General features: G+C 53.6%; 2 protein-coding genes, 1 long non-coding RNA gene and 1 pseudogene across 6 annotated transcripts; 1 reads left to right on the forward strand and 3 right to left on the reverse strand.

The window, feature by feature from the left end:
- Positions 1 to 31,720: 31,720 nt before the first annotated feature.
- On the reverse strand, positions 31,721 to 36,987 carry FOXF2 (forkhead box F2). Its single transcript, XM_030881560.3, has 2 exons — positions 35,585 to 36,987; positions 31,721 to 32,604 (listed from the first exon to the last, which is right to left on the reverse strand). The coding sequence occupies exons 1-2, from the start codon at positions 36,741 to 36,743 to the stop codon at positions 32,438 to 32,440; spliced, it is 1,326 nt and encodes a 441-aa protein (XP_030737420.1). The 5' UTR covers positions 36,744 to 36,987; the 3' UTR covers positions 31,721 to 32,437.
- Positions 36,988 to 37,757: 770 nt separating this feature from the next.
- On the forward strand, positions 37,758 to 68,446 carry LOC115866233 (uncharacterized). Of its 4 annotated transcripts, none has more exons than XR_011377868.1 (3): positions 37,758 to 37,783; positions 53,618 to 53,700; positions 58,344 to 58,467. It is a non-coding gene; the product is annotated as an uncharacterized lncRNA (long non-coding RNA). The 4 variants fall into 4 exon arrangements; XR_011377867.1 differs by lacking the exon at positions 58,344 to 58,467 and adding an exon at positions 67,358 to 68,446 and having other exon boundaries at positions 37,760 to 37,783; XR_009565843.2 differs by lacking the exons at positions 37,758 to 37,783; positions 58,344 to 58,467 and adding exons at positions 52,609 to 53,139; positions 67,358 to 68,446.
- Positions 68,447 to 74,740: 6,294 nt separating this feature from the next.
- Positions 74,741 to 75,029, reverse strand: LOC115866234 (small ribosomal subunit protein eS27-like; annotated as a pseudogene).
- A 10,947-nt stretch (positions 75,030 to 85,976) lies between these two features.
- Positions 85,977 to 88,665, reverse strand: FOXQ1 (forkhead box Q1). Its single transcript, XM_060307923.1, has one exon. It carries the CDS (start codon positions 87,945 to 87,947, stop codon positions 86,817 to 86,819), a length of 1,131 nt encoding a protein of 376 aa, XP_060163906.1. The 5' UTR covers positions 87,948 to 88,665; the 3' UTR covers positions 85,977 to 86,816.
- Positions 88,666 to 140,923: the final 52,258 nt, after the last annotated feature.

Raw genomic sequence — 140,923 nt, forward strand, 5'->3', positions numbered from 1 at the left:
CAGTAGCACAGAGGGTCATTTTTCCTAAATTATTGACTTGAATTCAATATCATTTCAGGTAAACACCTCAACAGAATTTGGGGAGAACGTGACAAAATTATTCTAAAGTTAATCTGGCAATAAATATTTGAAAATAACGGAGAATATTTTGAAAAGAATAATAAAGGAAGATTTGTCTTACATGAATGAAATTCATTCTTACAGCAATAAAACAGTTATAGTAATAAAACTGTGTGGTCTTGGCCTGGGAACAGACAGGTAGATTAATGAACTGGAACAGAGGATCCAGAAAGAGACAGATATGAAATGCAGCAAGTCAGTCAGTTGCCATGTCAACTCAAAACTAAGAAAACAAACAACCTAGTAAAAATTGGGCTCAAGGTTGGAATGGGCATTTCACCCAAGGAGATACACAGATGGCAAATAAACACATGATTAACCGGTAGAGCCGTTAAAACTGCAGTGAGTTACAGTGATGCACCTATTAGAATGGATTAAAAACCAAAATTCAGAAGGCAAAGTGCCGATGAGAGTTCAGGACACCTGGAGCTCTCATCCTGCTGGTGGGAATGCACACCTGTGCAGCCCCTTTGGACGACACCGCAAGGCAGCCTCTTACCGAGTGAGAAGCACCTACCACGTGACCCAGAGCTCCCACCCTGGCTGTTTATCCGAGAGAAATGAAGAAGTGTGTTTTCTCAGAAACCTGTAGACGACTGTTTCAGTCCATCTGCGCTGCTGTAACAGAAACCACAGGCTGGGGGATCATACCACAGACATTCACTTCTCACGGTCTGGAGGCTGGACGTCCAAGGTCACGGTGCCAGCAGGTCCAGTGTCTGCTGAGGGCCTGCTTCCTGTTTTCTCTCTCTGTCCGCACGTGGCAGAAGGGGGCTCTCTTCTTTCAGGGCACTGATCCCGTCCTGGGGGCTCCAGCCTCCCTCCCTGATCACCTCCTGATTCCATTACATTGGGGGTTAGGATCGATTTGCAGGGGGCGGGGGGAGGCACAAGCGTTCAGTCCATAATAACAACATTATTCATAATCACTGGAAGCCCAGAAGATTCCACATGCCCTTCAGCTGGCAAGCGGTAAACAGGATGTGTAGACTCCTGCTCAGCAATAGAAGCGGGGAACTACTGACACACCAGGACGATCTGAGGCAGAAGGGGCCACGGTCAGACCACACTGTCATCCTATCCCCGTGACGTCATGGGAGAGGCCACGCACCGGGACTGGGAAGGCCAGTGGGCTGCCGTGGGTTAGGGACGGGGTGCGGCTTGACTCCACAGGGGCAGTGAGAAGGAATTTGGGGGGTGTTGGGACCGTTCTGTATCTTGCTTGTGGTGCTGTTTACGCAACTCTCTACGTTTCTCGGAACGCATGCAGCTATCCACCAAAAGTGAGCGATACTGAGCATCAAATATAAAATAAATTTTAAAGAACATCATGTCATCTTAGAGTAAAAAATTAATTATCTGATACATGGGGTGTGATTCCAAGCTAGTGATTTAGACAAACGTAGAGGTAGACGCTTCCCTCAGTCCCCATGTGAAAATAAAGTCCAGATGGATTGAGGCTTTAATTGAAATACAGAAATTATAAAATGTCACAAGAAAACAGGGGTGAACAGTTTTATAATCTTGGTTGGGGGAGGTCTTTCAAATAAGCATGTCAGAAATCCCCAAACCCATGTATGTGATGGTGTACTAATTTAAAACAACTGGGTAGCAAAACGGAATAAAATAGGCATGTTGAAAACTAAATTGGTGAAATCATTTGCAAGTCACATGGTAACAGATTAATTTTCTTGTGAGGCAAAGAACTCAAAAAAGAAAAAAAATATAAAAGAAACCCAAATAAAAATTTGGAGAGAACGTGAACAAGCAGTTTACAGATTAACCAATGAACACAAGAAAAGATGTTCAACCTCCTTAGTGATCAAAGGAAGAAATAAAAACAATAGTTAGTTTTGTTTGTGTATCAGGTCAACAAAGGGCAGAGGGATTGACAAAATCTGCTGGTGGCAGCGCTTGGAAAATGGGAAAATCTATGGACAATTTGTGGGCGTGCAAACGCCCATAGCCTTTGGGTGGGACAATGTGAATGCCTTGTTCGCCTAGGAAGTAATAACACAACTGAAAAGATCTATCTAATTCAGGATATTTCTTGCAGCACTGTTTATTATGCCAACGTTTTTTGCTGCCGCGGTTTTGTGAGCCTTTAAATACTAATGTTCTCTGTGACCTTCAGGTGGGGAGTATAATATACATAAGGTTCTCAAAATTACTTGACCAGAGGAAACCCCTGCTCTTTCCTTCCCCCAACGGTCACCCTCAGGTCATAAGGAGGCGACTGGAAGAATGGCCCGTAAGTGTTAACAGAGGTCCCATCCGACATGCTGAGACTTTACCGAGTTCTTTGTACTCTTCTGTCTTGCTTGAATTCTTTAAACAATGAGCATTTACCGTTTTGATAAAAAAAATAGAATAATGAACTGTTTTCAAAAGGAAGAAAAAGGATCCGGTGATTACAAAAGAAGAGTAACTTAAAACTTCACTGTAAAGCAAACCTCTTTGTAAATAAGATTGACGTAAAGACAGGAGCCCTGTACGTAAGGGGCACTGGCATGTTCACGTGCGCCTACGTCCTAGAGGCCCCGAGTCCAAGGAGGACAGTCCAGGCCTCGCCGTGGCACCTGCTGGTAGCCCTGGGCAGGGCAGCCAACCCCCTAAGGCTTCGTTTCCTCACCTGTAAAACTGGAGTCATGCTGTCCGCCTTGCCTCACTCACAAGGTGCTTGTTAAAATGAGACCATTATTGCAAAACGACTCAGCTTTGAAATGATCGGAAGTGAAATCATCGATCCTTGAAGTCATTGTAGGAAAAGTTACCAGTACTTGAAGCATTTGAGGCTCTGAGAGACTCCCTTTCTCCTGAATCACCGTCACTATATAATGAAGTAACATGCAAACTGGAGACAGAACTAACCCTCAGGGCTAAGCCCCCTGCCCGCAGGTGCATTTTAGAACCTTGTTACTCAGAGTGTGGTCTGCAGACCAGCAGCAGCATCAGGGCTGCCCAAGAAATGCCTTGTCTGGGGCTGAACTAATGCTACCAAGACGAACTCCCCGACCAAGGGATGCACTGCACATCAGTGCTCGAGAAGCATTGTTTTGGGGACAGAGTCTAATCTACAGGACAGACCTCGTTTTATTGCACTTCGCAAATATTGTGTTTTTTACAAATTGAAAGTTTGTGGCAAACCTGCCGCGAGCAAGCCTATAGACGCCATTTTTCTAGGAACATTATTTTTTTAATTAAAGTTAAGTATGTTGTTTCTTTAGACATGATCCTTTGCACACCTAATAGACTGCAATCTAGTGTAAACAGAACTTTCATAACTTTCTGGGAAAGCAGAAAATTCGTGTGACTTACTCCGTAGTGGTGGTTTGGACCCGACCCCAGAGCATCCCCGAGGTCTGGCTGTACGCTTGCATCTGTGTGGTGATAAATAGAGCTTTGCTATTGGCAGGAAGGTAACCAAATAGGAGTTTCTGATCTAAACGGTTGCTACAAGTTGTGGTTCAGAAAAGGAAGTTATCTAACTTTGTTGAACTCGAAGTTTCCTAAACCACTGCTTTTTCACACCACCAGTTAACAGGAATGAACCCCGGGGAGCGCCCCTCAAGGCAGCCCCGCTGCACCGTCTGTGGCGGCCCGGTGCAAAATGAAAATGCAGGCCGCCGTGTACAAAACTCGGAAGAATTTTCCAGTGTCGACAGCAGAGGCCCTTGTAAGCCCGGGGCCCCGAGTGATGGCATGGGTGTCACACCTGGAGGCTGGCCGGCCCTGCTGGGGAATGTTCAAGATATAAAGAGCTGTGATGAACGGGGTCCAGCCCGGCGTGTCACCCCAGAGCCTTATTAAACCCGATCCCCTCAGCTTCTCGCTGTTGGTTAGAGCCTCGGACCCTGCTGCCCCGATCTCAAAAGCGTGGTCACCAAGTCCTACCTGTGGGTGTTGTTAAGGGGGCCGAGAGGAGCCAGCTCCAGGCTGTGGCCAGGTGGGCCCGGGGCAGGGATGCTCGGGGCGGGGGGGCACCTGAAGGGGTGGAGGCGCCGAGTCCCTTGTCGGGAGTCCCCTGGTCCCGCCTCCGCGGGGATTCCTCGGAGACCTTCCAATCCCATCGAATAACCAGCTGACACGTTTTACCTTAACTCTACGGGGGGGGGGGGGGTCTCCTCTCCTCTCCTCACCTCCCCGCTCCAGCCTCCATCGCTCGTCCCCTCCTCCCCTAACACACGCCCTGAGGGGTGGGGCGACAGGCAGTCTGCCGAGCATCTCTGGGCTTCGGGGCTCTGACCTCGGAGAGGCGTGGGTGCCGAAGGGACGGCCTCCCTGCGCTGATTTCTCTGGGAAATGCTGGAGGGAAGAGGGGCATGGAGGCTGACGTCAGCACGGCACCAAGAAGGCCATCCATCCCAGGGCAGCCCTGCCCGAGGACCTGCGGGGGACGTGTCTGTGGGCTTTCTTAGAACCTTGGAAAAGCAGTGCTTTAGCGTAATTAGTGTGGTTTTATCTCGTGAGCCTAGAACAAACGTCCTGTTTCCTTCTCTGCTGAGGTCAGAGAGGTGAAGTCGGGGGAGGTCTCACGTCGGACCTTGTAGGCAAAGCAGGGACTCGAGATTTGCGGGGTTTGGTGGGGAGGTGACGTGACCTGGCTGTTGTGCTGAGAATCGAAGGAGGGCAACCGGGAGGAGGGTCCGGTGAGAGGCCACAGGGGCCAGGTGGAGATGGGGAAAGCGCTTGGGTTTGGATCTATTTTGCAGACACAGTCAAAAGAATTTTCTGATAGATGAGATGTGGCGGCGGAGAGAGAAGAGTCGTGGACCCAGCGCTGTCGGGCTGGCGAGCAGAGAGCCTGGGGGCAGCTCTGGGGCAGCAGGCTCTGGGGAGTGCGGCTGGGGTCCTCCGGGGGGGTGGGACTTGGGTTTAGGACAGCAGCGGGGGGTCATTAGCGCACAGCCCTGGCCGGTGAGGGGGCGGAAGCCCGGATGCTCTCTGGTACTGGTGTTAGGAAGAAAGAATGCACAGAGGAGACCCCAGGGTGGAGTCCTGGAGGCCGTGAGGAAGGGGTTTGGAGAGGGGCGGACACGTCCGTCAGGGGCTGCTGAGGACGGGCTGGAGCGGGGGTGGGCTCCACTGAACTGAGTCCAGAGAGCAAGGGGACAGAGGTGACAAAGCCCAGGCGAGGATTCTGCCCCACAGGTGAGCTGAGGGTTGGGACAGGAGACGAGGAAAATGGGGTCAAGAGAGAGACCCGCCTTTTTCTTAATGAGAGAAGAGACAGCATGTTTGTACGTTGATGGGACGATCCCCAAAGAGGGAGCATTGATGATCCCAGAGGGAGCCTGATGGAGACCCCAAGCTTCTGCTGTTCAGCCTCCACAGTGGCGGGAACGACAAAATTCTTTCCAACCTGTACTCGCTCTCTAAGCCCAAAAAAGCCACGCAGTGAAGGACTGGACACCGAACCAGCAAGAATATGGGAAACACTGAAGAAATTCCAGGACTTGAGTCATCCTCCAGGAGCTCAGAGAATTCTGCCCCATCCACCGGGAGCCCGCACTTCCGAGGTCCTGGAAGACCAGTCAGGACATGATGTTTCCGTGTTGCTATTGTCGTTGTGTCCCTAGAAGCTTGCTTATGGCTGGCTCAGAGCAGGGACTCAAGAACCATAGTCAGACGAATGCTGAGAGTCACTGTGAAAACCTACCTTCCCCAACGCAAATCAAAACCCCAATGAGGTATCACCTCACACCTGTCAGAATGGCCGTCATCAAAACCCACAAATAACAAGGGTTGACAAGGATGTGGAGAAAAGGGAGCCCTCAAGAGCTGTTGGTATCTGAAGGAAATGAACTCACTATCTTGAGGAGACATCTGTATCCCTATGTCCATTGCAGGATGATGTACAAGGCATGCACACAACCTAGGTGTCCGTCCATGGGTGGGTGAATAAAGAAAATGTGATATATCTGTATCTATAGCTATATCTATATCTATGCCTATATCTATGCCTATATCTATAGCTATATCTATGCCTATATCTATATCTATAACTATAGCTATATCTATGCCTATATTTATACCTATATCTATACCTATACCTATATCTATATCTATACCTATACCTATATCTATGTCTATATCTATAACTATAGCTATATCTATGCCTATATCTATACCTATATCTATACCTATACCTATATGTATATCTATACCTATATCTATATCTATACCTATACCTATATCTATATCTATAGCTATGCCTATAACTATACCTATATCTATATCTATGCCTATATCTATAACTATAGCTATATCTATGCCTATATCTATACCTATATGTATATGTATATCGATACCTATACCTATATCTTTATCTATACCTATATCTATATCTATACCTATAACTATACCTATATCTATAGCTATAACTATAGCTATACCTATATCTATACCTACATCTATACCTATATCTATACCTATACCTATATCTATATCTATACCCATACCTATATCTATATCTATACCTCTACCTCTACCTATACCATCTATATCTATATCTATACCTATATCTCTACCTATATCTACACCTATACCTATATCTATACCTATACCTATACCTATATCTATACCTATATGTTTACCTATATCTCTACCTATATCTATATCTGTACCTATATCTATACCTATACCTATATCTATATCTACACCTATATCTATACTATACCTATATCTCTACCTATATCTATGTGTCTATTTTTGTTTTAAAGGGGAAATCCTGTGATTTGCAACAACATGGATGAACCTGGAAGACATTATGAAGTAAAGTGAGCCAGACACAGACAAATACTGCACGATCTAACTTACCCGTGGAATCGGAAATAGTCAACTCACAGAAGCAGAAAGTAGGAGCCAGGGGCGGGGAGGAGGAGAGGAAATGGGGTCAAAGGGCATAACGTTGCCCTCTGTCGGATGATTGAGTGGAGACCCAATGTGCGTGCAGGGTGATGACTGAACTTAATAACACGGCACTGATCACAGAAATACTAGGAGCGAGTGGATGTCGGTAGCTCTCATCTCACACCCACACACTCACACACACGGCAACTCTGTGAGGAGAGGGATAGCTTGACTGTAGTTAGCACTTCACTATGTACATGGCTATCAAATCATTATGTTGTACACCTTAAATATAAACAATGTTTATTAAAAAATACTTCCCCATTTAAGCCTTGACAAACACATGCAAGATATCCCACACGTCCAGAATAAATTTTCACACATTTATTTAAAAATACAGCACAGAAAAGCAACAGCAGAGATTATGGGACACGTCCTAATAAAATTTAAAATTGGGGAATGAGAGAGCTCAGATCTGACGTGTAAGGGTGATGAGGATGGAGGGGGTATTTTTCTTTGCAGAGTTTCATCCTGACGGCTATGGTAGGGTTTCCTTTGCTTTTCCCAACGAACAGGATTGCACGTTTTTGTGGCGTGTTCTTCTGTGAGGGTTTTCAGTGGGAAACTGAGCTAGCGATCAGACTCTCATCTCAAATTCAAGTGCCAAAAAGACTTTTAAATCTTAAGAGCAAAGTGGAGGCAACGTGAGATTCTGATCTGTGCCCCACCTATTTGACCTGTAAAAATAGCATCATCCTCTCTGCCCGCCCTGAGAGCCCAGCTGTCTGGGCGGCGGCTTTTAGGAAACCTTGTGTCATATGAGCTTCGTCCATGAGATGGCGCTGTTGTGCCACAAAAGGAAACCTCTTGGTCTGAAAACCCCAAGAACAATTTTAAAACGGGAGATCCTAGTCATAAGATGAATCATTTCTAGGGCTCTGACGTACAGCATGGTGATTATAGTTCATCGTATTGTATCACATACTTCTACGTTGCTAACAGAGTAGATGATAAATGTTGTCGGCACAGAAAAGAAATGGCAATTATGTGACAACCTGCATTTCACAACACGCAAGTGTATTCGGTCAACACACCGTGCTCCCAAACTCACACGCTGCTACCTGTCAACTACGTCTCCCCTCGCCCAAGCTTGTCGCTGAAACCGGGAGGCTGCGCCCTCCATCCTCCAGCCCCGGGTTCCAGCAGGCAGATGGCTTTCTTCCCGTGTCTACACTGCACACATTCTCGAATCCGGGTGTTTGCAGAGTGTGTGCTCCTACCGTTTTCTCAGTGTCTTATCTGTTTCGTTTCTGAGGCTAATCTTGTCTGTCTGCCCTCCTGGAAGTAACCCCCAAGTGATGGGGAGGGAGAGGAGGCTTTGCCCTGGTGTCGAGAGCTGCACCCCGGCCCCCGTGGCTGAGGGCCGGCCCCCCGACAGCGCAGAGGGTCGTCCTCAGGGCCAAGCAGGAGCTGAGAACTGCAGGGCCGAGAAGGGGGCCATTCCCTCTCTTGCAGTACAGATCATCTTGCTTTCCCCATTTTTTATTGTGGTAACACATAAAACTGAACATCTGCACCGTTTTCGAATGGCACTCAGTGCATTCACAGCGCTGTGCTACCCACCCCTCACCCTCTTCCAGGACCTCCCGATCTCCCCACTAAACTCTAGCCGGCCTGCCGGCCTCCTCTCTACACTCTGTGTCTGTGAATTTGGTGACTCGTATGAGTGGAATCATACAGCGCATGGTTTTTGGGTCTGACTTATTCCACTGGGCACAATGTCTTCAAGGTTCGTCCATATTGTGGCCTGTGTCAGAATCTCCTTCTGTTTAAGGCTGAATAATATTCCACTGTGTGGAGAGACCAGCTTTTGTTTATCCGTCATCTGTGGATGGACGTTTGGTTGTTTCCACCTTTTGGCTGTTGTGAATAATGCTGCCGTGAACAGGGGTGTGCAAATATCTTTGAGATTCTGCTTTCACTTCTTTTGGATAGATACCCAGAAGTGGAGTTCCTGGATCATATGGTAATTCTACTTTTAGCTTTTTGAGGAACCACTATGCAGTTCCCCACAGCAGCTGCACACTTTTACATTCCCCCAGGCAACACACAAGGGTTCCCATTTCTCCACATCCCCCCTAACGCTTGTTCAGGTCATTTTTAAAGCACTGCTGGGCGTGCACACCTAACCTAACGTAAAGAGTTAATTTCCTAACAGCGCCTCACTCAGAACTACTGATGGGTGTTTCTATCAGGATACCCGCCTTCTAGTTGCCAGACAGTTTGCAGATTATTTCTTTTAGTCAATTTGCCTTCTACGTCCCTCTTTCCGAGACGGTCATTTCAGATAAAACGACACTAACTTGTTCTTGTTGGGAAAACATTGCCGAGTTGTTTAGGGTTATCCCTGAAAGCGGAGGGGGTGTGAAAGGAGTAGCTTCAGGACGTTGTCTTCTCGGTTCTCTGGCCAGATGCTGCGTGAGGATGAGAGCCGCAGGTCTTCAGATGAGCAGGAGGGAGTCCGGCGGGTTAGGGCAGGTGGTCTCGGACCTGCAGGCAGCGCAGCGGGGCTCGAGTGCAGTAGGCACTCCCAGGCCCCCCGCTGTCCGCGGTGTACGATGCAGAGGTTCATCCCGAATGTCCATTCCTTAAATTTTACCAGGTGCCAAACGTGAGTCGCGGAAGGTTGGTGTAGATGGTGGTTCGTCTATATTATCCAAAAAAACACGCTCTGAATTTTTACTTAAGTTTTGTTTTCTGCCCTCACTACAGTAATTCTGTGGGGAAGAAATAGCATTTCTGGAATGATAGATGTTTCTGGAATGATCCCAGCTGCTCTCCTTGGGATTCAGGAAGCCCCTCACGGGGCGGACGGCGTGTCCAGAGGGTGAGTCCCTGCAGTGTGCCTAGCAGGGCCCTCCTCGCGCACTGCCCTCGCTCCCGGCGGGTCCCTGCAGTGTGCCTAGCAGGGCCCTCCTCGCGCACTGCCCTCGCTCCCGGCGGGTCCCTGCAGTGTGCCTAGCAGGGCCCTCCTCGCGCACTGCCCTCGCTCTCAGCGGACTCTATCCCGGCGTCTGATTCTTCGTATATGAGCACCCAGAGAAGACATCAAACAACACGTTATTTAAAATCAGGTTATTTAAAATAAAATTTAAATTATTTAAAATAACATTATGATGCGTCATTAAGATAGGCATGTTGGCATAAACTCTGCTGGCTTTGTCCATAAGGACAGTGGGAAGTCGGATATGATAGTGCCCTTCTTAAGTTACGAGTTCAAATCTGTCATTTGAAAGGACGTCTTCTCCTATCTGTGCAGCATATAGAACAGGTGATTCCGTGAGCTGTGTGTGACCACACAGGTGAGTAGGAATTTTTACCTGGATATGAGGCCCTGGCCTCGGTTTCTCGGGATTTCTCTCCTGAAGGGTGGTCTGAGCCCGTGACCCTGGGCTCCGGTGGAGACGGGCAGAGAGGGCAACACCCAGTGGGGGCCGGGCAGCTGCCTCTGCTCTTGAAGATGCTGGAGGCGGGAGGAGCATCTCCCCACGACAGGCCGTCCTTTACCCGCAGGGGATTCTGAGCCACTTCTTCCCAAAGTTTCCTAAACGCTCCAAGGCCTTGGAGTCCTGGCCCTTCCTCTCACCCATCATGCAGCCTTAGACTTGCCGAAACTCTGCGCTTTAAGCAGAAAGAGGTGAGGTGAGGATGACCTGAAGTTGCGTGTGCAGAGTCTTGGTGACAGAACGTAGGTGACATTCTATCGGTACCCCCAGAGCGCAGGGCATGGCTGTCCCTGAGCACCAGCTGAGGCTGGATTTGGGGACACAGTCGTCAGTTCCCAAAGTCCTGAAGTGAATGACTCTGGCGGGAGACAAATGCACAGGTCCTCCGGTCTCCACAGTTTCCGGAACGTTCGTCACTAGAGTGGTCAGTGCTGTCTCTTGGCAGGTTCTGAGAGGAAGGGTGATGTGGGGACAGGTCGGGGCCAGAAGCACACTGCCCGCTGTCCCAGGAGCAGAGCATCCCTTTGGGGTGGGTTCCATGCAAGGAACCACAGCCACTCTTACTTTCTGCGGTTGGTGCAAGCAGGGGCCGTGGGTCTTGGTCACGTGGGTAGAGAAAAGCTCCCCATCGTGGCCCCCCTGCTCCCGAGGATGCCTGTGCACAGGGGTGGGTGATTCCAGCCAGTTTTCCACAGATCTGTTCCGTAGCTGTTTAAAAGGTAGAGACACATTGAACGATTAAGCCAGAGACAGCAGGACTTCAGATGAACGTGCTCTGAAGAGCGGCCTGGCTGGAAGAAACACAGTGGGTTTATCTCATTCCCACACGAAAGGCCTCATTTTGCTTTTTTTTTTTTTTTTTTTTTTGCTGTACGCGGGCCTCTCACTGCTGTGGCCTCTCCCATTGCGGAGCACAGGCTCCGGACGCGCAGGCTCAGCGGCCATGGCTCACGGGCCCAGCCGCTCTGCGGCATGTGGGATCTTCCCGGACCGGGGCATGAACCCGCGTCCCCTGCATCGGCAGGTGGACTCCCAACCACTGCGCCATCAGGGAAGCCCCTCTATTTTGCTTTAACTGTAATAGAACCAGTGTTTTGGCTCAAAAGAGAAAAGCTGATCTTATACCTACAGCCATTTGAAGAAACATAGTCCTAAAAATAATAACAACGACTTGTGTACAATTAACTATGTGAGTTTTTTTGTTTGTTTCCTTATAAAAAGGAGTGGAGCAGGTAATGAGGCTGTGGAATGAGGTGGGTTAACCTAGGTGAACTCGTTTAGCTTTGAAGCTTTGGGGTCACACACCACCTGCTCTTCCCTGGACACACAAGGTCAGTGGCTATAGGGCCCCTAACAGTGTGACGCACGTGTGTGTCCCCTACACTTGACAAATGCAGCAGCTCGCGCATGGCCATCCTGTAGGGAAGGGAAGACGCCCCGGAAACGGACATTTCAACTGGGATCCGCCTCCATCATTTCTTTTGTCTCCTCTTCACTAACGGCGATGACGTTCTAAGAGGGTTTTGAAGACGAAGCACACGAACGTGGCTCACCGCTGTCCTGTGTGATCCATTCCACTCTCTTTGCTCTGCCCCTTGTCGCCCCAGATGCGATGGGCCTGGGGCCAGCTATTACCGCCCAGATGCCTTCCCTGTGCCCCTCACCCCGATTCACCAGCTCCGAGCGTGGCTGCCCAAGCTTAGGGTCTGACCTAGAAGCTCGTTTGCCCTTTTAGGACTGTTCACGGTCACGGCTGGCACTGGTGTAGCCGTGTGCACGCGTGTTCCAATGCTTTACCTCGTATCGAGTCATTAACCTGTGCAAACACCCATGAAGCAGGCGCTGTTACACACCCACCTCACAGGTGAGAGCACGGAGGTCCAGCGAGGTTCACTTCTGTCCTCGGGTCACACGGCAGTGGTGGTGTCAGAACCGGGACTCGAGCCTACGTCCTCAACCACTAATTTAGAGCCTAATTTCAGTCTGTAAATTAAAATTCTAGCCCTGACCTCAGTATTCTAATTTGGAATCTACTGATTAAATGTAACCCCACTGCCTGCGGGCACTAGCACTGGACGGTGGTCAGCACCAGGCCAGGTCTCAGCACAGAACCTTCCAGAAATCACGTGGCCCTGATGCCCACCTGCAGTGAGGGCCTTTCCACACTTCAGCCCAAACATTCAGAACCACTCGATGACACCGCCCAGGTCACCAGGCTCAGGGGGAAAAGGGCAGATTGCAAGATGTCAGAACCTCAAAAGGAAAACGCTGGTTCTTCAAGGAGCCCTGGCCAAGGCGTGCCTCCTTGATCGGGACAGGCTGAAAAGAAGTCCCCGGCAGGAACTGCAGGAGAAGGTGCGCATCTTACTGGTCTCGAGCTGAAGAGGTGGGCGGACCTGCATCTGCTTTCAGGACCAGTGGTCCCATCAGCCTCCTCTGATGCCCGACACTCCTCTTGCAGAGACGCCTCTCCTCACCCCCATCCTTGCTCCGGCCGGCCCCGGGGTTTGCTGTGATGACGGATGGATTGCAGCACAAGTGATGCTGTTCAGAGTTGAAAACGAGGCCTCCGGGACCCACCCGACTTCTCCTGCCACCCCGGAAGGAAGCCTTGGCTTAGACAGACCCGTCACGAGAGCTGGCAAGGAGGGGCCCAGCCCAGGGCACCAGCCCTGAGTGCGGCCTTAGGCCTGCCTGGCCGGCCACCTGCCAGCACAGCCTTGGGAGCCAGAGCTGGGCCATCTCCAGGGCTGTGGGAAGCACTGCACAGCTGCCGTCCTTGCGCTGTGGTCCACCACCCAGCGAGAGGGCCGGTCCATCTCCCTAGTGGGGAGTCCTGTGTAAGAAGGTGGACTTCCTTCCCGCCCCATGGGGCCCTTGGCCGCACTCCCTCACACCTTCACCCTGGCCCCGCTGTTCCCGGTCCCACCTCTGCACCCAGGACACCTCAGACGCCGCCCCATGGCATCCCGTCTCTGCTCAAGGGCTTTGCACTGACTGTCCCTTCCTCTGGAATGTCCTGCTCTGGGCTGGCTCCCTCGCCCTTTCCAGGTCCCTGCTGCTACGTCCCTTCACCTGGGAAGTCCAACCTGCCCCACCTGAGATGTCTCCCCCTCTCCCCACGCTTTACCCTTCTTCACTGCATTTGTCACCACTGGACATCTTTGTGGCTCTGTCTCTTTGTCTGTTTCCCTTCCTGCTCACCCATCCCTGCCGTTAAAATACAAGCTCCGTGAGTGCAGGAATGTGGTCTTTGTTCACTTTTGAGTCTAGTGTCTGGGCGTAATAAAAATACAAGCTAAGGTCTGCAAAGGCAGGCGCTGTCTAGGGCCTTCGTTTACCCTCACAAAGATCTTCCCATTATTCCAGGCGCTATTCCCCACATCTTATAGGAGGGAAGCTGAGCCATGGGCAGGTCACTTCTGCCCAGGCAGACTGGCTCATAGAAGGTCCTCAGTAAACACCTGTTTAATGGATAAACAAGCAAACACATTTCCTAACTCTTCTGCGGAAGCAGGGCTGCCTCGGTGCAGGAATCTGAGTGATTTCTCCCAGTAGCCCTTCTGTCTTCGATAAAAAACAGAGTTGCCCCTCAGCCTCCTGGTATCATAGTCTACTTTCCTTTGGCCTTTTTTTCCGTTGAAATTCAAGCAAGATTGCAGGGTACAAGAGCAACGTGCAAAATCAATTATATTTCCATGCACTAGAAACTAACAATCTGAAAATGAGATTAATAAAACAATTTCATTGACAAGAATCCAGATTTTCATATCCAAAAGAATTTAGGAATAAATTTAACAAAAGAATGTAAGACTTATCCTCTGAAAACCACAAAACACAGGTAAAAGAGATCGAAGAAGACCTAAGTCAGTGGAAAGACACCCCATGTTTACGGATTAGAAGATTTAATATTGATACGATGGCAATACTACCCAGATTGATCTGCAGATTAAATGCAATCCCTATCAGAATTGCAGCTGGCTTTGTTACAGAAATTGACAAGCTGATCGTAAAACTCATATGGAAATGCAAGGACTGACTCAGGGTGGCCAAATGTTCTTGAAAAAGAAGAACAAAGTTGGAGAATTCATACTTCCTGATTTCAAATTTACTACAAAGTTATAATTATCGGGCAGTGTGGTGCTGGCATAAGGACAAACATATAGGCCAATGGAACAGGGTTCAAATCTATAAATCAGACCAACATTTACGGTCAGTTGATTGTTGACAAGAGTGTGTGCCAAGGCAATTCAATGAGGGAAAGAGTGGTCTTTCCATCAAATTGTGCAAAAGAATGAAGGCTGGACCCCTTCATACTTCACACCATATAAAAAATGAACTAAAAATGAACCAAAGACCTAAGTATAAGACTAAAACTATAAAACCCTTAGAAGAAAACATAGGTGTAAATCTTGTGATTTTGGGGTTAGGCAAACCCGTCTTAGATACAGCACACACAGCACAAGTGAGAAGAGATGAAATTGGTGAGTTGGACTTCATTAAAATTAAAAACATTTGTGGTGCAAATGATACCTCTAAAAAAGTGAAAAGGCGACCCACAGAATCGGAGAAAATACTTTGAAACCGTGTATCTGATAAGGATCTTATAGCCAATATAAAGAACAAGTTAATAATAAAAGATAACTCAATTAAAAATGGACCACGGATCAGAAAGGACGGTTCTCAAAGAAGATGTACAAACGAACGATAAGCACATGAGAAGATGCTCAACATCATTAGCCATCAGAAAAATGCAAATAAAAAGCACAACGAGGGCTTCCCTGGTGGCGCAGTGGTTGGGAGTCCGCCTGCCGATGCAGGGGACGCGGGTTCGTGCCCCAGTCCGGGAAGATCCCACATGCCGCGGAGCGGCTGGGCCCGTGAGCCATGGCCGCTGAGCCTGCACGTCCGTCGCCTGTGCTCCGCAACGGGGGAGGCCACAGCAGTGAGAGGCCCGCGTACCGCAAAACAAACAAACAAACAAACAAACAAAAAACCACAATGAGGTACCACTTGGCATCCAGAAGGATGGCTATACATGAAAAGACAAACAATGACAAGTGTTGACAGGAATGTGGAGAAATTGCAACACTTATATATCTCTGGTGAGAACGTAAGGTGGAGCAGCCTCTTTTGAAAACCTTTTGGTGGTTCCTCAAAAGCTTAAACGTAGAGTGACCACATGTTGCAGACATTCCACTCCTAGGTACGTACACAAAAGAAAGGAAAATTTATGTCCACACAAAATCTTATACATGAATATCCATAGCAGCATTGTTCATAATAGCCAATAAATGGGAATAACCCAATACCCAACAAATCATGAATGGATGAATAGTATATAGTATATTCATAAAGTGAAATGGTTCAACAATAAAACCAATGCACTGAGACAACATGGGTGAATCGTGAAAACACAGTGCTAAGTGAAGAATACATATACTGTACGATCCCATTTTCAGGAAATGGTCCGGACTAGACAAACCCAGAGATAGGAAGTGGATTAGTGGTTGCCTCGGGCTGGGGTAGGCGTGTTGGGACAGAATGGGAGTGAGGGCTGAGGGCTACAGAGGTTCTATTTGGGGGTGATGACAGTGCTCTAAAGTCCATTGTGGTGATGGTTGCCAACTCTGTGAATATCCTAAAAGCTACTGGGTTGTGCGCTTCGAGTGGTAGGCGAACGATCTCAGTAATGCTCTTAATGAACGCCTTTTCAGCGGGCGTGTATTTCACGCCAGCTGCCTGGCTCTGCAATGGATGTTTTCACATGAATTATATAATACACACAAACACCCCCAAAGGAACGATGATCGTGCCGATTTTGAAGACGAGGAAACTGAGGTTCAGTGTGACCTGCCGAGTCATGAAGCTGGCGGGCGTGAGGAAGAGTTCAGACCCTCTTCCGAAAGCAAACCCTTCCAATGGCCCTACAGCCGCTGGTCCCCAAATCCTATCTGCTGCTGGGTGCCTGGCCTCATGGGAATTTCAGAGAAGCTCAGGGCCACGCGTGAGCACATCTCTGCTTTTGGACGGTCGTTTCCATCGCTGAGCTGGCCTAGGTTTATATCTATTCTCCAGCCAGGCGGGGCCCCCTGGTATGGCCTGGAAGCCCGATTCCGCAGTCACCTGCTCTGTGGCCGTGGGCACGTCAGGGACGCCCGAGCCCCACTCAGCTCATCAATGAAAACCAGCTGTTGACACTGCCCCCGGGTGGAAGCAGTGTCTGCTACACACACAGCCCAGGTTCCGCGCGTCCTGAGGTGTCGGCGGCAGAGTGCACGGCGACCCGGGCCGGGGGGTGAGGAAGGGTGATGCGGGGCTCCAGGGGGGATGGGAAGGGAAGCAGTTTTGAGGCAGGAGGACAAGGCCCGCTGGGGGGCAGGCGGGGGGGCGTCCCCAGAGTGCCTCTCCCAGCTCTCATGGTGGCGTGGCTTCTGCCCGGGCCGTGGGGGGTCTGGAAAGCCCTTCGCGGTGGAATCTTTCTCATCGTGGAGCGTCTGGTCCTCCTCGGTGCTGGGAAGCCTGATCCTGATTAGGCTTCTCCCGGGTGGTCCATCCTCCAGGGCTCGGGGCTCCTTTCGCGTAGGGGGTGGATGACACCGGCAGGCTTGTCTTTCCCGCCATGAGAAGCCACGGGGGGAAGGAATTTGCAACGTGGCTGTTCTCCCTGCGCAGCCAGCATCCTAGGCCTCTCTGTTTACTGCTGAGGGTGATGACCCCCTAGAGGGCCTCGCATCCCAGCTGAGCCCTGCTGCCTCTCTGTGACCCGCTCTGAGCAGACTGCTGCCCACAGTGTCCCCCCTCCCTGCACCTGCTGCCTGGGGTCGCCAATGGCTGTGGTCAAGGAGCTGCTGTTTCATGCACATTAGTGAGAGTCCCTCCTGTGACAACATTTAACAAGTGCCTGGGGCGTGAGATGGGAAAAGAGAGGGCCTTTTGCAGCCCCAGAGACTTGGGCGTAATTCCAGCCATACCACTGAGCATGGAGGTCATAGCCCTGTGTCCTCGGGCGAGTTGCTTGCCCACTCTGAGCCTTGTTTCCTATCAATACAAGTCTACCTGAAGAGTTATTGGGAAGATTAAAGAAAATGTCATACAGCATCGGCTATGGTATTTAGCACATACAGGTGTTCGACAGTGGTAACTACTACAAAGGTAAAAACTGTTACCTACACAGATGTGACAGCTCAGGAGTCACTCACTTTTCGTCCTGTTGAGCGTAGCACTGGGGGTGCTTCCTGTCACCTGCACTGGCCAAGGTACTTACGATCCCACACTAGCCTCGGGGTTGCACCAGAGCTTGGCATCAAACGAGGCCGGTGGAGCCACACTCCCTGTTTTGTGCTGGAAACTGAGATCTTTACTTGGGCCCTATGACCTCAGAAGAGGTTTCTGTCTGCAAGCCCTTGAGACAGGCTCTTGGCCCCTAGTTCTAGAGGTTTAGAGCCAGGAAGACGTTCAGAGACCGCCTGGCCCCCTCCCTTAGATTTGATGAGGAAAGGCCAGAAAAGTTCAGGACTTGCCAGCCAGCGGGGAGCAGGGCGTTACGCGCTGGGCAGAGCTTACTGAGCATATACTACGTGCCTGGAGCTGTTTGCACCACTCGACCTGAACCCCCTTATTTAATCTGCACAACAACCTGTTTCCTCTCCTCATGCTGGCGAGGATGAAGAGCGCCCAGGCTGTGGTCCTTAAGGTCCGTGTGTCCCACCTCCCGGCACCTCTACGGCCTCGTGAGGGACCTGCTGGCCTTCAGTGTCGACAGGCTCGGCCTGGGCTTTCCCGTGACTGCAGTGGTTGGACCGCGGACCTGGAGAAGAAACTCTAAGAAGCACTAACCTGCATATTCTCTGGCGCCTTTGCCAGAACCATCTTGTGATTGGCAATGGAACGGCCTAGGGAGGGAACAGAGCCGGGGTCCTGCTTACCGATCAGAGTTGACGCGAGCGTCACACAGCTGACTCTCACCTCCATCCGTGAAGCAGGCCGAGGGGAATTCAGAGGCGACGTCGCGCCTGGAGCCGGCCTGAGGACGCTCTGCCGGCTTCACACTCTCTGGCACCCCTTACTCAAGCCTGCACGGCAGGAAACAGCTCCTGTTTTACAGGTTCTCTGCCTCAATAGCAAGTCCTCTTTGGTGACGGCAGATCGTAAGCTCAGGATGGAAGGCAGGTACCTCATACATCGTCTGGCGGTGGACGGAGGCTTCCTCATCCTGGGGATGGGGGACGGTCTCCAGGGTCAATTACAAAATCCTGTCCAGGGCTTTCCTTGTGGCGTAGTGGTTAAGAATCCGCCTGCCAATGCAGGGGACACGGGCTCGAGCCCTGGTCCGGGAGGATCCCACATGCCGCGGAGCAACTAAGCCCGTGTGCCACAACTGCTGAAGCCTGTGCGCCTAGAGCCTGCGTGCCACAACTACTGAAGCCCGTGCGCCTAGAGCCCGTGCTCCGCCACGAGAGAAGCCACCGCCATGAGAAGCCCGCGCACCGCGACGAAGAGTAGCCCCCGCTCGCTGCAACCAGAGAGAGCCAGTGCGCAGCAATGAAGACCCAATGCAGCCAAAAATAAAAATAAATAAATTTAAAAAAAAATCCTGTCCAGCTTGGGTTTACAACGGTGAGGGTGGCCCCATGTGCAAGGCCATTGCTGTAACACAAGATCTTCCTTTGATGTGATCTGTTTGGGGCTTCCTAACTCTGTCTCGGGTGTAATGGTTTTAGCGACATCTCAATAGTCACGTGATACTTCCGCCTTCAGCTTTTCCCCTGAAGGACCTTCATGCCTTAACAGCCTCGGGCAAGAGTCCTGGGCTGCGAATCGGGTGCCGGTCACAGCCCCTGTCGTTGGTTGTCTCGGTTTCTCCCATTTATTTTCAGGCAGTACCCACGGCATTTCCATGGGCTGCCCAATGCCTGTGCGGCACTCATCGCTTTTTTACAATTAGGCAGGTGTTCGGACACTGGGTTTATCTCACAGCTTCCATCAGGCCACGTGCTCTATGGGGGTGAGGCCCACACCAATCCTGCTTGTCTCCATACGCCCAGGGTCTAAGATGCCACGGAGTCAGGAACAGATGAACTCTAGCACCTGAGTGAGCTCGACTTGTGAATAGACTAGCCCCCGGCTCCAAGTCATGGCAACACCCGCTGCTGTCTGTGCTCGGCACGGCCATCTCCTCCCCTCATCGTCAAGACGGACAGCTCTCGGCGACACTGCGCGGTGACGTTCACTTGTGACGTGAGCTACAGCTTACTGACTTCAGCGGCAGCATTGGAAAGGGACTTTTTCCCTAGAATCGACGACTCCTTCAAAGCTGTTCTTCCAGTGTGTGGGCCCCAGGAGTCCTGGCCTATGTTGTCATCGTGCCTTCATTGTTTGTCCAAGGATGGTCTCAATTTCATCCTCCATCGACGTGCACTTATGCTGCAAGCAGACGTCTCGTGGTAAAGATGAGCTCTAAATTATGTGCATGAGACAGTGGTGTTTTCCTGATAGAAATGTGTGATGAGGAGATTCACCCCCACCTTTTCTTTAGATATATCATTATTTCAATGTCCTCTTAATAAGTTCAGAGGTCTAAGACCCGTTCATATCATGGAGAATACTTCTTCAAATATGTGCTGATTATTAAAATTGCAAAAATATGTGGGCTTCCCTGGTGGCACAGTGGTTGAGAATCTGCCTGCCGATGCAGGGGACACGTCTTCGAGCCCTGGTCTGGGAAGATCCCGCATGCCGCGGAGCAACTAGGCCCGTGAGCCACAACTACTGAGCCTGCGCGTCCGGAGCCTGCGCTCCGCAACAAGAGAGGCCGCGACAGTGAGAGGCCCGCGCACCGCGATGAAGAGTGGTCTCCGCTCGCCGCAACTAGAGAAAGCCACGCACAGAAACCAAGACCCAACACAGCCAAAAAGAAAGAAAGAAAGAAAGAAGCTTTCATTAAAAATAAGTAAATAAGTAAAATTGCAAAAATAGGTAGGCTCCCCGGTTTCTTCTGTTCACGCTTTGCGTCGATGCAAAATCATATCCAAAGCTAGTGTATAATTTAGACGGCTCGGTGTTTAAAACATACGATGAGCCAATATTTAAAAAGTGGGAGATTTTACATAATAGTTTGGATTCGGCAGCGCTCCTGCTGGGTTGCTCCGGCCCCTGCTTCTTCCTCCCGTGCCCGCTGTTGAAATCGCTGAGAGCGTGGGTTCTAGGTGATTTGTTTTCTTTTCTTCAAACTTTAATTAATGTTTAAAAAAATTTTGTAACGATGAGTGAAAACAGTAGCTTTTGAGGAGCTTAAGTTACGGGCTTCAGAATTCGTCTGTGTGAACCCCCTCTTAGTCACGTGGGACTCCCAGAAGCAGTGAACCTTTTAGATTGGAAAAGTGAGGAGAAGAGAAAGGAGGTGACGGAGTTTAAGCCGCACGGCGTCCCAGCTGCTTTGTCAGCTAGCTGAGCTCCTCCTCGGCCCTGTGGCTCTGGCCTTGCAGAGGCAGCGATGCCCTGGGGGGTGGCGGTGGCAGCAGCCCCGTGGCAAACATCTCCCTTTTCAGCGGGGAGGGTGAGCCAGCGCTGAGCGGGATGACGATTGGTCAGCGGCTGCCATGGAGACGGGGTGCTCATGTCTGTGGTCAGCGGGGACTCGGGATCGTTTCCTCAAGCGTCCGCGAGGTCGCTGTCGTCCGAGGTCTTGGTGTGTTCAGACTCGGATACCTGCTGCGCCCGGAGTGCCTGCTGCCTGGGGGAGGGGGTGTCGGGGGTGGGGCAGCCCGTCCTCTCCTTCCTCGTCCCGCTGGTGCAGACCCTGCCCCTGGCATCTGTGTCCATGTGAATTACTTGGGTAATTTACTGCGTAAATCCTAGCTTCCCTCACACAGCACCCTCCCTGCGGCCCACAGATCCTGGCGGGCCGAGGGGGACAGGCCGCAGCCCGGGTCCCCTCCTCTGCTGGGCTCTCTGGGACCCACCTCCCCTGCAGCGGGCTCCACGGCTTCTGCTCTTGCTGGATGTTGAATCTGAGCTGTCTGGTAACCGTTCAGGCAGGAAAGATGCCGTCCACTGCACACTAGGAAAGCGATTTGTGGGCATATGTGTGCTTCTACAGAACACTCAGCTCTTCTCAGCAAGGCCTCTAAGGTCTTATCGGCAAGTGCACGAGAATGAGAAGGAAATAACCAGCTGGGACGCTGGAGAAAACTTTCCTTAGTTTTGGTGCACACCGAAATGATAAAAATTCCCTCACACCTTTATGCGTATACGTGTGCAGGTTGGCCCTGCGACTGCCTGCGGGGGGTGAGGGTCGGGCAGGGCCGGAGGGCCTCAGTTGTCACCCTCTGTACCAGCGGACCCCCTGCCCGTCCGGGATGTGAGTGTGCCCACAAAGAACTGGAGTACGATTTAAAACATACGATAACGAGTCAAAAAGCTAAAAATTAAAACAGAAACATTCCAAGATAAGGAGAAAAAACAAAGAAAGAAAGGTTGGGGCCGCTAGCAGAGATGAATTTAACAGGAGAGAGGAAGTAGGGGGAGGGAGGGCGCTAGGGCCTGCGAGCTGCAGACCAAGTGGGGCTGGCGGCCAGAGGGGGCAGCTCGGGAATCTTCCTGTGGCCGGAGCTAGATGTGCCCACCGCTCCTGTGATTCCAAGTCCACGGGTTAGAAGCAAAGCAGTGCTGGCGGGCTGCCCAGTGGAGGGGGACGCGTCCTGTCCTTACCAACCTCCCCCCGTCCGCCGAGCGCGTCGTCCCTGCAGCGTCCCTCGGCCCGGGCTCCACTCAGCGCGGCGACTCCACGCGTGTGAATGCGTCTTTCCCAGGCCCTCAGCTCTCGGGTGGGCTGGCGTGGGGAGGGTGGAACGTGGGCCAGGTGAGCTGCACATCTTGGAAATCTCCCCTGAACACCACTTCGTAGAGAGGGCTTCTGCTAAGACTTCCACAGCGAGGTTAAGGTTACGGCCTCCGGCATGAACCTCGGCGCAGAGACTCTGCATGGGCCATGGGGGTGAAGCCAGGGGTCTGGACGGGCCCGGCCCCTCTGCCTGGAGAAACGGGCAATGATGGGATGCCCCCCACCTGGAGAGGCACAGAGTGAAGAGCCTTTAACGCGACAAAGGCAGAACATGGGAAAACCATGCTGTGCCTTCCCCCTCCCGAGGCAGGCGGGAGGTGGTGACCCGAGTGTGTCTGCAGTCAGGCCTCCTTTACCACCAGCCTTTGCCTCGATCACTGTTTCACTCCATCTCAGTCAGTCAGCCTCAGATCCTGCTCTCCCACGTCCCTCTGTCCGTCTAGCCAGACGGGGCTCGGACGGAGGCCTTCGTGTCAATCTCAGAGCCGGGAGGGGCGTGCCCTGGGCTGCAGTCGGCCTGGTCGTGGGCTGGGACGTGGTGACGGTCACCGAGGCCTTAGAACCTGTGGCTTCCCACGGCCTGCGGGGGACTCACGTGCCAAGGGGAAGGGGAGAACGGAATCAGTCTCCGTAGCCATTTACTGCTTCATATGTTACAAAGCAGGAGAGATTATGTCTTAATTACACGCCTTTCGTTCTCAAAGGCTCTGTTCATCTGCAGTGGCCACTAGCATTTAAAATCTATGGAAAACTTGTGTCTCACCACGGAGCTTAATACCGTGCGGGTGATTTTCCAGGAGCCGGGGAGGTTTCTGTAATCATGAACGATTGCTACGTTGGCTTAAAAAGAGTGACGAGCTGGGTCAGCTGCCTGCAGAGAGGTCGTGGGTGGCGTCTGGGCGGACTGCAGCGTCCCTGGGTGCCAAGGGTGGGTGCAGGCAGAGGGCGCTGGGCAGCTAGGCCAGAGGGCAGGGCTATCCCCCAGGCCCTGGCTCTTCCCCTCTCAGAGGAAATGCAGCAGACATTTAAATATTTCCAAACCAAACAAGACACCCTGAAGGATTCTCCTGTGGCCCCATCATCTGCCTCAGGCCGGATCTGAAAATATCAAACAACGCAGTGACAGAGGCGGCCTGCGGAAGAGGGCGGCCGGAAGGCGGGACAACAAAGCCGCCGTCGCCCCGTGCTGGGCTTCTGCCGGAGGGTCAGAGCTGCTGTTAAAAACTGCAAGAACCGGGTGGTCTTCAAGGCATGGCTCCACGAGGGTCCCGGTCTCCCACCCTCCCTCAGGGCCCAGGGAGCCAGCCCTGTGGCCTGGAGGGCTGCGTTTGCACCTTGAGCTCTTTCCCACCAGGACCCGCTTGCTTTCAGGCTCTCAGCGCCTGAGGGAGCATCCCTGTACCCTCATCTGTTCTAAAAGGCCTGTCCTGCCGCCAACAGTTAAATCAAATTTGACTTTTTCATCTGTGCTTTGATGGTAACGGGAACAAAGTCGCAGAACGAACCTTCCGCGTTCCCCTGCCATTACCTCTCCTTCCCTTGGAAACTCTGAAACGCCTCATCTAAGGCCAGCGCTGAATTTGGGGAAGAAAAATGAAAGTTGTAACTTTGACCTCGTTCTGCATGTGATTGTTAATAGAATTGCGGTTTCTTTCTTGCTTTTGTGATCTTGTTTTCCAAATTAAAGCCCTCAGTGACTCAGCCTCCGCTCTGGTCCTGGAAGGGCGGCAGGGAGGCTGGTGGAGCTGCCGCTGGGCTTCGGCGGAGGACCGGCAGGAGGGCTCATTCCCGGGGGGCATCGGCTGGGCCCCCTCCCAGGGGTCCCTCCCAGGGCGGGTCTTGTCCCTGAGCCTGTGGGGACATTGCAGCTCTCAGAGGAGACGTGGGGAGCAGAGTCTGAGTCCCTGCGAGTCTGGGCCAGACCCCTGCACGTGGCGGCCAGCTCTCCTGTCCCTGGGAGCAGGTTTCAGAGGGGCCGGCTCCCACCGCCCCTCCCACCAGGCCTGGGGGTCCTGCCCATAACCTGGCGCTGGGTGAGAAGCTGGCTTGCGGGTGAGTCAGAACCCGCTCAGCTCAGATCCCCGACAGCCGTCGCGCCGACAGTGGGACGTCCGGGGCTGACGTGTGCAGGTTCTCACGGGAGCTTGGGCTGGGTGCGGGGAGCCCTAGAGGCCCTCTCGGGGTCCATTCCTTCTTGTGTGATGAGAATGGGGTGTCTGCACGGTCTGGGCTGTGCCCCGAAGGTTCCTGGGCACAAGCCCTGACGCACCACGGGCACCTCATGGCTCGCCAGATGCCCTGGCGCTGGGCCCGTCTGCCCTCCAGTGAGCCCCTCCCCTGTGGCTGCCCCTCCCCCATTCTTTGCCGATCCCCCAAGTCAGGTGTGTGGAGCAGGGTGGATCCCGGTGGGGAGTTCAGCCCTCCCTGTTACTGGTATAATGGTGAGCAAGCTGGTCATCTAGGAAACGGGTTTAGTAACTAGAACCTCAAGGACTATGTTGAGGACCACGGATCCTGCGTTGGGGGCCCGCCAGCTGCTCTTCCTGACACTCCATCTTCATGACATGGTGCTAATGACACTAGCCCTTCCCCAGTTCAGAAAGGAAAAGCCTTTCCCCAGCCTTCCTCTTTTGGGAGGTGTGATCCTGGATGCAGAACCCGCGTCTGATGCAGCTTCAGGGCTAGCACGCCCCCGGGGGATGGTGGGGTCGTATCTGGGACGCTCTGCCCAAAGAATGCAGGCTGGCTGGCGGGGTGGGGGGGACTCGGCTCCCCAAAGGAAACAAAACCTAGCGTCTGGCCACTCAGGGGGCAGATGGAGGGGAAGGCCACGCTTGGACGGCCCAGCTCCCCTCAGCATCCTTCGGAGAGCGGGCTCAGCCTGGAGCTGCCTGGACAGTGGAGGTGTGGGAACCGTGAGAAATCAAGTGTGTTTCTGTTCAGCTGTGAGCTGGGTTTACAGCTGGTACAGGATGAATTGTGTCCCCAGAGTCACGCTGGAGTCCTAATCCCCTGGTGGCCTTGTTGGGAGATGGAGTCTCTACAGAGGTCATCAGGTCACAGTAAGGTCACTAGGTGGGCCGTGAGCCAATGTGACCTGGGTCCTTATAACATGAGGACATCGGGACACAGAGACAGACACGCACAGAGGGAAGATGACATGAACACACAGGGAGAAGGCGGCGTCTACAAGCCAAGGGGAGGCTTCAGAGGAACCGGCCCCTCGAAACGTCTTGCTTTTGGACTTCTGGCCCAGAACTGTGAGAAAATGAATTCCTGTTGCTTAAACCACTTGATTCGCGGCACTTTGTTACGGCAGCCCCAGTAAACTAAGATGATAGCCTTGCAACCCTCCCTGCGCAGGCACTGGACGCAGCCATCCTTCTGTCCCTGCTCAGGACCATCCCCACGGAGAAGGCTGGACCTTCTGCACCTGTTCCAGGCCCTGCTTCTCTGCATCGTGTGCCAGGACCTAGCTGCTCTGTAGCCCCTGTAATCATCAACACTGGAGACGGGTACCAGTACCCTGTTGCCCAGGTTAGGCAACGGAGGCCCAGACAATGTGAGCGGTGCCACAGCAGCAGGGCTAGGGTCCAGTGAGCTCTGTCTGTCTGTCTCTGTGCAGGGAGTCAGGCTGCTGCTCGGGGGAGGGACTCATGGACGCCAGTAGGAGAGGCCATCTGAAGACCTCTGGGGATATTCTCCTTAGTGTGTGAACTTTCTCCAGGAGAGAGTTCCAAGGCAGGCAAAGGAACAGGGTTTCGCCCCACTGTCGGGACGGGACTGTCTGTGGGCTTTTGTTTGTCTGCAGGCCAGCTGCCTCTACCAGGGAACCCCCGAGGCTGGGGCAGCATCTTTAGCTGGTGTCAGAAGTTCACTGGTTGATTCATACCTAGACGGAGGTCCCCCTGCCCGCCACCTGCCTGGTTCCTCTCGGGGCTTGGGGCCTGCTGGGAAGAAGTTTCATCCAAAAGAAAGAGGTCTTCTCCCCCGCCCAGACCTGTTCTCATCGCCACAGGGGACGCCAAGTGCTCACAGGAGGATGGTGCAAAGTCCACGTGGACCTTGTCCCTTCGAGAAGTGGCCAGGGCCCCTCCAAGTGCCGTTCGCGTCTTAAACAACGTTGCCCTGCGCCGTGGCTCCAGCCCGTGGACTTGCCTTGGGCAGGGGGCTCAGCTTAGCCTTTGAAAACAAAAGCAACAATTGAAAAGAGGCTGTTTTTATGCTTCTAGAATTAGAGGAAGGGGAAATTCCTGCCTTTAGAAAAGGAAACCTCAGAAGGTGGTTATTAAACTGTTGCGGTGAATTTGGAGGTTGGGAAAGATGGCAGGTGTAATCAAATGTCAGCATCTCAGTACTTGGGGTTGGGACCCCAACTGAACAGAAGACCGTGTAGGTGTCTATATGTCTCCATGTGTGTCTATGGGTGCGTCTGTCTACGTGTGACCATGTGCGTCTGTACGTCTACATGTATATGTGTGTGTGCCCGTCTGCCCATGTGTGCTCTTTGAGCATTGGCTCTGATGCTCCTGGCCTGGGCACCAGGCAGCCTTTGTTTGGCTCTCCCGGTCAGTGGGGGGATCCCCTACTTGGCCCCTATTGCTGGAGTATTGCTGGTGCACAGGGACTGGGGACCCTGCGTCCTTACTGATGCCGTGGGTCGGCACAGCCTGGTTGGGCCAGCCCAGGCAGCCCAGGGGAGGGTGAGGGCCTCAGTCTCTCCTGGCTGGTCCTTCCCCGTGTCGCCCCCCTACCCATCCTCCCCTCCCCCCGTCTGTGCCTCTCCCACCCCAACTCAGGAAGAACTGCAGTAACTGATTACTGTGAAGTTACACCTGGCGGCCGCGGGGCGGTGTCCCCTTTCCCTGCGGGGAGCAGGGGCCCGAGTCGCCCTGTCCGCCCATCAGAGATGCTGCGTGACCACGCGGGGGGCTGGGCACAGATCTGCCGGAGCTGCCCAGGTGGCAGGCGGTGTGCCAGGGTGGGGGACCCTTGCTTTACAGACAGGGCACTGGTGTGGACCCCAGCTAAACACAGCTGGGCAGCCTTTTCTCTTCTGCAAGCCCGTGACGATAAGGCCTTCCTTAAAGGATTTCTGTGAAACATAAACAAGATAGCGTTCATTAGCGGTTGTCAATCCCGCCTGAGCAGCCGAGGCAGCTGGGGGCCTTCTGGGCACCGCCGAGGCCAGGCCCCCCGGGGAGCCGACTCTGCTGGCTGGGGGTGACTGGGGTGGGTTTTAAAGCTCCCCAGGTCCCCCTGCCAGGCTCTGGGGCTGTGACCCGCCGCTGTGTGTACAAATCACCGAGTAACAGCCCCTGACCTGCTCCTTCCGGACCAAAGGCCAGCCTGGTCACCTGGAATTTCAACCCAGTAAAGTGATTCTCGCCTAATGCAGGTTCTTTCCCTTCTTGAAGAACAGCCATTAGCAGCGGTCGTCCTGTGGTTCAGCCACTCACCCCACACGACTTCCTGCTGCTTCTGCCTGGTCATCGCTGGGGTGGACAGAGTGAGAGAACCCCTGACAGGGCTCACGCAGGGGCGAGGAGCCCCAGTGAGGGGACACCGCCTGGTGGACAAAGTGACAGTGATGTGGCCGAGGGCTGCCTTCGGGGATCGAAGATGGAATGGAAAACAGAGGCCCCCTAGACTCACCAAAACGGGAGCAGCTTCTGCGTGGCACGGTGCCGTCGGGGGACAGAGTCCCTGCCTGGCCGTGGCCAAGGCCGCCCTCCATGTCTCTTTGCCTGTGAGACAGCAGCTCCTGGGCTGGGGGGGGGGTAGCAGGGGGCCCTTCCGGAGGGAATGCCTGGAGGGCATCAGCCTCCCTGCTGCCCCCGGGCCCCTTCTTCTCTCCCACACACTCGGGCTGAGAGGACTGGCGGTCCAGCCCTGGGACCCTCGCGTCCCCCGGGGACCCGAGAGACAGTTGCTGCGGACCCAGGGCGCTCTGAGCTCCAGAAGAACTGCTAGCACTTTCATTTTTTCCCAACTGAGCTTGACGTCCATGAGCTGTGGCCTTCCCTGGCCCGGTGTCTGCATCTGGGGTGTTTGTCCTTTTGCTCAGATAGGGTTTCATGGAGACAGGTTTGGTAAAATGTATTTCCGTTCTGATCAAATATATTAAAATATATTTCCATGCTGAATAAGCCGGTGCCTGTTTTGAATTAATCACCATGGTGCACAGTAATTAGGTAGATCGGGACCTACAAAGGGGTTTTTCTTTTGGGAAGGAGGCGCTAATTCCATCTAATACCTGAAGATTTCCCCCAGAAATCAGACTTCCACTTTCTAAAATGTAAGTCGAGATGATTCTCCCCAAATGCTCTGGACGCTGCTGCACCGGTTCAGAAAATTTGAGCACGCACAGCTAGAGAATTCACTTACTTCCCCAGAATCCAGCCAGAAGCCAAGGAAAACAGAAGGACGTGGGCTTTACAACCAATGCTCTGGCCCTGGAGGCCTGGGGAGATGGCGGTGGCCTCACAGGATGGCAGCCTAGCTTCAAAGCCTTCTCTGCTCACGTCGGGACGGGAACTCCTGAGATATTTTCAGACACTCCTCTGCAGATCTCTCCTCTCTCTCTTTCCATCTCTCCCTCTCCCCGCCCCCCCTCCGGGTCCTGCCTGACCCATCTGTATCTGGGGGTCACTGAGGTCACAGCCCCCCTTTGCTCTCTCTCTGTTCCACCCTCTAAAGACGTTATCACCAATAAAGGAATTCCTTTTCCCGCCTGCTCCAATCACCACCTGCCTCCATCTGGAGAACTGTGACGTCACTGCTGTGTACATACCCAGACTCACAGTACCGAGGTGGATAGACTTTAGTGATTCCACCTGACTTTTCTTTGCAAAGTTTACTAGAATAAAACAAGACATACCATTGTTTTGAATAAAAATGGGGAGTTTCTACTTCTTGGTACAGGGCTGAAAATTAGGCCTTATGTTTCCCAGGGGTCAGTAATCCATCATAGTTTTTCTGCGGACAAACTATTTTTGAAAAACCTTTTCAGATCTTTGCTTAACTAATGAATGCACAAGCCTTAACACCCGCCCATATCCATAATTCAAACTGCCTTCCTGGACCTGTGGTTTTCAAAGTGTGGTTCCTGGACCAACGCTGTCAGCATCAACTGGGAGCTTACTGGGAATGCAGACTCTGGAGCCCCGCCCCAGACGCACTTGTGAGAAACGGGGGGGCGGGAGGGGTGGACCCAGCAGCCTGTGCCCCACTGGCCCTCCCAGTGACTCCGATACACTGGGGCCACCGCACCTGTGTCTGCCACTCCAGGTGCAAAGGTCTCGTATGTGACGTTGGGGAGTGCGTGTGAAAGCAAGCAGAATCAGGGACCATGGCTGGGACCCCTGCCTCCAGGACCTAGTGCAGGCACACCTCTTCTTATTGGGCTTCGCTTCAGTGGGCTTCCCAGATAGTGAGCGTTTTTTACGAAGTGAAGATTTGTAGCGACCCTGCATAGAGCCGTGCAAAAGGTATCATTTTTTCCAGTTGCGTTTGCTCACTCTGTGTCTCTGTGTCACATTTTGGTAATTCTTGCAATATTTCAAACTTTATTATTATTATATTTATTATGGTGATCTGTGATGAGTGATCTTTGATATTACTACTGTGACTCGCTGAAGGCTCAGATGAAGTTTAGCATTTTTTAGCAGTAAAGTATTTTAAAATTAAGGTCTGCACATTGTTTTTCAGACATAATGCTATTGCACACTTAATAGACTCCAGCATAGTGTATCCATAACTTTTATATGCCGGGGGAAACCAAAAATTTGTGTGACCCACTTTATTGCAGTATTTATTGTGGTGGTCTCAAGCCAAGCCCACAGTATCTCCGAGGTCCGCCTGTGCGGATCTGTAAAGCGGACCGGCGTCCCCACGTCGGAGGAGTAGGAAAAAGCCCCACAAAACGGGTCATTTTGCGAAAGTTCCTGCGTAGGATAAAGGACCCTGCATCTCCATGCGCGGGGCCTCCTCGCACCACTAGGGGGCGCGCTGGGCTCGCCGAGGCCCGGCGGCCACAGCCTTCCCTCCCAGGTCCTGTCATTCTCTGTATAAACAAGTTACGTGCAAGTGTTTAGGATATAAATTACGACCATGCCGGCTGCCTCGGAAGGAATGTAAACACAGCACTGTGGTCAGAGCAAACTCTGAGACTGACTTCATAATTTATAGCAGCCCCCAAGTAGTCCCGAATAAAAGGAAAAAAATCCCTATTTAACTGCAAATGTGATAATGGGACACAACAAACGTTTAAATCCCTGCTTAATTTTGGAAAATATAGAAAGGAAGCCTAAAGATTAGGCAGATGGTTAGGACTTTTCAAAACAAGATGTTTTACTGAGACCCTCTTTGGACTGAAACACTCAGAATACAAAATCCCTGTGTGGGAGACGCCCACCCAGTGGTATCCGTTCCTGGTGACTGACTGAGAGACAGTGCTTGCAGGGAATGAGACTCGAAGGCAAGTTCTCAAAAACAAAAGAAGACCTGGAGAACCTCTCTGCTCGCTCTCGGGTCCACAGTTGCCAGCGCTGCCCAGGAGTCTGCAGGGCTGGTCAGACCAGGCGGAGCTGAGGCCCATCGGCCTGTTTCCTTTCTTTTTTGTCCAGCGCTTCAGCAGCTCTGCCTGTAGCATCTGTGATTGGGAAGCCTCAGGAAACCAAGCGAGAAAGGAAAGGGCTCGGAGGAGGGAATCCCGAGGAAAAGCATCACTCCCTTGCGAGCGAGAGGAGGCAGCAGAGTGACTAACAGGGAGACAAGTGGGGGCCGCGGCCGCTGTGCCTGAACCGGAGGGCGGCAGACATCTTGTCCTGCTTCTGTCCCTGATGCTCGGGGACTGCCCGCACCCTCCACGGGCTTCCCCCTCTGGACGAGGGGATCTGACGGCCACCCAAGGAGCCGGGGCCCTTGCACTGGGCACCTACCCCTTGCTCGGAGCCCGGTCGGGCCGAGGGCAGCCCCGGGTGATGTTCTGCCCCGTCGCTGCACCCTGTGCTGGTGGCGAAAGGAAAGAGCAAAGGGCGGAACTCGCCGTGTGCACAAGAAAGGCAACAAAGGGGACACGACACTTGCTTTCCTCAAGTCTTTATCTTGCCGGGTTTCCTTTTAAGCTCCTTGCACCTTCTGTTGTTTTTTGTTTAGCCAGAAAGAGCGAGGGTGAAGGAAAGAAATAATAGAAAATGTTTCTTCTTCTCTTTCTCTCCTGAGAAGACCCACAATCAGAACCCCGCCTGTGCTGCTCAAGGCGCAGACCCCACACCACGTCAATTACATGACTTAGAAAAAAAAGCCCGCCCAGTGTAGAGTTGCACTGCCCGCTGGTGAGGAGACGTGGCGATCGGACCCGTGGGGGAAAGAGACACCCCAGCAACTATTTGTTATATACATTTTATTGAAAAAATTTTACATCAAAATAGTTTGGCAAACTGTAAAAGTATACGTAAGTGCAAATATATCCTCCTTTTAAAATACAAGCAAAGTGTGAGTATACACGAAGGTCATAAAAATATCTTTAAACTATGATGGTAGAAAACAACCTTGTAAAAAACGTTGTATTGTCACAATACTGAAGACCACGTTCTTAAACTAGACACGTTGTTGCTAAATACTTCCTTGATCATGTTCTTTGGCACCTGTATCCAAAGGTAGCGTTTGGTAAAACACAGCTCTCCCACTGAGCCAGGCAACAAGGTGAGGCTTTCTTGAAATCCTGTGCTCGGCACTGCCTTTCAGAAAAGCACACACATTTTCCATAGACAAAGAAACACACACACACAGCCCCTCTGCGTGTTTCAGACCCTGATTACTGAAGGCAAGGGAACCCCCAGAGTTCCATGCTTGTGTTTTCCGCATGGTGAGTCCTCACCATCTCGGCCGAGGAGCGCAGTTCTCCCTTCTCTGGGAGCCTGCACGAATTCGGGGCATTACCTTGGGGCTGTCCTTCTGCCAACGGCAGACAAACATCAGTGCAGGATGCCTGCCTGGCCTGGGGACTCTGGCTAAGTGAGCGATGTGCTACGTGCAGCCACGCTGCTCTGGGAGTCCACCTCAGCCTCGCCCCAGGGGCGACAGGGCCTGGCCCGGCCCCTCCCTCCGCTCACATGACACAGGGCTTAATGTCCTGGCAGACGCTCTGGTGGTGGTGGTGATGGTAGTAGGGGCCGCTGGCCGAGGGGTGGAAGGAGGAGACGCTGTTGAAGCTGAGGACGAAGTCCTTCCTGTCGCACACGGGCGTGGAGTGGTGCTGGTATCGGGGCAGCCCCACTGCAAAGAGGGAGGAAAGAAAACTTTTCAGAAACGTATCTTCCGCTGAGGACAGGGCACATAATGTTGGAAAACTTAATTCAACTTTTGCCTCCAAGGGGGTTGGCCTGTCTTTTTGTCTATTGCGGTAAAACTGGGAGAGGAAACCCAGCCCCAGAAGCTTCTCAGAGTTTCAAACTGAAGGCCACAGGACGACTCTGGAATCCCGGTTTGGGGTCTCCTTTGGTTTACACGGGGCCGCAGAGCACAGTCCCCGCGAGGCCAGGCTCTCTGTGCCCGGGTGTCTGTTACTCCCAGAGGCTGGGCGGGGCTCTAACAGCCCCTGGCCCCAGGCCCCGCGCCGGGTCCCTGCCCGCAGGGCTCCAGCCGGTGCTGCCGAGGCCCAGCCCCTGCCCCCGAAACACCACGGTCTCCCTCGCTTCTGGTTTCGAGCCCCCCTGCCTTATTTCCCAACCGACTAGCCGGCTCCGAGGAGCAGGCTCTGCACACCAGGGGGGTGACAGAAAACAATCCCACGGCCAGAGAAGGGCCGAGAACAAACGCGCGCATCTCTGCGGGTCGCGCCTCGAGGGAAGCGGGACCCCCGGAGCAGGGCCTGCCCTTGGGTGAGAGCCCGGCTGCGGCCCCTTTGCCGCGGGGGGAGCCTTTGGGAGAGCCGGGCCGGGCCGCAGCCTCTCCCCGGGCCTGAGCCAGGCCTCCGGGAGCCGACTTTTGCTTTTGCTTTCTCGGCGCCTCCGGCCCGGGGGCGCAGTTGGCTGGGCTTCCGGCTCGCTGGGCCCCGCGCTTCTCCCGGCCCGGGCCTCTCTCGGGGCTGGGTTGGGCTGGGCCCTTTTCCCCGAGGCCTTTCTAGTCCCGCGTGCGCGGCGGGGACCGCCCGCCCACGCGGGTGCAGGGCCGGGTTGTTCTGCGCCCGCGAAGACCTTACCCGGCGGCCCGCGGCGCCTCGCCCGGCCGCATCCAGCGCTCGCTGGGCCACCAGGCGGCCCCGCGATCAGCGCCCGGCAACACCGACTGTGGCCAAACGCGCGCCCCGACGTGAGCCGTCGCTGCCGCGCAGGTGCGCTTACCCCCGCGTTAAAGCACCTCGCGGTGGCGCTTCCCGCATCTCTAGCCGGCGGGCCCGGCGCTTTGATGGGACCGAAGGACCTAAGAGCCCAGCTCCTTCTTGAAAGGTTCTCAGGAGGCAGAGAGGCCGAGGGGCCTCCCCGAGCACGCGGGCCTGGGCCGCGCGGGCGTCGTGCTGGGAGCGCGCGCTCGGGGCACCTCCTCGGCCTCCCCGCTCCTCGAGGGGCCCTGGGCTCTCGGTCGGCCGCGGCCCGGCCAGGGAGACGCCAGCTAGCCCCGTGGGGAAGAGCGTTCGAGGGGGCGGGAGCCAGAGCGCGGCTGGGGGCTGGGGAGAAGCAGAGCGTCCCGGCCGGGCCATGGCCTCCTCGGGGCTCCCAGACTCGGTCCGTTGGGCGCGCGAGCTCCCGGGGGGCCGGCGAGGCAGTGTCGCTTCTCCTCTAGACAGAGTCGTGCTCCCGCGTCCCCGCGCTTCTGGGACCGTGCGTGCGCCCAGTGTGTGGCGTTGGGCGAGGGCGGCCTCACAGAACGGTCAGAAGGCTCTTTCTGCGCGATTCTGAACGTTGAGGGAAGTGTTTCACGGCAGCCGCGGAAGTTTCACGGACCCGCCTCGGAGTCCCGGTTGCGGCTGAGCAGGGCGGCGAGAGCGCGGAGCGGGGAGCCGGGAGGGGAGCGGATGGGCGGGAGAGCGCAGAGCGCGCCGCCAGGGCTCAGAGGTGATTGACAGCCCGTCCCAGGGGGATTAAAAAACAATAAGAGGGGAGGGTCGTCTGTGTTGCTTACTTGTTGAAATTCCCATAAAACTGAACAAGACTCCGCTCTCAGTGGGTTAAGTCAGGCTAAAATCCTCTCCGGTGTGGTCCTGCCCAGACTGTCTTTGTTTAGTTAACCTCTGAGACCCGCATTTAAAAGGCCTATTTGGGAAATTTCACCGTCCAGGGAACCAACATCTTTCGCCCATTTCTGGACTTCCTTTCTCCCTGACGCTCTGCCCCACACCGATACACGAACATGTAATGTAGGTGTCGTCGTCCTGCGAACCCTCTTCTAATCGGGGCGGGTGAGTGTCAGCTAGAGCCCCCGCTTGCCGGGCAGACCAGCCTGCCTACGAGGGGTTAATGTAAGGGTTTATCTCCACTGTCCCCATAAACCTGGCTAAATATTCAAATTCCCTCCTCCACCCCCATCTGTCCCCTCCCACCTTTCACCGCCTTGGGCGAGTCAATAAATTTTCATAATCGGCAACCAACACAATTTACACCATCAACACGACAAGGGGCGCCCAACGGGCAGGCGTTTCTCAGGGGAGCCTCGCTGCGGGCCCCAGGTCCTGCTGGCCTAGGCCGGACCCATGTGTCATCAACTTGGGTCCACCGTGGGGGGAGGCAGGAGACTCCTCCACCGCTTGGCGCCTCTCCTCCCTGGCAACACTTCCCTTTTGTGCAGGGTCCTGGAACCCCTCTGCTTTCCTGGCGTCCCTCCCTCCTTTCCCCTCCTCTCAACCCTCGCCCAGCGGAGCCCCTCCCCACGCACACGGCAGGTACCGAGCATCTCCCTTCTGGACATGTACTTTTGGGTGAAAACACAGCAAAACCAATTTGAAAAAACGGCACAAGAAAGCAGCCACAGTGCCTTGGCCAAGGCCTCCTAAGGCCACAGGCTTCCCCCTAAGCTAAGTCAGGCCTGAGATTGGAGCCCTGCAGTCCGTGAGGACACTCGGAGAGCCCGAGGACGCAGGCACTTCACTCCATCCTCCTCGGGGTGAAAATTCTGGAGGCCCGGCAGGGGCCAAGCCTGTCGGGAAGGCCCAGTGACCCCGACCCCACCCCCCATAGGGTACCAGCTTCCCCTGGGCCTCGGCCACTCAGAGCGGGGAGGCCTAGAGGCGACGGGCCGGCGGGCCAGGCCCCCGTGTTACCTGGGAGGTCCTCGCGGGCGTTCTGGTGCAGGTAGCTCTGCTCCAGCGAGTAGGTGGACATGCTGGTGTGCAGGCCGGCCGGGGCCGCGGGGGTGCCGCCCGGCGTCAGGGCGGGCGGCTGCTTGAGGTAAGGCGAGGCGCCGGGCGAGCTCCAGTGCGCCGCGGGGCTGGTGTAGGGCGAGTGGCACTCGATGGCGCTCGCCACGGCCGGGGACGAGGGCACGGGGCTGCTGCTGCTGTCCGGGCCGTAGTCCCCGCCGCCGCCGCCGCCGCCGCCGCCCCCGGCCGCGCCGACGCCCCCCGGCCCGGCGGGCACCGGGCAGCTGGCCATGTAGGTGGAGCCCGGGTTGGGCGACATGTGCGGGACGTGGTGGTGGTGGTGGTGATGCGGGTGCGCGTGGCCCGGGGCGCCGGCGCCCGCGTCGTAGCCCGCGGGCATCATGTCGAGGCCGCCGTAGCCGCCCTGCCCGTGGCAGCCGAGCGGCGCCGATGGGGGCGCCTGGAAGTCGAAGCCCTGCGGCAGCAGCGAGGCCCCGAAGCCCAGGCCGCTCACCACGCGGTGGTACATGGGCTTGAGCGCCTGGCACTTCCGCCTGAAGCCGCGCGGCCGGCGGCGGAACGAGCCCTCCTCGAACATGAACTCGCTGGCCGGGTCGATGGTCCAGTAGTGGCCCTTGCCCGGCCGCCCGAGGCCCTTGGGCAGCTTGATGAAGCACTCATTGAGCGAGAGGTTGTGGCGCACGGAGTTCTTCCAGCCCTGGTAGGCGCCGCGGAAGAAGGGGAAGCGCGCCTGCAGGAACTGGTAGATCTCGCTGAGCGTCAGGCGCTTGGCGGGCGAGCTCTGGATGGCCATGACGATGAGCGCGATGTACGAGTAGGGCGGCTTCTCGGGCCGCCGCAGCCCCGAGCTCGCCTTCTTGGCGCCCGCGCCGCTGCCGCCCGCGCCCCCGCCGCCGCCCGCGCTCTTGCAGGCGTTCGGGGCCGCGCCGGCCGCGCCGGAGGAGGAGGCGGACGACGACGAAGACGAGGCGGCCTCCAGGGCGGCGGCGGCCGCGGCGGCGGCGGGCGGCGGGCTCATCAGGGCGGCCTGGAGCGCGCCGGGGCCCGGGCTGCGGGCGCGGCGGAGCGGGGCCGGCGGCGGCCCGCCCTCGGAGGTCATCGGGGGCCCGGGAGCGGGGCCCGGCGGCGGGGGCGCGCCCGGGGCCGGGCGCGAAGGCGCGGGAGCGCGGTCGACCCAGAGGCCCGGTGGGCGCCCTAGCCCGCCGCCCGGGCTGCAGCCGCGGCCGCTCCGAGCCAGCGCTCCGCCGTCGCCTCCCTCAGCTCCGCCGGGGCTTCTGGCGGCGGCCGCGGGCCGGAGGCGACGCCCCGCGCATCCCTCCCCGGGCCTCGGGCCCGGCCTGCGCGGCGGCCTCCGGGCCGCGGAGCCGGAGCGGCCGGGCGCCGGGCGGCTGCGCGAGCGAGCGGGGACCGCGGCCGGGACCCCGGGGACGAGCCCGACGTCTCCCCTCAGGAGCGCGGCTCGCTCTGTCTCTCGGACTTCCTCCCTCCCGCGCCCTCCCCCGCCGCCCTCCTCCCCCCCCCCCCGCCCTGCCCCCTCCTCCGCCGCCGCCCCGGGGAGGGCGCGCTGGGCCGGCGCTCACTCCTCCCCCCCGGCCGGCCGCCCGCTCCCTCGCTTATCTCTCTCCTCGCTCTCCGGGGTCCCCCTCGTCCTTTTAATTCCTCTCTCGGATGCTCTCCGTCTCCCCCACCCACCCCCTTTCAAACCGCGGGATCGCAGGCCGACTCACATTGTGCGGGAAGACGCCCACCACGCCCCGCAAAACTCGGCCCCCTAGACTTTAGGAAATCGTCCTTCTCTTAGTCCCGGACAGCACCCCTGCCCCCCATCCCAAAGCCAGCCGGCCCTGGCGGAGCGGACCCACCCCTTCTCCTCCCCCCTTCCCCCTCCTCCTCTCCTCCCCTCCCCTCCCCTCCCCTCCCCTCCCCCTTCCCCTCCTCCCCCCTCCTCCCCCCTCCTCCCCCCTCCTTCTCCTCCCCCTCCTCCTCCCGGCCGGTCCTGGGCCGGCCGAGTGGTGCTGCCGCGGGTGCCGCCGCCAGACCTCCTTAGCCGCTGCCCCTGCGCCCGCACTGACACCGTCTGTCAGCTCATTTAGACATTGCCGCCTCCGCCACACGCCGGGGTGCCCGCGACGCCCAAAGGTAACGTGCCAACCCTCTCTCCTGTGACGGGCCTGCGGGCTCCCACCGCTGTTAGCAGAGGGCAGAGGCCAGGCTCCTTAAAGACTCTCCTTTTTAGAGACCCTGGAAACGTGGTCGAATGGGACTCCTGTTTGCATTTGTTTCCACTTCCTTTCCGTTTGCCATTTGATGTTTTGTACGAAATGCAGAAAGAAGGCCGCGCTGAGTGACAGGAGTGAGATAGCTGTATTTGTACTCAGTCCTGAAGGGGTGTGCAGCTGTCACGGGGTTTACACCCCCAGGCCCCGTGCCGCCCGCCCAAGCGTGCCTGCTATCTCGAGGCTGGCTTCCGTGGGACGACACCCCACCCAGTGTGCCTGGGTCCTCTCCATCTAAGTAAGAGTCAGGCTGGGAGAGAGGATGTGCCCTCGGAGGAATCACTCCCGGTGAGACCGGACAGTTAGTTATTGGATTACACGTGCAAGGAAACGTCGTCTGACCAGGGACGGGGCTGGAAGTGGGAGGAGAACAGGAGGCCTGGGAGCCTCCGGGGCCGCACGGGGCTGATGGGGGAGGCCCCCAGGGGAGGTGCTGCGGACCGCGGACCACAGGGGCGGCGGGGCCGGGCGCTCCTCTGCGACTGCTCAGAAAGGACCGGGGTGCAAGCGCGCGCGCTGGGCAGGCTGGGGAGTCGGGGCGGGGGCGGGGAGAAAGGGAGAGGGCGCCAGGTCTGGAGAGGGGGGCAGCCGGAGCCCCCGGGTGGAACAGGCCCGGGGCAGGCCCTGGGGCTGCACCCGCTCTGCGTGCCCAGGAGTGCTGGGGTTGCTTCTGGCCGGGTGTGCCGGTGGGGCAGGAGAGGGAGGGGTGCGAGGGGTGCGAGGGGGAGGCTGGGGGCTGGGTTGGGCTGGCCCCAGACAGTGACCTGAAGTTGAGTGGAAGCAGGCTTTTTCCATCAAACCCTGCCTGGATACCACACACAGATACCGAGTGTCAGTTTACTGCCCTGAGCCCGGCTCCTTTTCCCTAAGCTCCACAGTAATTAGACAAAGAAAACCTAAATTAGCTGAACAGGCGTCGACAGCTTCCTCCAGAGCACCCCTGGTACCTACATGGGAATGTGTCCCAAAATGGCTTGATTGTAGCTGCGAGTCAGCTAAGAAAACACGGCCCAAATGAACTCAGTTTACTGCTCATTTCCAATAGAAAAAAGAACCAAGCCGCCCTTTTCCGGATGGGATGTTTTGGTTGAGTTGGGGAAGGGGGTTTGCAGTTGTTTCCACTTCTAAGAATTCCTTTCTGAGTGACTGGGGAGCTTTTCTTTTTCTTTTTGATAGGGCCCCATTAATTTCATGGTATTTTTTTCTCTTACCCCTTTTGTCATTTTACAGGGAATAACTTAATTATAAGTGAAGTGGAAGTATTCAATAAAGAGAGTGTGTTCACTAAATCAATGCTTTAAATGTCTGAAAACTAATGAAATGCAATAGAAACTGGAGTGAGGAGAACAATATCTGAAAGGAGCTCCCCTGACACAGACTTGTGTGTGTGTGTGTGTGTGTGTGTGTGCGTGCAAGCAGTGGGAAGAGAACTGGTCCAGCTGAGAAGCAGAGGGACCAGGAAGGCAATCATCTCATTTGGAGATGGGGGTGGTGGGCACTGGATCTGGGGAAAACCCAGCAAGTGGACATACCGCTGGCACTGGACCCGCTCTGATTTTCTGCACCTGGGAATTCTAGGGCCTGGATCTCAGGCCCTAAAAGGTTTTAAGACCCAGAGCGTGAAGAGTAAAAAGCACTGACCCTAAAATCCAGGCAGGGCTGGTAATAACCTTACACACCAGTAACTCCCAGTCTGTTTGAGAATATGATGGAAGCTATGGAGCCATCCTCCAGAAAAAAAAAATTCTCAATTTGCCTGGGATTTTAGGGGGTCCACAGATACTCGTTAAAACCCAAAAACTGTATACATTTTTAGTTTCTACCAGTTTATCTGATTCAGTGATCAAGGGTTTTAAAAATCTCCCTTCCCATCCAAGTGACAGTGGTATCCATTTTACCTAAACCCTCTGAACTTGCAAGAAATGCCCACTTATAGTTTGGGCAGCCTTCCAGAAGGCCAGGCAGGTCCTGGACAGGCAGCAGGCTTTGGAGAGCAGGTCTGCAGACCTGGAGCCCCTCTCCACAGGGGTCTTAGTGCTGCCCTGTACTCCAGGACTGTCCGGAGGTCGGTGCCCTTCTTAGTTATCTGAGCAGGAAGGGGCCCTTCTTCAGACCACTTTCTCGGAGACCCCCCTTCTGCCTGTGGAAACCGTTCCCCGGCAGAGACCCCTCAAGTCTAGAAATTTGTTCTTGTAGATTTCACAGGCATAAGCCTTTACATTCATATCATGGGACCGCCACGTGGTCTCGGTACCTTCCCCTCTAGGGATAAGGAAACTGGGGCTCAGAAAGGTCAGACGGTTTGCCAACGCTCGCACGTGGGCAAGTGACAGAGCCGGCCTGCAGCTCAGGGCTGGGTTCTCCATCCGCTGCTGCTTCCACTATGGGGCAGCAAAACAAAGTCTCAGAAGTTTGTCTTAATTACTGATTTATACAGATCTCCTGGGTGGAATACACATGATAACCGATTATGTCAAACTCTCTGTCCCTGGCAGGAATACCTGAATTTCTGCGTGGGAGACGGTTGAGAAGGAAAAAACCTGTGCTTGTCTGTGAAATAGTTTTGCTCGGGAGGCTGCCCTGTCTCGGAGTTCTTCCTGATTGACTTTCACTGTCTTAAAAACAACAAAAGTCTTGACTTCTTTCTTATGGGAAGGAAAGGTATGGTTCCTTAAAATGACTGCAGATCTGGCCAGGCGCTCCTCAGTTAACCAGAAATACTGGGGGGTGCCCCTGTATTTCTCAGAAATACCCTGAGCTGACCCCTCGGGTAGACCGTCTCCATCTGGGCCGCGGATTCCTTTCTGCTGCAAACCCCAAGGTCCCGCCCCTGCTCCAGCGCAGGGGAATGTAAACTTCAGGAATCCTGGGTTTCTCAGATTTTGTCCTGTAATCGGCATTTTATTCTAGGAAATCTCTTCATTATTGCGGTTTACGTTTTATGTTCTTAGAGTGCTTCCCCTGCCGCGTGGGTTTTACACGAAATGGCTTAGACTAAACCAGCTACCCACCGGAGAGACCCACCCTGTTGGCGGGCACCTCTGGCCCCGCGGCCGCCCTTCCTTCCCCAGCCCAGCAGAACTCCGACGCAAAGCGTCCACCCTGTCCAGTCTGTGCTTTGGTACAAAGTTAACGTGTGTGTCGAGAGGCCTTTCCAGACAGCGGTGGGCACTGCATGCTGAGGCCTAGGGGGTGAGCCTGTGTGGGGAAGCGCCCCAGAGGCCAAGCTAGAGATGCTTATTTATAACAGAAAATGCGTCCGCGGACGCGAGGCCAGGAGGAGGCGCCAGGGCGGGCTTGGAGAGGGCACCTGGGCCACAGCGGTAACGGCGGGAATTTTACACCCTTGTGGACGTCTGCCTTCCTCGGTCCAGAGGCCCCAGACCTCCGGGTTTGAAAGCAGCCACCCAATTCCAAATGTTTATTTGGATAGATTCTTCCGCTCTCCAACGCCTGTGTTCCGGGCAGGGCTCTTTTTATAGCCACCTTCCTGAGAGATCCGCGGATGGGCCCCAGATCCCCTGCGCCTGGCGGTGGGCAGACTTGATCACCCTCTTGGCGGGATCGGCGGTGGAGAGGTGAAAAGGGGTCCAGCCTGCCAGAGCCCCTTCCCAGGAGGCCGCACCTCTTCCCACCTCTGCACTGCCCGGGATTCAAGGCCCAGCTTCCTACCGCGTTTTTGGGGGTGGTCCCGGGAGCCAGCCTGTCTGCCCGGTTCGGCTCTGCAGTGGACCGGCCTTGGGCCTCGCGGACAGCCTTCTGCGTTTATGTGGGGAAGGCCGGGGCTTGCGAGGAGGGTTTCCATGGCCGGGACGGCCACTCCTAACAGGCAGCTAACAGGGGCGAAGGAAAATTAGGGAAGCCTGTCCCACCCATTCCCAGTCTTGGGAGGAAAAAAAGCGGAACAAGTGTGGGAGGGGTGCCCCTCCGCAGGACCACCGTGAGGCGGCTTGGGTTGCTGGAAGGGAACCCCCGCTGATGACACAGAACCCGTGGAGCCAGGCTGTCTTAGGAGTGAGCCGGAAGGCACCCTGAGCTCGAAGTCCCTTCCCCGGCGCCCACCCTGCCGGGCCCCTGCTCTGCAGCCCCCCCTTGGGAGGCCCCGTGCCCCGCTTCTGCTTCCCAAGCTCGGGAAGAAGGTGGGTGGCACGCTGGGCAGGCCCGGCTGGCGGGAGCAGAAGGAAGGAGGGTGCCTGCCCAGGGCTGCGGAGGCATCGACCAAACGCTCGCGCTCGGAGGTCGCAAGGCCGCGCCTCGGACGCTCCCCGCCACGACGGAGAGGCCAGACCGGCCGGCTGCGGGTCCGCGGGCCTGGAGGCGCCCTGGGGGTCCCAAACCAGACGAGTGGGGCTTTCTTCTCGCGTCTGGCTCGCCTCCTCCCCTCCTGCCCTACCCCCTCCAATAAATAAATATTCCCCGGGGCAGCGAACCCCGCGGGGCCCGAGCCGCGGTGGATGAACTTCCTGGAGCATCAAAACTCCCCTCCTGTCTCCCCGCTGCGCTCAGGATATGGGGCGCGCTCGCTTCTCTTCAGAAAAGGAAACGTAGCTCTTCCAAAAATATAAATCAGCTCTGACGTCCAAATATTTCTTTTGTCCTCCAGCATCCTCTGCAGGGATAAATAAAACGTGCTCGGCGCCCAGAGCCCGACTCGGGACCTCGGGGCGCCCAGACGCCGCCTTGGAGGAGCTGCCTTTCGGGAGCCTTCCCTCCAACCCATCCCCCATTCCCCCCTGCCCCCCCCCCCCCCGCCCCGTGCCTGGTGGTCGGTCCTTTGCGGAGGCGGCCTGACCCTCTGTCGCCCGGGAAGCCCGCGGGAGGGGGAGGGAGTGCTCGCTGGGGCTGGGACTGAGGGGCCGGGAAAGCACCCGGGGCCGCGCCTAGACAGGCCCCAAGGCTGCCTCCCCAGGCCCACCTTGCTGTCGAGGTTCGCGTCTTCCCAGGGAGGGAGCGGCTGCAGGTTTCCCGTAGCAACCCCAGGGCAGTCTTCTCTTCCAGGCGGGCACAGAGGGCGCTGAGACGGACGTCTCTGAGGGCTGCAGCTCCACGGGAGGGAAGAGGCTGCGGCCTGGCTGAGGCTTGGTCCCAGGGGTTCCCAGCCCACCCAGCCTCCAATGGTCTGACCCGAGTCATCTTTACGCGTCCCCCCCATCTCCCTCCTCCAATTTGGGAAAGGTGGACGGACAGTTTTGGGTTGGGGTTCGAAAAGAAATCTCTACGGAGGGAAGGCACATGTAGCAGGGCACCTGAGGAGCTGGCGTAGAAGCCAGAGGAGTCAAAGCAGAGCATCCCAGGGGCCGCTTTTCACCCTGTGCCCTGACGTCCTGGTGTTGGGAGCCCACCAGCCTTTTTGCCGTCACCCCCCCCCCCCCCGTCCCCAATCACCCTGCAGCGCCCCCGCCGTGCAACCTGAAGGGCTTCGGTGGCGGCCGGTCCAGGCGAGGCGTCTCCACCTGCCCGGGACCCCCTCCCCGCCTCCCCCTTGGCCAGGAGGTTCTGGTCCAGGCCTAGGGCTCCAGGCTGCGTGGTGGGGGGCTGTTCTCCAGCCCCCCTCTCTCCAGGGGGGGTCTTTATTGATGAGCTGCCTTCAAACCCCCGCCCCAAACGCCCCAGAAGGGTTTAGACGATCCATCACCCGCCACTTCAAGAATGCTTCCTTCCTTTCAAACAATCCTCGCACACCAGACGGGCTGCGATGGGGAGGGGCGCGCACTTGAAAAGGGAACGCTGTATAATCAACGTCCCAGCCATCCCGCAACCTTTCGGAAACAGGGACTCAGGCCAAAAACCCCTCTAGATGATTTACGCGGCCTGATCGTCCCTCCCTCCACGTGGACTCTGCCCTGTGCCGGCAGCGCAAGGCCAGCGCACACCCGGCTCCAAGGCGCGTCCACCCGAGCGCATCTCTGTGGGTGGTTCGCATTTGAGGGGAAAGCGCTTTTCATCTCGGGGTTCACGGCAAACGGAGTCTCGGCCTGGCGGGCCACGGTGTCCTTGCTGGTGAGAGGGCTAAGCCGGGAAGGCCAGGCATGGTTTTCTGGAGCCGTCAATGAGTGTCACCCTCCAGCCGTCCAAGAAAGTCCCTGGTGTCTCGGTCCCGGGCTGGCCTCCCCTCCTCCTGGGCGCCCGCGTGGAAAGAGCGGGAGTTCCTCTTGCTTCCGCTGGGTGGCGCCAGGCCCTCGGGAATCGCGGTCCCCGCGGGTCCCTAACCCGCCTCGCGCGCCCGTCCCCGCAGCCCGGCCCCAGGCGGACTGAGTCCTGCAGATATACTCGCTCACCTCGGACTCGGTTGGCCACCTTAGGACACACCCTGCTTTCCCGACCCCTCCAGCCCTTAAAATAGAAGGAGGCCAGCCGCATGCCTGGGACCCCTCCACGGAAATGCGCCCTCCTTTGCAAACATGGGTCTTGCTGAAGAAAGTCTGGCTTCGGTTTGGCCCTTCTGGTTTCCCACAGCCAGCAAGGGGCCGGGGCGGCGTCTTTGTCTGCAGCCTGCCTGGAGCTCTGGGAGCCGAAGTCTAGCAGAAAACAGACGACAGACAGACGGCCGGGCACCCGGACAAGCCAGCCTCTTGGTTCGGGGAAGTGTTTTCCACTCTGGACCGCTGCGAAGAGGCTGCAAGACCATCTCTTGTCTTCTGGGTCTACAGTGACAGAAAGACAACTTTTTGCCTTTATTATTTCTCATTCCTTTTAACTAAGGAAAGCACCCTACACTTGTCCTGGCGGAGGAAGTCTGCAACATAGAAGGGAACTTTGGGGGTCCTTAGGGGCAGGCTGCATACCCAGGTGGGGTAACAGGCAGGGTAGTGGTGGGCTTGGGAGTGGAAAGGCCAGGGCTGCTGGATTTGGAACCAGAGACCAAGATGTCCCCTACTGGCCTTTCCTCTGCGACACCGACTCAAGAGCTGCACTTTATCTTTATAGGAGATAAGAAGGCATTCTCCATGTAGTCTGACTTTTATTTTAAAACTCCTAAAAATTAACGGTATTCAGGTATACCTTACATACAATAAAATGAAGAGGTTGAGTTTTTATTGTTCTTTCTGTATTTTTTCTTTGTACTAAAAGTTTCATAACGCACAGAAGTGGAGGGCTGTATACCCACCACCTGGATTTAACAGTTATCAAGATTTTGCCACACTTGCTTCATTTATCTCTTCTCTGTCTATTTTCATTTCTTGCTGAAATATTTCAGGGCAAATACAGATGTCGTGTTTTTAAAAGGCACCTTATTACTCCTCCCCACGCCCTCCGGCTCTGGCTCTCTCATACCTAAAATTATATTTTAGTGCCGACAAGCACAGTTCCTTAGGGAAGCTGGAACTAGGGCCGGGACATTGTTTCTGGATGTGTGTTTTATAAGCACAACTCTTTATCCTGCTGCCCACTCCCCCCAGGTGACTTCCAGCCCCAAGTTTCTTGGCTTTTCCCTGCCTGCTGGAGCTGCCAGGAGGTGACGGACGTTCCCTCCATCACTGGGGCTGGGTGTGTGCTTTGGAGCAAGCTGTGGCAGGGGCTCTCGTCTGTGCAGTCACCAGCGTCACTCCCACGCCGCATCCACACGTTCACCAGCTCCTACGTACAGAATTCATTTTATTGCAAGGTCACACGTGTCCTTGTGATGTATGTGTGTGTACGTTTATCCTTGTGGACCATACAGTACTTTCCAGTCATTTACCCAGACAGTGGCCAGCCTGCAAAGACTTTTTCATTTGGTTTGAAAGTGCCTGTGGAGGATTTTGAACTAGGCTGGGGTGTGAAGGGATCCGGGGGAGGGGGAGAGTGAACCAGGAAGCCCTGGTTGGCCCCTATCCCCAACGCCCAGTCGTTACCAGGACTCTGTACAAATATTTCATAAATATTTGTTAGTTGATTGGTCTGATTTTTCCTGCTCCCCCAAACCATACACGTTACCTTTGTTCTTAGCAACCCCCAATGTAGCCGGAGCAGCGATGTGATGTCATAGGTGGCCCTAGATTTTGTTTGACAATTGTACCTGCTCCAGGTGACCTTGGGTAAGTCTCTGAGTTTCAATTTCTTCCTTTCTTCCTTCCTTCCTTTCTTTCCTCCTTCCCTTTTCTTTCTTTCTTTCTTTCTTTCTTTCTTTCTTTCTTTCTTTCTTTCTTTCTTTCTTTCTTTCTTTCTCTTTCCTAAAATGGGAATAATAAAAATAATTTTAAAAGGGCCTCCTCCCACAGTGACTATAAAGATGAAATTTTGAAATATACACATTTCTACGGTTGTTTTTGGCCCCATCCGACAGAAGCGCTGTGCGAAGGTACTGTGTAAGCCTCGCGCGTCCTAGGGATCTTTCCTTCCCTGAGCGATCTCTTACATGCACGTTTGGTTGGGTCCTTAATAAGGAAAAGGTGGGTCTTTGTCTACCAGTTTAAGCCCGCCTCTGCGGGCTGGGGTCTCTGCTCTCCGGCGTGTTCCGGCTGTGACTGGGGTTCTGTATCTTCACCGCCGAGGGCGAATTCTCCCCGGGTGGGGGGATGTTTCCCGGGCACCAGATCACGCGGCTCCTGGAGGGATCCTACACTTTCGCAGCACCCGGGCCGGAGAGCGCCCTCGCAGCACGGTGGGTGGGTGCCTGGGGGCTGGCGCGGGGCACTGAGGAGACCGGGGCGCGGTTTGTGTGTGTGTGTGTGTGTGTGTGTCTGAGCTCCGGCAGAGGAGCTCACTCGATCGAGGAGGGTAGAGCGTCATTTGTCCCCAGGAAAGTGTGCCTCGCAGAAACGCAAAGCGCCCGAGTAATAACGCCAGGCGCGCGGCAGCCCGGGTGTGTGGGACCTGGACTCGCTCACCGGGGGTCGGCGGAACCTCAGACGGCTGACGTGCACTCCCTCGGGTTCGAGAGCCCACGGAGAAACGGAGAAGCGCGGAAAGAAAACTAACCAGCACGCTGCTGCACGGCGGCAAGGGTTCCTCGCCGGCCAGGGTCTACGGCAAACCGCCGCCCACGTTTGCTGTTTTACACGGAAATTTTCTCCATTCCGCCCCATTTCCCGTTTGCAAGAGGCGCAGGCTCTGGCCAGTCCTGTGGGAGGCGGCGAGGCGGGCGAAGAACCCTCTCCGTCCAGCCTAACCAAGCGCCCCGGCAGCGGGTGTGAGGGGTCTCTCGCCCCGGTTACGCCGCGCAACCCCGTTAGGCTCTCGCAGCTCTAACTCGGAATATGTAACCTGCAGTTTGAAAAATTAATTTTAAATGTATACTAAGGTCGCAAATGCTATTTTGCCCATTTAATTTTACGTATCTCCCCCCTCCGCATACAGCTTGCACTTACTAGTTATGCGGCCTTGTGCACTTCAGTTTCGTCAGTTCTAGAACTGGGATGGAATAACAGCTGCCCCACAGGGCTTCGGGGAGGGTTAAACGAGTTCAGACAGTCGAGTGCCTAGAAGAACAGCGCGCCGCACGCAGAGGGCGCGCAGCCGACCTCGGGCCTGGGATGCACGGCGCAGACCCGCTGACCTTGGCCCCGCGTGGCCGCGGGCCCCGCTGCTTTCCCATCGACCTCCCGTCGCGGCCCGCGGAGCCTAGGGACGATTGGGCCCCTGCGCCTGTCCCAGCACCGCCCCAACTCCGGCGCTTCGTTTTAGCTTTCGAGGTACCGACAGAATGAAGAGTTGGAAACGGAGCCAGGAGAAGAGGGACGCAGAGGCCCGCGCGCGACCCGCGGGCGCGAGGCCGGAGCCCGGAGCCCGGCGCGCGGAGCAGGTGCGGCGCGCCCAGCCCCACAATCGAACCGGGCCGCGGTCGCGTCGGGCTCGAGGGGCATCCCCTGTCCCCGCCTCGGCCGCTCAGGGCGGCCAGAGCTCTGGGCGGTGCGCCGCTGCGACCCCAGAGGGAAGGGAGCCTCCTCGGGTGGGAGCCGCACAGCATCGCGGGGCACGGAGGGCGACAAGTGTAGCAGCCCAGCCGGGGATGGTGAGCGGAGACAGCGTTTTCGTTTTCGCGCCTTTCAAGTGTCCCCGTCGGATGCTCGGCCGCGCCTTCTCCGTATCGGACCGTCTCCAGATACTGCCTGGAAAAGGCGGACAGGACAGGGCCGCTCTTTGGCTGTCGGCCTGTGCTCGGGACCAGCGTGGCCTCTCCGGGGGCGCAGCGGCCCGCAGGGCGGCCGGTCCGAGCGCAAAACCTCCGCCTGTCGGCGCTGAGGGTGGCCCGGACGTGGCTGCTCCACTGACCGAGCGGGAGAGGGGAGGGGAAGTGACCTCTTGAACCTCATCAAATGCAAATTCTGTAAGAATTTTTTTTAAGGGAAGAAAAGCGGAAGGACAGGGAAATGGAGAAACGCGGGGTCCACCTGTGGCTTGAATGGCCTTTTTAGAATCCCTGGCCCCTGGGGTGTGCAGGCTTCTCTGCGGTAGACCGACGGCTGGTAACGAACTTTGGGTTTTCCCTCTAGAGGGTGAAGCTCCCAGCTGACTTCTTCCAATATGCGTATTTTACATAGATAAACACCTTCGCAGCTTAATAGCCATTTAAATAAATCATGCAGGTAACTTACTCTTAAAACGATCTGGCACAAAATAGCTTTTCTTTCCCGGGGGTCGTTTTCTTCCTTCTTTTCATTACTGGCTTTCACAGCTAAAGTTTCGTCTCCAGGTTGGTGGCTTTGCGGTCTTTTCACACATCACTCTGCTGTCTGTTCTATTGTAAGGCTCACATGACTTTCCTCACCAACGCAGGCCCAGGATAGATTCAGAACTTTATTTTCCATTGGAGGGATGGTACATTTTTGGAAAAAGCAAATGCCCCTTTGGTTTTATCTAGTGAGTGAGAATGGGGTGGGGTGTCGGCAGCACGGCAGAAAGAGACCCAGCTGCGCACAGTTCTGGGCTTTGAAAGAGAGACCCACTGATGGGTCCGAGTCACTTATTCCATCCTCAAGTCTCTGGAGTTAAAATATGCTAAGAATCTGGAAAACAGTGAGTTGTTTCCATTTGTCAACTTTTCATTCAGCAAAAGAAGCTCTGAACGCCCACCGTCCCTCCACGGAAAGGAAACGCTGTCTGGGACGTGGAAATACAAACCAAACTCCAGAACCCAGGTCTTAGGACGAAATGGTTGTGGGCAGTTAAGCAGGCCCGCTGGGAAGACAGGATTTGGGGTGGAGGCTGGGCGTGACGGGGCCTCTGTGAGCCCATCTGAGTCGGAGGACAGAATGCACTGGGGGGTCTGGGCTAGTGTCGGGGAGGGATGTAGTGGAGGGGCAGGGCTGGCCGATCTCTGTGGAGAGCATTTCCAGGAGGCAGGGTCAAGCCTCACTGGTCCCGGTCAGCTGCTGGTCAGGTGGAGGGTGTGTGTTGGCATCCGGCAGAGGGAGTGGGCCCTGCTGAGCCCAGTGAGGACCGAATGTAGTCAACGTCTTTTCCTTTTGTGGTTTGAACCTGTGGAAAACGGCTGTGGCTGGAGGGCTCTTAGAAAAGGGCTGAGCCTGAAGACATTTCCATCTGTAAGTCAGTTACAAAAAAAAGCTTTGCTGTGCGTTTTATGGACGTAGGGATTTAATAGAAAGGAAAAAGAAAGGATGTAGGTGCATCTAGCAGGTAAGTATGACTGGGAAGTAAGTGGGTTTTTTTTTGGTGGGGGGCTTTTATTTTCCAACAGCAGCAAATATAAGTCTGTAGTAATGTGAAAATTATAGGTAATGTGGGGTACCTTGAATTCATTATAATATATTCCCGACCCCGTTCTAACGAGGAAATCGTTTCGAGGCCACAATTTGATTGATGTCTGGAGTTTGGGTGTCACTACGGTGGAAAGATCAGAGCTGGGCAATGTAGGTAACACCGCTTAGAAATATTTTTCCTGGCCTATGATATGTGCAGTTTTCTAGTTTTCGTTCACGTTTCTGATGAAGGGACATGGGGCACCTTACTTTCATATCTTGAGTTAAAAGTGGAATTTCAGTCGATATGTAATTTCTGTTACTTCTGATTATGAGAAGCTCATTTGAGTCATCTTCCTGTAAACTGCTTCCTAAAGCTTTAAATACTACTTAAAGGAAAGGTTTAAATTTTGAAAATTTACCTGATTTTAAAAGATTCTAAATTTCCCTTTTGCATTGTATTTCCTTGCTATTCACTTTGTCTTTTCTAGAGAAGGTGAACAACTTAGGTTAATGTCTATTAACCTCCCATTAATCCTTTAGAGCGGGAGAGAGGTAAACACGTCTTCGCCCTTTGAAACTAGGAAAATGGAGTCATTGGAAGATGAAAAGTAAACCCTGAGGTCAAACAGGTTGACACTTTCATTAATAATTGGGAGTTTCAAAAGACAGCAGTACATCGGAGAATGGGAGGAAAATGTGCTTTAAAACCTTTGTGTTATCTAGAGAATCGTCTAGATTTGTCTCTCTGTGCGCCAGGCATCTTGTTCCCCCTTCTACCTACTAGTGACAGCATCTCCATATCCCTGAGGCATCCTGCTTCTTCCACTTGGTGCTGGCCCGGGGCAGCCCCACAGCTGGGACCCCCAGGCCCAGGCCTGTCTGTATCACTTGTCCCCTGTGCTTGGGCCCATGCAGGCATGGGGTCAGCCTCAGGCACCTGGAGCCCTTCCCTGGGATGCTTAGTGAAAATGATAAATAAGAGTGCCTGCTTGGAACCCCTGTGACCATCTCGTGACTTCCCTGGCTCTGTGTCAGAAGCGCACTCACGATAGAAGAGGATGACCCCAGAGGAGAGCAGAGGAGGGGGTGGGGCCGGCCAGGCCCTAGAGCTCTCATTTCATTCCTCGGTTCCAAAATCATTTTTGAGTGATGCTCTGTGCAAGGCACTTTCGTAGGTGCTGGGGAAACATTCAGGGGAGGACAGTCAAGGTCTCTGCTTTCAAAGCTTAAGTTCGGGGAGACAGACAACCAACAAATGTACCAAACAACCTTTCAGATAGAGAAAAGTGTTTGAAGACAGACCGCAAGCAAATTAATATAAGGGAACATTTCTGGTGGTAATGAAGGAGAGGAGAAATGATTTTCCCTCTACCTTCCTAGGTTCTGTGGCTGAAACCCCCCTGCGATAAAAGACAACACGGGAAAAACAAGCACAAGTTTCACAAGCGTCTACATCCTGTGCTGTGTACATGGGAGAGACCCAGGAAAACGGAGTCGCTCCCTGAAACGGCCAAGCCTCCACTTCAACACCATCTTCAGCTAAAAACAGCAGAAAGATGTTGAGGTTTGGAGGAGTTAGTTACGGGGGGTCATCAGGAGAAGCGGGCGAACGCGGATGAGCTTGTTTCGGAGGTTGAAGTCCCTGCTCTCTCAGGTGACTAGAGTCTCCCGTGATGCTGAGTCCTCGGCGGCTCTCTGGTACAGAGAGGGAGACACTGGCAAATGGAGATTCCCTCATAAATGCAAAGCCCTTCCTGAGGGCGACCTCTGCCAGGTTTTCAGAGCTTCTCCTGTGTCTGCCTTTCCTTAAAGATACTCAGATCAAAATAATCCTTTTGCCACAAGGGCCTTCCGCCCCCTGCGGTATCGGAGGTGATAATATAACAGGGTGATGCAGCTGAGACATGGACGTCGGGTAGGTGGTCGGCCACGGGGGACCTGGGGGTATCGTTGATCTGGGATCTGATGACCCAGAGGAGGCGGCTATGGGAAGGTCGGCAGACAGAGCAGCAGAGACAAAGGCCGTAAGGAGTGATCTCGGGATGTCGAGAGTACCGAGGACCAGGTTGCTCCGCTCCAGGGGAGCTGCTGGGGACGAGAGATGCAGCAGTAACAGACAGAGGGTCATCAAGCCTGCCTCTGGGCTCCTCTCCTTTTAGGTGCCGTCCCCGTAAAGAGCCACCGTCCTTTCGCAGTCACGTGACATCGCCAGGTTTTTACAATATAGCCCAGCAGGTTCCAAAGCTTTTGGCTGTCATCGTCCCCATTTTTCCACGAGGCGCTCACATCCTAGTGGTGTATGTTTGCAGATATGCTGAGTTTTTTCTCATTTTGGTCACAGAGGCACGTTATTCCTAAATGCTGTAGGCACTCAAGTCTGGCTGTGGGATTGGTGTGGGTAAGTGGCCGACTGGAGGAGATTCTTATCAAGTTCAGCCCTCTTCCGACCGTGGTAGGCAACGCATGCAGGTCTGGAGCTCAGGATGCTCGGAGAGGAGTGGGGGAGTGTCGCTCTGACTGAAAGGGTGAAGGTGACCGTCATGACGCCAAGACGAGAGTCGAGTGCAGGGTTTCCAGAAAGCTGAAGGGGGAGTTTACTTGTGGTCGTTAAGTAGATGAAAGATTCATACTTTGAAAATCAAAAGTGGTCTGTCGAGTGTTTAACCTATAGTGAATACAAACCACCAAAGGGACAGCACACCAGTCTGAATTCTTACTGAGAAGCAACAGCGCCCACTCTGGCTGCTTTCAGCAGAAAATGCATTTATTAAAGGACACTTAAAGGCGCTCTGGCTTGGGAGGGCTGAAGAGTCCGTTTCGGAGGCTGCATCACCAGAATGACGTTGAACTCCACCCCAAAACAGGTGTGGAAGGACCCCCGTAGTTGCTGCCACCGCCGGCGCCGCTAACACTGACCGCTGGACATCAGGGTCTCCTCGACTAATTCACGCCCCTGAAGTCACCTGGCCAGAAGGGAGTTTCTCCACTCCAGGCCTGCTGCCTGCTTCCTTGCAGTGTGCTCTGTCTCAGAGAGGTCTCACGTGGGAGGGCCTGATTGGCAGAGTGTAAATCTCAGGTGTGAACCCAGTACAGGGAGGCTGGGAAGGCAAGTTTCTGGCTGCCACCTTGGGAGACAGAACTCATTATGGAGGAAATCCAAAAGACATGGGGTCAGCGGGTACATGGCAAATACCTTCTGCATTCAGGAAGGAAGGGAATCCTGAGAATCATGGCAGAAATCAATAAAATGGGCGACCTACCTCAGCAACATCGAGATAATTTACAGACCAAAGACGTTTCTTGGAAAAGAATAATAAGATAGACACACCTCTGATGAGACTTAGAAAAACATTGATGTTACACATGCACAGTCTTACACATGCACACAGTCACACACATGCACACACACGCACACATACACACACATCAGGAAATATGTCAGGTAGAGTATTTACAATTTGTAAACGAATAATTCTTCATCAGCTCCAGATTCAAAGTCCTGAGAGAGGTGATCATTGGACAGATCGGACTCAGATGCCTGCCCTGGGCATGTGGGGAGAAGAGAGGTTCAGGCCCCCGATTTCTGGATTGGCAGGTACTTCCTCCCAACAGGATTATGCACAATAGGAAACACCCCAGGGGGCAGCCAACAAATGACAGATGTGCAGCCCCTGTACTGTGAGTTATTTCATTAGTTCCCTATTGATGGACGTTGATATTCTTTACGAAATTTCATTACTATAAAGAAGCCTCAACAAACATCTTTGTCAAAATTTTTACCCTAGAAGTGAAATTACTAAATCAAAATATATGAATAATTTTATGGCTTTTGAGTAAACTGTCACATTACTGTCTCTAAGAGGCAACACTTTACAGCCTCACCAGCTGTGATAAAAGAGGATTCACCTCACTTCATCTTTCCTAGTTTTGACTATTTCATAATGGAGGTGATATCTCATGGATGTTTTAATTGGAATTTTTAATTATGCCTGAGGGTAGGCAACTTTACATGCATTACAGGTCTAATATGTACAATATTTTGTAAGAGAGATATCATGATCTTTGTTTTACAGATGAGAAAACTGAAGGTCAAGGAAGATGAAGGAACATCCCCTCAGTCCCTCAGTCAGTCCAGGATGTGGGATTCAAACCTAAGGTATTTTACTCTAAAGCCCTTATTCTTAACTACTGTTTTATTTCAGAGAAATGGATGTATTTGATTAAATATACAAATTAAAGTATATGAAGACTAGAAAGAAATGTAGTCAGAGTTTCCCAAAGGGTGTTCCAAGGAACACATGACTTCTCAAATTCTCAGAGGGAAAAAACAATTCGATATTTAAAACTTTGGGAAATGCTGGATAATGTGTCCCTTCTTGGAGACTCACAGCAAATGTCAGGATTTTTAAGGCATTGAGAAGTCTTGCACCAAAGAAACTGTTTAACATTTCAGGGAAGTAGCGTTCCAAGGAACATGTTTGGGAGATGCTGCCAAACATGGTGCCTCGTATTTCTGTGTCATGTTTTATTGCGTTGGCTACAACATCTAGACAATGGTAAATGATATTGGAGGGAGTGGCTATTTTATTCCCTATCCGCCCCCCACACACTGATTTAATGAGAATGTTTCTAGAATTTCATCACTAAGTATTGTGTTGGCCATGAGTTTAAGAGAGATATAGTCTTTATTACCTTCTCTTCCGGCGTATAGAACCAGAAATGGATGTTGAATATGAATGAATCAGCTTCTCACACAAAGGGGGGAAATTCAGTGTGTATTCATCAAGCTGACAGTGTGTTCGATGGACAGGGCACCCTTCCCCGTGTTCCTGAGTAACGCAACCCCTGCCCTGGGCTGGGGGAAGGCACATACATTTTCTCCCAGAGGCAGCACGTGGCTTTCTCACCTTTACCGTGGGCCGGAGAAGGGGGAGCGCACCTAACTTGCTTAGTCAGCAGATGTTTTCTGAGTACCTCCTGTGGGTCAGGCTCAGTTGGCTCTGTGTCTCTAAGCACAGCATTTAGCCTGTGCGGGGAGGGGGCGCATAAATACAGTCCACGTAAGGTGAGGTGTGAAGAGTTGGCTTTGATGTTGGCTGTCTGCACCCCACGCCAACGGGACCTAAGATGTGGGGGGGTTTCTTCTCAGGCCCCCTCCCCCTCTTCCCCTCCTCGCCCCCTGCCTTCTCACCTTGGCTGCAGGCAGTGGGACACGACAAGCATGTTTTCCCCAGAGATACACAGGCTGACCCAGTCCTGGCTCAGATGTGGCATATATATTGAGAATGGAATCAGGGCAGGAAGCTTTCGACCGCTTAGGACACAGGACTTTGCTTTTGGCTGGAGAGGACTTGGAGACGGACTCGGAGTCCTTGGGGCGCTGGCGAGTGAGTGATTGCATTTCGGTTTGGGAACCATTTTTTTCACCCATAATCTCCCCATCTTCCAGCTTATGGGGTAGTAAATAGCCCCTGTGTGCAAAAAGAACGCTGACATCATAGGTCTGGGCACTTAAAACAGCATTTCACCAGCACTTTTATTAGCAACGTGCCCTGAGGCTGCACAGCCAGTCCTTCCCAGCCCCCTTATTCTGTTATGAACCGCACTGTCTCAATGAGGCCACTTTTTCAGGGTCCAAGTCATTTCCTGCATCCTCCCGCCGCCAGGACTGTTGGGATGAGATGTAGTCCGGTTACACAGTACCAGGTGCAGACACACATCTTCCATCTCGGCTGTGGGTACAAAGCGGTTGTCAAGAAATGCCGTGTAATCCTGACCTAAGAGGGTGACAGTTCATCAGGTCTGTGACAAAGCGAGGTGACTTCCACCTTCCCTTCTGCTATTTGTCCCCAACGTGGGACCTGTGAAATTCTGGAGATTCTGAGTGAGGGAAGAGAATGTAAGTTGAAAGCTAGGTGAAGGAGGAAGGGCTGGGAGTTAGGGAAGAAGTATTAATGCTCAGTCTTCATGGGTCTTTTTTTTTTGGTGAGTTTTCGAAGAGACTAGGACTGAAAACTAAGAATTTTCCTGTGAGTGGAGGAACCCTCGTTTCAGAACTGAGGGGAGTGAGAGCGCAGAGGGCGTTGAAGCGTCAGGTTTTCTGCCATCAGCGTTGCTTTCCCGTCCCTGGTCGCTCGGTGCATGACGAAGAGTTGGAATGATGGGTTGGAGTTTGTAACAGTGAGTCTTCTTAGTATCTATGAAGTATTGATCACACAATGTCCAACGAGTGCGTAGAAACCACTTAGGATATCAGTAGAGTTGGTTTACTGCAGAGTCAGCATAAATTCTCCTTGCTTCTCCTTCCTGACGGGTAGCTCTTCTCATTTCAAATGTTACCTGTAAAGTCTCTGCTTTGCAATTCCTAGATTATAAAGTGGTCTGTTGTCTTTCAAGATAGAAAATGTACGCTCAAGGATCCATCCTTAAGGAGGCTGTCAGACAATGCCTTTGTGATGTGCGGATGCAGGGAGGCTGGTTCAAGACCCCTTCCCCAGAGTCTGGGGGGGGGCCATGGCCCCTGAGACCCGGGTCCCCCCGCGCTGGGCTGCCGAGCGGGGTCGTGGCCGCCACGTCGTTCCTCCAGAGGCCGGGGCCTGGTGAGGGGTGGAGGGTCACACACAAGGGGCAGCGGGGCCGGAGCCCTCCAGCTCTGTCCTGCCTGGTTTGCCGGCTGAAGGCTCAGCCAGGGCTGGTTCGTGCAGCACCCGCTCTGTTCTCTCGACCTCATTTTTACTGCAAATTCTTCTTGTGCAGAAAACTTCCCTTCCACATTCTTGTGCTTTCCCGTTTAGATTTGGAGAGAACGCTGATTCTTCAAGGCTGTCATTCCAAGGCCCAGAGCGGCTCGCCTCACTTTGTTTGTAATACCTTGATGAAAGTTTGCTAAATTCCTTATTTTTAAAAGAATTTTCTTTGTCCTGGGGACAAAGAGGAAGAAAAATCCAAACAAACAAAAAAATCAAAGGTTTCCTGCTTTTCTAGGTTTATCACCATTTGAACGTGAAAATAAGATTTTCAAATCCTTTTTGCTTTGAATGAAATTCAGATGTAAGGTCCCCTGGCCGCTGGCCTGTCCCTGAAGCAGGGGGAGGGCTGGAGGAGAACTCCAGAGCCTGTGAATTGCCTTCCCCTCCTTTGCCTGCCTCTGAGTCTCCGGGTGGCTCCTATGAGGTTGCGCTGTCCTCTCTAAGAATGTGTCTCCCTGTGCTATGTGGCTGCTTCCCACTAGCTATCTATTTTACGTTTGGTAGCGTATATATGTCCATGCCTCTCTCCCGCTTTGTCCCAGCTTACCCTTCCCCCTCCCCGTGTCCTCGAGTCCATTCTCTAGTAGGTCTGTGTCTTTATTCCCATCTTACCCCTAGGTTCTTCATGACCCTTTTTTTTTTCTTAGATTCCATAAAAATGTGTTAGCATACGGTATTTGTTTTTCTCCTTCTGACTGACTTCACTCTGTATGACAGACTCTAGGTCCATCCACCTCACTACAAATAACTCAATTTCGTTTCTTTTTATGGCTGAGTAATACTCCATTGTATACATGTGCCACATCGTCTTTATCCATTCATCCGTTGATGGACACTTAGGCTGCTTCCATGTCCTGGCTATTGTAAATAGAGCTGCAATGCACAGGGAGATCAGCTCGGTGCTTTGTGGCCACCTAGAGGGCTGGGGTATGGAGGGTGGGATAGGGAGGGTGGGAGGGAGGGAGACGCAAGAGGGAAGAGATATGGGAACATATGTATATGTATAACAGATTCACTTTGTTATAAAGCAGAAACTAGCACACCATTGTAAAGCAATTATACTCCAATAAAGATGTTTAAAAAAAAAAAAAGGAATGTGTCTCAGGTTTCCTGGTGTCATTTCTTACGAGGGCCACTTAGCAGACAATTACGATGGGGCCTCCGAGGTGAAATTTAACTCCTGCTGTCCGCGTGCTGGGGCCCGGGGGGCGCTCCCTGAGTCCTGGGAAAACTACCTCAACATGGCTCCGGACCCAGGGCAGACCTACGAAGGCAGGGACCCGAAATCTCCGAGAATTCATTGACTTGGTTCCTAAAATGGGGAAGTATTTTATTTTTACAAGTTTCTTTTCCCTTGTCCTTGTTTCAAGTGAAATCTTTTTTCAGGTTTCATTGTTGTGGACTAGGTTATCTGCAGGTCAGTGGGACCCCAGGTTGATTGCATTTCCTAAAATTGTGCTTTTCGCTGAATGTGGCACAAGAGATTGTTTGCGGCCGGCTCTGTGGAACAGGACGGCCCATGGAAGCAGTCACGAAGGTGTTCTTTCTGTTTCTGCTGCTCCCCGTGGGGGCATTTTAGGGATCTCCGGTGCTTGAGGGGCCTAAAATCAGCAGAGAAAAATCCTGGACTTCTGAAGCATCCGGCCAATTTTGTGGAGTTCAGAACAACTTTGTTTTTCAAGACCTTTTTTCCATGACTTTCGAGAAGCTGGCTGCATCTTGCGGCACTTTTCCTTTGGATGAATCATTTTCCAGATCCAGTGTGCAATGACTTGCAGCCAGAGACGCAGCCTCCTAACTCCAGATGCAGGTCCAGATGTCTGCAAGTTCACGGAAGGGAAGATACAAATGTCCTGGCTTTGCCATGTGCCCTGAGAAGCATCCTTTTTTTTCTCTTTAGAGAGAGGGAGAGAGGGGAAAACCCACCAGATTTGCTTCACTTCCGGCTTTAAACACTTATGCTTTAGAGTTCATTTACATATGAAATTGAATCATGTGATAGTACATGTGGGGAAATTTTGCCTGAAACCCATTTTCCTTTAATCCGCAGATGCTGTGGATCGTGAAATGCTGGCACTTGTCAGGGTGGCAGGCTTTCCCGGAAGGCACAGTGTAAACTACACGCTACTCAGTGAGCAGCTTTGTACACGGGTCCTAAACCTCTTTCTGAAGAGGATACCATGGAAGTTTATTTAGTTCCCTTATCTTTAAAATAGTGTAAAGACACTCAATAACTCCATAGAATTATTGTGGCATCACTGAGAATCCTTTGGGGTACTTTGCATGGGAATAAATGATCGTTCGTTAATATGAAATTATAGAATCGAGCCCCTTCAAAATAGGATTTTTGTTTGTTTTATTACTTTTCGTCTTTGTGTTGCTGGTGTATCTACCTGTGGCTATTTGTAAAACTTTCCTATTTTCAACAAATACATATTTAACCCTTGTCGCGGGCCGGGAACCTTTCTACGCGCCGCGGAGTCAGAGGTGCACGAGGTGGACCTGGCTGTCTCTGGCACACGTGGAAATTAAGGGAGTGCAAGGGGGTAACAGGAGAAACAGTGTTCTGGCCTGAATCGTGTTTGGGCCCTAACCCCCAGGACTGGATGACTGTATTTGGAGGTGGGGACCTTTACCGTGGTGGTTAAGTTAACATGAGGTCACTAGGATGGGCGCTGATCCCACAGGACCGAAGTCCTTATACGAAGAGGAGATGAGGACACAGACACACACAGAGGGACAACCACGTGAGGACACGGGGAGAAGGTGGCATCCCCAAGCCAAGTAGGGAGGCCTCGGGAGAAACCAGCCCTGCCCACACCTCAATCCTGGATGTCCAGCCTCCAAACCGTGAGGGACTAAATGTCTGTGCTTTAAGCGCAGCCCGAGCAGACCAACATAGACAGAAAACGCGCTCGTGAAACAGAAAGGCAGATTGCGCGTCAGGACGGTGGGCCGCACGTCAGCTCATCTTGGGTGGGCTAACACAGTGCTGTGCCCCAGGCATGAGCGAAGAAGGCCTCATCCTGCCCGTGGGGCCAGCCTGCCGCGGGGACACATGGTGAGCGCGTGGCCTCACCAGCGCTCTCTCTGCAGAACGTCTGAGGCCCTGGAGCCCCGCCTGCGGGCAGGAGAGAGGGTGCTGCGTGGTGTCAGCTCTGAGGAAGATCACCCTCAACGCCGAGGGGTCTGTTCCGAGCGCGGGGAGGAGACGAGCCCCGTATGCTGGCCTCTGTTCGCACGGCCCCGTTATCGGGAAGAAGCCTGTTCTCTCAATCTCATTTTTGTCTCTGCTAAGTGGAGAAATGTGGTTTGCATCACTCAGAGCCTTGGGAATGTCTTACGGGATATTTCTGGAATGGGCAAAGTTCAGCACAGGCTGGAGCCAAAACGTCCCCATGACTGAGTCAGTCTAGTCCGAATGTTTACGACCGTCTCGAGAATGGTCTGCATATGTGCGAAGCTGGCGCTGCGGTTGATCACATCCCTGGGAACCGAGGAAACGCCGCAGGAAAGCAAGAACGGTGCGCGGGCTGCCCGCGGGTGTCTTTTCTCTTTCGGAGCTTGCGGCTGCGGGAGAAGGCCAGCTGCACGTGAGTGTTTACCAGGCTCTTCCCCTCAAAGGACCAAGCCTCCTCAGCCTGGTTGGAAGCCCCAAAGGCCGCAGGGAAGCCCAGGTGACCTGCGTCATGATCTTCTTCCTTCTTTGCCCTGGACTCCACCTTCAGGACCGGTTCAGTCCAGCATCTCTGAAGTTTTTGACGGGAGTCACCTACAACAGGGTTCTCAAAACGTGGTCTGTGGGCCCCTGGGGTCTCTGGGACCCTTTCAGAGGTTTCGAGGTCAAAACCACTTTCCTAATAATACTAAATACTCTTCCCCCCTCCCTCTCCCACAAGTGTGCAGTAGGGTTTTCCAGAGGCTGTGGAATGTGAGCTCACTATTCTCGTGTTCTCTAGAATGTTCTAAATAAGTAGGGTTAAGTTGTACGTATGTCCATTTTCAGAGATTAACAGCTTTCAATACTTCTCTGTTCTTACTAGTTATCTTCCTTTATACCTACTATAATTTCCATAAATTTATTTTGGAAAATCTCAAATTCCCTTAGCTATCATTAAAATTACTTATGTTGAGAAATACTAAGAACATCTCCCCTAGAAGCAGGAATTAGAGATATCTTTTGTAATTTCTAGTATTCAACATTTTACAAGATATACCAATGAAAAAGAAAGTAGAATTATTTTTTTACAAATGAAATGCTTATGTACATAGAAAATCCAAGAGAATTTTTTTTACAAATGAAATGCTTCCATACGTAGAAAATACAAGAGACTCAATACCAAGCCGGTTAACAGGACTTTTAGTATAAAAATAAGGTGGAAATTTTATTCACAGCAACAAACATCATAATACACCAAAGGATAAGCAAAATCAAAATAACCTATATTTTTTAAATATCATAATATTTGATCAAAGAACAGAATGTAAAACCTGATTAATAAGGCAATAATAAATACATGAATAAAGAAAACAATAATTCTTCCCAAATTAATACATAAATTTAATGCAATTGTAAACAAAATCCCATTAGCTTTTTTTAGCTAGACAAAATGTGTCTAACATTTGTATGGAAAAGTAAAGGCATGAGGTCTGACAAGACATTTTTGATAATGAAGATTAGTGACCAGGGGTATATACTTATATATTATTAGAATTTACCCGTGAAGCTACAGAGAGGTATGAGCACAGGATGGACAAATACATTAGTAGAACAAATGCAAACATTGAGAAACAATCCACGTGTATGAAAGAACTTCATCTATGATAAAGTTGGCATGTTATTTCATTGGTGGAGAAAGAATTATTCAATAAATAGTGCTGGAAAAATTGTCTATTCATGTGGAAGAAAAAAAATCATACATAACACCATAAATAATCATCCACTTCAGACAGTTTAAATATATAAATCTAAAAGTGAAATAAAATACTGGAAGAAATATGAGAGAAGAGTTTTGTAATATTGTGGTAAAGATGACCACCCAGACTGTGTAGGAAATGCCTAGCTATAAAGGATAAGATGCACAGACTCGATTATATAAATATTAAAAAGCTTTAAAGGGAAAAACCCCAAAGCCAAAGATAATAATATTAATTATAATGCGGAAAATTCTATGTTATTAAGAAAAAGGTAACCTAGTTTTTTAAATGAACAAACTATATAAATAAGGAGATCACTGAAGAGAAAATATGAAAAGCTATATATAAAAAAATGTTCAATGTCACTAATAGTCAGGGAACAATAACATAACATTTGGGAAAATAAGAAAGAAAAGTAATTTCAAGTTTCTTATGCAGAAATACAAAAAAGTAACTATACCTTTTCATCTTGTTTTTGTTAATATTTCAACTTATGGAAAAACATTTCTAAATTTTATAGTTGTGTCTGAAACTATTACTATTTTAGAATGTAATATCTTATTCTAAAATAAAATGAAATTTATTTATAATATATTTTGTTGTGGTGCAGTGGTTAAGAATCCACCTGCCAATGCAGGGGACATGGGTTCCAGCCCTGGTCCGGGAAGATCCCACATGCCGTGGAGCAACTAAGTCCATGCGCCGCAACTACTGAGCCTGCGCTCTAGAGCCCACGTGCCACAACTACTGAAGCCTGTGCACCTACAGCCCGTGCTCTGCAGCAACAGAAGCTACCTCAATGAGAAGCCCGCGCAACGCAATGAAGAGTAGCCCCCGCTCGCCACAACTAGAGAAAGCCCGCGCTCAGCAAGAGAAGACCCAACGTGGCCAAAAATAAATAAATTAAAAAATATATATATATATTTTTTGTTATATTTAAGGGTGACTCAATGGCTTTAAAATGGGAGATTAGAAGGCTTGCTTTCTCAGTGCACAGCTGCACTGTCTGCGTAGAAAGATGCTGCAAAGGATAAATGCATGCATCAGGGCCTTCTCTTAAGAAAGAAGTCTAATTCAAAGAAACTGGTTGAAACTGCAAGTAAGAAATGGAAATATGACGAAAGCTATTTCCCCCTCAGCTCTATAGATTAAGAATGTACCTTGTGTTTAATGCAACAGAAAAAATTCAAATTATATTAAGGTGCCAGTTAAACCGAGCCATCACTTTTGGGCCTGTCATTCAGAGTTTAAAGGAAAAGACATAGAACATTTTAAGCATAGACTTGATGAGTTCTTTTAAAAACCAAAAATTGCTTGATAAAACTTGTCGAACGAGAAATGAAAAAGCCACAGAAACATCCTCCAGAGTAGGCGATGGTCTTGCTGGAGACTGGCTCACAACGGCACAGAGAAGAGGCAAGCCAGGCGCTGACATTGCTGGATGTCTGCTGGCTGACGAGTCAGGTCAGGAGTCGTGGCACGGCTGCTTTCTGACACCACTGTCACCTGTCGTGTTGAAGCTGTATCTGCAAACAGGAAGATCTTGTCTGCAAACGTGTACTTTCAGCTTAAAAAGGATGGCTGACTTACCGTTTTGCTTGTCTTCATCTGGGATTCTATCAATGATCATGGAAGGAGGCTTCCTTCAAGTGAGTGCTGGGTAACAAGCACACATGGGGTGAAATATTCCGAGGGATGAACACCTTTTCTGAACCTTGTGGTTTGCTCTGGATCAACTGTGCTGACGTTCGCACTGCTGGCGTCTCACCACAAATGAAGACACAGGGACGAGGAGCTGTCCCGCGCCAGAGTCACCAGGTCTCCACTGCCACACTCACGGGGGGAAACGCCACCTTTCCTTAAGAATGTCTAGAAGAAGTAAAATTGCTTGTTAAGATTCCAGGGGTCTCTGAGGCACTGTTCATCTTTCTCCATTATTTTTTCTTTCTGTTTCTCATACTGGATAACATCTATTCATCTGTCTTACCAAGTTCCGCTTTGTTTTCTTCTACCTGCTCAGATCTTACGTTGAGCTCATCTAGTGAATTTTCACTTCAGTTTTTGTAATTTTTTTTCTAGATTTGCCATTTGGTCTTTAAGAAAACGATTTCTTTGTATTGCCATTCTCTATTTGGTGAAACATCATCCTCAGACTTTCCTTTAGCTGTTTAGATATGGTTTCCTTTAGTTCTTTGGACATATTTAAAATTACTGATGCAAAGCCTTTGTCTAACCTGCGTGTGGGCCATGATTTCTTGTTTTTTGCATGTCTTGTAATTTATTTGGAAAACTGCATGTTTTAAATAATATAATGTGGCAACTCTATAAATCAAATTCTCCCTCCCACCCAGGGTTTGTTGTTGTTACTGTTTGTTGTTGCTTTTGTTGTTGTTTGTTTGTTTAGTGGCTTTTTTTTAAAAACAGAACTAATTCTGTAAAGTCTGTATTCTTTGTCATGTGTGGTCACCAAAGTCTCTGCTCGGTTAGCTCAGTGGTCAGCTCATGACTAGACAATTTCCTCCAATGTCTGGAACCAGTAAATCTTCCAGTTTTTGCCAAGGTCTTTTTGTGTGTGTTGGGCCATGCCTCAGCACGCGGCAGGGCAGATGGCGTCTCTGCCTTAGCCATCGCTTGCTGTGCACAGAGCCTCAAGGTCAGCCAGAGGTGAGAGCTTAGAACCCTCTCAGGTCTTTCCTGGGATGTGAGAGCCATGCACACGCCTGTGGCCTCGTAGAATCCCAGGAATATGTCAGGGCTTTTCAAGGCCCTCTCTGGACATCTCGTGCCTCAGCTTTTCCTTTTAAGTTTTTCGGTTAGCCTAATTTTTGCCGCTGTTTCAGGCAGTCATGATGTTACACAACTGCTACTGATTTGTTTTTCACAAACACCCCTGGGGGAAACATTGTTTGCACTTTATTTGAGTCGGGTCATTTGATAAAGTGGGGTCTTTCATAGAACCACCTAGAAGCCATATAATGAGAATTCACTGGGGAAGGGGCCTTGAAGAAGTTCCAACTCGTCCTTCCCCTTTGGTGGCTGCCAGGCTCCTGGTTTTCAGTGGGATTTCAGGCTGTGGGTTTTCCAGGCTCCAAGGAGAGAGGGAGGAGGAGAGATGGCAATAGGGGAGTTAAAAGGCCACAAAGCCCTCTCTGTTCCGAGGTTCAGCTGTTTTACCTGAATAAAAGATCGTCGGGTTATTGCAAGCCTTGGTTAATTTCCAGAGGTCAGAGAAAGTTGATGATGACCGTTTTTCCCAGGGCTTTTGTTGCTTTTATGGAGAAGAGGATTTCTGGAGGTCATTCCTCTGCCATTCACAATGATGTCTACACTGTTTTAACAGCAAAAACCTGAAAACAACCTGACGGTCCAACAGCAAGAGAGTTTACCATGCCCTGGAACGTCTGTATCGTGGGATATTGGAAAAAGACTCAAAAGAATGAGTTACGTCTCTTGAGCTGGAGGGGTGTCATGATGTTTTAAATTAGAAAAGTTGGAGAGAGAGAGAATGAGTTCATGTGTGTGTGCACGTATGTAAGGATAATAGTGGGATGTCAAGATTGACTGCGGTGAGATTTGGAGAGTAAACGGAAGGGCGTGTGTGATAGCTTATCAGCTGTTTATTATCTTCGCATTCTTTCAGAGATTGTGAGAAGCACGTGTTACATTTGTCATTTCTGGAGATAACGTTAGCTCAAGCAATATTTATGAGGACAAAGCTATACGTTATTGTACGAGCCTGAAGGGTCTTACGTGTACCGTTTTCTCTTTTTTCTCCGCTTTCTATGTCCATGTCAATACATTTCCAGAGTCGTAGCACAGATAACCTTGTGTCATTCTTGTTCATGCACATCAGAAGACCGCATAGTTCAAAAAATTAAGTACTGCACTGACTCCCCACGTTCGGTTTCTAGCCTTGAGCAATGAGCAGTTCAGCTCATGACAGAATTCCCAGCTGTGCCTCCGGTGAAGCAGTGACCCTCCGAAGACAGCTGGCAGGGCCCCCGCAGCCCCCTGCCGCCTGCCCGCCACTTAGCACGTTCAGGATGAAAGGAGGGAGCTGTGTGGGCAGGCCTGGCCCATCTTGCAGAGGAGGTCTCCTCGGAGTCTCACAGTACATCTTGTCGTCCTGTGTTCTCGGTCCTCAAGTGACCACTCCAGAATCCTTAGTCACCAAGACCTCTGAGAGCTGCTCTTGACTCTCGAGAGGAGGTCGCAGGGGATGCCCAACGTCCTCCACTGCCGCCCCCCCCCCACGGGGCCCCTCCCACCGGCCGACACCAGGTTCAAGGAGCCCTGGGAGGGAGGGCGCTGGAGGCTGGGGACCCTCCACTCTCCCGACACCCGCGACGGTCAGCAGAGCAGGGCCTCCCCGGCTTGGCTGGGCTCCGCGGCATCCCCTCCACCCGCTTGTTACCCCGCAGGGGTCTGGGCACGAGCCCGCGCAGCGCTCACCCTCCAGGCGCCACTGCAGCCTCCGTGGCCCCGTCCGCGCGTAACTCTCTAACGCTGCTTCTCTTGCCACTTTCTCCTGTCTCTTTTCCTTCCACGTCACACATCTCCTCTCTTTTGGTCACAGCAGATTTACTGTGTGAACGGTGCTACACTTGGACCGTGACGCGGTCTCGTGTTGCCCAGAACTCGCACCTCGTCGCAACACCGCTGTGACCCTGTGGCGGTCAGGGGGAGCCGTGGGCTGGGGCTGGGCGGCTGCCACCCTGCTGAGCACAGGATGGAGCAAAGACCCCACTCCCACCAGCGCTGCTCTGGAGAAGCTCAGGACGGCGTCGCAGACGTGGGGTCTGCAATGGAGATGCCGGTGGTCCAGGACGCCCACTCACCTGGAGGGCCCAGAGCACGACACACCTGCCCAGTGGCCATCTCCAGATCTGGCAGGGTGCTGGCGTCTCGGCCCGACAGGGCAGCGTCTGAGCCCCAGCTGAGTGGGTTTTCCTTGTGAAGTGTGCCCCCCACGGCAGCGATCCCGTCCCGTAGTGTCGAGGGGCACCCAGGTACACACTCCTTCTGAGCACGGCTGCCCCTGGGGTTAATAACGATAGTGTAAAAATTGATTCTAAGCTTGGGGCTTTCACAAATGGGTGGTTCCCTCAGGTGCCCCTGATGTGTTTCTCACGTTTGAGTTCCTGTTGGGGATTTTGTTCTAAAGGCGTTAAAGGGCCGTGTAGGGGTGGGTGGGTGGAGGGTGGTCAGAGCGAGCTCAGGGCGGGGAGTCAGCTCCCCCGTCTCAGGACGCAGTGGATGGTCTAGGGTGTTGGTGCGACCTCCACGTTCCCTGAAGGTCCCACTTTGGAGCTCCCTGTGGGGCCAGGACGAGCCCTCGCAGACACTCGCGTTACTCTGCAAACACGCTGAGCTCACAGCATTTGCTGAAATCTTGTGCACCTCCTTTACGGAGCCTCTTGGCTTCACGTGAGGGCTGGTGGTTAGCGATTGCTCCTTGGTGTCACTGGTGATAAGAGAATCCTTTAAAGGTGGCGTCTGGGTGGTGCAGGTCTCAGCAGAGCCAGGACGTGCTGCTGGTGGGACGGGGAGCTGGGACTGGACAGCAGGACGGCTGCCCCTCCACCACCCCCTGTTCCCCAGGGTCCTGTCTGCTCATCAGCCGTCACAGGGATTTGCAGACTCAGAGACTTGGGAGCTTGCCCACTTACTTGCACTCTCGGGAGACTAGCTCTGGGTCCTGGGGGGGAAGCTTGCCCACGGTGTGGTGTCCCGTGACTTCACAGCCACAGGCTGCACTCCAGGCCTGCACTGAAGGGCCGTCCCAGGCAGCATGGGGTCACGGTAACACACAGGCTTTGGAACCATAGGGCAAAGTTGGTGCAAAATCGGTCTCTAAGGCAGCACGCAAGGCCTTGGAAAAGTTATCTAGCCATCCTATGCACAGTCCCCTTATATGTAAAAGGGAGGGAAGGGTAGTGGTGAGTCTAAGGTTATCAGGCCATTAAATAACATAATACACGTGAGAGCTCAGGCCTGTGCTGACACACAGTGCCCCCCGGATCATACCGGGCAGGGCTGCTAGTGGACACAAGCGCAGGACAGGGTGGAGATGAATTCTCAGAAACCCACCACTGCTATTAGAACAACAGAGGCAATACCGTCGATGGACATGTTTTGTTCTCTTAGGTACCGAAGACGGCAGATTTGGGCTCCTGCGAATAAACGGCTTCCCCGATTTTGCAGAAAGGTTCCCTCACGAAGCTGCAAGTGCTGAGATAATGGAGCCGCAAATTAAAGTCTCGTTTAAAAAGTGACAACTGTATGTGGGGAAGAAACCCCAAACCGACTCTCTAGCTCCAAACCACCTGCTTCCATAGAAAGGGATGTAGGGTGGTCGACCAGACTTCTCTTAAACTGAAAAGTTAAGAAATGTCCACGGTAAGAAAATGCTAAAAGTTCAAAATGTGTGGAGAGCCTTCCTGGTTCAGTCGACTGATCCTCCTGCCTTGAAGTAACTACATTGTCAGTTTTTGCGTTTTCCTCTAGGAATAATCTGTGTGTGAGCAAAGTTAGGCCAGATATTCACTTATCTCTTCATCATTTTTAATTTTTAATTGTGGTAAGATACACATAAGATAAAATTTACCATCTTAATCATTTTTATGTACACAGACTAGTAGTGCGAAGTGTATTTTCACTGTTGAGCGCCCAATCTCCAGAATTTTTCTGTCTTGCAAAACGGGAACTCTGTCCCCATTAAACAATAATGTCCCGTTCCCCCTCCCCCAGCCCCTGGCACCCACCCTCCTAATTTCTGTTTCTGTGAGTTTGATGACTCCAGAGACCTCATGTAAGTGGAGTCACACAGCATCTGTCTTGTGGCTGGCTTATGTCACTGAGCATCATGTCCTCAAGGCTCCTCCACGTTGTGGCAGGTGTGAGAATGTCCTTCCTTTTTAAGGCTGAATGACGTTCCATTATTTGGATGGACCACCTCGTGTCCATCCATCCTCCATCGATGGACACTTGGGTGCCGTCACCTTTTGGCTGTTGTGAACAGGGCTGCTGCGAACACGGGTGTGCAAATATCTCTGTGAGCCCTTGCTTTTAGTTCTTCACCCATATATTCCTAGAAATAGAATTGCTTGATCATATGTGAATTCTATTTTTAATCTTTAAAGGACTCATTATTATTATTATTATTTGCGGTACGCAGGCCTCTCACCGTTGTGGCCTCTCCCGTTGCGGAGCACAGGCTCCGGACGCGCAGGCTCAGGGCCCAGCCGCTCCGCGGCACGTGGGATCCTCCCGGACCGGGGCAGGAACCCATGTCCCCTGCATCGGCAGGCGGACTCTCAACCACTGCGCCACCAGGGAAGCACCAGGACTCATTATTTTTTAATGGACTTTATTTTTTGAGCAGTTTTAGGTTTACAGAAAATTAAGTGGGAAGTACAGAGTGTTCCCAGTTACCCCTCCCTCCCTCCCACGGCTTCTCCTGTTATTAGCTGTTTGCATTAGTGTGGTGCATTTTACAGCTGATGAAGCAATACTGGTACATTATTATTTACAAAGCCCACAGTTTACCACAGTATGATTTCACTGCCTTAAAATCCCCTGCTCTCCTCCTCACAAACCCCTGGGACCCACTGATCTTTTCACTGTCTCCATAGTGTTGCCTTTTCCAGGACGTCCTAGAGCTGGAATCACGCAGTGTGGAGGCTTTTCACATTGGCTTCTTTCACTTAGTGATACATGTTTAAGGTTCCTCCATGGCCTTTGGTGGCTTGACAGCTGCGAACGTGTGGTGTGTGCAGCTGCTGTGGGTGCGAAGTGCAGGGGTGGGGCTTCCCTTTTTTTGCGGGGGGGAGGATGCATCTTCAATTTAATTATAGCCTTTTGGAAAGAAAGGAAATACTACACGATAAATATGGACTTCCGCTGTAAGACATCCCAATTTTAGAACATTAAAATTCGTATGGGAAGAAAAAGTGATTCTCGTGCAGGAAGCAGTGTGGTAGGTGGAGAAGATGAGCCTGAACAGCCTCAGTTGGGCTCAACAGCGAGGCCGTACGTCATCCTGATGGGACATCTGCCTGCAGCTCCCCAAGTTCTGTAAGCTGGTGATTTGACCTCTCCCAGAGGTCAGCACTTTCCATAGCTCAGTCTCACAGACACTGATTCTTTCTGAAATGAATCAGAAAGACCTTTACATTTTTTTCCTGGACTGATCTGACTTCCAGAGTGGGGACTTTTTGGTCACCGGGGTACAGATCCTGTAGGATGCTGCCCTAACTAACTAGTTAGCATCCTAGTTAGTTGGACCTCTGGGAGCCAAGGCAACCCGAGGCCGGTGTGCATCTCACCGTGACTACAACATGGGAACCAAGCCCACCCCGCTCCAAGCTGCACGATGCTGGTGTGGACGCTTTGCTTCTGGCTCTGAGATCCTGACGGGGTGAGGACCGCAGGCTGCCCATCGCTGCAGAGAAGGAAGATGGGGTAAGCCTGGCTGCCTGGCTGGAGATGCCGTCGGTTCTGGGAGCAGGAGCTGACAGCGCCAGGATGGGTTCCCTCTGATGTCAGTCCTGAACACTTAGATGGTGACAACTAGAAATGACCATGCCACCAGCCGGTGTCCTGACCTGAGCAGTGCGACCAACAAGAGCCAATCACGTCCACCTACGGACGCCCCTGCGGGAAGTGGGACGCGGGAAGCAGAGTCGCCGGGCAAAGTCACCAGCCACTGGTGTCAGCTCAGCCCTGGGCACCTCGGAGCTCATCAGGGAGGATCCCGCAGAGTCCAGAGCTCGTGAGTGTGTCCCGGTGAGCCTTTCAGGGGGGACCCAAGGCCACTGGGATGCACGGGCTCCCTGGCCCCCGGGACAAGGGCTGGAGAAGGGAGGCTGGCGGGAGAGGGCGGCAGCCCTTCTCGGGGTGTGGATGAGGTGAGGAAGCTGGGTGAAATTCCTTCTCTAAAACAGCACTTCTCAGAAGTGAAGGTGTGTGGAAATCATTTGGGAATCTTATGCAAATGCAGACTGTGTTGCAGTGGGTCTGAGACCGGGCCGGCTACTCTGCATTTCTAATGAGCACCCAGATGATGCCCGAGCGACTGGTCGAAGGTCGCCCGAGTCCCACGGCTTTACTGGAAGCTAAACAAAAACGGGCTTTCATTTTCTTTTTTCTTAGATCTCCTCCACTTACCTACCTGCCTGTGATACTGCTCCAGATAAGTACATTAAGAGTGTTCATTAAGGGCTTCCCTGGTGGCGCAGTGGTTAAGAATCCGCCTGCCAATGCAGGGGACACGGGTTCGAGCCCTGATCCGGGAAGATCCCACGTGCCGCGAAGCAACTAAGCCCGTGCACCACAACTACTGAGCCTACGCTCTAGAACCGGGAGCCACAACTACTGATCCCACGTGCTACAACTACTGAAGCCCGTGCGCCTAGAGCCCGTGCTCCGCAACAAGAGAAGCCACCGCAATGAGAAGCCTGCGCACCGCAATGAAGAGCAGCCCCCGCTCGCCGCAACTAGAGAAAGCCCGCGCGCAGCAACAAAGACCCAACGCAGCCAAAAATAAATAAATAAATTTATTTTTTTTTAAAAAGAGTCTTCATTAAAAGACTGTTTTGTATCCATGGCATGTCAGTTCCTATTGGTGGACATTTAGGTGGTTTCTCATCTTTGTTCCTTTAGATAAAAAAAATCTTAATCTTCGTGGCGTAGAGTTGATTTACAACGCTGTGTCAGTTTCAGGTGCACAGCGAAGTGACTCAGTTACGCGTATACACATTTTCATTCTTTATAGATTCTTTCTCATCTTTGTTCTTACAAAAGCCAGACTGCAAGGAACAGCCTTGTCACATGAATGTTTCCCGTTTGTATGAAAAGATGTGAGTTCAAATGAAGGAAAGCGTGTAGGAGGTGCTTGTCCACTGAAAACTATGATTATTCTAATGAGTGGGGACACCAGGGCTTAGGCTTTCTGACAGTCTGGTGTCATTTTGACTCAGGTCGAGCCGGCTGTCTTCCGAGATGCTGTCAGTTTTGCATGTGCTGCCATTCAGCCCCATTATCTTTCCCATCGTGCACTTGTGCAACCGTTCCCTGAAGTCTAAGTGTGGGAGTGCTTTCCACAGCCTGCTAATTCCATTTGCTAGCTTTAGACTGCCGTTCTCACCTGCCGAGATGATTGTGCTTGTTGACTTTGTCATCTAACATTTACCCTCGCTCTCCTGGGTTATTTCATCTTCACATTTGATATCTCCATCCATCTGTCCATCCGTCTGTCCACCCATCCACCTACCCAGTGACTGTCTCCAGAGTGCCCCACGCTATGCAAGCCTTGTGCTAAGCTCTGGGGTGTGCACCGTGGTGAATGAAACAGAAAGGAATCTGCGTTCTCCTGGACTTTCATTCCAGTAGGGAGGACAGACACTAAACAAAGATAAATAAGTTCCATGGATGGTATGCTGATGGCAGGTGCCCAGGAGGAAAATAAAACAAGGACGAGAGACGGGCAGGGTGGCCAGAGGAAACCTCACACAAATGTGACATCTGAGCAGAGGTCTGAAGATGTTTCTATCCAGTTCATTGGCCAATATGGTGAAAAAGAATTCTTTGGTCTGTCACTAGAGGCCTCTCTATAGGTGGACGTTAATCCATGAACTGGCACCTTTGGGGTACAGCCGATGAATCCACTTACATGGTCTGTGCTTAAGTATCCAGCCTGCGTTTCTCTACGTTGGTCTTAAAGATGTTTGAGGAGTGTGAAGACCTGGACTCTTGGCATGCATGGCTCTTCCCTGAGCCCAGCTGGTCAACCTCTCACCTCAGGGAAGTGAGTTTAATGTGAAGGACAGTGTCCCCCCCCCACCCCCCCATCGCCTGACGGAGCGGCAGCCGCTGTGGGCAGAGGGCGGAGAGGGCGACTCCAGCCGTTCTCCATCCTCATGGGCCTCGCTTATAAACCGCAGGTGGAAAGACCAAGTTTTCTGGGCAAAATCATGGGAAATTCAAGGTTTTTTCTCGGGAAATTTTGGCCCTGCCCTTGTGCTGTCAGGAGGCTCCGTGCAGGTGACCAGGTGTTATCTTCAGTCTAACCTGCAGGCTGCAGTGTTGCCATGACTATCTCCTCAGCCACACGCAGGGCTGGGCTCTCCAGGTGAACAGACAGGCGGCAGGGGTGGTGGTGGGGAGGTTTCGGGCAGACACCGAAGTCACGTGAGAGACAGAGAGCACGTGAGATCGCCGTGCACCCCGACATCGGGGCAACGCAGGGCCTGCGTCAGGGCCCAGCCGTGGTGCAGTCAGCTCTCCTCGGCTCCTCTGGCCTCGGTTTCTCCATCTGTAACGTCAGGGGAGTAGCCCAGATGATTTCTAAAGACAGTTCTCTAAGCTTCTTGTATTGGTTTTAATAGAAGCAACCCGGGCAGCAACACTTTAGAACCTGATTTCACACATACTAATTCTGACGGAGGAAGACCCATGTGGCCGGGCGACAGCCTCATGCAGGCCTGGAGGAGCCAGGCCAGGCCAGGCCAGGATGCGGGAGGCTCGGAGGCCCAATGGGAGGCGTGACCCCAGTCGGTGAGTGAGGCCAAGGGGCTGGGACCGAGCGTCTTGACCTGGTGGGAGACGAAACAGCGGCAACAGCAGCAAGAAGCTGTCGGCAGGACCAGAAGATGCCCACGGAGTCTGCAGGCAGCAGATACTCCGACCCTCCTCCGAACCCTGGGGACCCCTTCCGGGTAGAAGGTGCCGGCACTGTCTCTTTTCCGGAGAGCGGATCCGTGCAGTCAGTGCCTCCCTGGTCAGAATGGCCCTTTGTTCTGCGTCTTCATGACTAACGATGCTGCTATGCAAAGGCTTATGCAACCTGGCAGAGCCGGGCCCTCGCGCCCGACCCGGGAGCCTGTGATCTGGGAGCCGGGCCTGCCGTTGCGCAAGAAGCAATTAGGGGTCCAGCCGAGGCTTGCTGGCTCCCCATCGGCCGGCTCCCAGCCCCAGCTCCTTGACAGGCTCGTTAGTGTTGAACCCTCCGAGTGCAGGAGAGTGTTTTGCCAGCTGCGGGCACGGCTGTGGAGTTCGCTGTGGGGCTGGGCTGTAGGAGGTGGGCCCGTGGCTCTTCCTGCAGGGTTTGTCCTTCTGCAGGGTTGGCCCCGTGGCAGGGCTGACCTCTCCTCCTTTTCCATAAAAGTCATTTTTAAAGCCCTCTGAAAATCTCTCAATTTTTACAGAGTTCTTAAAAAATAATCCTCTGCACCAGCCCATTATCTTCTAAAATAGACCTCAAATATGATTTTAACTTTGAGAAATAAGTGACAAGAATCAATCTAGCTTCCCATCAGCCACCAGAATCTAAAAGGGGAAGAGACAAAGCTACTGTATTTGGAAAGCCCTCAAGTGCACTAGCGGCAGAGGCCGCCACCGGGAAGCCCTCCCCCTGCCTCCGGGACGGCCCAGGCCTGAGAAAGCCAGCCAGCCTCTTGACCTCGTCTGTCTCACCTCTGCAGAGCCGGGCGAGCTCCCTGCCTCGTGCTCCATGGCGCCAGTCGCTGGGCGGCCCAGAACATCGGGCAACACGCAAGTCTGTGTGTCACGGGCGGAGGGCGCGTCTGCCTTCCGGGAGCCGTAAGGACTTTCTCCCAGCGCGGTTTGCAGGGACCAGGGAAACAGCCTGGCACTTCCTTGTTTCACGTATAGAAGAAGTTAGAGGGTATCGTGCTCGTGAAGTTTGGTAAAATTGCTAAAGCTTCAGTTGTGCTGGTGTCGGTCTGCATCCAAAGAGGCAAAGGGCTCATCTACTCCAGAGAATGAGAAAGTTTCTGCCCTAGCTTACCTGCCACCCTCCCTCTTCTTCCTTCCCCCACCCCTTGGTTTTCATTCCTTTTTCGTGAAATAGGCTTCTTTAAATTGTAGAGCAATGAACAATATGGCAAAAACTAGTTCTTCCAACCAGAATAAAAGCACGCACGATGAAAGAGAAAATGCTTTCAGCACACCCCATCCCTGCGGCCCCAGCAGCCACCCAGAGGTGACTGTGCAATGTGAGCATTTGGTACAATCTTTCTGAACATTTCCCGGACCAGCACTTCGGCGGGTGGAGACACGTGCAGAGCTCTGTGCTGAGAATGGGGCCTCTGTCAGAATGCAAAACACACATCCTTCCATGACACTGACGTCCTAATTGCTGAGCGGGCCACTGTGAGGCTGTAACCCAGCTAATTGAAACTTGATCCATAAATGGGATATAAAAGTTTTCCCCAGTTTTGGGGGATGACAAACAGTGCCGCCCTACACACTCTTACACGTGCACTTGTGCACAGTCAAGAGAGTGTGCCCTTGTGATAAATTCCTAGCAGTGGAATTGCTGGGTCAGAGGTTATGTGCATTTTACATTTTAGTGGGCGTCGCCCAATTGCCCTGCAAAAAGTTTGCGCCAATTTACAGCCCCGTTAACTGTATGAACCCCCGTTGTATGAAAAGCCAATTTCCTCAGAACTTCACCAAATTCACATTCTATCAAACTTATGGCTTTTTTTTTAAATCCAAAATGTGTTTATTGGGATGGTTTCCGATTCGTCTTGATTCCAGGGGCTTTCAGTGCTGCTTCCGTCTGAAAGAGCACCGTTCTGTAAGCCTTGCTTTTCCTCCTGTAGGCTGGCAGAGGACGGTAGAGCAGCCAACACACAAAACTGCTGTCTGCGCATGGCTAGAGACAGTGGTGATTGTAGCATCCTGGGCATTTCACATCCCTGAAGTAGGACCTGGGGCTCTGCACCAGGCGCTTCTCCTTGTGTTTCCTCTTCTCTTCTGGAGACGGACGAAGGAGATCCTTTGTGAGAGGCATGTTCTCGGGGGAGGTCGTCACCGTCAGAAAGGGCAAACTTATAAGTCTTTGCCAATAGGCAAAAAAGGGCAAGTCATTATTTTCTTAAATTTGCATTTGTATTATGAAGAGTGCTTATGGAGTATTTGCCTTTATTGGATGGAAACATGCTGGTCTTTACTACCGTTCATTTCCATTAGGTTTTTAGTAGTTTTAAAAATTGATCTATAAAAGCTTTTATTTATCATTAGCCTTTATTTGTCAACTAAGTCACAAATACATGCCCTGCTTGCCTATTATTCAAGCACACAGCAGTTTGCAATATTTATAGAATACAATTTATCTGCTTTTCCTGGAGAGCATTTAGGGTTTCCACCAGGCTCACATGAGCCCTGCCTATGTAGAGAAGACTTAACCTCTCCTTGCTCTCCTCTTGCACTGCCAAGGGTTTGCTTCCGCACGTGCGTCTTTGCTACCTCAGATCCGTGTGCTGGCGTGTGCGGTGAGACGGGGATGCGGCTGGAGGAGGCTCTGTTGGGCTCTTGTTCCTCAGCCTATTGGCTCTACTGACGCGCTGCCGGGGCAGGGCTTTCCGCTCCTTTGGAAATAAAAGGATTCAGACAGGCTTTTGGAGGATCCAGGCAGGAACTTGCCTCCTTCCCTTCTTGGATCAAAGATTCGGCCCTTTTCCCAGTCGGGGGGGACCCTGGGCTGTATTTTGAAGGAGGCCTCAAGGAGTAAATGCAACAGGAAGATTGAGAGAAAAATGGAAAACAGGCTTCTGGTGCGAAGAGAAAAACACCAATTTAAAATGACAGAATCACTTACGTGCATAAGCCACAGAGCTAAGAGGCCCCGTTTTCACTGAAACAGCAGGAACAACAAACACGACCACTGGGCTGAAAGAAGAGCTGAGCAGATGAATTCTGTTTACCTTTTGTTGGTTCAGCTCTGCTCAAGAAAGAGAGAAGGAGTATCCAATTCATTCGTTACTCTCGTTTTAACAGTATCTCCACAGTGAGTTTTCCTGGTTGAACAGATGAAACTCCTTATGGAAAGTTCTAGAGGTCACATTCTGGCCCAGGTTTTCAGTGCTCCTCCCATAGCTCATAAGTAGGTGGGATATTTTTTCTTTGAAGACCAGATAAGTTAATTGCACAGTCAGTAGCATCAGCGATTTCTGTTTCTTGGCACGAGTGACGTGATATGCCTGTTGGCAAAGACCTACAAACTCTGACTTGCAACATAAATCATATAATCCTGTAGATTAAGTTCCAGGCAATCTAGCTGAAAGGCACAGAAGAACCCTTCCCCCACCCCCACCAAGCGTCTGCCTTGTGGTAAACTGTGTAATTTGTATAATAATTGTAAGGTGATCGATGAGGATATGATGCCAGAATTAAGGACTAAGGTGTATCACTACTGTTAGTACCGATCACCACTCGTGTTTCCGTGCTCCACGCGTAGATGCGAGTGTGTGCTCTCACTTCATCCCGCTGCCCCGTGAGCCCTACAGGACCTGTTCTGTGATGCCCGCTCTACGGACGCAGGTTCAGAGGCTCGGCTGACTGAGATCACACAGCCCCCGATGCAGAGTTGGGACCTGCGGGACCACGTGACCCCAAGCTCTGTGTTCTTCCCGTGATTTCTTCCTGTCCCTCCCCCTGCAGACGAGACAGGGCCCCGGGAGAGGCAGGACCCTTTCCAGGGGTAGGGTAATCCCACGTCACCTTAAGGATCAGGGTCAATCACACTCTCCCCCTCCGTCCCTTCTGCCATTTACCGAGGAAGTCTTTCCTCAAAGGGCCCAAAGAGCGCCCACCCCGACCCTGGCCAGTGTTCCAACTCTACCAAGAGGGTCCACAGGGAGCCCTGGGGGCAGGCCTTCCGGCTGAGGAAGGGCTGGACCAGGACCCACCACGACGGCCCGCGTCTGGGCCTGGCGCCCGAGGTGACGGTCCCCAGTGCCACTCTGCAGCCATCAGTCCCACCATCCGTGACAGCCCTGCTGCCGGTGGCCCCTGCGCCCCACAAACGTGGCTCTTCCAGGCTTCGTGATTCGCTCTGTCCTCCCCCCGCCTCTTGCGGCTCCTTCCCTCGAGCCCCCCGTGTGTCTCGCATCCTGGATCCCCACCCTCCCCTCTGCTCACACCACTCACCCCCATTTTGGACATAACCTTAATTTTCTGTTTTTGTGTATTTCTGTCAACTGATTTCCGCCGAAGCCCGTTACACACTGCCCTGGATGACGTCGTCATGTCCTCGGTGGTAGACACTGTCCACGTTTGCACGGTGCCCCGTCACACCTCCAGCCCCTGTCCCTCCCGCACTCAGACACTGGGATGCCCTACAGGGAGCCAAACTCAGTCACCTACAGAGTCTGCCCCATGCACTCAGGGCCATGCTCAGATGGCGCCTTTGAGCACATTAGAAAAGAGTACTTTCCTCAAAACACTTTAGTGCCATTGGGCAAAAGTCGTACTTGACACATGGAATTATTATGACTGTGACGTGAATAGCACCCCTTTATTCGTATTAAAGGAGGAACAACTACACACTCGCACCGGCCTCTTGTCCTGCATCTCAGAGACTCCATTGCTGTCGGGGTTCAGGGTTCGCCGTGGGCCGGCCACCCCCGCTGCCCGGGAGTGTCCACCTCGCCAGGGAGGACGTGCGGAGTCTTAGTGAATTTCTCTTAGTGGAAGGAGTGACACGGGCTTGTCATCCTTCTGGCGCAAGCAGGGAGGTGGGTACCGCCTGGGCCTCCATCCGGGAGGACAACGCGAGCTTTGCTGGAGGAGTCCACAATTCTCCAGTGCGCTGGGGCGGCAGCAGCAGACAGCACATGTGGGACGTGTGCGGAGGGGGTCTCTCTGAACGGCTCTGTCCCCGGGTCTGGCGGGCAGCTGTGTGTGGTTACGTGACCCCGTGTATGCATCCTTCAGGCAGCTTCTGCTTCAGGGCCAGAGCCTGCCCCTGCTACGGGCGTGCTCAGCGCCAGCAACACGGCTTCATTCTCCACAAGGGCCAGGAGGGGACGCGCAGGCAGGCGTCAGGGAGCCGGGCCTGGGAGCAGCGTCTGGACCGAGAGCCAGGCTGGAGGGGCGGGCAGCGTCCTCACGCCCCGCGGTGCCCCGTCACTCCCGTCTCCCCGGAACCTGATGCTAAATGTGGGCTGTGGGCTTTGCTAAGTCCTGCATTTGCTTTCTAACTTGGATACTCAGAGTCGAAGGAATTCAAAAGCAGATCTATTCCAGCGCACTTGAACAATGCATTTGAATGTATGACTCACATCCTTGGACAAAGGAAAAGGGACCCCTAGGAGGGAAAGCTGCCCGTGGCCTGTGGGCAGCAGAACGTCTTCACTGTATGGACTGTACTCTCTGCCGGTCCCCTGGACTCACTGCTGGTCACCAGAGGTGTTTCCTTCATACCTAATGTCTCCACTAGTGACGTACGGCAGGCAAAAGCTTAAGCCTGGCAGCAGGAATGTTTCCTGAAGACTCTGCCGTTGGTGTTGGTCTGTGGACGGGTGCGTTTGTATGTGGACGGTCAGTCCTCAGAGGTCAGCAAGCCTGTACACAGGCCCTGTAGTTACAGCACGAGGACGGGAGTCGTGTTTGCGATGGACCATGATTGCCTTGGTCTCCCTGTGCCTGTTTTCTCTTTTCTCCTTTTGGAGAATTTATGCCCCGTGTCCACTATATAACTTGACAGAGTGACTCGAGACACTTGAGACAGCAGGGGGACAGGGTGGGCAGAGGGGAGTGGGGGACACGTCCCCAGCAGGGCCCTGTGGATCCCTTTGCGAATCACTCTGCAAGCAGCCACTGCTGGCCCAGATGTGGGCTGATGCTGTGGAATCAACTGTGACTAAAAAATGGGCTGGTTTTAATCTCCTGCGATTCGACAAGAAAGCGCCACTGGGCGAGCTGTTCCCAAGGCCCTCTGACGGCGGAAGGGCGTGGCTTGAAGGGGTGCCTGGGGCCACCAGACACCTTTCTTCTGTCACAAGTCATTCTCGGTTATGAACTAGAAATCTGGGCTCAGATTTGTCTTTACTGGATCCAAGTTGGCAGACAGCTCCTGCCGACGCTGTAGGAAGTAGAGGTGGAGGGTGCACGAGGGGACGGGGACCCAGCGCTCACCTTTCCCGAATCCGGGCAGATGCACTGCACGGTCCGGGGACTTGCTTCAGCCAGAATCCGGAAGGAGCCTCGTCATTCTGCGCGACACGATGATGCGGCCTTTCGTTGCGTTTATAACTGTCCCCAGAGGCTGTTAGTCAAAAGGGTTCAGCTAATAAACGTATTATCCTGGTTCAGAGCGCTGACTTGTGTAACTGCTGTCGGGGTCGACGATGTCCTGTTTGCTCAACTTCCCGGAACCCCGACACTTGTGGGTACAGAAGCAGGGTGCAGGCCGGGGTCAGGGATCAGGGATCTCTTTGCCGCTGGGTCTGAGCGTGGTGGACAGGCTGGGGCTGTGTCACCTGGTCCTGGTGACTCCATCTGGGGCCCCTCTTTTGGTGACCTTTCCTTGCAGGGGTGCTGGACCCTGATGCAGGCCCTAGACCGGCAGCAGCCCGCAGAGCTGCTCTGGGAACTAATCCGGGCGTCAGGTGGGACCACAGCAAGGCTGCTTCTCTTCCTCTTGGGCGCCCGGTCCCTTGGTCTGTCCTCGGCCAACTGGTCAGCCAGAGGGAACAGTGCTTCTGAATGTAGGAGGAACCCGTGGAGCATGCTGGGGGGTCCGGTTTGTTGGGTGGTCCGGAGACACTTCCTGTGTGGAGTGCCATGGGCGCCAGGGCCAGGGGCTGCCTGCCAGGCAAGAGTGAGGAGGGGGCAGCTGACCCCTGCGCATGATTTCAGAGGCATCGGGACACTTACCTTTCCTTCGAAAATACTCCCCTGCCGACCTCCAGTTACAGCCAGACTTCCGTGAGTAAAGCTCTATTTCCTTCAGCTCAGCTGGGAGTGGGAGACATCCTGGTTTGGGCAGTACAGTGTGTCTTAGCGCTCATTCTCCGTAGGAGGGTGTCTGTCAGATGCGGGTGATTGGAGTTAATCTACAAACGGCAGCACATGCATTTCGGTGCACAGGCCTGAGTTTGGGTCAACATATACGGTCCTGAAACTACTCTCGCCATCAAGATGAAGACTGTTTCCATCACCCAAAAGTCCCCCTGTCCCCCTGAGAGCCCCCATCTCAGCCCCTGGCAAGGATCTGATTTCTGTCCCTTTTGCCTGTTTCAGTTCCATGCATGTGGCCTCGTCCGGAGGGAAGCTTCTTCCTTTGTGTGAGGCCCCCTGTACTTGCTGTCGTCCCCCGGAGGGCGGGGGACAGAGCCGCTGCCTGCACTGCCGGCCTGACCCCCGCTGCCCGCAGCCCAGCTTCCTCGTCCCCACGTCCTCCCGTGGGCACTGTGGGTGTCCTCCGAAGGCCAGCAGGGGGAGGAAGTTCACACAGCAAAGGCCTGGCTGGCATCGCGCCTGGGCTGACCCCGCAGGGTGGCGCTGAGGGCGCTGATGACAGAAACGTGGACGAACAAGTGTGACTGAAGCAGGGCCGTTTGGGAGGATCTTCCCCAGAAGGAGAGGAGCCGGGGCTCCCACAGCTGAGCCTGACGGACCTCTTCCCTGGGGTCCCAGGGACAAGTCAGCCCCCCTCCGTTTGAGCTTGAGTCCCGCTGCCCCCGGTCCAGAGCCCTGGGGAGAGAGGCCGCTGTCCGGCCCCAGGCCAGCACCCGCAGAGCAGCCCACCGTGTGAGCAGGGCCTCAGGAACTCAGGGGGCAGAACAGATGTTTGCTCCCCATGAAAGAGGGCTGGTCCCTGCAGGCGTCGTGTGGCCCTTGTCACTCCTCTTACCCCGGGCCTGAGGATGTGTCTGCAGTTCCCTTTATTAAATGATACCTGTTACCGTAGGACTTGGTATTTCCAGGGCTTTTCTCTGGTTTCCAAGTTTGCCCTCCTTCTGACGGCCCACATTGACCTGATTTCAGTATTTAGTATTAGTATCTCCGTGCTCCACGTGTGCACACACAGACACACGTCCATTTCCAGCCCCGAGTCCTGGGTGCTAGTGCGTGTTCCGGTTGTATCGACTCTGCTACCCAGAGAAGCGCCATTGGCATATTTGGACTTTGTTCCTCAATAAACAAACGAAGGGCTGGTCTGATCCCCTCATCCCGGGGTCTGAGCACAGGCCTGGAGCTGTCGCTGGAGCGGGAACGCGCCCTGGATGCCTTGCTTATCGCGAAACCTCAGGAAAATAGCCCAGCCTCTCGAAGCCTTCGTTTCCTGTCTGTGAAATAAGCCTGCGGGCCTTTTACACCTAATTCTGAAAGCTGGGATTCTGGGCAAAGTTTAAGTTGTTGAGGACACACTGGGGGCAAATGTTTATTGGAGCTACATGTTATCATGCGCTAGAATGACAAGCTATGTACGTCTGCTGAGCCCTGGTGGTCTCCAATGTGTTTCGCTGTGTCTACGAGAACTAATTATGTTGAATGATGCTCTAGGGAAGCTTGTCCCTGGAACGCACATTCGCTCCCAAGTTGACTGAGTTTAAGGGAAAGGAGAAGCACCTGTCAGCATGACATCTGTGACATCCCATGGGCTGAGAGAGGTGCTGGCCCAATCCTCTTGTCCCGCTGAGGCTGGCGGGGGGCCCCTCCCCTAAGGTCGCCCAGCTTCCAGAGACCTGGCCAGAGTTCCGGCTTGTCTTCGAGTTCCCACTCTGAGCTCTCCCTTGACTGGACCACTTCTGTGGTTTTGAGCGTTACCAGATATCTAACTGCAGTGAGCCTAGCCAGCCACAGGTTGCCAAATTTTTCCACCTTTTCCCTTGACAGTTAGAACTTGGTGATCAGAAACAACAAATCCACGTCAAGGCTGTTGAATACATATGTTATTTTGGGCTCCAAACAGATGTGACAGAAAGGATCAGTTATGGCAAATCTTCTAAGTTAAACTTTTCCTGAAAATAGCGGCAAAGAGGGTCCAGGAGTGGTAAGGGAAGTGTGGTATTATGTTAATATTTATGTTGGGCTGTAGTTCACCAGGAAGGAGGGTGTAAGGCCTGTGTGTGAGCTGGCGAATGACGGGAACAGCATTTGCTCCTAGTCGCCCATCCGTCTGAACGCCGAGCAGAGAGGTCCACGCACCAGCACCGTGTGACGTCGGAGCCTCTGCGAATTTGAAAGAGGGCCTGGAATCGGGGGCAGTTACAGTTCTATGGTTCTGATCACGAAATTAGAAGATGCTTATTAGGGCCATTTGTTGACAGCATTAAGAATTAACAAATTATGTTGTTAAAGCATGACAAAATTTAATGGTTTCATTAGAGAACTATAAAGTCTGTTACTTAAGAGAGAACTATGGTGGTTTTAGAAAGCGGGAAATATTTACTGGACTCTCTGGGGTCTAATTTCTATAACCCAGGCAAAGCTTAGCTATTATGATGTAAAGAATTAAAAAGACAGTAAAACAGAGGAGAGATACCTTTATACGTGTGACGCCAACGAAGCCCCTTACCACCTAGGAAAGTTGTGAGTCATGTGAGTCCACTGCGCTGGCATTTTCTTTAGAAGGTAAAATTGCAAGGCCGGTTATTGTTAAGAAGTTCCTTCTTTCCAGAGTGGGGAAGGGGCCGTTTTTGTTGTTTGGGGAAAGTAGGAAAGGTGTGTGGGGAGAGTGCCCACCGCTTGTGGCACCAGAGACCAGGGCCCGTGGAGGGGCCCTGAGACCCTCTCAGCACAGAATCCTGGCTGCCCCCCTCGTAGGGATGGGGCTGGCGCTCTGCAGAGTGACAAAGGGCGCCAGGAGCACCGCTTAACTGACGCTTGAGGGTCCGTGACCCCCGCGCCTGGCCTCCCAGGCCGAGGAGGGGACAGTTGTGTGAGGTGAGGGTACAGCTCTCAGTAACGAAGGCAACCATTTTCCAGTTTGGGAAGCTTGCCTACCGTTTAGTAAAAGTGAACCGAGACGATCACCTGAAGAGTTCAACTAAGTTCGGGCCACAGTATGTTTTGGTCTGAATTACGCGGATAATTGTGTTATGGTGGAGAGAATTCTGAACTGGAGTTGGATCTTGGTTTCCAGTTGGGTCTGTCAGGAAGGAGTGTTTAAGCTACTCGCTGGACCCCGTTTCCTCGTCTGTAACATTAGGGTCTATCCGAGAGTCAATGAGTCATCTGTGTACTTGTGTGTGAACACCATTCCCCGAGAAAGGAAAGCCACGTCTGTGACTCTGTGTGGCAGTGGAACAGGGTGGCCTGAGGACTCTCCTTAGGCTGCTGCCCGCCGCCGGCCTGCGGAGCACCCCCCAGCACCATAAGACCGTTCTCCCCTGCCAGGGGGAGACTCTCTCTGTTTCTCTTCTTTTCTGCACACTCCACGTGGGACGGAGAAGCTGGAGGGAGCCCGCGTGAGGCTGTGAGCCGGGAGCCCAGGGCCTGGAGTGGCCGTCTCCAGGGGTGGCCAAGTCCCTGCAGGGGTGGCAGGGCCGGGGCCACCGCCAGGGCCAGGGCCCTCCTTCCCGTATTTGGGAGACGACTCCTCCCTCTCAGGACGCGGTTTGCTGCTCAGGTTCTCAGCCCCCAAAGGCCGCAGACCGGCTCCTGGTCGCTTGGGGCCTGGCCGGGCACTGGGGCATGTCTGGGCCCTGCAGGCCGAGGCTCCAGGAAGGGGCGTGTGCGTGCGTTTCTCTCTCAGGCCACCGCCTTCCGGGGATCGGGGGTCAGGAAAGGGGACTGCAAAGCACCCGGGGGCTGGGGGGCTCTTTGAAAACTGACCCAGGGCACCCTGGCCGACGGCCCAGACTCCCAGGTATCAAAGGGCGTTGCCCAAACCAAACAGACCCGCCCTCACCCCGCGGTCCCGAGCCCCCTACTCGGCCTAGGGTCAGCTGCCCGCGGCAGCCTGGTGTTTGCACAGGTGGGCCTTGGCCCCTGGGTCTGGAGGCTGGGGAGAGGGGTGAGGCAGGTTAGGGGATGGGGTGGGCTGGGGGAAGGGGATGGGCTGGAGGAGAGGGGAGGGGGTGGGGTGGGCTGGGGCCGGGGGAGGGTCCTGGGCGGGGAAGGGGGAGGGGATGGGCTGGGGCCGGGGGAGGGCCCTGGGCGGGGAAGGGGGAGGGGAATGGGCAGGCGCTGGGAGAGGGGCAGGCCCTGCCCTTTGCCCACCAGAGCTCGGAGGAGGAACCGGATTTTCTGGGCGGATGCAGGAAGGGTGGACCTCGGCCGGGTCTCTCAGGGGACCTGCCGCAAGGAAGCCGAAGCTCCCAGGGCTGGGGCTGCGGAGCAGCGGCGGGACCCCGACCCTCCGTCGCCTCCCGCCTGGGTCCACCGCGAATGATGGCCGCTCGGTCGTGGGAGCTGGAGCTCGGCAGTGGTCGTGGCGCCGGACCGGGGCGCAAAGGTCCCGTGACCCTGGCCTTTCTCTAAAAAACCTGGTGGTCCCTGGTGACACGGCGAAGGGGACCCCTCACTCACCTAAAGTCCGGAGTGTTCATTAGGAAGGAAGGCCCTCTGAGGGGAAGGGAGAAGAACTGTGATTGAGAAAACATCCTTTTTTACGTTGCTGTTTCTGTCCATTTGCAGAACTTTCCCGGTGTGTCGATTTAGAAATGAAACCAGTGGGGTTACAAACCCGACGTGGAGGTAGGCGGCAACTGGCCTCTGGAGGGGGCGGAGTCGGAGGGGAGGGTCAGTCCGCGGGAGTCAGTGATGGGGGCGGGGGCTCCCCAGGCGTTGGGTGTGGCGTCAGGAGCGCAAAGAACTGAGCGAATGGATCCCCGCCATTTCAACCCGCTGAGCCTGGACCACCGCTCCGCTCCCCCCGGCCCCCGCTTCAGTTTTATTTTCTAATTATTGGTCGTGTGGGTGCAAATCTCTGCTTAAATGGGTGCTTTTTGTCATAATTCAACCCTGTTATTATCCCTCTTCATGACTACTAAGTAGATATAACCAGATCGGTCAAGACTTGTTTCTTGTTCACTAGACTTAGGGATGGGCTTTTTTTCCCTCCCATTCCTGCCAAAACACAGCATCCTGAAATGAACTCCACTTTCTTTCCCCACTTCACCATACGTAGACCCCAAATCATCCTCTTGTCTTGGATAAGACGACATCTGCCCGGAGGCAGGAACAACAATGGGGCCGGCACTTACAGCCTCTGACTTTTTCCGTCTTTGTATTACTTTTCGAAGACTGCAATCCATGAATTGTTAGCGCTCTATTGCCTTTGAATTTGAGAAACCGATGTGCACACTGCTTTCTGGTACTTCTGCTGATGGAAACCTTTCGTTTCTAATATGGGTAATCATCTCTGCCCCATCGGAGGTGGCCTCTCTCCTCAGATCACAACTGAAATAGGCCTGGCAGCCCCACCTCTACAAACCTTATCCTCCTACAAAAGGAGAGAGTGACAAATTACTACTGATGGGTTCACACCCGGGTGGACTGGGCATGCCTAAAAAGGTGGTTTTGTTTTGACAAAAAACCAGACTTTCGAATTGCTCTTAAAACTGCCCTGAAGAAGTCTTCAGTGTGTTAACAAGTCCCCTGCCAAGATGGTTCCCAGCTTTTTGAGCAGATGATCAGAAGAACCACTGTACCTGACAATGTCTGCTTGATGCTAAGGCTGTTAATAGCGGAACTTGTCTACTAAAGGATTCTTGGGGAAGAGGGGCCCACACCTCATCTTGCTCTAGTAACTATCAAGTGAATTCTTAGAGAGGTTACTGGTTTGATGTTTAAGAAATCCCACTGATGGACGTTCCACCCCGGAGAATTGTACAGCAATTTGTCAGGTAAGGAAACCTGCAGCCTCTACCTTCACTGAATTATTCAGGAAAATATTTGGTACTCCACAGGGAGTTTCTTAAGAGTCAAACCCGAACCCATTTGGAGGTGGGGGGCGGCGGGTAGGGTGTAAAAAGCTCTCCATCTCCAACCCATCACCACAAAATGCCGAAGTCGATTGTGAGTTTTATTAAAAAATAAGCACTATGCCTGGCTTTCATAACATTCATACATGAACATGTACACAGACACAAATAAAATAATATTAAAAATAAAAATCACACTTGCTTTCACGTGGCAGTGGTCCTGGCACCCCACATGCACAATGTTAACTTGTCCTTGGAAGAAATCGTTTGGCCCAAGGAGACCACAGTTATGAGAGAACCCAACCGCGAATAAAGCCATAACCGTTGCCTGCAACATTTTCAATTTGGGTTTCAAAAATATATAAATAATTTAACTACAAATCCCAACAATATATATATTTTTCATTTTTGGCACAGTGAGACGTGGGTCAAGAGCAGAGGCATGGCTGGAACTCCTCTGGCCCCTCCCGCCCTCAGCCACACCTGTAGAAGCCACACGCTTGCAAGGAGCGGGGCCGCTACCCCCGCAGTAGTCGTATCATGTATCCCATGGAATGGTTCCCTGACGTGCTTTTTTGTTTTTGTTTTGCTTTTTAAGGGACAAATCACTGGACGGTGCAACGAAAACAGGAGGAACAAGGCGGAGCCTGGACACTAGGAAGGGAGAAGTCTCCGTGGAGGGGGCAAGGACAGGCTTGGTCAAGAAACGAGACCGTTGTGAAGCGCTGCTTTGCTCCGCTGTGACGTTAGTTATAAAGGACGAAGGGAAATGTCCGGGACCGCGTCGGACACTGGCGTCGGAAGGCGTTAGCTCTAAGGCACGTTTGGTGGAGATGTTTTCTTTGACGGTCTCCGTTCTCTGGGTGGAAAGCTCACCCCCACCCTTCCCGAGCCCGCGTTCCCGGCCGGCTCCGTCGCGCTCAGGCCAGGAGCGTCTCGGGCGGGCCGGGCAGGTGCGGGCCCGGCGGGCGGGCCGAGGCCACGTGCAGGGCGTCGGGCAGCCGCACGGGGCAGTACAGGTGCGCGCAGGCGGCCGGGCCCCGGAGCGGCTTGGCGGGGGCCGGGGCCGGGGCCGCCAGGGGCGCGAGCAGGAGGGGCGGCGCCTCGGCCCCGCGCGCGCCCAGCCGCGGCGGCTCGGCCGCGCCGAACGCCCCGAGTGGCAGCAGGGCCGCGGCGGGCGCGCCCGGAAGCAGCGCGGGATAGGGGGGCGGCAGCGGGCAGGGCGCCGCGCCCCACGGCGGGCGCGTCCCGGGGCCCGCGTCCCCGGAGCGGCGGCTGCGGAAGGGCTTGCTGAGGATGCTGTCGATGGCGAAGGGGCCGGAAAACCTGCCCGCCGGACTGGCACGCCCCTCGGGCCGAGCGGGCGAGCGCGCGCGGGGCGTGGCCAGCGCCGGGACGGCGGGCGCGGGCGGCGGAGGCGCGGCGTCCGGCGGCCCGGGGCCCGGGGCCGTCGCCCGGTGGCTGAGGCGCTTGCGGCGGCGGCGGAAGACCCCGTCGGCGAAGGTGTACTCGCTGCTGGGGTTAAGCATCCAGTAGTTGTCCTTGCCCCAGGGCCGCGAAGGGTCGCGCAGCACCTTGACGAAGCAGTCGTTGAGCGAGAGGTTGTGACGCACGGAGTTGCGCCAGCCGGTGTAGCTGCCGCGGAAGAACGGGAACTTGCCCATGAGGTACTCGTTGATCTCAGCCAGCGTCAGGCGCCCGCCAGCCGAGTCGCGGATGGCCATGGCGATGAGCGCGATGTACGAGTACGGGGGCTTGGGCCGCCGCGTGTACGGCTTGCCGCGCGCGCCCGCGCCGCCGCCCGCGCCCCCCGCCGCCGCCGCCGCCGCCGCGCCCGGCCCTCCGCCCGCGCTCCGCTCGCCGCCGCCCGCCAGCGCCACGGCGCCGCCGCCCGCCGCCGGGCTGTTGGCCGCGCAGTCCCCGTCCGAACCCAGGGAGTCGTCGCCCGCGGCCGACAGCGGAGACGGCGCGTCGCGGCCGCCCGCCCCCTCCAGGTCACTCCCCGGCTTGTCCCGGAGGCCCTCGCGGGGCCCGAACACCTCCAGCTTCATGCCCGCGCCCGTCCCCGCCCGGCGCGTACCCTTTTCCTCCGCTTGGTCCTGGGCAGCGGGCGCCGGGGGCGGGGTGGCGATCCTGGGCCGGGGTCCTGGCCTCTCTCTCCCGGAGCTCACCTTCCTCTTGGAGAGACAGTCGCTTTCCGGACAGCAGTCCCCTTCCACTGGAATTTTTCTTTGGAGGGGTTTTGCTTATTGGGTGAACCGAGAGGGGCGGAGAGGAAGCAGTTGGGGGGGGAGCCTGTTGCCTTCAGTTCGAGGAGTGGAGACTTCGGGGGAGGCGTGTAGGGCCGCGGTTCCAGCCTCGGGTGCCCGAGCGCGCGGGGCTTGGAGTTCCTGTTGGAGGAGGAAGCGTGCACATCTGCTTTCCGTTCCCGAGACGGGGTTTCTTCTCTGCAAGTCCCCGGTCCCGGGCAGGCGTCCTCGCGGGTCGAGACGGTGCCGGCTGCTGTGCGTGCCACCCACGCCGGGAGGGAGGGTCCGGCCTTCAGGCTCTAGCGCCCACGGAGCAGAGTCCCCGAGGCCGTGGCGCCCGCAACCGCCTTTCCGCCCCCGGTCTCCGGAGCAGCATCTCCACGCCGGCCAGCCGCAGCTCCGTCTCGCCTCCACCTTCGGCCCGGCCCAATATAACCCCGCGGCGCCCCGCGGGGGCGGGGCCTGGGCGCAAACCGAGAGGGGTGGGGAGCGAGGTGGCCCAGGTGGCCGCAGCTCCGGAGCAGGCGCGCACCAGGCGGGAGCCACGCGGCGGCGCGGCAGCAGGTTGTTTGTTTTGGGTCCGCTCGGCCCCGCCCTCCGCCTCCCTCCAATGGGAAGCGCGCGCGCGGCAGCGGTGCGCGCGTGCGCGCGCGAGTGTGCGTGTCCGCGAGTCCGCCCGCCTGGGAGGGGCCCCTGCGCCCTGGAGCTCACGGAAGCGATTTGGGCAAGTGGGCACGGCCGGGGGGCACCTGTAGGGGCACCTGGCGGGGTTGGGGCCCGCGGCCTCCCTCAGCTACACGCGGTGTGTTGGCTTCTCTGGGGGTTAAAACGATGCTGCTTCCTAGTGCCACCCCCTCTCGTCGCGGCCGGGGGCGGGGGACGCACAGCGGAGAACGCTCAGGACACACTCTGCAGTGACCGATCACCGGAGCCGCATGGTGTGTCCTTCTTGGGACTTCACTTTGAGGACCGTCTCTGTCTTGTTTCCTTCTTTAGTGAATAAACTAGTGGACTTGAAATTGGTTACGCTTTCTGAGATGGCCTTGACTCGCTCCCATGTTGGCCTCAGATTTTCTTTTGTCTTCCTTTGCCTCTTCTTTTACGTGGCTGGTGGCCCCTGCGAGGAGCGGCGGGTCCCCTTCGCCCGCGCTGTGCGGTTCTGCCTGCGCGGCTCCCACCCCCGGGAGGGCGGTTCCGGAGGGCGAGGGCGGGCGCAGTCCTCCTCCGGGACGTTCGCTGTGGTTTCTGTGGCACCGGCGACTGACCGTGGGGGGACAGGGCCATCTCTCCGCGGCGGGACGTCGGGGTCTTACGCCCAGGTGGCGTGGTGCTCCTGGGAGGGGCGCCCGCCCCCGCGAGGGCGCATTTCTAACCCGCTGCCCTTCCACGCCGAGGTTTCGTCCTTTTCCGGCCTTTGTTGCAAACAGCTACGGAGATGCGAGTAGGCGGGACCCCCGCCCCCGATGTTTATTTTATTACTTTCCACCATTTGTGCAGAAAACGTACACAGCCCTGTCTTATCTTCATTCAGGCAGTTTTAAAGGCATTCAGCATGGGGCCCGAAAAATGACGAGCCCATCGAGGGCTCTGTTGTTTTTGGTGTTGGAGGAAAAGCTCTCGTTTGCAGAGTTCAGACTGACTTTCTTGCGTGCCTGCGCGAGTGGGGAGCGGGCGGGAATAGCTTTCTTCCGGAGCCAGCCGACCCAGAGGGCTCAGCTCGGGGCCGGGGAGTTTGTGGTCCCCAGGACCTAGAGCGGGCAGTGGGCCGGGACAAGAAAGCCGCCAGGTAAAGAGCCAGGGTAAAAGCCATTCGGAGTGAGTGCTGTCCTGGTATGACCTCTGGGGGCAGGCGGACGAAGGCCTGTTTTTTGCGGGAGATAGGCCGGCAGGTTGAGGTGTGGGCCAGGTTGGCCGCTGACACACTCCACGGCCTGGGTGGCACGGGGAGAGTTCCATCTTAGAGACACCTACGTGAGCAGCCCTGCAGGCCCGGCCACCCGGCCGCCACACCGCTGCCCCCAAGCAGCCCAGCGCCTCTGCTTTGCGCCAGCGCTCACCTGGCGGGCGGTTCCCTCCCCGCCTCCTTCCCCATCCGCAGCCCCGCCTATCTTGGGATCGCCTTCCAGGCCCCGCAGCCGTGCTCAGGGCCCTCGAGTTAGTCTGGGAAGTGCTAGTGAGCTGGGCGTGTTGACGGGGATTTTGTTCAGAGAAGAGAGAAGAGGATCGCGCTCCCCGGCCCCGTTGCCACTCACATGTGACTATGTGACCCCGGGGCTGCATTCCTCCCTCCTCCGCCTGTAAAATGACGCCCGTGAGGCGGGACTCCTGTGCCAGATAGGTTTTTGGCACGGCTCCTTTCTCGGGGTGAATTACAGCAGCAGCTGCATTTCCGCCGCTGGGGACTTGGAGGGGTCCTTGGGTGAATTTTCAGCGCCCCGAGAGAGTCCTGCCCCTCCCCTCGGCTCTGCTCCAGGCTGCTCAAGCCTGGCCTGGTGAGAGGGGTGCACTGATGTGTGGTTGCTCTCCTTGCCTTTCCCCTACTGCGGAGTCCCCGCCAGGGAAGTAGACCCCCTCTGCCCGCGGCAGCAAGCTGTCCTCCCCCCATCCCAGCATCCTGGTGGGGAAGGACCAGCCAGGCACTCCTGGGGGGCGGGCCTTCCCTTGCCTGGGGCTGGGTCACTGATGGGCCGCAGGCTGCAGGTTTCGGGGGGAAGGGGGTGGCGTGGAGGTGAGAAAATTATCACCAAGAAAACCTTTTCTATTTTCAGAGTGACTTAGAACTTTGGGAGGTGGGGAGTGGGCTTTGGAAAGGAAGACCCCACTGAGAATGGGGGCCAGTGGGCCACCTGGAAGGTTAAAAAGACCCCCAGGCGCTAAAATGCAGTCCCGCAGTAGGCCAGGAGTTCTGTCTTTTTTGGTCACTGCTGTGTCCCCAGTCCTTGCCTTGAGAAGGACACGCTGTGTCCTTGTTCGTGACACGCTGTGTCATGAACGCTGTGTCATTCACTGAGGAAAAATGCATTTGTGTTCAGTTTCCCTTGTGATTGACTTTGCTCTGTTACCTTTAACTGTTCTTTCACACCCAGGAAGTCCTTCCCCTGCTGCAGATATAAGAAAACAGAAATGGATGGAGAAGGGCATCCCTCCTCTGCACCTCTGTCCACGATGCCCTCGACACCAGTGCAGGTTACGGGCTCAGACACTGCAGACGTTGCACGCGCGGTATTTTGTTAGTTCACAGATTCCCTAGAGATGCTTGGAGATTCCTGCTCCCTGATTCTCTGTCCTTCGGGGATCTACCCTTGATGGGTTAATGGTAAATGCCTGTAGGTGGGGCCTGGCCAAATACCTGTAGGGGTGGAAGACTCTCATCCGTTTATTCCCTTGCCCTTCAATTTCTGTGGCGATAAGGGGATAAGCTGGCACGGAATGAGTTCACGTTTCAGTGATGGGCTGGGCACCCAGAAGTGGTTTAAGGCAATGGAAGATAGTGCTTCCACCTCCAGACACCAGGAGCGATAGCTTGACTGGAAACTGCAGATTCGGAGCTTGCTGTAATCTGACGGTGCCTCACGGCCCCAGTGCCTAAGCCTTGATGTGTAACTCCTAGAATGCCTGAGCGTGCTTGGTCCACTGGGACCTGACTCCCAGTGGAAACATGGGTGGCTGGCTCCGGGGGATTAGGAGTGCACAGAGCCTCCTGGCGCCAAGGGAACCAGGGAATCACGTCCCTCACACTCTCCCACCCCAACCCCCCGACACGTGGAACCGGCCGTGAGCTTCCGGCCAGGTTACCCTCTGCCAGGAGCCACCGTTGGCCCCTGGGTCTGAAGAGAAGGTGGACTTAAAATTGCCTTCCCTGGGGACCTGGGCCTCTGGAGAAGTCTACACTATAAAGCTGTTAGAGCAGCTCTTGTTGTGAGCCCCAGGCCACGGACATGGCTTTGATCTAAGCTCTGTTGCTTGGGAAGCAGAGGGGGCTGAAGGTCGGGGGGCCTGAGGTCCTCTCCAGGGCTCAAGCCCAGCTTCCTGTACACCCCGTTCTCACAGTGAAAAAATGGGAGGGGAGGGAGCGCTTTGCACTTGGCTGTAGCCGAGGCGCCCTCGGCCTGTCCGCTCCTGTGCACACGGGCCCCTGGGAAGAACCTGCGGGATGAGGGGGGCGCAGATCCAGCCCCGCTGTGTGCGCATCGTGTCACAGACCTGGCCTTGCTGGTTTGCACTCTGCCACTTCTGTCCCCGAAGTTCCTCTTGGTCCTCAGCTGGGAACACGGTTTAAGCAAGGAACCCAGCATCTGTCCGGGCGTGGTCCACAAGGGGCAAACCCAAGGGCCGCGCTTGAAGATTCTTTGGAGAATCCAGGGGTCACAACCAGAAGAAACCCCCTGTGAGCTCCACCGAGCTGTGGGAGCTCCCTCTAGGCAGTGGGTCCTGGGCGTGGGGAGGGGCCGGGGGTCGGCACAGTGATGGTGGAGAGGAGAGGAAGGGTCTGGAGACAGGGAAGGGAAGGGCGGAGGGGAGGGGGCGTGAGGATATGGGGGGACCAGCCCCAGCGCGTGCTGGGGGGTTAGAGGTCAGGGAGAAAGCTGCCTGCTCTGAAGTTCACAATAAACCCTGCGCCGTGTAGGGCATATTATCAAAGAATGAAAGAAAGCCCGGGGTAATTTATCACAGTAAGGTGAGAGCTTTGATGCTGGGGTCAGAGCCGTCCTCAGAGCTGACCACGTCCAAGGAACCCTTCTGGTCCAGCTTTAGTCCAGTTTCCCTTTTACCTGAAGTTCTTTAATTTGGAAGTTTTAAAAGCAGGGCAAGAAAAACTGAGCCTCCCTTTGCAGTGAATTATCCAGTCCTGTCTTTTAAACGTTGAGACAGTCGCGTCCTATAGTAAATTAAAGATCAGACTCTCCCCGATGTTTCTCGAAGGAAGGAGACTGTCTGTCCTTCCATGAGGAGAATTGCGGTGGGCGGGCCCTGACTCGCAGGCCCCTGGTTCTGCTCCTTCGCCCTGCTGTCACAGGGATCTGGCGAGAGAGGGGCAGGTGGCAGACGGGACCTGCTGTGTCCTTGGAAGAAGATGACGGTGCCTGCAGGGCCCACTCAGCCCTCCCCACGGGCAGGGAAGGGTCTGTGCCACCCCTGCCTTGGCTGGCAGCCCCAGCTCTTGGACCACAGGCCAGGCTTGTGCACGGCGAGTGCGGGCAGGAGGGGCGAACTCCCCATCACCCCGGAGAAGATGAGGTCACTTTGGACCCTGATGGGGACCTTGGAGATAGATGACCTTGGGTTTATGTCTCTGCTCTATCAGGCAAGTCCCCAGACCTCACTTTTGTCTTTTTAACCTAGAACAAGAACTGCTGTCAGAGTTGAAACAAACATCCTGATCAGTGTTTATCAACTTACGGCCCCTCTTGTTTCATCTGTATCTCCCCCACCCCGACTTCCCACCCTCCACTAGCTTTTTATGGAGCAAATCCAAGACGTCATATTTTTTCTTCCGTAATTCCGTCAATATCTTTAAAAAATATGGGCTTCTTTTTAAAAAAATAACAATGTAACCCCATCACCATTGTCAAACATTGAAAAATCGCCAATATTTCCATAATGTTACCAAATATCATCATAATTAAATTTTCCCAGTGCTTTCATTTTTAATAAATAGTTTAATTAATCCAGGGTTCAAATAAGGTCCTCTTGCGTTAGATTGATAAGTCTTCTAAGTTTCTTGAATCTATAGATCTTTTTTCCCTGTTTTTAATTTAATTGTTAAATAAGCAGGTTGTCTGTCCCGTAGAAATTTCCTATAATTTGGATTTTGCTGATTACGTCCTGTCGGTCAGCACCGTCTTCTGCCTGCTGTGTTTCCGGTGAATTGACAGATCTAGAGGCTTGACCATGCTCACTTTTGATGTTGTTTTCAAGAATACTGATGATGTTGTGGGTTTCTGTCAGGAGGCTCATTATGACAGGGTGTTGCTCTTCTTGTGACTTAAGACTAATCAGTGAATTCAAACGTGAGCTTGACTCATCCACTTCAAAGCTCCCCATTAGCTTCTCACCTCCTGGTCTTTGCAGCCGTTGCTGACAAGTGCCCTGACAAGTGCCCGTCACCACCAGGGGTGGCAAGATGGCGACATTCTCTCCTTTATTTACAAGCTCTAAACGTATTTGAAGAAAAACCATTCCTCCTCAGCTCTTTGTCACTTGGAAATACCGTGTGTGCAGAAAAGAAGGTTAAATGCCTGATTCCTTTTATTTACTTCTTTTCAAATAATTTGATAGTTCTTCTAGAATCCGTCAAAAGACACACACACATCCATATAAGTATCATAGTTAACAAATAGGTCTTTCACATATATGACTTGCTTAAATCCATTCATAGCTTCCTAGACTTCTACTATGACAAGATACTCCAGACTCACTTTCTACTCCTGCCTCATACCTGGAGTTACCTGTTTATCCAAAGTATCCCTGGTTCTTTATACATAGAAATAGTACTGAGGGACCAAGGTCTGAGATCTAGACCTGTTCATTGCTCCTGGGTTGGTCATTGTTTCCAGGACTTTACAATGGACAGTACTAGGGAAAAAATTTTCTTAAACTATATGCTATTTCCAATTCCACTATGGGATTGCAAGGTTTTCACTTAGGGTTTTTAAAATTTTGTGTCTATATCTATTTTCTCTTATGCTGAATATCACAACGACATAGCTACTCATTGGCTTTATCATTCCTGTGTGTGTCTCTCTACCTATTCCTGTTTCAGAATGTCACTTTCAATTTTTATTATTAACATTGTGATCGCTGAAAACAATGAGCTTTTTAAAATTTTTTTAACATCTTTATTGGAGTATAATTGCTTTACAGTGGTGTGTTAGTTTCTGCTTTATAACAAAGTGAATCAGCTAAACATATACATATATCCCTATATCTCCGCCCTCTTGCGTCTCCATCCCACCCTCCCTATCCCACGCCTCTAGGCGGTCACAAAGCACCAAGCTGATCTCCCTGTGCTATGCGGCTGCTTCCCACTAGCTATCTATTTTGTCCTGCCCCTAGATTCTTCAGACCATGTTTTTTTTTTTTAGATTTGATATATATGTGTTAGCATACAGTATTTATTTTTCTCTTTCTGACTTACTTCACTCTGTATGACAGACTCTAGGTCCATCCATCTCACTACAAATAACTCAATTTCATTTCTTTTGTGATCACTGAAAACAATTTGAGTTTTACTTGCTGTTTTTCTTCTCCACGGGAATACAGCTCACTAGCCACACAGTCACATTACTGAGTTTTAAAGTTACTTGAGATAACTGGACCCTTGATATCAGGTTAACATCATTTGGTGCATTTAGCTTTTTGTTTCCTTCATTGTTTTAGTTTTTTCATAATTATGTAGTACTTATCTGGCTTCAAAATCAAAGCTGTAACCTGAGTTGTATTCAGGAAAATTTAATTTTCATCCCTGCTTTTTCCACCTTGCCTTCTTCTCTACTCTGTAGGTAACCATTTGGTAAAAGTTTAAAAATCACCCTTTGCATTAGTTTGCTAGGGCTGCCGTAACAGGATAACACAGACTGGGTGGCTTAAACAACAAAAATATATTTCTCATGGTTCTGGAGGCTGGACATTCAAGATCAAGGTGTCAGCAGGGCTGGTTTTTTCTGAGGCATCTCCTTGGTTTGCAGACAACATCACAGCACCATGAACTTGGCCAGTGAGAATGGAAGGTACATAATCGGTGGCATGTGTTGCGTGATGTGTAGAGGGTCCGTGTAAGATGAGGGGCTCAATTGTTTATCGGAAAATGCTGTCGTTTTAGGTGGTCTGACCATGTACTCACTGCCCAGAACAGTCCCATTTTCTGCTTGTTGCCCCCATGTAATTATTATAGGGTCCCCCTTCCTCTTAAAAGTGTTCCAGTTTTGGACAGTAAATTCTACGGGCACCCTAGTTTTGAAGGTCCAATAAATAATGATAAAACGGTTGGCCTCTGTGTTAAAAATGTTAGGGCTGTCGTTTTCTAGTCCTGGCTTGAAGTCTGAGCTCTGCATTATTCCCAGTTAGTTTCTTCGCAGATTCTGGAGCTAAGCCAGACTCAGCCTGTTCTAAGGTCTCCTCCATCCTTTTCGTAAATGATCCCATGAGCCTTCGACTTTGAGGTTCAGCTTTAGCTGGGAAGAGCCTTGTCCTGGTCTTTCCCAGCCTAGGCGGGTACATTCAAGAAGTGGTCAGCTGCTTTCTAATTAATTCCTCCTCCCAGGATGGAGTCTGTGCTGTTACCTGAGGTAGGCTGCATACCCGTCTGTTGGCGTACGCTGGCCCCCTGGAAAGCGTGGGCAGGATTGTATAAGGCTGCATCACAGCATGTGCAGAATTTAAACGCTGGGTATGATGTTCAGAAAGTGTGCTGGCGATGCCGACCGAATCAGACTTAATCAGCGTGTTTGCTTTTGCAGCAATGAAAATAATGTGTCCTGTGTAGTGCTGACGGTGATCTGCCCTAATTCTCCCTTTTGAGTTTGGAGGATTCCTACAACTTCTCTACCAAGTTCTTCCCGAGTTATAGCAAGAGCGCCATCTCTCCATGTTACTGCTGTTTTCACGTACCTCGAGTTATGTGCTTCACTTTCAGAGTCTTCCGTGTCGGCTGGTTTGCACACTGCCTTCAAGTTCACTTACAGTCTATGGGGCCGACTTTGTTCTCAGGCCAGACTGGAATCGAGCTATTCTCTGTTGAATTTATAGTGCCTAGTGCCCCAGGAATAGTGCCCAAGCTATTCTCTGTTGAATTTATAGTGCCCTACATTGTAACTGATATATAATTTCTCCATTTAAAATTCCCCATCAGGGAGTTTAGGTTATTTCTCTTCCTCCTTCCTTCTCATTTAAGCTCTTTATCTGTGAATTAGAAATCATCCTGATTGTGCTCAACAGCCAGCAGCCTAGCGCTGGTGCTACCATATTAAAGGGAAGCGTGTACAAGTTACGATGGGCAGTTGCACCGAATGGAGACTATGGGCGTCTTTAGGACATTCAGAAGTTCCCTTCAAAATTCCACCAGACCCCCATCTAACTCCTTAATCTTGGCTAAATGAAACTGAGTATTGACTATGGAGCAATAAGAAGTATTAAGACAATATTATTCTACTAGTTTTATGCCCCAGAGTATCTGCCACTCAAAATAGTTGATCAGTTTATATTTTTAAATGAATAAACACATGACATCATTCATGTGTTTAAAGCACTTCAAAAAGCTTTTTGTTATGGAAAGTTCCAAACAATTATTTTAAAAGGTAGAGAAAATAGTGTACTGAACGCCCATGTACCCAATATCCCACTTCAACAGCTACCAACTGGTGGCCAATATTGTTTTATCCTTACTTCTTCCATTCCCCTGCCACCTACATTTTTTTTTTTTTTAGATGTTGGGGGTAGGAGTTTATTAATTTATTAGTTTATTTTTGCTGTGTTGGGTCTTCGTTTCTGTGCGAGGGCTTTCTCTAGTTGTGGCAAGCGGGGGCCACTCTTCATCGCGGTGCGCGGGCCTCTCACTATCGCGGCCTCTTTTGTTGCGGAGCACAGGCTCCAGACGCGCAGGCTCAGTAGTTGTGGCTCATGGGCCTAGTTGCTCCGCGGCATGTGGGATCCTCCCAGACCAGGGCTCGAACCCGTGTTCCCTGCATTAGCAGGCAGATTGTCAACCACTGCACCACCAGGGAAGCCCTGCCTACATTTTTTAAAGGACAAATCTCAGATATCATGTAATTTCATCTGTATTTCACTATGTACTTCTGAAGATAAGAACTCATTTAAAAATATAACATAGGGCTTCCCTGGTGGCGCAGTGGTTGAGAGTCCGCCTGCCGATGCGGGGGACACGGCTTCGTGCCCCGGTCCGGGAAAATCCCACATGCCGCGGAGCGGCTGGGCCCGTGAGCCGTGGCCGCGGAGCCTGCGCGTCCGGAGCCTGTGCTCCGCAACGGGAGAGGCCACAGCAGTGAAAGGCTCGCGTACTGCAAAAAAAAAAACCAGAAAAAGTAATACAAAAAATAACATAATACCATTATCATACCTACAAAATTAACAGTAATTTTTAATATCATTGAATACTCAATAGGTGTTAAATTTTCAGTTATCTTGAAGATGTCATATTACTTTAAAGTCATTTTTATTGAGGTGCATTTTTCATGTAATAAAATGTACCTATATTAAGGGTGCAGTTAAATGAGTCTTGACAAATGTACACACTCCTGTAACCACCATCATAGTCAAGTTAGAGAACATTTTCACCACCACAGGAAGTTCTTCCATGCCCCCTGCACGCAATTTCACCTCCTCTTCCCAATCTCAGCCCCAGGCAACAGCTCATCTGCTTTCTTTCACATTTATATGGGCATAGAAATAGAGGAATATAGATATATATCTATCTTCTTCTGGCCACTTAAAACACTTACTGCTGACAATTGGTTCTCAGCAATTTGACTGTGATGTTCCCCTCAGTGGTTGGTGTTTATCCATCGTGTGTATCACGGAGCTTCTTAGACCTGTGGATTTGTTGTTTGCATCAGAGATGGAAAATTTCCAGTCGTTATTCTGCAAATAATTTGTTTTTGCCACCGGCTCTCTGTCTTCTTCTTCCTGGACTCCAGTTACATGTGTAGTTGACTACTTGATATTGTCCCACAGGTTGCTGAGTTTGTGTGTGTGTGTTTTGTCTTTTTTCCTTTCTATTTATTATTTGAATATTTTCCATTTCAACGTCTTCCTGTTCACTGACCTTTCTTTTGTAGCATCTGATCTGATGTTACAGTTGTCCAGTTAAATTTTCCCAACAAATAGTGTATTTTTCTTCTCTAAAAGTTCCATTTGATTGTTTTTAAAAACACTTTTCTTATGTCTCTTCATCATGTGCATGTTTTCCTTTGAGATTTTAAGTATACGTGTAAGAGCTCTTTGGAAGTCCTTGTCTGCTCTTTCTAACATCTCTGTCATTTATGGGTCTGTTTCTTCTGACTGATTTTCCTTCTTGTTATGGGTCATAATTAGCTGTTTTTTGCATGTCTAGTAATTTTTGATTGGATGTGGGACGTTATGAGGTTTAGGTCGTTGAGCGTTTGGGTTTTGTTTTCTTAAAGTGTTTTGGATTTTGTTTTGCTAGAAAATTAAGTTACATATTTCGGATGAATCCTTGCCAGGTTTGTATTTAAGCCCTTTTTAGGGCAGTTCTGGACTAGTCTGTACTTTTGGGCTAAGTCAACCCTAGTACTAAGGTGTGCCCCTCTGGCATCTCTCCGTATTGCTCTGGGCGCTCAAGCAGGAGTGTCCACGTGGCTGGTTAGCATGTGCATCCCTCCCAGCCCTGTGAAAGCTCTGGGAACTGCTCTTTGTCCAGCCTTGTAGAAATACCCCTATGAATGCACAGATTTGGATTCAGCCAGAGGCTCAAGGGGCCCCCATGCAGATTTCTGGAACCCTTCTTTGCACAGTTCAGTTCTCTCTGGTACGGCCTCCCTGAACTCTGATCTGTCTCCCTCAACTCAGATGTGGAGCTCCTCTTAGATGCTCCTGTCCCTTTGCTGTTGTTTTAAATTTGCTTTCAGGCAGAAATCCAGGAGATTGTAAAGCTCAGCTTCTTTGTTTCTTTTTCTCCAGCGTCAGAGTCATATTGTTGGATATCTTATGTCTAAAAACGTTTTCATTTATGTTTTGCACAATTTTCTGTTTGTTTGGGGGAGGAAAATAATCTGTACTGGTTTCTCCTTCATGGCCAGTAATTTAAGTTGTAATTTTAAAAAGCAGTTTGTATACTTGAATTGGGATTCAAATAAAGTTCACACAATGTGATGGGCTGGTGTCTTTTTACCTTTTTAAATAATTAAGTCCATCCTTCACCTTCCTCGCTCTCTCTTTTTTCTTCCCTTCTCTTTTGTTGAAAACTGGGGAAGTTTGTATGTTGAGTTTCACACGTCATTCTGGATTTCACTGACTGTTCCCATGTGTCGTTTAACTTATTCCTCCATACACATTCCCTGGTAACTGGTGATTGAACTGAGAGACTCGATCAGATTCAGATTAGTTTTTTTTCAAGATGACTTTAAAGGTGTCGGTTGCTTTTCCATCAAGCGGCACATGCCTTTCTGTTGTGTTAGCAGCCACTGATGCTCAGTAACTAGACTAGAACATTTCATTTAGTTTGCTGATTTATCATAGAGACTGGGCCTCAGCAAGGATGAATTTCTAGACTGGGCAAATGGGACTATTATTTCTAGCCGTGTACTTCAAAATATGAATTACAGTGACAAATTGGAGCTCCAATAAAAAGTGGAATGTTTTTAAACTTGCTCAAAGAAAAGTTGACCCATTTTTACAAAGTGGAAGGAGGCCAGCCTGAATTATATCAGTCTATACATGTGACTTTCAAAGCTGTGCTCTAATTAAAGCTGGGCTCAAGCAGTGCTGCCAGGGGGAAGACACCCTTCCTCTGCAATGAGAGGCGAGAATGACTTTTCGGATCAGTCATAAGACAAGGATGCTTCTTCGGTGCTTAAGGCACGTTAAAGCTTTTTCAAGTGTAAATTTGTTTAAATACGTCCTTTCCTGGTAGTTTGTGGGGATGACATGTTAGCTATGAACGTAGGACTTTCTAGGTGAAGTTGAATATCTGTCCTAGCTCAAATACTAGTTGACATAATACTGTTTATTTTTACAAAGCACTTTCACTATGTTCTTTCATTTCTTCTTCCTCAAGATTTTTCTCGATATTAGCAACCTAATTTTGTAAGACATGGAAACCGGAGCACAGAAGACCCGGGACTGGGAGAAGCTCGTTCAGCTCCTGGCCTCCGCTGTGGTTGACACCCTCCCCCCTGCCCCACCCCATGCCCTGGAACACAGCCGGAAGGTTCTCCAGTCTCCCCACTTGGCACTCCTGTGCAGAGGAACCAAGGCCGGCATTTCCTCGTAGCTTTTGGGACAGTGATCGCAGGTCAGGTGTGCGTGCGGTGTCTTGCTTTGAGCTTCCTTCCTCCGTGGTGTCTCGGACTCTCCGGAGCATCTTTTCAGGTGTTGGTTGATCGTCATTGGTAAGGTCGACGAGCAGAGCGTGTAGCTGTGCTCCCAGAGTGGTCCACGCCACACAGGCGGTCCGTCTGCAGCCGCCCCTGCCCTTCTGGAGCGCTCCCGGGATGACCTGTATCCTTGGTGAAGCGCGATATTGGTTTCCCAGGCTCCATGTGCTTATTTGGGGAGCATTGCCGTGTTAGTGACCTTCACCCATCACACTCCAGATACCCCTTAGAGGGTAACCTCCTCCTCTCTAAAATATTTGTTTAGTGTGGGATGTTTGGTTTCGACTTTCTGGGAAGTCCGTTTTAAAGGATGCTTCAGCTGTGTCAGCTCAGGTGTGGTGACAGCTGCTTAGCGTTGATGTGACCGACATTTTCTTCCTGCCACACTGGACCTCATATTCTCGGCCTCTTTGTCTCCTGCTCCTCAGGGAAGTAAAGTTAAACTTTATCTTCACTGTTCTTGTAGAGCTGCAGCCACCAGACATCCCAGATTTGGGCAAAAGCCCTATTTCGACTCTTCTGACTAATGGTCCACACAAATTGTTGAGATGCTGTCCGGAATTCTGTATATTTCAATGTTGAATCTGTCTCCCGGGCTGCCTCCTTGAAAGCAGAGATGGACAGAAACATCTTTTGTAAGGTCTCACCTCCTGTTGATTTGAAAACTATTGTCATTGGATCTTACCGCAGGAAATTAGTTTCCTAGTCTGGGTTACCCTGAGAGAGGCTGGCAGAGAGGCCTGTAGGCAGGCGGTTGGTTTGGGAAATGATGCTGGCGAGCAGGGAAAGGGGGGAAAGAAAGGGGGGACCCTACAAGCTGCCTTACGGTGGGGGACTGGCCCCCAGAGGCCTGCCCGGGTGCCTGGAGAAACGCGTCTTGGAAATGTCTGCTTTACCCACGAAGGGTGGAGCCTCTCTCCGTGGCCCTGTCTCCCGCTGGTCGGCGGTGGCCCAGTGGGGTCACTTCCTGTGTCAGTGCCCATACGTCCCAGCAGGCACCCGAGAGACCTGGCCAAGCTGCCTGCTCAGAGCTGGTGGCAACAGTGGCTGGAAGGGGAGGTGGGCCGGGGGGCTCCAGCGGTGCCCGCCAGTGGGGTTGGATGTTTTACTGGGGCAGAGGGAAACAGACGCCCCATAGGTACCTTTACATGAAAGTACTTCTTCATTTTTTACCAGATCTCCATTCCCGTTGAGACGTGAGTCACGGTGAGAGAGAGCGCCTGCCCTTATGCAGCTGCCCACAGCCCCTCCCGAGGAGTCCGTCTGCGTCCCGTTTCCAGTGTCCCCCTGCCCTGGAGGGGGCATGGTGGCTCACTGTGAAGAAGGTACATTTCTTTCTTTATTATTATTATTATTTATTTTTATTTTTTTTTAGAAGGTGCATTTAAACCAGCACAGTTCTGAGGGCCTGTCGGTTTACCAGACCCACGTCAGTTCAAGCAAATCACGCGTCCTTTTCAGTATTCTCTTCATCTTTTATTATCTTAAAGGGCATTGAAGGATTGGTCACCAGAATTGTGCAGAGGGACTCCTGTGAATGGGAATGTATTCGGCTGGTCGTACGCATGAGCTTGTAGCAGTGAGGCCTCAGGGCATCCTGACTCACAGAGAAGGACAATTTCACTTTGCCACGGAGACCGGGCGGTTGTCATGCAGACAGGAGCGGGCGCGGGCGCGGGGCTGGGTTAGGGGAGGCTGCCCTGTCTGCTTGGAGTCCCGTGCGAGGCTGGAGGCCGGGGCCGCGCCTTCCTCTCTCTGCTTGGACGCTGTCTGTCCACTTGAATACAGTGGATGCTTCACAGTCTGTGAGGACGGGGCAGGCGGGGACCCTGGGGTGTGGTCTGGCCGAGGCCCCGCCCTTTCTGGCCCCGTAATCCTGTCCGGTTGCCTCCCGTCTCCACAGCTCTTCCCTCACTGGGGGAGTGAGCGTCACGGGGAGGATTAAACACGAGCCTGCTTGGAGGCAGTCAGCTTAGCACGATTGCCTGGTGAGCGACGAGAGTGCAGAGGGTCAGCAGGCAGTGCCGCCCAGGCCCTGGCCGGTTCCTGTATTTTTCCCTGAGGAGGTTGACCTGCGCACCCCCGAGGCCTTGAGCAAGTTTAGGCCGCTGCCAGGACGGTTACGGGAGCTTGGAGACGCTTTCTGGGCCAAGGGGCTGCCCAGACTGCCTGTGTGTGAGCCGAGGGGCCTTGGGATGCTAACGCTGGCCGGCGCGTGGTGGCCCCCCTCCTGGCCCCAGAGTGTCCGAGTGGGTCGAGACCAGGCCGCCAGGGACGTGTCCGCCTCTCTGCTCCGGTGCACTGTGGTCCTGCGTGCACGAGGCCCCCGCAAGGCTGGGGGCCAGAGGCGTGAAGAGGGGCAGGCTTCTGACCTTTCCCCACCGGCTGGACCGAGCCCTTGGGAACAGCGACTTCACAGACTCTCTCACGAGCTCACTACACGCTTAGCCAGGGTGGAAGGAAGGCTCTCCTGCTCCAGGTCTGGGCGCCTCCTGGGTCAAGTTCTCAGCTGATGTGGGGTCACCGTTGCCCTCTGGGCGCTGTGATCTTGTGGGGACGTGCAGACCCAGAGGGCGTGGCTTGAGGATGCTCGGATGGCAGCACGTGGAGGACAGGATCATAGAGGCCGGGTGCCCGGTATCCACCGGGAAAGGACCTCTCGATCGGGTGAGTTTTGAGAGGGTTTTGCGAAACTTTGCTACCGCCCTCACCCGCGGGGGCAACTGCAGACCTGGAGTTTGGGAAAAGAACGGGCAGGACGGCGCTTTTCTCCACCGCGGACGGTGACCAACCCGGTGCCTTTCTGTCTGTTTGGCTGTTTGGGGCCGGGAGGCGGCAGCCAACGTGCAGCGTCTCGTTCACTCTGGAGACACCCCCTGTGGGCCTGGACTCAGCGCGTGAGGATGGCCAGCTGCCTAAAGTCAAGGGGCTGGGGGGGGGTCTTGGCCCCGGGCTGACCACAGAGCCCCCGAGCTTTACACCGACATCTCCTGCCCGACACCCACCGGGACGCGGCCGGGTCTGTGCACCAGGCGCCAGCATGGGCCCCTCCTGAGCACTTTTACCCATGGTCATTTCACAGCTCCGTGCTGCTGCTGGCCTGCGTGTCGGCCGATCGTCAGGTGCAAACGCAAAGCTGAAAGTAAATCAGGCCCCCCCCAGCACACAGGGTCCCCTCGGAGAGCTTCCTGGTCAGCGTGTCACCGGGGCGATGTTCCTGCCTGAGGAGGAGAGGAACGGATGTGTGTGTGCACGTGTGCACGTGTGTGTGCAAGCACACGTGTGCGTACAAGCGCATGTGTGCGTGTGTATGTGCGTATGAACACATGTGCCTTAGATGCGTGTGTACATGAATGTATGCATGTGTGTACATGTGTGTATGCACGTAGGTGTGTGAGTGTGTGCATGTGTGCCCATGTGCGTGCATGTGGGTACGCGTGCATGCGGGTGAGTGTATGTACGTGAAGGAGGACCGGAGGGAAGTCCAAGCGCTTGGAAGCACGCGTGAGGCGTTACTGGAGGCGCCTGGCTTCTGGCCACTTTCCTGCCATTGACCAGCGGATCCAGTCCCTTAACTAACCTATTTGGAGGTTAGTTCCGTCAACGGTTAAACACAGGGATTGGACTGGAGTATCCCAAAGAAGGCTTGGCGACTCCCGGTGGAGAGCAGCCTCCAGCCGGCCTTGCCTGTGGCTCCTCTCGGGGACGAGCCTTCCTTGGCGTCTGTGCCCTTGAACTTGGGGGGGGGGTGTGGTTCGCGTGCCGGCCCTTCTTGTAGGTTTGTTCTAATCCTCCATCTGGGCAATGCTGGTTTTGGCTGCATTTCCCAGCTTCCTCCTAAGAGCTGTGATGGGTTTTACCTCCTATCGTGTGGCCCCGAGGGCTGTGGTACCACCCAGTTCACAGGTGAGCTGAGCGATGGGACAGCCCAGGGGACAGGCTGGAGGGCGGGGCAGCACCCGCTTGCTGACGCCAACGTGACCGCCCTGGGGAGGACCGTGGGCACCCAGAGCCTGGGCCTCCAGGCTGCCCAGCGAGCGCTCAACCCTGACTTAGAGCTGCCGAGATGGGACGCTTGTGTCTTCCTGACCGAGGGCTTCTGGGCGGGGGCGGGGGCGGGAGGCTGCCTGGGGGGTGTGAGCTGATGCCTGGCTCCCATCAGAAAACGGGGACCAGGAGCTGTGCTGCTTGGAGGGTTTGGGGGAGACCAAGGACGTGACGAGTGCAGAAGGGCTAGGCAAGTGCGCGGCCAAGGGCACGGTGGCCAGGCTCTGGCCGGACGCACTTCGGTCAACTGCGCGTTTCCTCCTTTGCAAGGAGTCGGGCTCCAGGCGTGGTGGGAACAGCCCTTCCAGTCTGCAGAGCTTTGGGAGCAAGGGCAGGACTAGGGTCAGCCGAGCCGGGGCCAGAGGCGGGCTGAGGGCGAGCTGGGAGGGGCGGCCGCGAATTGAGCGGTACTGATGGACCAGGTAGCCGCTGGCGAGGGCGTTGTTTTGGTCGCGACAGTGCATTAAGCGGATCACTTTCTCCTCTGGCTTCCAGGGAGTTCTGACGTATTTGGGATCTTTGTAAATTTTGACTCTGCCACCCTGTATAATAAAAGGCAAAGGCAGAGGCTTCTGTGCCACGGGAAGGCTCTGGACCAGCCCCTGGGGCCTGCAGCTGTGCGCGGCAGACAGAGGCAGCCTGCAGCCCTCCAGCTGGGTCGCTGAGCTCGGGCGCTGTCCTGCGGGGCGATTTTGGAGACACACAAGCTGAAGTTCTAGGTTCCTAGCAGGGCAGCCAGGTCGCAGCAGCTTCACCCTCCTCCCGGTGCCCACGAGGCCTCCTCTCTGCTCCACGAGCTCCGTCTCTAAGGGCCCCGGGGGGTGGTGGTGGGCAGCGGGCCATCTGCTGAGACTCGGGTCCCATGAGGCACAACGCTCGACGAGCGTTTCCAGGCCACCGTGTGACGTCGTCGTCATTTCCCCATCTTGCTGGCGAGGACCCTGGGGCCAAGAGCCTGGAGCGACTTGCCACGCGGCCAGACGCCCGGGTGGCGCCCCGAGGCCTGGCCTCTGACCGCCCCCCCACCCCCCTTGGCGTGCGCCCCGCTTTCTGAAGAATGGTCTGTCAACAGAGCCTAGTCTCTGCTTCAATAAAGGGAGGTTTAAGTTTGGGAATGAGAAGAGGAGGGTCGGCTCCGTTGGAACCATCCCAAGTTACAAAGGCCACTTCTTCGGGGGGTGGGATGGGGAGTGGCAGAAGGGACAGAAAAAGTCCTGGAGGGGCAGCTCAGCAAGAGACCCAACAGAGCAGGAACCGCTGCTTCGGCTGACTCAGTCCGTCTCTTCCTTCCTCCCTCCCCCTCCTCACTGCCAAGCCCCTGGCTCGGTGACTGAGTCACCAGTGAGATGTAACATCAGCTCAGCCCGCCTGCCTGTGATTCTCTGTGCATCAGGGGTCCTACATCAGGCTCTTTCCAGCCCTCACTCAAACCCCTACACTGAGTATAAACAGAAGTGAAAGTTGTAAATTGGGTGTAAATACATTCCACAGAGAAAAAGTCAGTAGCCAAAAATGACAAAGTTTATTATTCTTAATATACAAAGAGTTATTGCTAATTAATAAGAAAAAGATGAACACTCCGATTGTAAAATGGGCAAAGGGCATAAACACATAACACCCCCAGCTAGAAACACCCCTAGAAGAAACACAGAGTCAGCCCACTGGCATCTGGAGGTAAGTGGAAGCACAGCCCCGCTCGAGGACACGGCTGTAGAGGCAGGTCTACCTGGACTGAGTTCGGGGGTCACTATTTATCGGCTCCTTGACCTTCGGCAAGTGAAGCTCGCTAAGCCTTTGTTCTCTGTGAAACAGGGGCAGCGGTACCTGCCTGCAGGGTTATCGTGAGGGTGAAAGAGCGAATTCCGTGAGGAGCTTAGCCCAGTGCTAAGCACGCTTTCGTCATCACTGCTAGCAGTACAGGTGCACTGATAACGAGCCATGTTCGTAAGTTCACACCTCACTGAAATCAGAGACAGGCGATGAAAACAGCAGTGGAATATTATTTGTTACCTATCAGGTTGGGAACAAGGTGGAAGGATTGGTAACAGCCCCTGTTGGTGAGGTGCTGAGACAGTGGGACCCGGCACCCACCCTCCATGGAGCGGTTTGGTGGTTTGCACTGACACTGGAACTGCAGACGGGTTTTGGCTCTTCTGCTAGAAATGAACCCCACGGAGGTAATGGGACCAGTGCACAGTGACGAATGTGTAAGCATATCTATCCTGCCGTCGTTTGTATGAGCAACAATTCAGAAGCAACTATAAATGGGTCAGGTTAACACGTTTTACACCTTAGATTTACACAATGTTATGTGTCAACCCTACCTCAAAAAAAAAAAATTCAGAAGCAACTTAAACGTCCCTTAGTGAGGTTGATTAATAAATTGCACTTCCTCCGCACGAGGGAATCCTACACGACCTCTAACAGCATAATGAAGTGTCCTAGCCTTCCACTGGCCATCATGGGTGAAGTTCTCTGACACTGATGGATAAACAAAGTGGGTTATAAAGTAACATATTCCTGTGTCTCCATTTGTGTCCATCCACCTGTTAGTTCAGAAACAAGTTTGGGAGGATGCACCCACTTTAAGATGCCGACATTCCTTTCTTCTTGGGAACTAATTTTATGATTTGATTTTTGTGTGTCTATTATCTTTCAATTAGAATAGAAGAAAGGAATGGATTTTTTTTTTTTGTCCTTTAACAGCTTACTCTATAAACAGAGATCTGCATGTTGATTTTGCTCATGTAAACTGACTAGGAGTTGTGGTCCGAGAACACATCATCCTAGCTTTCTTCCTCTTCTTTTTTCTTTGTTTGTCGTTCAGAAGCGTTTCTTCATTCTTTAGTCTATGACTCACGCAGGAAGACAGAGAACCAGTGTTTGGCGAGATCTTTCCATGCAATGGAGAGAACCTCAGCCTTGGCGCCAGTGAAAGGCAGGCACGTGGCCTTGCCTCTCCGCCCTGAGAGTGATGCGGTTCTGCAGGGGTGGGGTGAGCTGGAATGATCCGGCCAGCGTCAGACAATCAGACATTCGGCTGCTGTCACACACAATAGCCCTGGGGCCAACGGCGGTAACAAGACGAACTTAAAACCTCCTTTGCCTGTGCTGCTGAGAATCACTGCAGCAGAAGGATCCCTGAGGCGTCCGCTGGACTGTTACCCAGCTGGACACTTAGGGGACTGAAGGGTGCACCACGATGGCTCCCAAACAATCCTCTACCCATCTCTTCCCCTCCTGGCTTGAACTTCCCACCATAAGCCGGATGTTCACGGTGTCCCAGTCAGCCTTGTTCTGTGCCGTGTTCAATGTTGAGCAACCGTTGCTCCAGCTGAGCTGCCCAGAGCCCTGGGGGCAGGCGGGGCAGGAGTCGCCATCATCATTTTGCAAATGAGGAAGGAGCTCAAACAGACCTGGGGCTCGTCTGGGGACACGGCATGGCCAGAAGTGACTCTGGGTCCTCGGTCCCCACTGGTTTTGTTTTCTTCCCTGTGACTTCACAACTCTTCAGAAAGCCATTGCCATCATGCTCTGTGGACCGCCCGAGATCTGCCCTTCAGTTTCCTGACTGAGACGCACAGTTTTAAAGTGTGATCCTGCGCGCACACACACACACACACACACACACACACACACACACAGAAACCGAAGTTTCAAGAAGCAAAGCTTAACCTTTCTACCCCGTGTACTCCATGACTCAGCTGTTTTCTAGTCTTTTCATTCCATTCCATCCTATTCTTTTTCCAAATAGGAAAAAGACTCAGTAACTTGATTTCGTGACCCCTGGGGACGGTCCTCTGGCTGCCCAGCGAGGCAGATTTGGGATTCCTGTGAGCAACTCCGGAGGGTGGGCTCCCGGGCCGGGGTCGGTGGAGCCAGAGGGGAAGGGCTGAGCTCACCGTCTCTGCAGGACGGAAAGGGGGGCTGGGCAGGGTGGGTGCAGACGGAGGCGGGCAGGTGTGGACGGTGCACCTCTCGGGCTGAAAGGTCTGCTTCATTTTCCTGCCCCCTGTCTTTCTTTGCATGAGGATCTTCCTGGTTGCCTGGAGGCCTCTCGGCCCTGTCTCCTTTCCAGTTTGGGGACGGGCAGCCTCTCTGGGGAGGACTGGGCAGGAAATGCAGCTTTCCCGCCCCACTGGCTGGTCAGGGCATCACGGCCACGCCACCAGCTGCTGAGGGCCCTCACTGCGGCCGCGTCCCCGGGTGACTAGACCAGGGTCTCCCTGGAGTCGCCGTGGGCCTTCAGCAGGCTTCGGGCCAGGGTGCCCTTGAGCTGCACCCCGACAGAGACCCCACCCAGCCCGGAACAGGACGCCTGCAGCCGGGCTCTTCATCTTTCTTGGTCGGAGATCGTTCTGAGCTCTGAAGAACCTCACAAACCTTACAAAACACACAAACGCACACGCATCAGAAAACTGGGGGTAAAATGTCTCGTGTGTCACGGATGCAGAAGTCGGTACCTGTCCAAAGCCGGGAAAGGGCTGTGGACCCAGAGGACCCTAAAGGCTGAAATTCAACGAAGGTGGTGCTAGGAAGTGATTCGCAAGGAAAATTCTTCCTTGCCAGCTCAATTTTATCTTGATTTTCCGGTGAATCTCACTGTCTGTTGCTTTGGGCGTCACAGAATCAGCCCTCTTCTTTTCCATACTCTCCCCTAAATTTCTAGCAAGTTTTCCTCGTATGTTAGGCTGCGTATCATTTATGCTGACACCCGATTATCCCCCAGCCACGCTGCAGGAAGAGCTGCCTCCAGGAAGGCTGCCTGGAGCTGGCCAGGCCCTGTCTTGGTCCAAGGGCTCCAGCTGCTTCTTCCTCTTGCTACATGTCACCCCCACTGGCTCTCGATCTGGATCTGGATCTGTCCAACGGGGTAAGAATACCCTCCCAGAAAGTTGCTGCAGGGATGAAATGAGTCTGTTCATATAAAGTACTCAGCACAAAGTGTAGCACACAGGAAGTGCTCAGTAAATGCAGACTGTTATCAGTATCACTGGCCGCTGCCTTCGCTTTGGGACTCTGCGTGAGCTGGGTTACTTCGTGCGCATCAGTGTCGGGCTCTCCCCTTCCTTCAGACTTCTGGTGTGTGTGGTTAAGCGTTGAGGGCGTGCGTTTGCGTTTCTAACCGCAGCATTAGACGTGGACTCAAGCACTGGGTGCCCCCGTGCTGAGAACCGGCCGGCATCTCTCTCGGGTGGTCCCACGTCAGGCTCCAGAGGTAGGGCTGCTGCCCTGGGACCGCGATGAGGATGCTTGTGACTGCCGAGCTGCTGGCGTCTCGTGTCCGCGCTGGCGCCCTTCCTGCTGTATTGCTGGGCTGCCTTCAGTTCTGCTTTCAGGAGAAGGGCCACTTGATCTCAAATTTATGGTTTTCCATGAGTCTGAGCACTCGCAGTAAATCTGGGCTGCTTCAACCTCATTGTTAAATGGGTCCCTTGTAGCCTTATTTCTTGTTGCGATGAGTGAAAAAGCTCCTATGATGGACGAGGACAGTTGTAGACTCTTATTATTGTTACATAATAATTCACACTTAAACAGATTTATCACTTCAGATTCTGGTTCAAGACACGGCAAAAATCCATGTTTTCATTGAAAAATTATGTGCTTTTCGTAGACTCGTAAGAAAACGTGCGTGGCTGTTGTCTGGGAGCTTGAGAGCAGAAGTCGCTGCGTATGCCTTCTGTGTCTTCGTAGATCCCAGGGCAGTTTAGACGCAGAGTAGACAATAAATGCCTAAGGCTCTTAGAAAAGGACCAACTCCCAGTTTGTATGAAGTGGTGGCCAAGGGATGAACACCTGAAGTTAAAAGGCAGAGCAGCCAGGTCGAGGGGGCCAGAGCCGCAGGACTTGCAGGGCGGCTGGCCCCTGTCCACCGAGGGCCTCCCCAGAATATGGCCTCCCTTCTTGTCTTAAAGGTGTGCTTTGGGAATAGTCAGCAGGAAGGAGAAAGCTAACCGCTGCAGTCAGTGCTTTGGTGGAGGAAGGTTCTAGATCACGACAGGTGCCTGTCATTGGGGTGAAGTGTCTGAGGCGTGAGATGTACGGCTGGTCAAGCTTGATGTGCCCCTAAAATACTGGAAGATGGGCAGTCCGGGGCTAGCACCGCTACTCCACTAGGTCCTCAGAGGCCCAGGCTCCTTCCTGCTGTCTGTCCTGTCACTCCCTAGGCTTCATCATCCAGTAGATGCTTGTGCTCCTGCCATCACACTCACATTCCAGCCAGCAGGAAGGAGAAAGGGGCAAGGAAGGGGGCCTCTCTTCCTTGTATGCAGGATCTCCCAGGAGGTGCATACGACACTCTGCTTGAACCCCATTGACCAGAATGCACTCACGTGGCCACACATAGACAAGGATGCTGGGAAACGTAGTCCTTACTCGGGGCAGCAGGGGCGAAGAACAGGGAGCCTAGCATTTAAGGAATGGGGAGAACCTCTACGGGGCCCGGCGTCAGCTTCTGCCACGCTGCTCAGGGACTTGATAGCTTAGGCAGAGGGGGGCTTGGAGGGTCCCGCGTGAAGCCCTGGAGGGTAGATTTCAGTAACCTGGGCTCCGTGTTGCGGAGCTGAAAACCCGGGTGACTGACTGGTGGGCTGGGCCGCTGCACCGGAATCGATCCGGAAGACGGGGAGAGGCAGGGACAGGACTCCAGGGCGACGGCGTCTGGGGAAGCCAAGCGAAGGTTCTGGAGTCACTCTAGGACTCACGTCCCAGAGCTTCTGTGTGATCTTGGGAAGTCGCTGATCTCTGGAAGCGTCCATGTTCTCGTCAGCCCCGTGGGATGCCTGATATCCACCCCAGGGCTGTGAGTGGGGCTGAGGGGTGTAACGTGGGGTGGGGTGGATGTAGGTGTTCAGGAAACGGCGTCCGTTTTTACAGCTGGCCACCCGGGAGCAAAGGTGGGCCCGACACCTGGAAGGGTCGCCCATCAGCCTGGGCCAGCTGAGCTGCGGGCAGTGGGGAGGGAAGGGCCGGGGGCGGGGTCCCGCCGTCCGGTCTCAGCTCCTGTGTGGGTGCCCTGCCGCAGGAGGCCGTTGGCTCGTGGTTTTCAGGGTCCCTGCAAGCCCCAAACTCCTTGGACTCCTCATTCAGTGCCGGTCAGCCTAGTGCAGCTGCACCAGGCAGTGGTTTTGATGCTGACACAATTCAGTTATTTTAGAAACAGTTTCCATAAACAGAGAGAAAACAAATTGTTTTTTACTTGCGTTTCAGGCTTCAGTAAATACTGACGAGTGCTGGCAGGTAAGTTTCCGTGATGGAATCTATCACCTGTTCAGACTGCACATCGCGGGCACACAATGGACTCGGGCTGGACGTGACACAGAGAGCGACACGGGCACCTGGAGGTGAGAGGTGGGGCGGGTCACGACAGGGAGAGGCTGTGCCCGCTTCCCTTGGACGCCAGGACTCTCAGGTGGAAACGTCAACAGCGTGTTTCTGAGAGCGATTTAATCATCGTCCCCAGCAGCAGTTTTGTATAAATAGCCCTGACTGAGGGCTTGTGTCCGGCTGGGAGAAAGGAGTTCCAGCACTCCGCTCATTCTGTTAGGAGCCTGTGCCTTTGGGGAACGCGGGAGGGAAGAGGAGAATCCTGTTCTCAGTCCAGCGCGCTCACTGGAGTCCCAGGGGCCCTGCCAGTTGTCGACATGGGGGACCCACCTCTGGGCTTCTGAGCCGGTGGGTCTGGGAGGCGGCCTGGTTCTCACCGAAGGGTTTCCATGCGTCCCGAGGCTTGGGGACCACGAGGTGAAACCATGGAGTCATCACACCCCTCCGCTGGCGCTGCTGAGGGTCACTGTTGAGCACACCCGCCCCGGTGCCCCCATTTCATGCCAGGGAAGCTCTGGGTGCTCAGGTTTCCTGGGTCCCCTGTGCAAGGGCGCTGCTCCCAGCGTCTCTCAAGCAGAGTCTTATTTGTCCCCAGAAAAGGGACACCTGGGAACTCGTTGTGATGAATTTGTAAGCCTGCTGGGACCCAAGGAAGTCTGGGTGCCCCTCGCTGGGTAGAGAACGGCCCAGAGCAGCTTCCCGTCCTCTCCGTCCAGGCCCGTCTAGGCACGGAATGTTCCAGAATTGTGCTGCCCTGTAAGCAGCTGCAAGCCTGAGGTGGTTCCTGGGCACGCGAGGTGCAGCCGGTGTGGCTGAGAGCATCTATTTTCATTTCACGTCACTTCAAACGTGCATCTAAACAGCCCATGGGGCTGGTCCTGACCGCACGGGGCAGAGCAGGTTAGGACAAAGGTCGGTCGTGGGGTCGTTCAGTGCCAGGCCGCCAGGATCTGGACTTTGTTTTGCACGGAAAGGGGAGGAAGCTGAAGCTTCTGGACTGAGTGCAGGGAGCTGGGGGTGGTGACCTGGAGGAAGGCTGGAGGTGGTGGCAGTGACCAGGTGAGTGACAAGGGGGGGGCATTCAGGGGTGACGCGATCAGGCTTAGCGCCGGGAGGTCCACACTGGTTGGGCAGCTGGGCCAATGGCGGGCGTGTTGAGTCAGGAGAGAAAACCTCAGGATGCAAAGTGATTTCGTGGGAAAAGACGTCAAGCTGCTTTTGGACGGCAGCCTCGTTGTTTGCGGAGAATAGTTTACTCTCAAGGCAGAGATAGTGCAGCGTCAGGGGCCTCCCGGGACGTGAGGTCCATCCTCGCTCTGCCCGCCCACGTGGGGGTGGGCTTCCCCTCCGATGGGAGGCCTGCGGGTGGTCCCGCACCCTCATCAGACCCCTCCCCTCCCGGCCCGAGGCCCGAGACCTCATCCCCAGAGCTGAGCGCCCACAACAGAGCCTCCCCGGGCAGGACCCTTGATGCTCTCCCCCACCCCAGGCACCACTGAGCACACCTGGGTCCTGGGGCAGGTCCAGAAGCCAAGGCTGGGGAGGACCCATTCCCGCCCTGGGCAAGTTCATCTTCTGATGCGAGACAGGCGCGGGGCCTGGCCCAGGGTGGGGATCCTGCGTGGGGCAGTTTGCCCTCCAGGGCCTGCGTCGCAGTGACCCCCCGTGCCCGGGGGGTGTTGAGGGAGGCTCCTTGGGGGGCTGCCAGTGAGCTCAATCGGGGGCCATGTTCCGAGGGAGGGACAGGGAGCCGGCATTGAGGATGCCGCACGTGGGGCACAGTGCAGGGCGGGGGGCAGAGGCCGGGGTGCGCCCGGGGAGGGGGGGTGCGGTGGGGGAGACGGACGGGGCCCCTGAGGGAAGGCCTGTGTCTGGTGGGCGCTGGGGGCGGGCCTGGTTTTAAGCTCAGGAGCGACACGTGCTGCTTGCCTGCTTGAGGTGGTGCAGCTTCTCCCCCATCACAGCCGGAGAGACTTGGCCCTGGCTGGCCCTCTGCCACTCTCCATCCTGAAACGGGTGTGGTGTGCGAGTTTCCCGGGGAGAACGAAGCCTTGTAAGGTCCCTGGAAAATAAGTGCTGTCTAAAGACCGTCACTGCTGTCAGTTAAGGAGTTACAGCGGCAATTACCTTATTGCAGGCAGGCTGGCTCCTGGCCCCCCGTTAGCCAAGGAGCTGGCAGGAGTGCCTTGCATCCAGGTGTCGAGTTGAGTTTCTTTAGAGTTGGTCCCACATACCTGAGCAGCCCCGCCTGGGGGGCGTTCTTTCCCTCCCATCGCTTACGTACGACTTGCTTGAGATGTTCCCCTGCTTATTCCACAAACTCGGGAATTCTCAAACTGTGAGCGAAGGGCCGCAGGAGGTGGTACCCGAGATTAGAGGTTGCTGTTATCTTCCCGTTTTGCACAGAACACTGAGGCAGGGGCCGTCCAGGGGTCAGCAGCCACGTGGTGCCCAGGACCGGCTCAGGCTGCTGCCCAGCCGCCCTGCGCCCCGCTCCTCTCAGCTCGCCCTCCGTCCCGTCACCTCCTCTCGGCTCGAGCCGGCCCAGGACCCCGGTCTGCCTCGGTGTGGCTGCCTGCGCCGTCATCCGCCCCTCGGTCGCTTTAGAAATGTGTCCGTAGAGAGCACCTCGTCATCCAAGGGCCTCCTTTCCGGCCACCGTCGAGGCCCCCCCGGGGAGGCGAGCGCGGCCCCTGCTCCCGGCGCCTCCGCAGCTCGGGTGGAGCCGGATGACGGGGCCTCCGCAAGCTCTGGATGGGTGGGTTCTCTGCCCAGCATCTCCAGACATGGGCGCCCAGCGGCCCCTCCCTCACGGAACTCCCGCCCGATGGAGCGAGCAACCGACCAGCACCCACTGGGCGAAGGGGCCTCCACCCACGGGGGAGGGGCCTCAGCGCCGAGGGGAGGGGCTCTGGGCGGGACCCACTGAGAAGCTCACCCCGACCGGACCAGATGTCGTGCAGGGGTTCGCCCCCGGGAGGGGCACCGCACCCGTGCGCGTGGGGACCTGGCGCCTGGCCTGCCCAGTGGGCTCACCGCGAACCGCGTCGCAGCCCGAACGACGACTTCCTTTACCTCACATGTGCTGAAGTGTGGGGTCCTAGGACCCGAGTGCAGGGCTAGCGGTGACGTGGGGGAGGCACGGGGGCGGCCTCCGGGGCTGGGGTGACCCTGGCTCCTCCCTGAAGGGGCGGCGGGGCTGGGAGCCCCCTGCGGAGCCAGGCCCAGCCTTGTCTCCGGGGTCCTGAGTCCTGTGCAGGTGTGCGGGGCTCAGTGCTCCCCTTTACCACGTGCTCCCGCAGCGCTTCTGTCCCCGGAAGGACCCGGCCGAGGAGCTAGAGGTCCTGGCCCAGCATCCGCGCCGGGGCCGATGCTGGGGCGGATGTGTCCTGGTGCTGGGACGCCAAGTCAGAGCCCCTGGTGGTGCGTTCCTCTGTCATGTCCACTTCTGGGGATATTTCAGGGTGATGCCATCACTAAAGAGTGAGCCATCGAGAAAAACCAGGGTGACGTCTAAGCTGTCTGGCAGCTGCTTCTTTACAGTCATACATCTTCCCCTCCAGACACATGTGCAAGAAATGAATTTCACTCCACTCACAGGAATTCCATGTGTGTTTGACTGGATCTTCTAAGATTTCTGGGTTCGAGAATGAAGAAGCTCAGCTCTGGGAGAGCAGACAGGTTCCCGGGAAAGTGCAAGCTGGTTGGACGTGTAGATGCTGCCATGGGGCTGAGCGGGGCCGAGAGCCGTGTCTGGACCTGAAGGCCCAGGGCGCTATCGCGCCCCTCGCAGCCTGTCCAGCTGGGGGGCAGGCGGGCATGGGCTGGGCCCTGTACTCACCGCCGCTGGGCCTGCCTGAGAGTAAGGGTGTGTGTGTGAGTGTGTGTGTGTGTGTGTACGTGTGTATAAGTGTGAATGTGAGTGTATATTTCTGAGTGAATGTGTGGGTATGTACGTGTGTGAGTGTGGATGTGGGCGCCTGAGTGTACATGTGTGTACGTGTGTCTGAGTGTATATGCGCGAGTGAATGTGTGTATATGAGTGTATGAGTGTGTTGAGTGTTGGTGTCCACGCCTGTTTCTCCCGAGCCCGCCCCGGGACCTTTCTCACCGAATCCCACTCTGCTTTGGGAAGCTGGACTCTCTCCGTTGTATTTATGAGGAAAAGGGCCGTGAACAAAGGGTGTCGGGCTGGCGTGGACCTCTGCCCGCACGCTGTGCGAGTGCAGACCCCGTCGCTGACCCCCGCCGTGGGCTCAGTGGGGATCCCCTGCCGCTGGGGCGGGAAGGCCGGTGGCCTGGGCAGGAGGTGGGGGCTCAGGCTGGATCCCCGCGGATGCCACCCTTTCCCGGCCGGGGCTACCCTGGCCCTGCGCTCACACGGGGCATCGTGATGTCCCCCCAAGTTTAGAAGCCATCGGTGCCTGGCAGGCTCGGGGAAACCCTCTCTGCTATCTCAGCCGAATGACGTCCTGACAGCTCGGCTCTTATCCCTCCAAGTTCCCTGTGGTGGAGCTCGCCGCGGAGGCTTACTGCCCCCCGCGCCCACGGTGCAGCCCCTGCAGAGGCCCAGGGGAGGGAGGCACTGCGCTGCAGGCCGACCTCCTGGCCAGACAATGACTAAGGAGCAAATTACATAAAGGCCCGCGACTCGCAGCCAGTGTGTTTGTGCTACATCCATAGGCAGAGACGCTCTAAGGAAACACCTGGGAGAGCAAGGATCGTGCAAGATGCCGGCCACAGACCTCTGTCAAGAGGTGATGACTTCTCGGCTCGAGAGGAGGCTTCCACCCCTGTGGCCTCTGCGCAGCCCCCAGGACCGCTCACCAGGGCCCCCGCCTTTCACCAGCACCGGCAGGTGGTGTCAGGAGGCCAGGATGATGGTGCCCATGACCCCTTTGCAGGAAGTTTCTTGTCTTTAATAATAGCTGATGCTATTTAAAAAAATTATGGTAAAATGCACATAACGTAAAATTTATCACCTCCACCCTCTTTAGGTTCACAGTTCAGTCATGTTATGTGCATTCCCAGTGTTGTGCGACCACCCCCACCGTCATCCCCAGAGCCTCTCCATCCTCCCAAACCGAGCCTCCGTCCCCGTGAAACCCGGACTCCCCCCCCCCCCAGCCCCTGGCGCCCACCCTCCTGCTCTCCGTCTCTGGCTCCTCCAGGGACCTCGCGTGCGGGGAACCACACAGTGTTTGTCTTTTCCTGACTACTTTATTTCACTGAGCATCGTGTCCTCGAGGTTCCATCCGTGGTGTGGCCTGTGTCAGGATTTCCCTCCTTTTTAAGGGCGAGTCGTGCTCCACCGTATGGATGGACCACGTTGCGTTTATCCGTCATCTGTGGATGCACACTGGGGTTGTCTGTATTCCTCTTTTTCTTAACTTTAATGCCGCTTCTGGAACCAGACATGTCGTGTGTCAGGCATGTCAGGCGGGCAAGATGTATCAGCATGCCATGTGTGTCATGCACGTCATGCGTGTCAGGCGGGGGCCGGCAGAGTGAGACGTGCTCCCGACACCTCACTGTGGAGCTCAGCCCTCTGTGGACGGCGCTGCCTGTAGGAATCCTGCCTGTGCGTTACGTCAAGTCTGTTCCACCCGGGCTGCGTCATGGCTGCAGGACAACTGAGCTGTGGTCTTTGCTGGTGACGCTGGTGCCCGCACGAGGTCAGTGCTGTGGACTGAACATTATGTCCCCCAGATCTACACGGTGAAGCCCTCACTCCAGTGTGGCTGATTCAGAAGCAGGGTCCGTGAGGAGATGGTGAAAGTAAACACGGTCCTGAGGACAGAGCCCTCGTCCGGCGGGGCTACAGCTCCTACAGGAAGAGGAAGAGACGCCCTGGCTTTCTCTCCACCACGTGTGGACACGGTGGCGGGATGGTTGTCACCAGGGATGGAATCAGCCGGCACCTTCCTCCTGGACTTCCAGCCTCCAGGACTGGGAGAATTAAATTTCTGTTGTTTAAGCTGCCCTGTCTGGAATATTTAGCTCTCGTGGCCCTAGCAGACTGGGACAGTTAGTGACCTGGGAGAGAGGTTGGAGGTGGGAAGCCGCTGTGTGTCCTTCAGTCACGTATGCGGCCTCGACGAGGAGACTTGAAGCTGTGAGTCCTGAGGACCTGCACCCCTGGGCCTGTCACCCCCTCCGTCACTGCCAAGAGCTGGGTCCTGTTGACCAAGACTTCTGTGCAAATACAGCGACTTCATTTGGAATGTCTTTGTGATTGTCGAAATGCACAATCCTTTCCTCGCTCTTAGGGAGAAATTTAAATAGTGTTATAGGCTGACTGGCGGCAGTCGGGACTCAGTTAATTCATTAACGCCTATGGGAGAAATTTCTTATTTCCTCCTGGAATACACTGCAGATTCGCGTTGTTCTGACCTTCCTTATTATTTTTCCGCATAGACCAGCAGTGAGATTAGCGTTTTCTGAGTGAATTGGTGGGTGGAGAAAGGCCGTGAGCCCCATCCTCAGACATCTGGGCTGTTTATAAAAGCGGAGGCCGCGCTGGGTCCTCCGTCACCACCTCCCAGCAGCAGGGCCCCCCAGCGGGAGGGGCTGGGGATGCACTCGCCCCTCTGGGACGGCAGCTCCCAGGTTTTGGAGGGAAATGGCCTCTGACACTCAGTTTGGAAATGCCGAGCTCTGCAGAGTTGAAGGGGCTTCTCTCCATCTCTCACCCACTCGTGCATTTTGTACTTTCACTGGACGGTCCCCGTGTGCCAGGCCTCGTGTCGGGGGAGACGGGATGGGTCAGGTCCCCAGACACACTTACCGAGGAGACCCTCTTCCGGGACCTTTGCTGGCCCGCGGGTTTGTGGGTGCCCCTTGGAAAACACAGCCGCCACCGAGGAAGACTGAGGTGAGCAGGAACCCGGGGGTCACGGTAGCAGCTGTACCTGCCCCGCAGGTCACACGTGCCGTCTCCATCCTCACCAGCGTCCAGAGCCAGAAATGCGCCCATTCTCCAGGTGGGAGGATGGGGGCCCAGAGCCCTTCATGACGAGCCCCAAGCCCAGCTGGCAAGAAGGAGCTGGGAGTGGAGTCCAGTCTGTTCGGGTCCAAATCCACGGTTCTTCCACCTCGTGTTGCTGTGGGTCCTCGTCCTGAACTTTCTGCTCGCCAGCCTGGCTGTCTTGACCAAGGCCTGCAGGTTCCTGGAGGCCACGTGTGTAAACGGTTAGGAAGAGTTAACGTCCGCGCTCGCCGCGTGCTGAGTGGTGCACGGTCTGCCCTGCGAGGAGGGACAGCCCGTGTGGGCAGCGCCATCTGCGTCCCGACCATCACGTGTGAGTTGGCGGGAGGGGCAGGAAATTGGGGTACTGGGTTCAGCTCCACTCAACACACGGACGTGATGCTTTGGCTCCTCGAGACCACGTCCTGGACTCCAAGTGGGGGGTCCTCTGCAGAGGAGCCTCCCTGCCAGCTGCCTCCGTAGACAGGTTCCTCCTCACAACGCTCATTGAAGGAGTTCCCAAGAGCCGTGACACCTGGAGGCCTGTTCATCCCCATCCCTGCTCACCGGGGATCCACTACACATGAAGGATGAGGGCAAAAATACCGTTCATGCAGCAAACCACTGAAGAAACGAGAAAGGAGCACCTCTGGGGCGGAGGCCTGCAGTCCTGAGCCGCTGTGACGGTCCGCAAGGGCGTTCGGGCCAGGCGTTCTTGGCTTCACAAGCACAGGGGGTTCTGCCCTCGCCATCGTCGGGAGAAGCATCTTCCTCTGGGATCCAACCCGACAAGCGGCGTATTTCTCGGTGTGAAGCAGGACCACAGGCCCCAGGAATGCTTATCTTTAGCTTGACTGGGGTGCTTTGCTCTGTTACCGGGATGGGGTCCTCTTGCAACGTGAATCCATAAACCCATCCAGACAGGCCCGAGAGCGTCAGGGGAGGTGGGACGGGCCTGTAGGCGGCGGGGGCTGCACCCGCGGCAGTGCCTGGCCCGTTGCAGGGGAGCCAGGAAGGCGTCCCGAGGAGGGGACAGTCTGAGGGCCCTTGCCTGGAGCAGGGGCCTGTTCGGCCTCCCGGACCGGGAGTGGGCAGCAGCCCTGGACCTCCCTGCCCTCCCTCTGTCCCCCCAAGAGCCCTTGAGGGGAGGTGGCAGTCGGCTCCCTGGACCCATGCCCAGCCAGGCTCTGGGGTGGGCATAGCCCCGAGACCTCCGCAGTTCCCAGCGCCTCCGCAGACAAGGCCCCTTTACCCTGGCCAAGTGCCCTGCACACTTTCCCGGGGCAGAGCTGACTCTCGGGGCCAGGGCAGATGCTCAAGCCCGGGGTCGCGGGGCCATCGACTGGGGGTCAAAGAAGTGTGGCTACTGCCGTGCGGTCGGCAGGTGGCAGAGTCTCTCCTGATGGTGTCCTTGCACGAGACGAAGAGCCCATTAGGATGGGCAGACAGGAGACATCTGGCTGTGTATGTGCGTGTGTGCCTGTGCACATGTGTGCCTGTGCATATGTGCACATGTGTGTGCACGTGTGCCTGTGTGAGCACACGTGCCCTGTGCACGTGCGTGCTGGTGTGTGAACATGTGTGCCTCTGTACGTGCACATATGTGTGCATGTGTGCACAGCGTGACTGGGTGTATGCGCCCATGTGTTTGCAGGGCACACACGTGTGCCTGTGTGTATGTGCACATGTGTGCACGTGCCCATGTGTGTACGTGTGTGTGTGCACATGTGTGTGTGTTGAGAGTGGTGCTCCTGCGTGGTTTTGTGTGAGCCCATGTGCTCCTTGGGTGGGCGGTGTCCACGTGGGCCAGGTCTGACCCTGCGGGCGAGGGTTCATCTGGTGAGACGCTGTGTGAATGAGATCGGAGACGCACATGTCAGCCGTGCACAGCCCTGTCTTTAGAGCACCAGCCGCGTGGGAACCGGGAGTGAACAGCATGTACTGGGCACGTGTTATGTGCTGCCACCCCTCCCATCTCCTAAAGAAAAGCCGTCTTAGAAGGAAGTCCACGGCCTTGGCTCTGACTTGACCCGGCCGGGTCCAGAGGCAGGGAGGGTGGTACCCAGTGAGTCAGTCGGCGGGTGAGCAGTGAGAGCTCCTGGATCCTCCCCATGTGCTCCTGCAGCCTCACCTCAGTGCCCACGGAGACGATTATTTGACAAGTATATTAATGTCCTGGGGCCGGCTGAAACAACAGACATGTGTTTTCTCATGATCTGGGGGCTAGAAGTCCAAGATCAAGGTGTTGGCAGGGCTGGTTTCTCCCGAGGCCTCCCTACTTGGCTTCTCCCTGTGTCCTCACGTGGTTGTCCCTCTGTGTGTGTCTGTGTCCTCATCTCCTCTTCGTATAAGGACACTGGTCCTGTGGGATCAGCGCCCATCCTAGTGACCTCATTTTACCTTAACCACCTCCTTAAAGACCTCTACCCCCAAATAAGGGTCACATTCCGAGGTGCTGGGGGCGAGACTGTACCATTTGAATTGGGGTCAGGCCCAGTGCAGCCCGTCACAATAAGCGAAGATCCCAGCTGGGAAGCTGGTATTTGTTAATGCAGAGTGCTCACCTGACCTGCCTTCAAGGCCCCCGACCCCATCTCCTCTGTCCCTCGGCATCCCCACGCCACGTCGGCTCTGGCTATGGCACTGGGCAGGGGCCACGCAGAGAGAGACAGCCGGGGGGGAGGGAGTGCAGGGGTGACCCGACCCGTGAGTCTAGGGTGGGCTGGGGGGTAGAGAAACGTCAAACAGCCTGGGTCTCGATGGGAGGAGAGCAGAGCCATTCTGCGGGCTGCAGGAATCCCCCCGAGGAGGATGTGGCCCCATAACCAGCAGGGCTTTGTGCTGAGTTACGGCACCTGTCACCCTGGCCTCAGAGTCCGGTCCTTCTGTGCGGGTGTTTTCTTCTGGCCTAAAACATGTCTTTTAAGGCTGTTGGGACACTGAGGTGAACAAGGTGCTTTTAGCAGGAAGGGCCCCCGGGGGAAGAGCTGTATAGCTCCCAGACCTGGAGGGAAGTTTCCAGCCTGCAGCACAGAATGGTCCCAGCCAACACCAGGAAATGGGACGTGTGCTGAGATAATGAAGAGTGTTCTGGAGATGTGTGTGAACAGATAGATATATATATTTGAACCTCAACTGGACATACTCTTGAACATGAAAGGGTTAAATAAAAGGCAAGCAAAAAGTAAACTGAGGTTGATGACAGTGTGAATGACCACAGATCCATGTTTGTACACGTGGCCTTGGAGACTGCCCTGTCGAGCTGCCCTTTTTACAGATGAGAAAACTCAAGTGCAGACGCCTCGAGGCCAGAGCGGCCCCTTGAGTTGGTGGAGAAGTGGAAACGAACCAGAGCCTCCACTGCGGGCCCCACTCTTCTGAAACCCTGTGGACCAGAACTTCATCATCTGGGGGAATGTCATCCTTCATAGCAGCCTGCCTTGACGAAGCTGGGTTTCCTAATTCTCCTTGGGTCTAAACCGGGTGCTTCTCACTCAGAAACTGGGAGCTTCAGAATCTCAGCTGCGCATTCTGCCACGAGGTTAATTCTCAGTAAAGGGAAGCTTCAGGCATTTCTTCCTGGGATATAATTTGAGGGCGCTCTCATTTTTTCTACTGAGTGTTTTTTAATTCTTATTTTATTCTTCATCCATGAATACAAACAAACAAAGAGGCCTCATCCTCCGTGCCGTGGCGAGCATTCTAGAGAACGTACATTAAAAAGTCTAGGACCAACTGACAGTACAATTTCAAATTTTTTGAAGGGCTGTTTCTTTTCTCTTCATTTTCCTTTTAGTGACATACCTAACAAGTTTGCCCCAAACACCTGACCCCACTGACACATTTTTTTATTTTAAAAATGTGTATTTTTAAAATAAAATTTATTTTCTTTTTTATTCTTGTACTCAGTTTCCCTTAGCACATTTTGCTTTCTAAACTAAGAAAGGAAACAGAAAAAAGGAAAAAATTACCTTAATCTAACTGCTCTAACACGACTTTGCAGTTCTCTTAAAGACCAAAAAACCTACAAAACACAAAAACCAAAAACTGCAAAGTCTAGGCAATATTAAACATGCTCTTGACAACCAGTGAAAATACGATTCTGTGAACAGATCATCTGTGGAGCCGGAATTTCCAGTTTGCTCGCGGGACTTCCCAGGGCGCCGGGCTCTGCCTCTTGCGCTGAATAAATAGCAGATGATAAAACGTAGAAACAGTTCCTCTTTCCTCGTTGAGCAACCAGGCAACGCGGAAGAAATCATTTTTTTGTTTGGAAAGATAATTAACAAAAGTGCTGTTTGATGGACAAGGCGTGACGTCACCCCACGCTGAGGCTCCTCTGGGTCCCGCATTCATTCTGGCGCCTCCACCGTCAGGTCACCCGTCGTCCAGGCCGGAGGCTTGGCATCCACACCACGGAGAGCGTCAGCCAGAGGCCGGGTCCGTGGGCCCCCCCGCCCCCCAGAGCCTGGAGCTGGAGGTTCCAGGAGGCAGGAGGCTGCAGCCCTAGCGCCCGTGCACCCTGCGCTGTGTCGTTAAGCAGTTGCCACGGCTCAAACGCAGGGTGTCTGTTATGGTTTCGACCTTCCTCGCCTGTGCCCACTGTGTTGTTCCAGACCGACACCTACATAAACAACCCTTCTGGGGGCTCCGCAGACGTGCCTGCGGTCACTTTGGGTCAAAGGATGGCACGGGCCTGCCCCGTGCCATGACCAGGTGGTGCCCGACCCGGTCAGCACGGGTGGGCTGGGAGGAAGGCATCTCCTGGACCAGCGAAGAGAGGGGAGGGATGAATTCCAAGACGCTTGCGTCTGAGAGTCGGGTCTCTCCTTCTCCTGTGACTCTGGTTCTGACTGACACTGTCTGCTGGTTTATATAAAGTCTCAGACCTCGGTCTCGGTTGGCTGAGTGCTTGCCATCATCTTGGGGGCTGCAGTTCTGTCCCACTTAGAAGGCAGAGCGGGTGGTGCTCGGAGCGCTGACTGCAGGCTGGACGCTGGCATTCACATCCCAGAACCGACACCCAGACGCTGTGTGACCTGTCTGAGGTTCTTAACCTCTCTGGGCCTCACGGTGAGATTTGTTTCAATTCGGGGGAAACCTGACACCTAAAGTTGCAGAAGGTTCCTCCCTTGAAGTGCATCTGAGCGCTGCCCACTGAGCCCTGAGAACCTTGCTGGGGTCTGCAGGTATCTGTGGGTACTTATTACAGCTGTCATCACCTGTTGACGTTCTTGCTGTTGGGAAAGGCCACAGGGCGGGGTGCTTCGTGGTGGGTGTGCGACCTGGGCTTCTGCCTTTGAAGCCAGCCCTGCTGGCCATGTGGAGGAAGCTTCCTTCCCAGCCTGTCCCCCTGTGACCCTGTCCACGATGTGTCTTGTGAAATTACAAGAGTAGCTAATATGTCGGAGGAGAGAGAAAGACCCGGATTCCGGGGCTTGAGGCTCAGACAAGTCGGGGAGGCTCTTCAAGGAAAGCATGAGAAGCTGGTGTGCTGAACGGCCTCCGGCTTTTGGGATAAGGGGCTGTCGCCTGCGCAAGGTCACACGTTAGCGCTGGGTGTGAGGTCAGACCCCCGAGACTGGCACCCAGATCTGCGCTCTGCCCCGCTGAGCTGCCTTCCCCGAGATTGCTACCAGCAGTCTCTGCCTGACTCGCCCAGTTTGGTTTACTGGTCTAACCTTATAATGTCCCCTCTGCTCCCCGGAACCATCGGCCCCACAGATCTGCTTACGCAGCCCTTCCCCTCCCGCCTGGAGAGCCACTTTCCAGCTACGTAATCTCAGGCTCCTCCATGAAATAGAGACCGTATTCAGCCCTGTTCATCTCACAGCAATGCTATGGCAAGAGGAAGTGTCCGAAGGCACTTAGAAAACTGTACAGTGCTGTGCCGTATATGTGAGCTGCGGCCGTTAGCTCCTGTCCACACCGAGCTTTCCTGTCTTACACACTCTGAATCTGTCTCACAGGTCAACATTTCAGCGTCACCTGCTTGTTTTCTATGAGTTTGTTTCTATTACCAAATCGTACATTCTTTGCAAAGAAATCAGACGTTTTGCCTCTGCATCCTTTCCTAACTAGCACACTTAGAAGTCTCTTCAACATATTTCTTATAAAATTTTAAAATTTATTAACTTACTCAGATTTGTGATAGCTTAAAGTTTTGCTGGTTGCCTCAGATATTCATGATTTTATCTCAATCGCTTCCTAATTATATCTGAACGTTAAGTTATAAATTCCGTGGGCTCTCGTGTATGTCCTAGCTGTAAATTACAGGTCAGACAGGCAACTTGTCTCCTGATGTACAGAGCGCTCGAAAGGCCTCTACAAGTTTCACGGGGCCTGAGCTCGCCGGCTATGTGGGCTGTGCAGCTGGCCAGGCACACAGCGTCAGGCCTTCCCGGCCGTCGTTCTGGTTAGAACTCTGTAGGCGGAAGAAAGAAGAAAGCAAACCCTGTATGAGAGTTTGACACTAAAGAAATGTAGTTGTTAGGAACTCATTGCCTTGGAGAAATTTTGTCCCAGCGCGTTTCACAGTGAGGACTGGGGTCTCCACCAGAGTCCACCTCCATGGCCGAGCAGCCTCGCCACACCTGCCTCACTTATGTTTGCCCACCAACTGCCTGTTCCTGCATCCGGCTGCCAACGCATCTTATTTTTAAGTACCTTTCAAGAACGTCCTCCTCTCCATAAATACTTAGCCTTGAGTGAGTTTGATATTTACTCACAGTTTTTCTCTTTTGAGGTAAACTTGACTCAAAGTGAGAGGCAGATCTTAAGTGTCCTATCCTTCGGGTTTTGAGAGACGTGTTTATGTAACCCAAGCCCACATCAAGGTGTTGAACGTGACCATCGGCCCAGTTCCACGATGCCTATCAACTCCATCCCCGCCATCCTCGGATGAACTTTTCTTGTAGAATTTGATGCAGATGGACTCACGTGACGTGTCCTCTTGGTGTAGTCTGTCACTTAGCAAAATGCTCTTAGGATTCACGTGTGTCGTTGTGCATAGGAGCAGCTCACTGCGTTTCGTGGCTAAACTGTAGCTCATTGGAGGAGTACACTGCAGGTAACTTACCCATTCTCCAACAGACGGGCCCCAGGGCTGTTTCCACCTTTTGGCTATTGTAAATAAAGCCATTACAAGCATTCTTATGCAGACCTTTTGTAGCAATACACTTTCGTGTCTCTTGGGCAGATACCTACTAGTAATTGCTAGATCATAGGGTAGATATATGTTTAGTTTTTAAGAAACTACAAGATCTTTTCCCAAAGTAATTGTACCATTTTATACCTCCACCTGATTGCTTTAAATCCTCACCAATATTAAGTCTTGTCAATCTTTCTTCATTTTAGGGAATTCCCTGGCGGTCCAGGGCTTAGGACTCCACACTTTCACGGCTGAGGGCCCTGGTTCAGTCGCTGGTTGGGGAACTGAAATCCCACAAGCTGCACAGCGCGGCCAAAAAAAAAGCCTTCTTCATTTTAGATCCTCTGTTTGGTGCCTAGTGGTACCTCATTGTAGTTTTAATTTGCAATTCCCTAATCACTGGTGATGTTGAACAGTTTTCACTTGCATCCCTTCTTTTGTAAAGTGTTGAAATCTCTTGCTTTTACTTATTTATTTATTTGCTGTACTCGGGCCTCTCACTGTTGTGGCCTCTCCCGTTGCGGAGCACAGGCTCCGGACACACAGGCTCAGCTGCCATGGCTCACGGGCCCAGCCGCTCCGCGGCATGTGGGATCCTCCCGGACCGGGGCACGAACCCGTGTCCCCTGCATTGGCAGGCGGACTCTCAACCACTGCGCCACCAGGGAAGCCCATCTTGCTTTTATTTTTATTGAGTTTTAGGAGTCCTTTCTATAATGTGAATATTTCTTTAGCAAATAATTTCTTCCAGTCTGTGTCTTGCCTAATCATTTTCTTAATGGTGTTTGTTAATGATCAGCAGTTTAAAAGTTTGATAAAGGCTAATTGTTTTTACTTTATGATTACTGTTCTCCATATCTTGCCTGAAAAAAACCTTTGCTTACCCAAAGTCACAAAGATATTCCTATGCTCTCCTTTAAAAGCTTCATGGTTTTAGCTTTTACATTTTAGTCTATGAACCATCTCAAATGAATTCTGGTGGATGGTGTAAAATAAGGATCAAAGTGTGTTTTTCCCACACCGATGTACCATTTGTTTGATCTGTTTTCTTACAGGGTCTGACGAGCAAGGCCACCTTTTTTCAAGTCCACTTGTCCCTCTCAAAGGCCCACAGGCTCCCTTTCTCGTTTCTGAACAGCATTATGATGAAGATTTTCCTTACGTAATAGATCAAGGTCTAGAATACAGCATGCCAAACTTGTTTGAAAACCATTTCAGTACCTCAGATCGCAGCCCACCAGCCCACCATTAAATCAGTTACGGCGCACCTACATATTCTAGTTGCTGCCTACTTATTTTTCTTAACTCATCTCCAACATTTTTAGCTAGTCTCTTTACTATTAGTATTTAGAGCACTTTGTTTCATGACAGCATCACTCAGTTATTGGATTTTATAGTCAACTGGAAATAAAGTTTTATTTCATAACTCATTTTATGTAAGTAAACAAATGACTTTGTTGAGCAAGGGTGTTTCATCTCACGATGATGGCAAAGAATTTGGGGATTAGCTAAATGATGGATGTTGAATTGAATAGGTCCTGACAGATCTGAGGCATAATCTTTTAAATCCTTATGAATATGTTTATATATTGCGTTTTACTTAAATACTAAATAGTCAGTATCTTTGGACTCATAAAATCTCCCATCTATGTCAAAGCTTCAGAATTCATAATATGCAGAAACTGTTCGTTCATTTTGGTTCTTTGATTTGTTTTTGATAATAGCCCGTAGTATAAATTCCTCGGAAGAATCTCTTCAACCAACAGACAATGCCCCACACATCCATTACCCTTACGCTGCTTAGCAGACTTTCCACAGCTTATAAAATTGGGAATCTCCTTTCATTCTATGAGGAGAGTCTAATGAGGGCTTTTCTCTTTAGCAGGGCAGATACTTTTATTTATATTTTCCTTTCCTTGATACAAACATGGAGACCAAGAGGGTCTCTTTTCTTCGACCTAGCATATACCCTTTGGTGTATGATGAAATGTGATGTGAGCTGAGTACGTCTTGGGCTCCAGGGACTCAAGTGTCTTGGCTGAAGAACTAAAGGACATCAGGACGGGATGATCGCCCTGTGTGGACAACTTGAGGGCAGGACTCCAGGAGGCAGTAGAATTATCTGGCTGAAATCGTGTGCCAAGGATTTGTAACGAATGTGTGTGTGCACGTGCGTGGGTGATTGTGTCAATTAGGTGATGTATTAACTACCTAATACTGCGTAATGAATTACCCCAAGCTTAGCACCCTAAGACGACAAACTACCGTATCACAGTTTCTGTGGGCGGGGCATCCAGGTGGATCCGGCTCAGGTCCCACCGTCGGCCAGCGCTGTGGTCGGCCAGCGGCTCTGGGAGGGGGCGTCCACCTCACGTGTCTGTGAGCGGACCTCTGTTCTCGGTGCCTGTTGGCTGGGATCTCAGTTATCTGCCCCAAGGTTGCCTGAGTGTCCCCAGGATGGCGGCTGCTTCCCCCAGAGCTGGTGATTCAGGATAGAGGAGAGACACAGCGTTTCACCGTCACTGGCGCTGTGTTCCAGTCTGTTACACAGACTGACTCTGGTGCAGCCTGGGAGGTGGTATCACAGTTGAGCTCCTACTGTAGAACTGGGCACGTTGGTGACGTACCTAATATACAGATGTTTCTCTATTTCATTAGCTTTAAATAGCACTTTTCTATCCAGCAACACAGCCATGATAATGTTACATTATCATAACTGAATCATTATAGGTAGTATAACAAGGCCTTATTATTTTTTGGAAAACAATCTTTTCTGTGTAACTCCTCGCTCTGAGAAGATAAGAGAAACGACCATAAACCAGATCTTCAGAGCACCAGGCAGAACACGGCAGCAGCAGTTACTGGTACTCATCTGAAGAACAAGAGATGCGACAAGAGCGGCTGGCCTGAATGTCCCGTGCACGGGAGGGAGGGACATGTTACAGGACAGCAGGTGGAGGCTGGGTAAGGAACCGGGTCATAGCACTGGGAGGTCACACGTGGAGCTGAGACTCAGCCCAGCACTTCAGGCTTGAGCCCGTCGCCTTCCCGATACCCCTGCTCTCCCGGACAGAGCCCCGGACGCCGCAGGCCTCAGGGGGGCCCGGTCTGGCACCAACGTTAGGTCTTCATGATGTGACGAGGTCAGGCGTGTGCAGCACAGGTTAGTGCTTTACGTCTGACCTGTGTCTCAGGACAACCAGGGCCCTCGTCCCCACTGGACTCCCTGACCCTTTGGGGCTCCTACACTCGGCTGGCACTTGGACCTTAGGACATTGGGGTTTTGCAAGGAAAGGAGCGGTGTGTGAGCTGAGAACTGGAGAATGTCTGGAAGACCCCGGATCCCCGTCCTTCCCGACTCACCCTAAGCCCCCATCCCGCCTGGCGCCCCGGGCTAAAGGATGCGTGACGGTCAAACAGGTGTTTGAGCTGTGAGGTAGGAAGCTGTGACCTTCCTCGCGTTAGCATCTGTCACAGACTCATCCTGGGCTCCCACACCTGAGGTCACCTGGGAGGAGCCGTACTGGGGCCACTTCCCGAGGCTCCATCGACCCCCTCCGGCCGAGGTTCTCAGCTGCAGCGGAAACCAACTTGGGCCAATTTTGGGAGAAAAAGAATGTATTAAAAATAAAGTGTGCTGACGCTCCAGGAGGCCTGGACAATCTGTCTAATCCATCTTCCCATCTTGCAGAGCCAGGAAATTCCTATGGTGACATCACAGACTGGGAGCCAGTTCCCGCGACCAGACCACTGGTGCCTGTGATGCTGACATCATTGAGGCCACCCTCCGAGGGGCACTGGTTGCCACCTCTGCGGACCAGAGGGAGCTACTGCTAGAAGGGGGTCCATGCATCACCCCTGCTTTGCATCCCTGGCTCCTGAGCCTACGTCCCCTGCCTGTGTACCAGCTGCAAGGTCGGCTCCCACGGAGGGGGCAGCCTGTCCCCCATCACGACCTGTAGAGCATCCCTAAGCTGAGAAAAGAAGTGAAGATGGAAGGTGGCCCAACAAGAATGACAGACGTCGGGCTTCCCTGGTGGCGCAGTTGTTGAGAGTCCGCCTGCCGATGCAGGGGACACGGGTTCGTGCCCCGGCCCGGGAGGATCCCACATGCCGCGGAGCGGCTGGGCCCGTGAGCCACGGCCGCTGAGCCTGCGCGTCCGGAGCCTGTGCTCCGCAACGGGAGAGAACGCAACAGTGAGAGGCCTGCGTACCGCAAAACAAAAAAAACAAACAAACAAACAAAAAAAGAATGACAGATGTCCCTCACGGCTCTGCCTGCAGTTCTTTTCTGCACTCTTCCTAGTGAGAGCATCCGGGAAGCCTCACGCCACCCGGTTACTATTTTATCCCCTTCCAGTTAGTTTCCCCTCAAAATGAGTGAGTCTGTAGTCACCCATCTGATTGGACGGGGTTTGGAGGAGAAGGAACTTTGGGTGGAAAGAAGCAAAAAAGAGAAGTCAGGCGTGGAGGGGGTCCAAAGAAAATGCCACAGGTTTTTCCTGGAGTTGACCTGTCTGCCTTTTGTGTTAAAGGCTCCTGTCATTTTCACTCTGTACTTGTTCATTCCAGGGCTGTAGGTCCACCCGATTTAATGCAGTCGCCACTGTGGGCCACTCCAGGTTTTGCCTGTCCCGGTAGGCGGCCCACGGAGATTCTTTGGAAAGTGGCCTGAGTTATCCCTGCGTGTGCTCACCCTTTTCCTGAAGCCTCCCAGACTCCTCTGGCCTCCCTTGTGTCAAGATCAGCAGAGACCTCACTGGTTTCTAGTTATTTACCAGCTGGTGCCTTATTCTCTGCTCTAACGCACAGGCATCCAGCACGTGCATGGAGGAGGGAGGCCCGGGACGCAAGGGGAGCAGGAGGGAGGCTGTCTGACCTCGACTAGGTCTTCAGCAACGGCTTCTCGGAGGAGCTGACATCTAAGGTTCGTCAGTCTGTCTGACCTTCATAAGTGTTCACCCCTCACCCCCAAGAGAAAAGGGCTTTGTTACACACAGGAGGAGCTCAGTCAAGAATTCCTGAGTCAACGCCGCTTACTTCAAATGCAGTGGGCACTTTGAAAACAAATACGTTTGTTTTGTGTGTGTGTCCAGGGCAGTATTTTAAAGCAAGCGTCTATCAGACCTGCGGCGACTTCAGCCTCGGGACGTTGTTGAGCAGAAGAGCCTGTAAGGTTTTAGAAAGGATTAGCCGTGCATGTGAACAGGACCAGGTTCTGTAATTATTCCTGAGACCCCTTCTCAATGGGCAATTAGGGGATTAGCCGTACAATTTGATCAAATGTTCAGACCTTTTACGTACTGTACGGTACTTACCAGGCCCAGGAATAAATCCATTTGTCCTAACATAAGTCATCCTTAAAAGAATCGCTCAGCTAAGAGATTTACCACCGATACTTAAACTGAAAGCACTACCACTCAGACTAACACAGCAAAACTTAATGATTTTTTTTGTCTCAAACATCACAGAGACTTTCAGCCCTTCTTAGAATTTCACAACAGCACATCATCCGTCCCGTGTGGACCGTGCTCCAGATCAAAGGCCCTGCGTCCACACACGAGTTTCACATTCGGTCTGAGTAACTCTTACGGAAGAGAATGGCATGACTAAAGGTTAATTGTAGAACGACAAGGGATAATGCCGTGCGTTTGATGAAGTCGGTGGGCAACGAATAGATGTTCTCTGAAGGACAAGCTTCCAGCATCTTAAGGAGTGAGTTACTCGCAGTAGGGTCGCAGCCTTCTTTGTACGTGAATTCAGATGTTCCATCAAGATTCCAGCGCAGAGCTTGGCATTTGCTGTTCCCTTTACGTGAGACATTCACTTTGAAAATAAGGGGACTCTTGACAATGATTTAAAAATGTTTTAAGACTTTGTTGAGTTTAATAACACCCACGCACCTATATCCGTTGTTTTCAGAGGAGAAGAGGCCAGGGTCTTGATCTTTCAGGAATCCGGCCGTGCTTCTCTCTCGGGCTCCCTGGCCATCTCTCGTCTGTGCCCACGTGTGCTGCCTGTTTCTCGCCTTCTGCCTTTTGTGCGCTGTTTCTTGCCTGGACTGCACGTCCCACCCCTGGTCTTTCTTGTCACCCGTCGGACGCCTACTTCCTTAGCAGGGCCCTGTTCCAGCATCACCCCCTTGGGGGTGATCAGTCTCAGGGAAAGATGCTTAGACCTGCTTTTGTGCAACACCCTTACTTTTATGTAACTCTACTGCTAAACTTTTTATATTCTATTGCAAATATTTGTCTGTGTCCTCAATAGTGGTGATGTGGTGGGCTGGTGGCAGTGATTTTGTTCTCCAGAAAACATGTGTCAATGTCTGGAGACGTTCCTGGTTGTCACGACTTGGGGTCCAGGGGTAGAGGTCAGGGTGCTGCAAAACATCATACGACACAGGACAGACCCACAACAAAGGACCGTCTGGCCCCGAAGGCCAGCAGTGCTGAGGCTAAGAAGCCTCAGGTCACACAGAGTCCTTTCCTCTTAGCCGGAGTTCTCGTCCGCAGGGCCCGACACGCAGGAGGCACCCAAATCTTTTCAGACGAATGAATGTCGCGCATTTTTTTTATCTCTTCTCCCAAACCCACAGCCGGAGCTGGGTTCATTGTGGCGCCAGGAACCGGTGTTGAGAAACTGTTTAACTGAAGAGGTGAGTGAAAGAAATGCCCTTGCACTTCGCCTGGCGACAGGCGTCCCCAGGAGCCCCGTCACCTTCTCCAGTCTCCTGCCCAGTTCACTTCCTTCGGGGCAGGCCCAGTTTCAGATGAAAAGTTCCTTTTTTCTGGCCCAGAATTGTTTTGCCCAGAAAACATCTTTCCAGCCCCGTGGTTCCCACGTGGGGAAAGAAAGTAAGAAAGGACGGGGTGCTGGGCTGCTGAGTGAAGAGAAGCAGCGGGGCCTCCTCCCTCCGGCCGCGGGGAGTGAAGTGTTTGGATAAGCATCGCTCTGGGCTCATCTGGAAAGTATGCGTCTCGAAAGGGAGATGAGGCAAAAAATCCTGCTTGATCCCCAAAACTGTCACCTGGAGGCTCGGCGCCCCCTGAGAAAACTGGGCGACTCCAGGCTGGAAAAGTTCAGAAACCCATTAGGCGGCCGCTGGGGGTGCGGGCAGTGTTGGGGCCTAGCTCCGCGAAGGCCACAGGTCATCGCAGGCCGGCTTCAGCCGGATGTCGCCGCCCACGCGCCCCTTTGAGGTTCATTAACCTCTGGTCTCACTGAGACCAGACCTTCTCTCACCTGCCCTTTGAAAGAGCCGGTTCCGTTGGCCGTCCACCAGGACAGCAGACAAAGGTGCGAGACGGGGTTGCGGGGTGCAGGCGGGACGCTCGGGCTGCGTGCCCAGGTCCGCATGATTATGGTCTATGTGGACAAATTGCCACTCGCGTCCGAACTGTGATCACAAATGAAACCTGACGGCCGGGTGGACCGCGGCGCTGAGAAGGGCGGGAGTCGGTTTCCCCATGAAGGAGGTCACCGCCGCGAGTTCCCGTCTCCTCGAGCGGGGCCCGGGGTGCTACACCTCCCAGACGACTCCTCGATGGGTTTCCATTCTCGGCTTTGAGTTGACCCTGGGCAGGAAGAGGTCACCTGGCCCCTCAATGGTTAACCGTGGCCAAGTGAGCTTCCCAGAAGAGCCCGTTGGCTTTAGATGTTGCGCTTCTGCTTACTCTGAGGAAGTGGTGTGTGATTATGTTTGTATGTGTGTGGCTTCTCCTTTTTAAACACATAGATTACAGGGTGATTGCACTGTTATTTAGAAATCGGTGAGTCTAGATGGGGCGAGTGCACCCACAGGAGGAGGGCCGGGCACTCAGTGATGGTACCACAGGGCGCTCCGCCAGCCCATGGCCCGACGTGGGCTGCTTGCAGAGACCCGCGTGCCGGTCCTCCTGTCACTGCTGGGTGGCGGCGAGCACACTGCTCCACACGGAATCCAAGGAGCAACTGGGGGGTCGGCGAGGCTGGTCCTTTCTGGGGGCCCCCGTGGCAGGTTTTCACATGACCTTGTGGAGACCTGGGTATCAGTTTCTGTGGCTTATGTTTCGCCTCCTGGAACTTTTAGCTGTAAGTACCAAACGCGCTCGCGAGATACACTGTAAAATAATTCTGCCCGAGGGCCAGCGGAAAATGGGGGCGATCGTGGTTTCTTTAGGTTGTTTCTGAGACAGGGATTTAACTGGCCCCAGGGGAACACAGTGTATGTTCTTGGAAGAAGCTGGTCCTTCATGGGGTCTGTTTCTCTCTCGTGCTCAGGTGCTGAATAGGGAAAGGGGAACGGTCCCAGGGTGGTCAGCAGAGGGTCAGAGGTTCCCAGCTGGGGTGACTGTGCCCCCAGAGGACATTCGCCAACGGCTGGAGACGGTTTCGTTTGTCGGTTTGGGAGGGTGATGGGTGTGCTCCTGGCATCGAGTGGGCGGAGCCTTGGGCTGCTGCTAAACGTCCCCCGAGCACAGGTGGCCCCTCAGCGCACAGGATGCCCAGCCCGAGGTGCACGGTGCCCAGGGGACAGACGCGGGGGGACGTGGCAGTGAGACAGTGCCTCCAGAGCCCCGGCCCCGTTCCGCACTCGCTCTTCACTTACCTGGAGGCTGCAGCGCACGGGAGCGGCGCTACCACCTCCTTCGAATCACACACCTGCAGGCAGCGCCCTTCTCTGTGTTCCTTGGGCCGTTTCCCCCGAACCCGGTCCCCGTAGACCCCGGGCTGCTGGCCCCTCTCTCCCGTCGTCCTGACATCTACGTGGAGGGGACGTGCGCCCCTCGCCTCCGGCGTCTGGACTCGGCCCACAGGCTCTGCCCCCGCTCTGGCCCCTGCGCCGCCGTGTCTGCTCCTCTGTCACTCTCACGGCCCCGCCCCGCACGCTCTCCCCGCACCCTGCGGGCACCCAGGCTCTCGGCGAGCGCTCGCCTCCCCGCAGCGCCGTCTGCTACCGCCCTTCCTGTCTCTCTGTCCGCGCCCGGCTGACCGTCGGAGTTCTTATGTGAGAAACTAGAAGTAGCCCTGCCTGCACCCGGTGCTGGCGTCTCTGTCCTCTCGTCACGGTGATGGCCGTCTCTGCGCCTCTCCCAAGACGCCCCCCTGCTGCGCGGGGTCCCCCCCCCGCCTCCGCTGGCCCCTCCGTACAGAGCCTACACCGGCATCGCTGACTCTCCTCCCCTTTGCTTCATCCCAAACAGCGTACAGACATTCCAGACTCTTCCACCTAAAAAGCCCTTCCTGACCCACCGGCCGCCCGGCTACTGCCTTACTTCTCCCTCCCCTTGCACAGCAAAACTCTTTACCAACCGCGCTCTGGCCTATTTCCGCTTCCGATCTTAGCATCTTCTCCAGCAAATTCCGTGTGGCCAGTCACGTGGTCAAGGGCCAGCCCATCTCGTGCTACTTCTGTCAGTAGCAGCTGACAGATCCACAGCGATCGTGCCCTCTGTCCCCAGGGCTTCTGGAATATACAGGCTTGTTTGGTTGTTTGTCTGTTTTTGTTTATTTTGGGCCTCACAGGCAGCTCCCTGCCAGCGTCCTTGGCTGGCGCCCGTCTTCCGTCTGTCGTCCTGTGCTCCCTGACGCAGGCCTGGGGCTCTAAATGCCGTCGATTAAGTGTCCTCCGCTGATTCCCACACAGTCTCTCCCTGAGCCCTGGACTTCAGCAACGCGCTGTCTGCGTGGCCTCTCTCCTTAGATGGGTCTGAGGCTCCGTGGATTTTAAATTGCCGACGTTAGAACTGAGTCTTCCCCATCTCGTTTGTTGCCCTGACACATGATCGTTGGCGCCTCGATTCCTTCATTTTCCTCACCCTCCTGGTCTAAACTCGACCACGTCCCATCCACCCTCCCTGGAAAGCCCGTGGCTGGTGTGGCCGAGGCCCCCGGCTGGTCTTCTGGGGGGACATTGCTGCTCCCCTGTCCCCTGCACCCCCGGCCCTGGCCCTGGCCCCAGCCTCTCTCCCAGTCTGATCTCTTCAGTGGCCGCCAGCGTGACCTTTAACATGTGCATTAAAAGCAGGCCCCTCTCCTGACCAGGGCCCTCCAGGGGCTCGCTCGTCCTTAGGATCTGGCCAGGCCCCTCATCTTGGTCCCCTGCCCTCAGGCCCCGGGCCTGGCTCCTCTGAGGACTGGCCACTCCCACGCTCAAGCTTTGGGGTCAGGCCTCAGCCCCTTTACCCTCCCTGTTCCCTCTGCCTGGGACCTTCTTCCCCAGGGCCTTTCCATGTGCTGCTTGTATAACCCGGGGCTTATTAAATTTCACCTCCCAGGGCAGGCCTTGCCCACTGCTGTGCTCAGGAGGTGACCTCCACCCGCCTTTCTCTTGTTTTATTTCCTGCCTGGCCTTGATCACCCGACAGTGCACATTCTATGTGCCTGTTACTCTCTCTTCCCTGTTAGACTATCGGGCCCCCCGGGCAGGGAGTTCATCTCTTTCATTCACAGTACATCTCTGGTGCCTGGAACAGTGACGGGAACAGAGTGGACGCTGGCTGGATGCCTGTGAGGTCCTCTCCCCTGAGACGGACCAAGAGAGAGACTGAGCCCAAAGCTTCGGTTCCCGCAGTCCTGAGAGCAGCGGTATATCGCGGCGTCTTTTTCCATCGGTCTTAAAAGGTGGAGCGGGTTAGTCAGGAATTCCTCTTTTTCTCTAAAATTCTTGGGGGGAGGGTAACCAGGAGTGTGGAAAGCTGGCCTCGGGTTTTGGGCACTCTGATTGCTTGTCCGATGCTGTCTCTGTTTGTTGTGTGGTCTTGAGCCATGGACTTCGTCTTAAATTTCCATATCCTTCCCTAAGGGTTGACTTGTTTGCTCTGTTAAAATGCAGACACCTCTGGGAGACGCAACATTAAAGTTCTACTGGAAAGGAATCGGGAGGCTCTTTTCTCTAGCTCCTCCAGGGGGTGCTGGACAGGGGAAGTGACCTTCTTCTCACTCTGCTGAGCTCACGCTAGAATTGAAGAGTTTTGAAAATTATTGCTATTCTTTCCAAAAGTGATTTGAGGCAAACAGCGACAAACCCAAGATTTGTTATTCTTATTGTTGCTATTATTTATTTATTGTTATCATTAACAAAATCTGTGACAACCGTCGCAATAGCTCTAAAATTGTACCGAAGATAAAATAACCAAGACTCTAGTCCTAATTCTTTTATGACCAGAGTGAAAGGACTGTTCCAGGCAGTTCACTTCGCCGACGCTGGCAGGTTTGCAAAGCTCACGTGAGTTCCTGGGGGCATCGGGCTAGGGGAGCTCGAGTCCGCCCCGCCCTCAAACATGGATCTTCCTCACGTGATCTTCCCCGAGAAGCCGTGTCTGGGAACCTTTCATGTTCTTTATTTGTGCCACGTGTACTCATGTGTTGGTGGTGTATTCTACCGTGAATGTTAAGGCAGGCTATATATCTATACAGAAAATAAATTTAAGGTTAAGTGCCTTCTGGAGCAAGGTAGGTTTAAAAAATGAATAGCTACGAAGTTTTATTTCAAGGAGACAGGATAGCTTTGAGTGATGATTATCCTTGACCCAGTTTCTGTATTTTGCTAAGAGTGTGGAAAATACTTTTGCAATTACAGGGGTTGGATTTGGGCTTCTTGACTCTGTAACGAGCTTGAAAAAGGATGTTTATGTAATTGAACTCAGGGCCCAGCCTCACCAAAGCAGCAAACAAGTCGCTCTGCTGTTCTCAGCGCCAGCAGTTATTACAACCCTGCATCGCATCACTTTTCTTTATATAGATCATCAGTCACTGGAACCTCTTCAGGTCTCTCTTACCATTCTCCCCCTTGGCCTTAAAACAAGTTTACTGAGCTAATTCATTACTCTTGCTTTTGAAATATAAGCATTGATTAGCAAGTTTATGCCAAACGTCTTACGTAAGTTTTTCCTGGAAACTGTGAAATCTAATCTGAAAAGGAAAGAAGGAACAACTTTTACAGACGTTATTATAACACACACTGGGAGTTTTCTTTGTTGCTGTCCAGTTATCTCTGTAGCTTTTTTTTGTAATTGGAAATAGACCCCAAAGCTTCTGATGGTTTCAGGCAAATCAGGAAATGAATTTAGGTGTTTGATCCCTCCTGGCTAATATGTGTTGATTGGTAAAGTAAAATTTTCCCTCTTACTTTCACATTTCAAAGAGTTATAATTATTCTTTCCTTTTCCCTTATATTCAGAGAAGAGAAGTTGACTCAATTGAGATCACTTTTTATCAACGGTTCCCTCCCCCGCACTTTTAAAGGACATGTTTAAATAGCTCTCATTTTAGAGAAGAGCATTTTGCTCAACCAGCCGCTGCCCAGGTTTCATCCTACGGTCTGTGCCTCAAACAACTGGCCTCCCCAGAAAGTCTCCGTTGTAACGACCGCCTGTCCCTTAATTACCTGCATCTGTCGTCCTTCTAGAGGCTACCAGGCACTTTTCAAATACCTGATCTTTCCTCCACCTTCTTTCTCTTCATCTGCTTTGCAGCACTTTGCTCGAGGGCCACGCTCTGTCCTTCCAGCCCTCTCCTCCTGAGGCTTTGCGACGTCGAAGCCCCCGGTCCTCTGTCTTCTGACCCACTCGTCTCCTCTGGGCTGTTCCCCGGGGGTCGCTCTCCAAGGCTCGGGTTCCCATCAGTTCTCCTGCTCTCTTGTCCTGGGTAAACATCTTTGTGTCACGACTTCAGCTATTACTTCACAGCTGAGACACGCATCCCTGGATCTACTCTGTCTCCATCCCCGTGTCTTGGACTGTTTTCCAAAGCATCTTTGCTCTGACGTGTCATGATCATCTCACACTCAGCGTGTCTGAAGCCACGGCAACACGACTGGTTTCCTTTTCCAAGTCCTTTGTTTCCATGAACGGTGTCACTACTCTTCTAATTAAATAGTTTCAGAATCTTGACATAATCTTTCGTATTTTCTTTTTTCTCTCTTCTCATGTAACTACTTTGTAGATGATGATAGGTACGGGCCGTTTCTGTCAGTTTCCACATTACTCCTCAGTATTACTGATAAGTTATTCCTAAGTGCAACTGATAGCATGATTACCTGCTTAGAAAGACGTCTTAAATTTGAATGATCTGACCAGTAGCCACAGGACGAGATCATACTAAAACTGGAAGGATAATCACGGTGCTTTGAGTCAGCCTTTTGACTCAGAGTAACTTCTAGGGCATGGTCTTATCCACCCACCCATCCATCCATCCATCCATCCATCCACATCCATCCACCTACCTACTTACCTACTTACTTACCTATGAACTGACTATTTCTCTCTCAGGGTTTCTCAGCCTTGGCACTGCTGAGAATGTCTTTACAAATAATTCAGTGTTCTGTAAGTAATATTATAATATTCAGCCTGCATTGTCTACCTGTATTTATTTTTCTAAAAAAAGGCTGGTTGAAGAAATTGTTTGGACAAGCCCTTATCTGTGGCTTCTGGTTAGAGGATTTAGCATGGTAAGGAATTAAGAGGCACCAAAGAAAGAGCTTTGCCCAGTGGAAATTGGAAGACATTTTATTTCCAAATGCAGTGCAGAGTACAGAATGCCCTGTTGGGCTCAGAGCCCAGGGCCAGCACTTTGCTTGTTCCGAGAAGCACGCTTTTCTTACTTCTAAAAATGAGAGCAATTTTACCTATTTCATAGCCCTGTTGTAAGTGGTAAATGAAATGTTTGTAAAGCCTGGACACAGTGCCTGGCACGTGGAACAACAGAGCAAGGTGAGCTCTTGGCCGAAACAGAGGCGGCAGGATTGCTGTGGTTGGAGTTGGGTGGGGGGGTCTGGACCGAAGCTCACCCTTCCCGCGGAGGCCCAGCCCTGCCCACCTGGCCGCCCGGTGCCCTGGGGGCTACTCCTGGCTGCGTCCCCGGCTGAGGTCAGCTCCGTCTCGTGGCTGTGAGGACGAAGCCGCTGGCACACACAGCAGCATCCCAAGCTGTGGATTGTTTGGGTGGCAGTTTCCGTGGGTGTGCAACACCGTTTTTCTCAGTCGGAGCAAAGCCCTCCCCGAGACCGCACGCGGACCGGAGTGGGATTTGGGCTCTGTGGGTCTTGAAGGCTGACGGCCACGGATTCACACCTTCGTTACAACACGTTTATAAACCTACTTTATCATCAAAATGAGGCTTGTGCTGCAGGAGTGCTGTTCAGTTTAACGCACGATCAGCCCTCTTGGAGATGAAAATACCAGCCGAGAGAGACGTGCCAGTGCAAGGGAAGAGTCGGCTTGAGGTCCCGCCCTCAAGG

The sequence above is a fragment of the Globicephala melas genome, chromosome 11 (genome assembly GCF_963455315.2).
Source record: "Globicephala melas chromosome 11, mGloMel1.2, whole genome shotgun sequence".
NCBI lineage: Eukaryota > Metazoa > Chordata > Mammalia > Artiodactyla > Delphinidae > Globicephala > Globicephala melas.

What these genes read in the sequence shown, in the direction of transcription:
- FOXF2 (XM_030881560.3), bottom strand. Translation starts at nt 36,743, where the DNA reads ATGACCTCCGAGGGCGGGCCGCCGCCGGCCCCGCTCCGCCGCGCCCGC. An exon ending in CGCCCGCGAGGACCTCCCAG is followed by an intron (nt 32,605 to 35,584) that starts GTAACACGGGGG and finishes CCCTCTTTGCAG; the next exon opens with TGGGGCTGCCCCGATACCAG.
- FOXQ1 (XM_060307923.1), bottom strand. Translation starts at nt 87,947, where the DNA reads ATGAAGCTGGAGGTGTTCGGGCCCCGCGAGGGCCTCCGGGACAAGCCG.